Source organism: Patiria miniata, unplaced genomic scaffold (assembly GCF_015706575.1).
Source record: "Patiria miniata isolate m_02_andy unplaced genomic scaffold, ASM1570657v1 HiC_scaffold_16, whole genome shotgun sequence".
NCBI classification, from domain to species: Eukaryota; Metazoa; Echinodermata; class Asteroidea; order Valvatida; family Asterinidae; genus Patiria; species Patiria miniata.
This window is the reverse complement of record NW_024037054.1, coordinates 6,585,121-6,708,761: the sequence shown is the minus strand read 5'-3', so window position 1 is coordinate 6,708,761 and position 123,641 is coordinate 6,585,121. Positions and strand designations below refer to the sequence as shown.

The 123,641-nt window shown below is 39.7% G+C and overlaps 8 protein-coding genes, 1 long non-coding RNA gene and 1 pseudogene across 14 annotated transcripts; 5 read left to right on the top strand and 5 right to left on the bottom strand.

The window, feature by feature from the left end:
* Window positions 1-5,909: 5,909 nt before the first annotated feature.
* On the top strand, window positions 5,910-42,636 carry LOC119722799 (oxysterol-binding protein-related protein 6-like). Of its 4 annotated transcripts, none has more exons than XM_038193137.1 (22): window positions 5,910-6,024; window positions 11,126-11,564; window positions 14,750-14,953; window positions 15,252-15,305; window positions 15,453-15,578; window positions 15,990-16,275; window positions 16,624-16,724; window positions 17,143-17,247; window positions 18,199-18,331; window positions 18,931-19,073; window positions 19,720-19,824; window positions 21,758-21,841; window positions 24,034-24,156; window positions 25,324-25,393; window positions 33,783-33,964; window positions 34,485-34,697; window positions 35,397-35,539; window positions 36,201-36,336; window positions 37,068-37,209; window positions 37,974-38,100; window positions 38,693-38,815; window positions 39,349-42,636. In XM_038193137.1, exons 2-22 carry the CDS (start codon window positions 11,490-11,492, stop codon window positions 39,452-39,454), a joined length of 2,781 nt encoding a protein of 926 aa, XP_038049065.1. In that variant the 5' UTR covers window positions 5,910-6,024; window positions 11,126-11,489; the 3' UTR covers window positions 39,455-42,636. The 4 variants fall into 4 exon arrangements, with proteins under 4 accessions (XP_038049065.1, XP_038049066.1, XP_038049068.1 ...); XM_038193138.1 differs by lacking the exon at window positions 21,758-21,841 and adding an exon at window positions 20,264-20,335; XM_038193140.1 differs by lacking the exon at window positions 21,758-21,841 and having other exon boundaries at window positions 5,911-6,024.
* Window positions 42,637-43,318: 682 nt separating this feature from the next.
* Window positions 43,319-48,959, top strand: LOC119722798 (ankyrin repeat, PH and SEC7 domain containing protein secG-like). Its single transcript, XM_038193136.1, has 7 exons — window positions 43,319-43,715; window positions 44,503-44,607; window positions 45,015-45,113; window positions 45,669-45,767; window positions 46,045-46,146; window positions 46,589-46,669; window positions 47,047-48,959. The coding sequence occupies exons 1-7, from the start codon at window positions 43,596-43,598 to the stop codon at window positions 48,046-48,048; spliced, it is 1,608 nt and encodes a 535-aa protein (XP_038049064.1). The 5' UTR covers window positions 43,319-43,595; the 3' UTR covers window positions 48,049-48,959.
* A 4,618-nt stretch (window positions 48,960-53,577) lies between these two features.
* On the top strand, window positions 53,578-54,487 carry LOC119722576 (annotated as a pseudogene).
* Window positions 54,488-58,015: 3,528 nt separating this feature from the next.
* Window positions 58,016-59,917, bottom strand: LOC119722575 (N-alpha-acetyltransferase 80-like). Its single transcript, XM_038192759.1, has 2 exons — window positions 59,792-59,917; window positions 58,016-59,139 (listed from the first exon to the last, which is right to left on the bottom strand). The coding sequence occupies exon 2, from the start codon at window positions 58,918-58,920 to the stop codon at window positions 58,297-58,299; it is 624 nt and encodes a 207-aa protein (XP_038048687.1). The 5' UTR covers window positions 58,921-59,139; window positions 59,792-59,917; the 3' UTR covers window positions 58,016-58,296.
* Window positions 59,918-64,768: 4,851 nt separating this feature from the next.
* Window positions 64,769-67,313, bottom strand: LOC119722797 (N-alpha-acetyltransferase 80-like). The gene is made up of 2 exons (XM_038193135.1): window positions 66,825-67,313; window positions 64,769-66,154 (listed from the first exon to the last, which is right to left on the bottom strand). The coding sequence occupies exon 2, from the start codon at window positions 65,933-65,935 to the stop codon at window positions 65,315-65,317; it is 621 nt and encodes a 206-aa protein (XP_038049063.1). The 5' UTR covers window positions 65,936-66,154; window positions 66,825-67,313; the 3' UTR covers window positions 64,769-65,314.
* A 1,438-nt stretch (window positions 67,314-68,751) lies between these two features.
* On the bottom strand, window positions 68,752-81,204 carry LOC119722796 (transcription initiation factor TFIID subunit 5-like). The gene is made up of 17 exons (XM_038193134.1): window positions 81,050-81,204; window positions 78,912-79,018; window positions 78,593-78,671; window positions 78,155-78,233; window positions 77,571-77,694; window positions 76,924-77,042; window positions 76,421-76,498; window positions 75,738-75,838; window positions 75,478-75,569; window positions 74,937-75,056; window positions 74,210-74,386; window positions 73,266-73,454; window positions 72,688-72,799; window positions 71,866-71,979; window positions 70,978-71,155; window positions 70,295-70,388; window positions 68,752-69,860 (listed from the first exon to the last, which is right to left on the bottom strand). Exons 1-17 carry the CDS (start codon window positions 81,167-81,169, stop codon window positions 69,737-69,739), a joined length of 2,007 nt encoding a protein of 668 aa, XP_038049062.1. The 5' UTR covers window positions 81,170-81,204; the 3' UTR covers window positions 68,752-69,736.
* A 943-nt stretch (window positions 81,205-82,147) lies between these two features.
* LOC119722795 lies at window positions 82,148-83,511 on the top strand. The gene is made up of 3 exons (XR_005270481.1): window positions 82,148-82,315; window positions 82,762-82,784; window positions 83,003-83,511. It is a non-coding gene; the product is annotated as an uncharacterized LOC119722795 (long non-coding RNA).
* A 1,271-nt stretch (window positions 83,512-84,782) lies between these two features.
* LOC119722794 (mannose-1-phosphate guanyltransferase alpha-A-like) lies at window positions 84,783-93,501 on the bottom strand. Of its 2 annotated transcripts, XM_038193131.1 has the most exons (12): window positions 93,337-93,501; window positions 92,578-92,675; window positions 91,955-92,058; window positions 91,287-91,479; window positions 91,104-91,163; window positions 90,486-90,616; window positions 89,543-89,674; window positions 88,876-89,020; window positions 88,236-88,328; window positions 87,315-87,486; window positions 86,472-86,599; window positions 85,831-85,949 (listed from the first exon to the last, which is right to left on the bottom strand). In XM_038193131.1, exons 1-11 carry the CDS (start codon window positions 93,377-93,379, stop codon window positions 86,499-86,501), a joined length of 1,272 nt encoding a protein of 423 aa, XP_038049059.1. In that variant the 5' UTR covers window positions 93,380-93,501; the 3' UTR covers window positions 85,831-85,949; window positions 86,472-86,498. The 2 variants fall into 2 exon arrangements, with proteins under 2 accessions (XP_038049060.1, XP_038049059.1); XM_038193132.1 differs by lacking the exon at window positions 86,472-86,599 and having other exon boundaries at window positions 84,783-85,949.
* Window positions 93,502-103,806: 10,305 nt separating this feature from the next.
* Window positions 103,807-115,092, top strand: LOC119723209. The gene is made up of 5 exons (XM_038193771.1): window positions 103,807-103,822; window positions 105,108-107,585; window positions 108,215-108,300; window positions 110,405-110,573; window positions 112,912-115,092. The coding sequence occupies exons 1-5, from the start codon at window positions 103,807-103,809 to the stop codon at window positions 113,232-113,234; spliced, it is 3,072 nt and encodes a 1,023-aa protein (XP_038049699.1). The 3' UTR covers window positions 113,235-115,092.
* Window positions 115,093-117,418: 2,326 nt separating this feature from the next.
* On the bottom strand, window positions 117,419-120,270 carry LOC119722793 (39S ribosomal protein L10, mitochondrial-like). 2 transcript variants are annotated; one of them, XM_038193130.1, is made up of 4 exons: window positions 120,091-120,270; window positions 119,083-119,267; window positions 118,487-118,796; window positions 117,419-117,831 (listed from the first exon to the last, which is right to left on the bottom strand). In XM_038193130.1, the coding sequence occupies exons 1-4, from the start codon at window positions 120,107-120,109 to the stop codon at window positions 117,626-117,628; spliced, it is 720 nt and encodes a 239-aa protein (XP_038049058.1). In that variant the 5' UTR covers window positions 120,110-120,270; the 3' UTR covers window positions 117,419-117,625. The 2 variants fall into 2 exon arrangements, with proteins under 2 accessions (XP_038049058.1, XP_038049057.1); XM_038193129.1 differs by having other exon boundaries at window positions 117,422-117,831; window positions 120,070-120,270.
* Between the last annotated feature and the right edge of the window lie 3,371 nt (window positions 120,271-123,641).

Sequence of the window (123,641 nt, the reverse complement as noted above, 5' to 3'; positions counted from 1 at the left end):
TTCTCACCCATTGTGAACGATGTATTGGTGCTGAGCGTCTCTTACGTAACTATGCAAGAGCTTGCCCCGAATCATGTGATTAGCAACAGTGTATTTGGTCTGGAGAATTCAAAGTTAAAATGTGCCAAGCATTCTGAGCCAGTCATTGTACCAGACGTTTTTCAAATGTAAATCCCAAAGGGTATAGGTTACTCGCAAATGGCTTATTGATATACATGTCTGCATGATGAGCTTGCACATGTATGTAGTTGTTCAAGGGTGCATTGTTTCGAAGTGAGGGTACATACAATCCACTTGGTCCAGTTGAAGCCACACATATGTCAGCTAGTGCACAGTGTACGTATGATCATTTGACTGGCTTTACTCCAAACCTAAGTGTACATGTGCACCTTCATTCAAGATTGGCATTGACAGTTATGCCTCCTTGTATTTTTTGTTTAACCCTTACCCTCAAGAGGTTTCTCTGGCCACCCTGCCAAATGCAACAAAATGCAACTCTGCTGAAATGAGAACCCTGCTAAATGCAACAAATTGCATCAGTGGTTTTTGTTGCAATGTGCAGTGAACCCAGTGCATACTAGCCTTGGCACCAAGCAGTTACCCTGCTATAAAATGCAACCGACTGCAACAGTGGATTCTGTTGAATTGCCTTGGATCTATGAGCAGTTACCCTGCTACATGCAACAAGATGCAACAAAGCACGGGACTTGAGTGTGCTGCTAAAAAAAATGCAACAGTATGCAACAACTGTTAACCTTTGTTGCTTTCTATTGCATTTAGCAGAAAAAGGGTTATGCAAGCGGGTTATCACATTCACGGAGCCAGTAGTTTTTGACCCACAACATCAGTGGCATAATATCATCTGGCCAGCATCCTCGTGGACCATCTCAAATTAATCAGCTCTTCCTATGCAAGTTAGAAACAATCTCTGTAAACTGAGTTGCTTAGGGACAAAAACTCTGTTAGCTTCTTGCTGACTTTTTTTAAAGCCCTGTCTTCATTTACTCCATGCACAAGTACCCCCTCAATCTTGACAAAGAAGAGATATGAAAGGCACTTGATTGCCATTTCTGCAATGTGCCTGGCTTTCAAGTTAGGCAACTATGGATTTGTGTACATTCAGATGAGAATTAGTTGCGCATATCTCTGTACACTATACAGTTTATTTTGTAGCTAATCTTATGGAGTACCAAAGTGAATACGTCACATGTACAATGTGAAAGACATTAGCGCGTGATTCAGCCCATGAACCAACACACGCGCGTACTCCATTCGTTTGCACTACACTTTCTGGTTCTAAATGACGTCACACTTCGGTACTCCATTACCGGTGTAATTACAATGAAACTAAAAACATGAAAAAAGCAATATAACAATGATATTAATATGTAAATGTCTTCATATTTTTCCTGCGTTCAAGTTAACACTGTGGCCACTTTCAGTCTTCAGTTTTCGTTTTCCCAGATTTTCCATTTTGATTCAATAGTACGGTGCTCTTTAGCATTTCTTCCTCACATTTGTCTAGTTCAAGGCAAACGCTTCTTTGTAAACGGAATAATCGATGCTTTTGTAACTAAGCATGGAATGGGTTTAAAAGAGTGGGCAGTTTTTAGATGTTCCTATTCTTGCATTCATCATCTTCATTCATAAATTGAAATTAAACAAAATTTCAGATTATTTGATATCAAGCCTGATATTCAGGCTTTTTCCATTGGAATAATACTGATGGCACAAAAGATATTTTTCTAAACTGATGTAAAGTTTTCGTACAATTACTGTACTTTTTTGGCACCAAATTTAATGCAACAGCACTAGGTGTTAGGTGAACTAATACCAACAATAACCTCACGAAATCTTACCAATAAGATCCAGAATTTGTAATTAATTTCCATGTCAATCTACCTCGAAACATTTTGTACCCACAAAAGGCATTAAGACCAGTTGAGTGATAACATTTTGTATTTTCATCCTGGATTTCCAACCTTTTTCCTCTTAGATAATTAGTGTGTGATGGTGTCAGTACAGTTATGATATGCAGCTGTAACGAATTAAGTAAGAATTAGTATTCCAAGTTTCAGTGATTATTTGTTCACAGTTAGTTAATTTTGTTGGAATTTGAATCTTCACTGACAAATTTAATGTTCAGTGGCAATGGTAATGGTGATGGTACATGTAATGTAGAACTTCATAAAATGGCCACACACAAAAAAACGATGACAAATACATATGTATTTTATATTCCAGAACCCTGTGGCAAAATGGCAAAGTTGTAGTTGAGGTACTTGTGATGGATTTAAGGTATGACAAATTTGGTCACAAGTAAATGACTAGTTTTGCGCCAAGACGTTGTTGCGTATTGGATTCGAGGTAACCTGCCTCCGCGGGAGGGCGTTACCACGACGAACCGCTATCACCAGTGAACTGCCAGCAACGTTGTTTTTGCTTTCGGTTCGTGGGTCATAGCGCTTCATCTCAATAATGCCCTCTTGCGGCGACGGGTTATCACAAATCCAATACACAACAACGTCTTAGCCCAATAGCCCAAGTCTAGTAAATGACAAGTCCAGTAGAAATAAAGAACAGGGGATATGGGACTGGATGACTTGTGATAGACTTGTGATTGACTTGTGATGTGTTGTAATCCATCTGAAGTAGCTTGGCTAACGCACTGCAAAATTGTAATAATTAATACAAACATTAACAAAAGCACAAATATATTAAGGTGGAAGCCACAACATACATTGTAATTGCATCAAAGTCATTTTGATGTTAATAATCAAGTATTGTTGCTCACAAATTGTGTTTGCTCATTACCCTGCACTTGAATGGTAATTACTTATGAACATGAGGTACCAGACAAGCATGACACTAAAAATCTTTGTCTCTTACCCTCCCCATCCCTTCATAATCCAACAGGAGTCATATAGATTTGCAGGGTTGGGTTTAAAGGCTGAGCCCATTAAATACGGGGCTTCGCACCCCTTGTACTTCGCTAAATCGTATCTAGTTTGTCACAGTTAAAGTATAATCAATTTTAAACTGAGGCCTTTATTCTCTGATTGTAGTATTCATTGAAATTGTATTTGTCAACTTTTTTTGTCAGAACTAGTCAATCTGTGAATTTGTGCTAAAAAAGAAGTAAGTTATGTATTCAACATTTCTACCGTGGTTTGCCTTATAATCTTTAGTCCGAGACGACTCTAACCATAAATTAAATCCTGCAAGTACCAAAGAATCTATTATAAAAAAATATCTCATTCTTGTCGATATGTATATTTATATGTATGTAAATAGTTTTTCCTTTTCTACTAGACTACAGAGAGTTAAAAAAGTTTTTGAGGAAAATTGACACTGTGAAGATGTCTTGTATTTTCTGAGATTATGCATTTCCTAAGACAGGACTTTAAAAATGGTAGTACTGGCGTTAATAATTAATGTTAGTAGTTTTTTGTACTCATTGTACTCCAGAAATGGAATTCTGGTCCATGGAAAGGTACTTGTAATTGATAATTCTGTTTCAAATGTCAAGTAAAGTTTCTTGATAAGACTTCAGATACAAGTGTTCTTTGGGAGTTAGGATCTGTCACGAGATGCATGTATGTATCAAAATTAAGTTTAAGTGGCATCCATTGTATCTTCCAAGTTCCCCTAATTGTAAACAATTGTCTATTTTGATAACGTTTATGAAATTTTGAAAATTTAAATCAATTTTTAAATTTTGCAAAATGTAACATCTCTTGTATGAGAGGTCTAGAAATACACCTGATTTAAGCTTGATCCTGGTTGTTAACCAAATGGGCTTTGTACGCACTTTGCAGGATGAACCATGCATCTGTAGGTTTAATAATGTCATTAAAAGTAGAGTAGATCATTTGTCATTTTTGCATTTGTTTCGTTTGAGGCAACAAAAATGCTCAAAATCTAAAGATGGGTGCATATTAACAAATACCCTGATGAAGTTTTTAGCTCTGTAAATGCTGTATATTTTGAGAAAACAACATTCTGGGATCTTGATTTCAATTCAAAAGTTGCTGAGTCATAATTTGAATTGTGCCCAAAATCAGCATATGGAACATAATGCTCTCATTCAGCCGATTACAGCTACGTGATGTCACACACTGAACCGACGAGTAGTAGCAACCGCGCATACGTGTGCATCATGTCAACGTTTAGGCGCACCCATTGTTAAATTCGCCCAATTACAAACCTACTGCTAACAACAAAAATTTCCAAAAGTGTGTCACTTGACTCATCTTTGGAAATTTCCTTTTATTGTTTTCCTCAAAATGACAGCATGCCAGAAGGAATAAATTCACAGGGAGTTAAATTTTAATCAAGTAGACCAAGTTTAACCAAGTAGACTTTTTAACAATAATTTTGTCAGTTACTTTTTGGATAGCTGCAAATGATCTACTCTACCTTTAACCTACCTTGAAACCATGCCTTTTGCAGACTTCAACCAGTGAAAACTTTAGCCTTGAACCTGCTCTGTGGCAGATTATTCGTGGCATATTCATCTGCAGAATCTATCACATGCTGATGTGATTTTCTGTCCAAGGCTTGTGGAGATCCTTCATATTCTGTTGACCTTGTATTAAACTTGGCTCTGCAGATGTGTATGAAGGTTGAACAGTGTTATTCTTTGCAATTTTGAGTTAAAATTATTTCACGTTGTGACATTGCCTCCACCAACAAGGCATGTATTGGTGTCATGGCGTTTTGGCAGAGTACCCCTCAAAACAAAGATCGATTTGAGGAGGCCGACAACCAAAGTTGGATGCTAAGTTCTTGAGTACTACCGGTACTAATGAAATTTAAGTTGTTTTTTTTATAAACTATTTCAACAATTTGAAGTTTTAAGGTTACGTGAGTGTAGACTTTTGGTGTCAATTAAAAGGTTAATCTATCAATTAATATTTATTTAGCTCTGGATAATTGATTAATGGAATTTAAAATGCAGTGATTGGTTCATCAATTTAATTACCTTTCAGGCCCAATAATTAACTCGACAACCCCAACATTTTTCACCTATCCCGATGAATTTTGGTGTCTTACATTTCTGTGGGTTGTCAAGACTTAACTTGAAAGTGGCATTGTTTTTACTGAGATCATTGTTTATATTTCTAGGCTTCACGTCAGTTAATTGTTCAGACCCAAAGTAAACTCAGAAATAAATTAGGGGAATACGTAGCTTCTTAATAAAATTAATTTATAATATTCATAAATATTGAGCTGTTTGATGAATATTTTAAGTCAATGTTTTTGATCCAAATATTTTCTGACAGTGATTAAAATAATTTTGTAAATGTTTGCAGTGTTTGCATAATAAAAGCAATACCCATAAATTCCCTCTAGAATTCTCTGAAACAGGACTGTCTTAGATGTGTGTTTCTTTTTGTGGATTACCATCCTGTAATGAATATACACCTCTTCCCGTGTGGTTATATCTGCCATGATAATGCTGTTAACTTAAGCCAGAGTTTGTTAAGAAATGTCTTCAAATAAAGCCAAAGGGGAGAAGGTATGTCGACTTAGTTGAAGACTCAAGTTTCCACAATTTTTGGTTTTTGTTTCCACAACGGAAGATAATTTGGAATAATTATGTTCATGTAATTCATAACCCCTGAAGTTTGTTTTTTTCATAACGGGGAAGGTGGGGGGCGGGGCACTTGGCCGCGGCCGCTGGAGAATATAGCCCCTACATAGACTTATTTTAGGACTTTATAGTTGTAATTTTCAGTATTGTGTCGATATTTCACGAAATGCAGAATGATTTCAAAAAGAAAAGAAATTACTAAAGGAACCTATATAATTTCACTTTGTTTTCATTGTTCAACCTCGAACTACATGATACTCATCTAAAGATAAGTTATAAGCAGTACTCTTGTTTAGACTGGTATCAAGTCTACTTCTAGCTGGACGGCGAATCACCCAGCATGCAATGCGTTTCCTAAATTTTATCAGCGGGTGGCGATCGTCTGCTGAAAAATTCACCTCAAAAAATCATTGTTGGCAAGGAAAGCGGTAAGAAATGTGAACTGTTTTGTTGTTTATATTGTGACCAAAGTTGAAAAGCACACAAACATGACAAAGGCACTTTGATTGAATGAAAAATAGGGGATATAGGCCTAAAAATTGGGAAACTGCGAAACTAAATCTTCTGTCTAAAGTTTCATTGAAATCCATCATTCAATGAATGGCCTGTGATTTTTTTAGGCCCGCGCCCGACGACGAAAAAGTTACACCGGAAAGTACAGCTTGCTGCTGACTGACGCTGTTTAATGAAATTTATCGGGTAGAATGTTGGTTTATTTTTTACCATACCCTCTTTGATGGTTGGTCATTGCACATATGTCGAAAACAAGAGGACTTTGTCTTTACTTTAGACTGAAAATCAAATAATCAGATAATAATTTTTATAATATTTGTTTAAATTAAAAATATTATCAACATTTTCTTTTGTAATTGTTTTCTTTGTAAACACTTACAGTTACACTTTTTTTGCATGGCTCCCCATTTAATTTGTACACAAGTTAAACAAAATAAGCCTAGATCCCACATTCTTGTCTAAAATTAATGTTTCTAAATGTAATGTTTTGATGATATGTGAAAGATTTTTTAGCCTACATGGCCTATGTTGCCATTGTTGGTTGTTGTTTTTTATCTTTGATTTTGACTTTTAGTTTTTTGTGCTTTATTTTTTTTTGTTTTTAAGCTTTAATTTATATTTTTAATTTTAGGCCTGTTATCGACTTGGTTTTGACTTTCAGTTTTGTGCTTTATTTTTTTTTTAATTTTTAAGCTTTAATTTTTTTAAGTTTTGTTTTAGCCCTAGGCATTTATTTGGTTTTGACTTTTAGTTTTGTGCTTTAATTTTTTTCAATATCTAGTCATGAATGTGTTAAGTTAAAGTAGGATTCCAGACAAGAATTCTTTGTATTTTGATATTTTTGCAATAGATTGATCCAGTAAGCACAGGCCCCCTGCGCACGCAGGCAGTTAATACGTGCTCCTCTCCAGTGTCACACTGAAATTCAACATGTAGCTGCTGCAGGCGTCATATGCGCATGCAGGCATGTTGGACTTTTGTGCACGCATGTTGGACATCAATCACGGCTGTGATTGGTCAGGACACCATGGGGCAGGCTTAATTAATGGATCGGTCCATTGCAGCAACAATCGTTTTGATGCCATTGCAGAGTCTTGCATTTTTTTTCACAATGGCTATTGTTACAGGCTGACAGCAACCCTCTGACGTAAGATCCTGACGTACATGTATTCATTGTCAGGATCTTTGGCTGTTAACCAGACTATCCACTGAATGGTTCCCAGACATTCTTTTCCTCTTTAAAAAAAAATCCTCCGTAGCCATAGATTTCAAAGAAGAAAATGTAATCTTCAATAAAAAGTAGCATTTGATCACAAACATAAAAGGAAATGAAACTGTTAAAAGAAAAAAAAGAAAAAAATTGCTCAGCGCAGTTTTGATCTCGGGACCTTCTGACCTTCGGCTTGGTGGTCGAGCGTTTAACCAATCGAGCTACCAAAGCACTCTGGTTGGAAGCGTAGTTACAATGTATAAACGTGATAGATTCGCAATGGTGTTTTTGGTTGAAAATCATGTTATACATGTACATGTAGCTGCTGTAACGATAGCCACTACGTTGGCTTTTTTTTAGTATTACACACATAACTTGATGTTACAAAAATGGCACCATAGGATAATTCGTTCTTTGTTATATAATTTTTTTTATCAATATAGAGATGTTATTCTCTGTATATTGACTGAACTGTTCCAAAGTTTTCGAACGTTTGCACAAAGATAAGCAAAGATGAATGTTTTGCTTTGTTCAGATTTTACACTGTTGGGCCTACAGTTGAGTTTTCAGCAGAAAGTTTCGAAAACACAGACATGACAGAAGTCCATGCATGCTGAAAATGAAATTGCATGAAAACGGCCGGACAGGTCTTTATTCCTCTATGATACCCACGAGTGAACCCTTTCACTGGCATTTTCACTGAATTTAAGTGACAATTTTAGGGAAAGAGAGGTCTATCCTCCAAAATGCTCCAAAACTGCCTAGTAAATTTCGTACAGTACATTTCGAACTCATAAGATCTGGGAGAGTAATTAAATTTAGGGTGAATGTTACCACAGAGTGAGAACGTCCTAAATTCTAGTAAGTGAGACTAGACAGTATGGGGCTAATTGCTTGCGGCCTTTTCCCCCACGCACTATACATGCTATAATGCACTTTGCTAATTATGTACATCACTCTACATGTATGTGTATAGTACAACCAGTACCACTGATTTCATTTCCATTGATTGCCACTGATCGCTCGCTCCATCAGTTGATGCATGTGATGTACATTTAGAGCACACATTTACGACGTGTGGTATAACTGACCTTTTACCTCTTTCTAGAGTTAATGGTTTATAGATTCGTCCACAAATGGCTTTACCATTTTATGTGCATTATGTGTATTGTGCATGCGTAAATCAGTTGATGCTATCATTGGCAAGGGCCTAATTTCATAGCGCTGCTTGACAACTGATTTTGCTTACCGAGCCTATTTCATAGAAACTGTAAGCAGTAAGCACAGCAAATGCACGCTTAACCCCAGAGGAAAAAGTTACATAAATCAGTGACATAACAATAGAAATCTCTATGCATGAGTAACCATTAGCACATCCAAGCCATGAAATTGTGCTTTTAAAGCAGCAGCATGATTTTCTGCTGTAGTGTAGTAGGCACAATATTTCTGCTAACTGTTAAACAGCGCTTCGAAATTAGGTCTATTTGGTTGTTAAACTTTAAATTTAATTTTACCCCTGGTGAAAGTATATATATGTAAAGGTTTCTCATGTACACATACACATTTGTAAGTTGGCTTTTATTTTTTATTATTTGCCTCTGAAATTAAACAAACCTTTCTTCAATTGATGTGTGAACCTAATTCATGTTCACACATTTCTTCACTGACTGTCTCACAAATGTCCAAAACTCTAAATATTTTTGAATATCACGTAGGGCCTATGTGAACATGGTGAAGTGATTTTTAAGAAAAGCACCGGTATGTAGCATTGACCTATCGCGGTAGAATCACATTAGAAACGCAGCTTGTGAAATATTGTCCAATGGTACATGATACAGGCATGGACGCGGAAAGCGCAAAGTCTGAGAAAAACAAAACTTAGAGTACAAGAATGCCATAGGGTTGTCTAAGGGGCGTGGCCAACTCGCAAACGGCAATAAGTCAATAGAATAGAATAGAATACTGATGCAAACAAACAGATAAAAAGGGATGGTGTTCCCAGAGAGAGGTTTCTCTGCAAGAGCTTTCTCTTGAAATAATTTCCTCTATCTAATCACTCAGGCCTTCAGCGCTCATGATTCAAAGCCTTTGCATGACTTTATTCTTCCACTAACTTTTTACTCAATGGCGATCGCATGGGTATGCATAATAGTCTTGGTGAAAGGAGTCCTTAGTGTTAATCTTATTAATCCCTTTTAGTCATCTTAGCCAGCTATCAGATATATTTGTGTATGCACTGAACAGATATTAACCGAAAGATCAAGACAAGAATATGATAGGCTGTGATAACTGCTGCGTATCCCCAGGGATAGGGTATCTGCTCCTGATGAAATCCAACCTAATCCCTGTCTAATCCTGCACTTAATGATCTAATCTTTGAGGATTACTTTGACTTCCTGCTTTGGTTAAAGTGTCAAAAATGTGTGACCTGTGTAGTGTGCATGTTCTTGTGTATGTAGAGCTGTTTCTTTTTTACCCTGATTATACTGTACTGTGTAACTACCTTACACAACGGTTTACATACCAGCATTATAGTGTGGCAACATTTGCCTATATAGGACAGACAGTGCGCAAGATATCGATTTGTGTAATTTGTTCCGCTGAGAGGTTTCAAAACTACTCCAGTAGGGTACTACAGTTAACTGTGGCATGAAGTACCGGTGTTTACTTTCAGTATGCATTTTGTTATTAAAAATAATAAAATGTGCAATCAAGAGAAACTTCAACCTTTGGTTTTGATATGTGGTAAATCTAGAGACTCTTTTAATTGCTAGCCCAGTACGTGTACACATTTTTTTCTTTTCTTTTTTCAACTTTCCTCTTGAATGATAATGTACAATGTACCGGTACACTTGTTGTACCGTGACCGTAAACGTAAATTCCAAGTGCATGTATGTTACAACAATTTACTGAGATAAATTTATTTAGGTTTTTTTTTAAGGTAGAGTTTATCGTTTGCAGCTATCCAAAAAGTAACTGACAAAATTATTCTTGAAAAGCATACTTGGTTTAAAGATAGTAATGGCACTAAACTCCCTGTGAAATTATTCTTTCTGGCATGCTGTCATTATGAAAAAAAACAATAAAGAAGGTCATTTCTAGAGACGCATTTTTGGAAATAATTCGTTTGTTTGTAAAGTATTTCCGTTCGTAGTTCGTTTTTAATTTCAGCGAAGCTGTGAATGGGTGTGCGCAAGCATTGACACGGGGCACAAGTGCGCATGGTTGCTATGTATGTAATTCGTCGGTTCAGCGCAAAAGCAAAAAGATACACTCTACCAGTCTCCCCTTTAAATATACACAAACTGTATGATGTGCATTAATGAAAGTGTGAATTCCTCGTCAAAACCTGACTTGTGTTTCAAGGGGAAATCCTGTCCATTTGTTGATAATCGTGTGCGGTGATTAATTCTCTGAACTTAGATACATGTAAATGTAACTTTAGCCATGGGGCAATTCCAGGCAAAGGTGGACATGCGTTATTCCATTACCGACCTCATTATTATTTGTAATTCCTGAAAGAAAAGACGTTTTTCGAAAAATGAAAGGGGAAATAAAAGATAGTGCCTTGGCACTATGAATTACAAATAATTAAGGTTGACATGGTTGGTAACGAAATGAGGCATGTCCACTTTTTTTGCATGGAATTGCCTCATGGCACCACAAGAGTATTGCACTCTTGCCCTTGATATTCGACATGGCCCAGTTACATGTATTTTATGGTCAAGCATGAACACACATTTACTAGGTAAAAGTTGGTAATTCAATTAAAAGTGTTGAATGTCATTTTTTTTCTACCCTTGCAGGTGAAAGCACAAATGGTTCTGCCACTTTACGAAACCAAACCTGATCAGCTCAACTGTGAAACTGAATGCTGATAACACACACTTCATTTTCGGAGTGACAGACCTGCTGATGTAGTGTTGACAGCAGGATTTTGGTGGTAAAAGTCGCACGTAGTTGCCTGGCTGGTTTGCCTGCTCTCTGGATGAGATTTCTGTCAGCCACTTATCACCATCTCCCAATCGCCCCAAAGCTGTCACTGTGACATTTGTTGTGGTTGTAGGCCTACGTGGACTTGTACAAACATCGGGGGTACATGCTGCTTGTCAGTATGGGCAATCATTAACTACTGAGTTTCCTGCAGGCAGGAATATCTCTGGATCACTCATGGAGGACGCCGATACCAAAGAGAGAAGACAACGTCTTCAGCTTCAGAAGAGACATTCGCAGCCAGAGGGAATGGTGAGTTGTAGCGCAGAGAGGGTTTAATGCAATAGCCTCTCTTATCCTGGGCCAAGTCCAGAGATTTATCGGACTGCTTGCTAGAGTGGTCTGGTTGTTTACTTGTTTGCCTTGTTTTTTTTAGCACCATTTACTATTGTTAACAATGTCAAATGCTCCATTTGAAGTTGAATTTGAATTTGAATATATAAACTTCAAATAGACATTAAATTCAGATCAACTGGAACCAGGCACTTTTCTTGTAATGACACTGGTCTTTTAACATACTCCCAGTTTCAATTGAGCTACATTGTACACTGTACTATTATCTTCAAGTAAACTTGAATTCTCAATTCTGATTGGTCAATCCATAGCAACAAACCATGCTACCTTGTCCCTTACTGCACTCTGCGTATTACACTTTTCTGAGATGCGCGTGCCATTCCCGCTGCACGTATGTGTAATAGGACAGGCGCTGAAAAGTACGTGTACAGGGTGTGTGTGTTCCATCTTTACTGTGCGTCAAGTTTGCTGCAAGTTTGCTTGCCTTCGGCCTTGTGGCACATATACGAAGTATGCATGTGAGATGCAGACGCACTACATTAATGTTCCACTCGTACTTGCGGGATAACTAATATTAATAATATGTATGTACTGCAGCTTGAAAATATACTGTCAATTTCACCTAAAATTTCAGCCCGAGTGCGTGTTTGTTAAGTAATTAAATTAAGGCAGAAAAAAAAAAATTGTGTGTTTACTGTAACACCCTAAAAATTATCCTGGTAGGTACAACATAGGAATATAACTTTAGTTTGTCATTTTTTGTTATGTTTGTCTATCAGTTGTTTACGTAAGGTTATTACATGTCGCCAATGACACACACAAACTCGCATAGGGAATACCGGATTACCGGTACTTATTTTTCACAATTTGTGCCCAAATGTGGCAAAATAAAATGTTTTGAGAATGTCAATTTGGCAACAAAAAATGCAGGTCGGGTTATTGTAAATCCGTTTTTTTTTTGCCTTAGAGAAACCTGACAATACACAAAAATGTTTTTTTTCTATTGGGTAGATCATAGACATTGTACATTATATACCCTGCCACGGCCCCAGTGCAACAGTGACATTTGAATGCTTTTAAAATGCCGTGGGGTTGATGCTTTCTAGGGAGTATGGGTGCACTATCACTCACATTTATGTACGCACACGAACAGGAACATAATCTTGCAGATTTTATGCATGTGGCCTCAATGTGGAATAATACCATACAGTCATTCACTGCAGATGTCTTGTACTGATGCTGTCGACATTTCTTGATCCTTTGCCTTTTCAGTTTGGATGATCAATGGTTTGTGCATAATTTTAGTCAGTTGTATTTGAAATTGATCTAGCAATTTTCGCAGTGTCATTGAGAGTTTAGAATGGGGAATATCAGGCTCCGACAGATGTGATGTGTCACTGGTAATGGATACACACATTGTGCATTACTTGAAATGTTATTGCAAACAGCTGGAAGTCGAAATGTAAACAAAGAATTTAATCACAGCTAGTAGGTCCATGTATGTGTGTGGAGGATACTTAAATTCAGTTTGGTAAAAGTGCAGTCCATATCATTTCAATTATCCTTCCCTGGTTCCTGCTCATAATGTAGCTGGAATATTGACCAGCTGTGGGATTGATCCCCAATAAATCCAGGGGCAGTTACCTCCGTTTGCGCCGCTGCCCAACCTTCTGCCCAACACTAGTGCATTGATCAAGTTTTTGCTGATGGTCATTATGATGCTGCTGTTGGCCTTATCTTGTAAACACACACGCACGCCAGTACTGGGTAGATGGGTACCAGTAGATAGAGTAGTGTGATGTGTGCTAGGACTATTTGCTTAGGATTATCACATCTTACTGCAATGTAAATGGATCAGGCATTGCATATTTAGAGCTTGAAGCTGGAGCATATAGCGTGTCATCATACTGTAGTAAATGTACATATACATGTACATCAGCAAGTTGAGAGAGTAACTGCAGAGTATTTCCAACATGATGGTGAGTTTGTTTTATTAACCCTAGCATGCCTGGACTTGACTTTGTAGAATCTTAAAAATGAGCTTGTGAGTATACGTTTGATGTAATGTGCATGTCATGATCTGCTGATTGAAGCCATGTGCATGTAGAACATGCAGAGTGTACAGGTATAAAATAAATGAATTACGAGCTATCTTCATTGTCAGTCCCATGTACCACTTCTCATTCCCCCAAGATTTCTCTAAATTAGAGGTAAATCAGATTTAATCATGCACTGTACATTGGGTTACTTGTACGATAGCACATTCATGTACCATGGTCCACTGAGCCATGAGCTTGACCTGGAGCAGAAAGTAGGCAATGTACATGTACATTGAAAATCGCAATATCCGTGGAGGCAGGACCTCCATGCAATATCTATCCATGCAAGGTGTGTATGCCATTTTCTGTCTAATACAAGACTCCCCAAATATGAATTTAACATGTGGCTATCATCTTCTTCATCATCATGGTCATAGTGTTGCACTGTGCATGCATAGTGCATGCCCTGGAGGAGTAAAGTGAATGTAAATACATGTGTTCATGTACAGTACGTGTGTACGCATACACAGTACAGTGAAAAGTACATGTACACAATGTATACATTGATGTATTTATGCTGGGTGTGCAGGGTACAGTTGTACATGTTACATAATCTACAACTTCCTCTGTCTGCACTATAAGGACTGTGTACAAAAAGCCATTTTCATTTTACCTACACATGGCTTACTTTGTTCAGATTCTTGACACATTGAACTTTGCAAATTTATCTGTGGACTGCAAACACCACATGTATATTGCTTTATCACATGATACAGAGAGAAACATGATGTACCGTACAGTACATGTACGTGTTATCAGTGTTTATGATAGGCAAGATAATGGCACATCGATAATATTACAGACCATTCCAACTAGAGTAGGAGGTGTAATGGTATTTGGATTATCCCATTTCATTTGACAAAGCAACAGTACAGTATCTTGGTCTATAATCTTGGATATTTAAATGGTTTGTTTAATGCATATTTCCTTACAGTTTTCACAATCTGTGTTCGCATGATTTTAGGTGAATGTACACATTTAACTGTTTGAACCTCTTAAAAGACGTTACATATTATTTGTACTTTTTGTTTCCATGTTATTCAGGAGGCAATATCAGAAGCTGTAGTACTGACGGGCAGCCTGGCCTCGTCCATAGGCACGGGGGCACCAGACGAAGCAGACAAGAAATCCCCCAAGCTACTGCCGTTGGATCTTCAGAAGATAGGCCAGAGTGTGGAGAAGGAACCAGGGAAGATTGAAGGGTACCTGCTGAAACGGAGGAAACGGCCCATGAAAGGATGGCACAAGGTACTACATTGTACATGCCCTCCCTCCCCCCAGCCCCACCCACCAAAACTACACCTCCCTCCCCCCTCCCCCATTAAAATAAATAATAATTTAACAGTACTAATATTGTAACTTTTGGAAGAATAAAATGCAAATGAGTGCACTAGATCAATTGATTTACCTTAATTACCTTTGGTGTGTGAAAATCGTATGAATATGTGAGAATTCAGGGCTGTTAGGGTTAATGCCTCTTACAAAATGCCATATTCAGACATGTATATTAACTTCATTTTTTTTCTTCTGATAAAATTATTTGCAGAGGTATTTTGTCTTGGAGAAAGGAATGCTGACATATGGCAAAAACTGTGGAGAGGTGAGATATTTAAAAAAAAAAAAAAAAAAACGATAACAAAATTTTGTTCTTACGTAACTACATGAAGGTTATAATACAATGGTTTCTGTATGCATTGACGATACATGAAGACTGTGCAAAATCAGTTTCTGCTTGATCACATTTTAGCTGATGAAAGGCAAGATTCATGGCACTATTGATGTCCTGTCAGCGGTCATCTCAACTGAGAAAGAGGAAGATCGTAAAGCTAGGAGGATTGACATCGATACGGAAGAGTTTCTCTATCATGTCAAGGTAAGCATGCATCATAAATAGTTGCTTCAATTTCATGTTAATTAATGCACAAGATAAAGCCAAGTCATCAAAAGTCAAAAGCCTATAACAAGTCATCCAGTCTCAAAGTACTTGAGATCTTACTTGCCAATAGACTTGTGATTGACTTGTAAATTTTTTAATTTGATTTGTGATTGCCTTGGGATTGGCAAATAGTGAAAAATGTTTGAATTTGAGATCCACTTGTGATTTATGATTGTCCCGTGACCTGATTTGTGATTGATTGTGACCTAACTTGTGATTGACTTGTGATTTGAGTTGTGATTGATTCATGATTAACTTGTTACTTTCACTACATCTCTACATTGCTTTGATTTTCTCAAATATCTTCACTGCGAGACATAATACTCCCGATAATTTCGCCCTTTTCAGGCCACCTCCCACGAGGAGTTCCTAGCCTGGCACAACCACCTCCTCCTCCACCAGGGCTACCGCAAGCAGGTCCAGATGGCCGAGGAGTCCTTAGGTACGGCCCGTGGCCCCACCCACCCAGCGGCTAGCCCTACCAGTGAGATCACCCTCAAGGCTATGACCTTAGAGCGACGTCGGCTCAGCCTACGCAAGCAGATGTCTAAGTATCGGCTGCCGGGACCGGTGAACTCACAGAACTCCGGCAGCTGGAAGACGGAAATCTCTGAGTTGGACAAGTGTTCCAAAGGTTAGTCTTGCCTAGCCAATACAAAATTTAACAATGGCTGTGTCCGTTTAACGTGGCTGCAGCTGATAGTAGCACACATGTCTTTGGGAAGTAAATCAGCCGCTTCCGTAGCCGCATGTGTAATAACTAGCCATAGCCAGGTACTTCGGATGCAGCAAATTATTAGGAACTGGACAGTTTCAATTAATAATGTTTACAAAACACTGGTAAATCTAAGACTTAGAGTTACAAAAAAATTAAAAAGTTAAACAATTGAATCAAATACTCCAGAAAGTAATGAATGATACGACATCAAGCACGAATATCCAATATAATTTGTTGTCTTTTGGGTTTTTTTGTGGTTGGCAGAGTTGACTGAGGCTGAGAATAGCATCGTGATGTTGTCCAACATTATCCAGGATCTCTTGAACCAGGAGTTACCATTCCCATACGGTGCTCAGGAACCAGAGGTAACAGACCCCGACAACTCCAGCCTGAAATGCATGCGTTCAGAAAATTTTAAAGTACCGAGATTATTACACACTGTAAAAAGACTACTGTAGGACTTTCTAGAATTAGGAGATGTTGCTCACGTATTTTTAGTTACGCTTCACTCCTAAGCTACCGTAGGAGCTTCATCAGACCGGCAACCATGTCCAATGCTCAAGTGCCTTTTATACCCTTTCTTGGTCGTCATTGAGGGTGTTGTTGGCGTGGTTTGGACTAGTTGGTCATAGATGTTATAGAGCTTGTACACGTACACTTGTACACGTTTTTGGATGGGAAAAAACAAATCTCCTTATTCTTGTTGTACCAACAATCCAGATGAGCTTATTTGCAGATACTACTTCAAAAGTTTACTTTTTCTGTCATTCTTTTTGTTATCAGGTTGATGATATCGTTGGTCAGAAGAGTCGATCTAAAGGAAAGCTGTCGCTGCGCAAGGGGAAAAACAAGAAAACTGCCAGTGATCCCTCTTTGGGGGATGTAAGGGTGAGTTGGGTAACTGGTGAAAATATTCAGCTAATATTTTGTGCTAGTTTTCCACTGTATTATTTTTATGGAGAGAAGACAAAACAGAAATGTTAGTTGTCTAGATCGGATAAAAATCCCAATATTCTAGGGAAACCATAAATATCTAAGGATCTGAAAAACCAATCTATAAATTGACTTGGCGGGATTCGAACCCTGCACGCAGAGGCAAGGAAACTACCACTTCGCCAACCTAACTAGCAAAGTCTGATATACTGGCACGTAGACATTCCCCTCTGGTTTAAATGTGTGGAGCATTTCAGTGTTCTTGTGTGCCAGAACCCTCGTCTGTGGAATATCCCCTTGCACAGCAAGGGTCTATAATATGCGAGCAGATTCGGCAAATCAATTACGGAAAACAAGACTGTGTCTTAACCTCGATATTCTGACCATTTAGTGGACACCTTCTATCAGGTTGGCCAAATTGACCAATCAACAGCTTAGTCTACATTTCTGATTGAAATGATGTGACAATTTTGAATGTTGACTCTGATTGGTTGGTGTGCGGGGGCGTATAACACTTGCATTGTTCACATATATTAGACGTTGGTTACGGAGACGGCTCCGTTGGACAACGGATGATACTCAGACTACCAGAACCCAGGGTTGTACATGAATCCATTACAAGTCCATCACAAGTCTAGTCACAACTATTCACTAGTCCATTCACAAGTCCAGTCACAAGAAACAGTGGAATGTCTTTGTCAAAGCTCATTTGGAATGCTTGTGATTTGAATTTGGACTAGAAAACTTGTGACGGACTTGCAGGGACTTGTGATGGACGCGACTACACCCCTGACCAGAATCAACTTTGATAACACCATGAACATCATAATAATTGTGTCATTCTCATAGCACCATGCACTTCTGACCAACAACTCAAGTGCGATAGTAACTCATTTATCTTTGCAGCGTTCCAGCGGCTCTGCAACGCTCATTCCAGGCAACTCATCAGGTAATGACACCATGCATTCCACCGCATCCGCCAAGCAACTCCAAGAAGAGTCCAACCCTAGAGATGACTTCATGGATATGGCTAATCAAGGTAGGCAGTCAAAAATGACAAGCATCAGCAGCACTTTCCACAAGACATGTTGACATTGAAAACTCGCGTTTCACGTACATGACATCACATACCGTTTTAGGAGATACGAATTTGTTGCACGGACACGACCATATTTTGACCCCCCCATCTTAAAACATATATAGAAACATGGAGATTTAGAAATTGTTGTATAATTGTAAACTCCGTCACAGGAAAATATAACGATAGTTGCTGTTCGGACTTGGCACAAAGGCGTAAAAGTACATTTTGTATTTCAAAAGAGTTCCATCTGTGTTATTTAAACAGCGCCCTCAGTGAATTCACACCCTCAGCCCTCACAATCACAGCTTTTGTGTGGACTCATGTTTATTTTTGAAATTTTATCAGAATTTCTCCTTTTTCCATTCCCAACAGGCGATTTCAAAATAAGCATAACAACTAACGGCCTCATACATGTAGTTCCCTTTTGTAGTGATGACTGAAAAAAGGTCTTTAATGTCCCACACTGTACTTGAATTCAAGTGAGAGCCTAGGCTTTGATGCTAATTATAAACAATAACATATTTTTAACAACATTTAATTTTAATTATTTTATTTAGTTCATAGGATACTGAAAGGTGTGCTGCATCTACTATCGGTCCAACATGACAGATTGCGCAACGTGATAGAATCCCAGAACAGCGCAGGGGGAGCAGCCTCGCAGTCTAGACAGATCACAATACTACAGGAAGCATTGGCGAAGGTTAGACTCTAGAAACTGCTCTCAAGCAATGAGTATAAGACACAAAATCAGAGCTTCTTATATGGGAATCCAGCGACCAGAATTAGAAGCCTTTACTGCGTTGGCTTCACGCTCATGTGCATGCTGCACACGTTCTTAAAGATGAGGTGCATGTGCATTGTGGTAGCCATATTGGTTAAAGGAGCCTGGAGTGCCTGTTTACTACCTGAGTGTGACTCACACGAGCCTGCTGCCACCGCAGAAAATGGCTGCCACCGGATTAGTCTATAAGATTTAATTTGCGTCTTTTAAGAAAATTTATATTGAGTTTTGCCCTTCGCCAACATATTTTTTTAAATACCATATACTCAGCGTGGTCCGAGGACTTGCGAAACAAAGAATTCAAAAGCTACTCGGTGGGACTTGGGCACACGACCTCCTGCTTACTAGTGCAGAGGTCTTACCACTCAACCACTGAGCTTACCGGGGATGACTGGCCGGTTCGAATCTGATGTATCAGCTGGTACCGCAACTAAACTATTTACCAGAGAATGATGTTGGAAAAGGCTCGTACGTACTTGTATCACCTGAATTCCCAGAGAGGCTTTTTGACACACTTGCTTTAACATTGCTTTGACCAGGTTGTTTTGCTTATTTTCCTGAATAGGCAAGGGGTCAGAATGAAGACATGAGGGGGAGACTGTCTCGGATCTATGCTGAATCAAACATTGAAGATCTCTCACCGCCCATCAAATCAGACACTGAACTCATGGTGAGTAGACCCCTCACGCCTCATGTCTACTCTCATTGAACCATTTATTTCTTTTTTACTTAAACGGTAGTTGGTCAGACTATTCTAGTAATTTTTCACTAGTAAAGGTTATATGAAAGTTTGTCAAACCGTGGTTATATTGAACTTGCTTTGAGTTGTACAAGAATGTAGTCACAAAGCAAATTACGGGGATTCAAGAAAATACATGCACCCAGGTGTCATTCAGGGGTTTAAAGGTACACTCACATGGACACCTCAAAATTGCTTCTAGCAATCTTTAGAAACACAAATGGCAGTGCTGCAGTTCCTGTTTTGGCTTTACGACTTTAAACATGGTAGTAACTGAGATTTCAGAGAAAAAGCCAATATAAAAAAAAATGTGTTCATCACAATATCGTACTTTTTGTCTCTTTGCCATGAATATTTGACATTTTTACAGCGGCGTCATAAGTCCTTCACTTTGCCCACTCCACTCAAGCTGAATTTCAGCTTTGAAAATTGTGACCTGAAGGTAAAACGAAAAACTAGTGTTCTTGCAAAATATCATTTCTTAACCCCACAAGCGTAAAATCATGCGCAAAGGGCCAATTTCAGTCTGAGTTTCTCTTCTATCAATGTTGGTAGTCATCATTCGACAATTAATTTATCCAAAAAATTTAAGGCTACACAAAAATTTCTTCTTGCTTCACACAAAGAGATGTAATATATTTTTGCGATAAGAACAAACATCTGAAATTGGCCCTCATAATCTAAAGCCATCATTTTTATTTCATTAACAAAACAGTGATACTTAGGTTAATTCTGCTTCATCCTGCATCATCAACAAGACATTAATTTTTTTAACACTTCTTGGGCGAAACTTGGTAAATGCAGGGAGAAGATCAAGCTCATGGGAATTCGCCATTGCAAGTCATATGCACTATAATCTTTCCATCATCTTTGCTTGAATTTGGGCTTGAACATTGCAAAAACACTGTATTCCCATGGTGTACGATATTGATTTCATGTTGTAATCATTTGTTTAATTTTATGTTGAAACCCGTTGACTTACACTTTTTTTAAAAATTACACATTTTAAAATATAGTTCTTCACTTCTGCTCAACCATGAACTAAAACATAATATTGCACTTAATCAGAATTGGTTCATCGAGAAGGTACATGTAATTGATTACAACTTTCTTCCCTGATGCATCCTGTATGCTCCTACAGGTACATGTAAAATCTCTGCTCGTTATGATAATTTATTTCTTTAGTTGGAACATGTACAGTGTCTGTGTGAAATGCAAGATGCAAACTTACTGCTTCCTCATTGCTAATGAATAATGAAAGAAAACTGTAGCTTAATTTTAACTGAAGGAAAAACTAGTAACCTTTGCTAAATCGTTGTCTTAAGATATGGCACGTACTCGCTATCCATTTATCTACATACATATATACCGGTAGGGGCAGTCAAGTACTAAAATATGTACATGTTACATTGCTTTCCTCATTATAATGCTATTTCTCCGCTCTTTTCAAAAATTGCTGCATGGTATTTATCTGTGTTAATCTGCAAAATATGAACTTATGGTTTTGCCCCTTTTTAATGAATAATGGAAGAAAACTATTTCTAAGCAAAGGAGGCACTCACATTCTACAGTGTTGGTCCTTCTGGAATTTGCTCTTATTATATCCTGAATGCAGAGAGATACACGTCTCGGGTACCAGTACACGAACATCAATACTGATGGACATAATTCAGATAGGAGTGGGATCTATGCTCTTATTTTGTATGTTGTGACCTGTTTTTCTCACCTTCAACATTGTTAAGACCACATGGGCCATACACAGTCCAATTAGCAAGCAGATTTACTAAAACAATTCTTCTTGGCTAACAGTATTTGATAACATGCATACATCCATATTATCTTGGCCTGCTTCCGTTTATCCAAGGGTGGTGGAGCACTAGACACCCTACTGATTAAGCTAAACCGCAGTCTTAGTGGAGACTTTGAGGATGGTATGGTCACAGCTAAGGTGGGGTAATAGTTCCTCATGTATATCCAGCATGCTTGCTTGGTGTGTCTGTATGATTCTGTTTTACAGTTTGGTTGGTAGGCCTATGGGCTCTGTGCGCCAACAAAAGAGGGCGCATTTTTACGTCTTTTGAGAGCTCCGTGGACAGGACGCACAGTGTGCGCATACTGTACTGTGCTGGTTCGCATGCGAAGTACACATGACTTCCTGAATGTGCAAATGCTATAGCCACCGCGTCTTCGCGTGAGCATCAGGCGTCGTCGGCGCGCGAATACGTTTGAAATCAACTTGTGATGATCTCTGAGACTAATCCCCGCCTCCAATAACTTTAAAACATTCATAATACGCAGTGGATGGATCGGAAACCAGTCTATGTCACCCCCAACTCTCCTTTTCTGGCCGTTGATGGGGTACTTACAAGTGCACGGAGCCCATACTGTGGGAGTATGAACCTGGTGTGCAGTCATTGTAATTTTTCCCTCCTATTCTCCTTTGCCTTTACGGTTTTCTGTTTTTGACGTAATGGGATCCCGATGTGGAAATGCGCATTTAATCATGTTAATTGTTACATGTACATGTATGTCAGGGGATTTCACTGCCATTCTTTTACAGTTTTAGCAGGCTTTTGTAACTCCTGTACTGTCAGGAGTGAATGTGCAGGTATGCGTACACTGTTGAATGTAGGGGGTGTCAGGATGGCACAGTCCACATCTTATACAATGTACCGGTACGTCTGTGGCACGGTTAAGTCCCACTCGGACCTGTCATGCCTGTTAAACTTCTACAAAGATAAGCCAGGTTTTGTGGGGGTGTTTTTTGTGTGAGTTTTCCAATGTTTTATTTTGCTGTGTATTGGAGTACTTAAATAGTGGTCATTGCAAAGTTGTTTTTTCCCGCATAATTAAACAAATATAATTGAAAATACTTTTGTAATAACAGTGCATGGCTCGTGCTGCATCCTTCTCATTTATAGAATGTAGAATTAGAATCTTGAATATATTTAACATGTATTTGTGTAGATAAGAAGTGTTTCTTACATCTGTAACATTTTAAGTTCATTTGTCATTTTATTTGTTTTGTTTTTGGTACAGCTAACCAAATTTTAACCTCATGTATTCACTCTTTACCCTACCCAATCCAAACAAAAAAATTCCTTGGTTTTCTTTTGCATGTTAAAATTTGATTCCCTCAATCGTAACAGAAGCCTCATATTTCCGATTGATGTACATTTCAAGCAAGTCTGTTGTATGCTTCTCTTGCGCATGTATTCTCTTTCATGGCTTGCAAAGCATTTAGAATTACAGCAGAAACTGTTCAAGTGATTCATTGATTCATTTTTCATGTGGCAGTACCTTTCGATTGCACATGTTGCAAGGCAGATAGCCAAGGTTAGGATTTGGTTTTTACAGGTTTTTCACATTTGTAAATGGGCATTTCCACTCTAATGGGGTACAATTGACTAGAATTTTGGGATTTGAAAGGGAACTGGAGGATACAGCAAAAGCAAGATTTTTTTTCAGTCCTGTACATTTCTGAGGCCTTAATGATCACATGTACAAAAATATAGAGGACTTTAATTGTATGTACTTAAGAAATTACAGGGGTCATCTTAAAAAAAATACGTAAGTAACATGGACAAAATGTTGCTATAAATTGACAGGGCACTAGTGATCATGTGCATGAATTTACCCAATTGTCGTCACACTTTTGTACCCCTTTAATGTGGAAAGACCCAAATGCATAAACATTTATCCAAGCAGTGTTGAAAAACTGTTCCTAGTCTTGATCCCACCCACATTCCAGCCAAACCACTGCCTCACCCAAGAGTTGTAATCAGTCCGTCACAAGTCAATAAACCAGGTCGGTTCTCCAACTGTACATGTGCACATGATGATCTTCCTTTCGGGATAAATAATTCACCATATGCCAGCAAGTTCATAGTGGGTACCAGCAGAATTAAAGAAATTGCCTCCATAGGTTCTGAAGTAAGCACAGAATTTCATAATGTTTGGACAGCGAGGATTTTGCACATTCATGCACATTCACAGTTGGAATCTAGATTTGGGTTGTTACAAGTAAAAGTCAAGTTAGACAGGTAATGTTTGGATGATTTGTGGATGTAACGGTTTTGTTATTGTTCATCTAGTAATAACAGTCCTGTGACGTTTGTCCCCGCCCCCCCCCTCCTCTAGCCATACGCCCTGTCCCCTCAGCTGTCTGATGAGAGAGAGATGTCCCGCTCAGAGTCCTTGCTAGAGTTCTACGATGCACTGGAGTATCCCGCCTCGTCCACCGCATCATCCTCGGAAGATGAGGTAAATCTTCTTTGCCCTAAGTTTCTTCTAAAAAAAAAAAAATCTTGATATTATTATAGCAACAGTACAATTATTACCCCTGCTCATCAGGCGTCCGATCTAGTATAGGGGGAAAGGGTCGACAGTTGAAATCTGTGGTATCGTTCAATCTGACAGTTCTAAGTATTATGACCGGAATTTGTGGGAATTATTCTGCAATAAAATTTGTCCCGTGTAAACTCAAAGAAATTACCCGTAGGTCAGTTGTTACCAGTTCATTCATGTGATGTTTCTAGTATATTCGACGAAAGAAACATTACATGCAGTGATGAGAGGGACAAATTGTTGACATTAGGCCTTTTAGATTTCTTAGTAAAGCAAAGATTTCAGTCTTTCATGTCGTTAGACGAAAAGTAACTTACGACTCACTGAATCAACTGTTTCATCAAAATAGAAAACCTACGAAAGAAAGATTACAGTGATAAGAGAGACAACTTATTGACGTGAGGCCTTGTAGATTTCTTAGTAAAGCAAAGATTTCAGGCTTTCATGGCGTCAGACGAAAAGTAACTTAGGACTCACTGAAACATATGTTTCATCAAAATAGAAAACCTACGAAAGAAAGATTTTAGTGATAAGAGAGACCATTTATTGACATGAGGCCTTGTAGATTTCTTTGTGAAGCAAAGATTTCAGTCTTTAATGGCGTTAGACGAAAAGTAACGTACGACTCACTGAAACAACTGTTTCATCAAAACAGAAAACTTACAACAGAAAGATTACATGCAGTGATGGGAGAGACAAATTACTGACGTGAGGCCTTGTAGGTTTCTTAGTGAACGAAAGATTTCAAAGTCTTTCATGACGTGGGAGGAAAAGTAATTTAAGACTCACTGAACCAGCTTTTCATTAAAATAGAAAACCTTTGTCATGTACCGTAAGCTATGAGTTCTTTTATGTTTGCAACTTGACACATGTCGCACAGCGTCTACTGAAAGCAGGCACGATAGTTTTCCTATTAGTAGTATTTCCCATTTTTTTTCTCTTCATTTTCGATTATTTCCTCCATTTTCAGCATTCTATGCTGTAGACATTACACTTTTGTGGGTCTGCAGGACACTTCCCATTTTTGCACGAGGGTCAAATATTATGCCAGTGAAAGTCTTTATTTCTTTTTGCTGATTCCAGGAAGAGATCGAGAGCTCTTCTCTTGCCAGTGAGGAGGAGGCAGAAATGATGGAAGAGGATTTCCTAGACTGTAAGTCACATATTTTTTTTATCATTTTAACCCCTCGTCTATTTGTCTGAATAGATCCCTATTACCCTCTGGTCGAGAAATCATCCAGAAGTATGCCACGTCCAAATTCTGTGTTGATTTCTGTTAACTCCGTGTTGATCAGAAGTGCCAGGCTATTGTCCTCTGATCTTACTGATTGACCGACTGACAAACTTGCAGACTTACTGAATATAGAGTTTTATGTAAATATAGACTAAATGTGAATATCAAGTCTTGCCCTTATCGACGTCATATGACAAGCACTCCAGGAACCCGTACGTACAATATAGCCATCTCAGAGTTAGACAAATTCACATGCCTGTTCTGGTGGGACTGGAACCCACAACCAACTGCTTACTTACTGTACTATGTAGTGTTGACGTGTCATGCACCCGACTACCCAGTGGGGTCAACTGGCCATTTCAAATGCAGCCTTGACTCCATGGGCTGCATGCGCGTTCCTTCACTAACCTCTGGCTAAGTAGAATACGGAAACGACACCAATTGACTATTCAAGGCTGCAAGTTTAAGATACATCTCCTGCACGTCACGTCACGTACGAATATTTTTTTCAAGACTGCACGATTCCTGTATGATATGGATTCTGGAAGCCTCGTTTTTGTGCCCTCCCCCCCCCCCCAAAAATGTATCTTTTGTTGTAAAGGGACGACAGCAGTACATACATTAAATATAAATATTTGCTCTATTACGCAACATCGAAATCTCACGTTTGAAAGGATTGATTCTAGGGAAAAAACTTTCACATATTTAAAGCACTGCATCGTGTGTTGAACACATTGAATACAGTCGAAATTTAAATCTCTCAAAATAGTGAGATATTTAAATTACACAGTTCCAAAGCATGATTGGAACCACCATAGCGCTGCAAGATTGTACCCATTGGGAATGAGGTTGTTTCAAACGGTACTGCTGACTTACAAAATGTTTTTGATTGAGCTCAGAAATTATTTTTATTGATGAAAGAAAAAATTACTTCACTCCAACTACATTGTAGCTGACTCCTATAATATGTAGAACCGGTTTTAGAGCATCTTAGTACCGGTAATGACAAAAATAACCATTGGGAGACACTGCTAACAATTCAATCAATTCAATTCAGTTTCTTCTCATCATGTAAAAACATGAAACTTGTCTCCTCGTTCTGCACACGTATAGTCATGATGACAACTACCGGGCAACTGTCCCCTTTACTCCTTGTGCAGTGAATTATATTTCATAATGTAAAACTATCCACTTTCTTTCAATCTTTAACGTATTGATTATGTTCCTTTTTGTTCGTCTATTTAAACATAGACATGACAGTTACGTCAGGTTTATGCACTTAGTACAATATACACCTGTTTAGTTAAGACAGGTTGCTTTCAGTTAATTGATTGCTGTATGTGTGTGATTTAATTACAAATAAGCTCCTTTATCGATTGGCAGAGCTGTATTCTGGACAACATTGGCATTTTGTTGGTTGTTTCAATTAAACATTCTGAAAATCCTGCCACAATGATGTACATGTGCCGATGTGGTGGTGAAATATTACAATGTGCACTATGCAATGTGTACAAACGTGACAAATGATGATTTGAACGTATTCACACTGTACATGTACATGTATGTATGTATATTCCTAAATGTACATGTTAAGGCACCGGATCGACACAGTTTCCCTAATATTCCAATGATGTGCATGTCCATTGAGGCATAAAAAATTCTGTTACATGTACATGTATTGTACATATAATGTATGTCTATATATGCTACTGCATTTTGGTCTACATGTTTATTTACATGTAACTATTTCATGCTTTAAAAGTTTTTTTTAATAAACTCCATCTTAATATACTAGTCTCAGAAAAATGAACATAAAACTTGATTCAACGTGGTTAACATTTTTTAAATTCTACAATAATATTGTGCAAACCTTGACCGGAGTAAGTTGTGGTCGAATCAAACAGTCTGTGAAATTAAACAATTGCCACTCGTTTACAATCCAATCAATTGATAAACTCAGTCTTAAAATGCTTCATTATAAAACAAATTACTAAAATTTGCCTTTGACGTGGTTTGGCTTCGAAAAATCCTGCATTAATACTGTGCAAATGCTTGACAAGCTAGATAAAGTCCGGCCTAATCAAACACTCTTTCATATAAATTGCCACTGGATGACAATCCACTACTAATCAGCCTGGTTTAGATGTGCTTAGAAAATGCATCATGTCGGATCCCGATCCCATAGCAACAGTATAAGCCCACCTGCGTCAAGACCCACCCCCGCAGGATCAAGATATGCAAATGAGCCGTGGTCACGCCACAAATCATTGGACAAACAGCCCCGCAACCAGCCACAACAGATACATGCCTCAATCTGACAAAATGAGTCTTAAGTCCCGAGGACTGTTTTTGAGTTGACAAGCCGTCGTATACATTGTGCACAGTAGAAATGTCAACGCTTTCACCCACAACAATATTCAATCATCATAATGTTCATAATATATGAAACGCTGAGTACAGACTTTCAAGTCGGGTTTTATCTTACTATTATAAATGATGTACATTGTACAAAATACAAAGGAAGAAAGGTTTTTTTTAACTTGTATTAGGAGGTGAGAGAATATGCTGAAGCTTGTACAAAATCTGGCCCCTTCACAAAGAATACACAAAATTGACATTTAAGTTTAAAAAAATCTTCAGGCATGCAAATTTTCCTCAGATCGGTTGATTATTATTTTTTTTTTACTATATCATTACAAATTTAAAAACACTCTGTAAAGTCTTGTAAATGTCCTCTTTTTCTGTAACTATCCAATTGCATGCCTGTTTTTTATGCACACAAAATGTTACACAAATAATGTAGAAACAGCTAGTAGTAAATAAACTGTCTATTCATGCCAAAATTGAATAACAGAAAATAGTCCTAAAAGACTCATTTTGTTGAATCAAACATATGCCGCGCAGTTATGAATAATTCATGGGCTTAATGGCATCAGCTGTGTGGATTGGCCAAGGGGGAAGGATAAACAGGCTCGGGCGTCCTGTTTTCATCAGTCGGAGGTTGTCGTGTGTGAGGAGGTTGGAGTGAGGTTTGGGGCCTGTGGACTGGATGGTCGTGCTGTGGCCGTTGCTTGACCAACGTCCACTCAGGAAGGGGGACCTAGCGGGCCATGTGGTCTTGGAGGCTCCCGATAGTGGATGTGTTTTAAAGCTTCAGCGGTCAGCAAATGCAAAATGGGACACAAAATGGAGATGAGCTCCGATGGTAGGTCTGAATACAGTTTTTACCAAAAAGATGCATTTATTTACTAATTAGCTGAAAAATGGTGATTTTCCCTTCATTGAGCAAGCCTGTTAATTTTTTTTATGTGGTTTTGACAGCGCAAACCCAATATAGATTTGTTTTTATTATAGGTAGCGCTTGAAAAATTTGTTGTTGCTTTCAACTTAAATACTCTTAAGACATGTTTAAGAAGAGTTCATTGAATGTTTTTCTGCAGATAAGATAAATGTATGTCTTATTTTTTTAATAATGACGTAGTTTTCATCACGCCTTGCAAGTAGTTTTTTAAGCAATGTAAATTTTGCTTTTTACGGCTTATTTTTTCATTCCATCGATTCAAATATAATTTTTTTTGAAACCTTGATTGCTGTCTGCCATTTATTCATTGAAATAAGTATGCAGAAAAACAAAGCTTTGGAGAAAACGCGAGTTTTAAGTACTTTATTTAATATCCATTTTACGGCTTATTTTTTTCATTCCATAAATTCAAATATAATTTTTTTTTGGCACCTTGAATGCTGTCTGCCATTTATTCATTGAAATAAGCATGAAGAAAAGCAAAGCTTTAGAGAAAATGCGAGTTTAAAGTATTTTATTCATAATTAGCACTGCGATTTTGTATGCAAGCTATCACACGTTACTCTGCATGATACATGTATTTCAGGGACACAATAATTCTACCTTAAAAATATTCTTCTTTACTTTACAGAATTCAAGTGGCAGAATCCAAATTTGAATTAAAACGTTTCTTATGACTTTCTCTACAAAAAAACACATCAGGAAAAAGAGAAAGTTTATTGGAAAAAATATATCCATCTCCCTATGAGTAGGTATTTTCGGACATCAGTGTCCACCCAAAAGCAGTAGTTGCCGTGCGTGTGTGCTCTTGCTACACCCTCAATGCAATACTAGTCCCACTGACCCTTGATATTTAACACGGATGGAGATACATGTACTGTACACTCTCTACACCTGATTTAATCAATCCATCACTAGCTGTGGATTATTCTCCACGTACTGAATTGTTCCTTCCCGCCCCAGGCTATTACAGAATTATCGTAGTCATACATATAGGGCCTATGGCTTGACAAAAGATGTCATTGTAAATTTTTATACAACGTATTATGCGAGTATTCTTCTTTGACTAATATACCGGTACATGCATAAGTAAACATTTTAGGAGGTACTGGTATGTCTTCCTGCACGAAGTGAGGACTAAATATTATAGATAGGTTAATCATGTATTTATAGTTTTTATATCTCTTCAGCTTGTGGACATTAAAACAAGTGAATTTGTTTTTTGTGTACCAGCATAAGAAATTATTGTGTAATTATCTTTTGTAAGGAATTGAATCTTCAAAAGACAGAAACAATTGGTTTTTATGTTCAGTTCCAATTTCTGTTTTCCGCGCTTTTTTTGGTTGCTTTTTTTTGGCATGCATGTTGTGCATTATGCAGGATTTGAGGGAAGATAGTCAGAAATATTTTCCTGTACATTTTCTATCCAGAAACGATCTTGCATAGTGGAGTACTGTGAAATATATAGTAAAAAGAAATATACTCTTTAAGAATGTAATTTTTATAGAAGTGATTTTTATTTAGTTGTGCCCGAAAAAAATTCATGAATTTGATTGTTATAAAGTTTAGATCAATTTAGATCTCATTTCAACCCTCAATGTAAATGTACATGTAGCTGAATCTTTCAGAACTGTTAGACTATAGATCTCCTTTTTTCTGTGCCAGAGACAATATTGTTCTGGGTTGTACATGTACATGTAGTTTATGAAGAGAGCAATCACATTGCACTGGCTTTTCTGTTTAAAATCTCTGCATTTCCACTCGGTGAACACTCACACATGCCATGCATTTAACAATATTCATGTATGTGTGAGTCGTCTCCTCGGACGACATTCCTTGCCGATTGTGATCAATAATGTGGCATTTTTTACCCACCCGACTCTGAGGCACTCGTACATTGAACCCCTGCTCACATTGTGTCGGAGCAGCGCAGGAAGTGGGATAACGATTATTAACATAGTGGTTTAGAATGCAACTTGATTTTATTTTTTTGTAGTACCGAGCAGGCGGATTGGTACTACATGTATATATATTACAGGGTGATTTAGACTCACGTGAATTCAGACAGGATTGCACTGTAGTATACAAAAAGTGAAATCAAAAAAACTTTTATATACATGATATAGAGGAAATACTTTTTATTGACAAGTTGATCTTGATGAGAACTGCAAAATGTTTAGTGTTTTATGATTTTTCACAATTTTGCAGAGCAATATATTTCTTTTGTTTTGCAAAACGTGTACACATGATTCTCATTTTTATTGACAAGTTGTTTGATAAAATATGCAAAATGCTTTCTAGTTACTTAATTTTGAATTTATTTATGTTGTCGAGTAACGCACAACGTAAAATCTGCTCCTCAATACAAATTGGCTTTGGAAATAATACAATAGTTGCTATGACGTCTGCATCTGTTGTCCTGGCAATATTCAGATACATGCCAGCGTGGCTGTACTTTTGTAATTGATATTCCCTTTCACCATGTTCACATGCAATGACTCAATCCATGATTGGAAAACCTGATGTGGAGAAGATTAGAAACATGAACAACAAATCCATTGGATGCATGATGAGAAACGCCTTCACAAAGGCTTGGAAACGTTGAAGTTTCACCCGTATGACATTTCAGAAAGCTGCAGATAAAATTCCTCCACATTAATTAATCAGTATACATGTGGAATATGTTTTGGTTAAGTTTTTTTTTAATTAATCTTACCAAGACTAAATTCGAGGGAAATTATCTACTCTCACTCACGTTTAAATTAATTTCTAAGGAGTGGGAACATTTATATCATTCATAAATGTTTTGCAGAAATATAAAGAAAGATGGTACATGTATGCAAAGTATATGTCCCTTTCTTGGACATATCTTGTTTTTGTTTATCACCTGAGCGAGCAGAGAGCCGTTCCTACAGAAATCAAAGCTAACTCATTTACAGAGAGCTGATTTGATTACGAGGTGAAGTATTCAACCAATTGGAGGTCAAGATTTGCCATTAGCCATATAATGGCATAGTTAACAACTGTGCCAAGGGAGGGCAGGACACAGGGCAGTAGAGTGTAAACAATTTCTACATGTGAATGCACATGTTAGTGTATGGCTTGAAAATAGATGGATAAATTTACATTCATGTGAAAAAACTCTTTAAATAAGTGGGAAAAATAAGTGTGAAAGCATAAAAATAAATAAAAGTGAACTTTTACAAATTAAAAAAAATAAGCTTGAAAGCATAAAACAAAACTAAAAGTGAAATTTTACAAATTAAAAAAAGTAAGCTTGAAAGCATAAAAATAAACTAAATGTGGATTTTTTAAAAAGTGTGGTCAATTGTACATGCACATGTACATGTATCATCAGTAAACATGTGTGTACATGTTAATACATGTGTACATTACATAAAGGAGAATGCACAGTTGTGCAAATGTACTTCTACAAATACTTTTGGTTTTTTTAAAGAATACTGTAGCTACATATAATTAGGGAGAACATGTGCACGTTTAACAATCTTAACAAGTGTCTTTCATTCATATTTCAAACCTTTCAATTTCAATCTTAGATACATGTGAAACACTATTGCACAATATCTGGATGCTCTAGGGGTTGATATTTCACCACAAATTTCCTATATATCACCACAGGCAATTTTATTTATTTCATTTAAACTCAAAACCATCCACACATCCCCATTGAATTTTTCAATATTAATATCTTTGAAGGAATTACACCTGACATATCTGTCTTCACTCCTCTGTCTAATAGAAAACACAATACCCCATCCCTCAGAAAAATACTGTAACTCAATTGATTAAAATGGTTTTAAAATTAGTAGAATCGTAGACTCGACTACTGTTGAAGCTTAATGTAGCCTAGATGAGCAAATGTGACTATAAGTCCTTGATGTGATCCCCCCCCCCCCCCCCCCCCAATCTACCCCACTCCGAAAGCCTTTTTTAATCAAACCCTTGTCGCTGGCCAGAGCTAGTAATTTCCTGTCGGGTGGTTTGTTTGATACGAGTCGGTGTTTGCCGTTCAGTCGTAATTATCCCATTCCGCGCCAAGGCTGTGTGCGCGGACCCAAGGTAACGATGAAAATCACACGCTGATGAACAGATTGAGTCGTTGTCTCCCACGATTTAGATTTGATTCCAACACTGCTGACGTACATGTACATTTAATAGACACAGCATCTGACCACTGCAACCATACAATGTGACAAACACTATCATGATTGTGGTTATCTGTGATGTGGGCCATGGCGTTTTGTACCCCTTAGACGAGCAATGTGCCCCCAATGTTGTACAAGACTCATGTTGGATCACAAACAACCAGGTAGGGACTGAAAACCCAATCCCTATGTGGATCAGGGCGGGAATCGAACCCGGGCCATAGAGGTGGAAGGCGAGGACAGTAACCACTGCACCAACCCAACTTCCCGTGTGGGCTCCGTGCGCAAACAACGGAGAGCACTTTTTTACCACTTTCGAGAGCACCTTGGATGGGACACACCGCGTGCGCAGATCTTGTTTTACTCTTTGATCGGATGTTTTTGAAAAAAGTCAGCTGAAAGATCATCTGTGATGGATCTCATCACTTTAACCACGGGAGCGAACCATGCACTACTCCTATCTGCTGGGGAATTAATTTACATCATGCGCCAGCGCCTCCCATCATGTTGAGATTGCAGCTGAAGACGATTTGGACATGCATGGGGGTGCACTGATGCAGTGATTTATGTGACAAGCAGGTCTGTACCAGCAATGCTGAGACTTGCAGTGATTACATGTGCCGGTCCATTACGATTGCATTCAGTACATGTATGTCTTCCCTGTTTATGCACTACAAAGTCGCACATACAACTAAATGTATAGAATAATTTTAGTGCTTTTCAACTTCACTTCTGTTTGTTTAGGTAGATAAAGAAATTGAGAGGGGTGATGCCACACTTCCCTCTAGTCATGCACTTGATTCTTCTGATTGTCAATTGACATTTTTGCTTCTATCCACAGTGGAGGAAGAAGACTCGGAAGGTTTAGGCAAGTCACAGACGGGTCGCAGGACACAGCTCCCAGCCCCTCAGCCCGACACCAGCGGACTGAGTCTATGGAATATCCTCAAGAAGAACATCGGCAAGGATCTGTCCAAGATCGCTATGCCGGTGGCGCTGAATGAGCCACTCAGCATGCTGCAGGTACTTAGGGCTAGAAGGATCGAGAACTGTGGCTATGGACTCCGTATAATGAGCAGTAAATGACACTTTGTGACCATTCACTTGTGCTCCATGTGCAGGACACTCTATGTGTGCATAATACCGGGTATGTGGCACACGGTACACACAACAATTTACCTTCTCCAGAATTGGCACAACCACACAGTGTCTTTGCATGAGCTCTGGACAAATGACTGTCGAACCGTCTTTGGGTTATTACCGCTGTGGTAGTCGTGTATTGAGTCAACATGTTCATGTAACTTTTATATGTACTTTGACTCTAATTTCTCTATCTGCTGACATCCACTCTTCCATTGAATGAATACTTTAAAAAAAATGAAACCAAATTATGATGTGAAATTTTCAATTGACTAAGGCTGACTTGTGTCAAAGCAAGAACAAAATGCAATCAGAAGTGGTTTCAGGACATCTGTCTGTCCTAGGATTCCTCCAAATTTCTGACAATTTCTGAGTACGTCTCCTCTCGTTTGTATGGCACCAGGTCTTGACCGAGGAGCTTGAGTACAGTGAGCTACTAGACAAGGCAGCAGAAACCGATGATCCCTACAAGCGAATGGTCTATGTGGCATCCTTTGCTGCCTCCAGCTATGCCTCCACCTACTATCGGGCCGGCACCAAGCCGTTCAATCCGCTGCTAGGGGAAACCTATGAGTGTGTGCGGGAAGACAAGGGATTCCGATTTGTGGCAGAACAGGTAATGATACAAGATAATGCTAGGGATGTACGTGTTGCTATATCAGATTCAGAACGGCCAAGAGACCCAAGCAAGCGCAATGATTGAAAGATGTCGTCACTAGTAAACTGGAGGTCTTGGGTGCGAGTCCCATCCAAGCAAGCTTCTGAATTATTTATTGCAAGCTCTCAGAAAGCACTGTATGGAATTATGTCAGTGAAGGACAAAACCCAATTTTACAATTCACACACAAAAATTAATCAAACAGGGAACATGAGGAAAGGACGCCTAATTACTGAAACTCTAGACCATTTTACGCAATTTGTGTTTGACTTAGAATGAGCAGTGAACAAAGTGAACATGGTGAAGGTTATATGCTGCACTATGCACTTCTAATATGTCCATGAAAATGTCCCATGTCCAATCTAGCATCAACTCAAGAGGGCGCTGTTGACCATTAGGGGTGTTATAATTCATCAAGGGATAGGGTTATTCATAGAATCACCAACTCTCCTAAAATGACACTATTCTGCAATGGTTAGACTAATCTAATCTAGTTATAAATTCTTTGTTTTTAAAAAAAAATCGGAGCTACTTCAGTGAAGTTATTTAATGTTGTTTGACAGTAGTTCATCTCGGGACCACTCACTTTGATATAAACCTAGAGGTAAAGGACATTTAGCTTAATGTAATCTTAACCAATTTCGTTCTCTACTGCAGGTGTCGCATCATCCACCCATCTCAGCCTGCCACTGTGAGAGCAAGAACTTCATCTACACCCAGGAGGTCCGCATTAAGACCAAATTCTGGGGCAAGTCCATGGAGATCATTCCAGCTGGTACCATCAACATCAGAATCCCCAGGTATGTAGAGTTTGTTCAATTAAGTATTTGTAGTTGTCATTCAGTGTCTATTACAAGTCAATCACAAGGTAATCACAAGTCAATCACAAATCAGATCACAAGGCAATCACAAGTCAATCATAAGGCGACCACAAGGCGATCACAAGTCAATCACAAGTCAATCACAAGGCAATCACAAGGCAATCACAAGGCAATCACAAGTCAATCACAAAACAATCACAAAACAATCACAAGGCAATCACAAGTCATCACAAATCAATTACAAGTCAATCACAAGTCAATCACATGTTATCAAGTCTCAAGCCAAGTAACAAGCTACTTCAGTGATTTGTGACAATTCCTCACTGTCACTTGTGACCTTATGACTATGACTTGTGATTGACTTGTCATTTTACTTGTAATGGAACTTGCAATTGATTTGTGATTTGACTTGTGATTGAGACTTCGTGAAGATAAAGTTCTCAAACTACACAGTGTTTTCTGAAGTCTCTTAAATTGCAACAGTTGAAGTCTCTGCTTCAGATGCCATTCTTGGGAGGGGGAACGATTCTGGATTTCCATAAATAAAATTTCATTCTAATCTATCTAGAAGATGACCTCCATGTGTTTTGTTCTTTAAATTACAATATTATGTGCAATGTTTGTTCGTGTTTACCATCAGGTACAATGATCACTACAAGTTCAACAAGGTGACAAGCTGTGTGCACAACATCCTGAGCGGTGAGCGATGGTTAGACCACTACGGGGAATGCCTCATCACTAACGGTCGCATCATCTGCAAACTCACCTTCACAAAGGTAGGTCTTCTTCTTTCATATGGCGTGCAGAGCCTATAGTTGTAGGTCAAGGGTAGACATCCAATCCAGGGCATCATTGGTTATGGGGTGGATGGCTCCAATGCTTTGGGGTGGGAGATTGCAACTGTCACGTGGTCCACCGACTAATGCAATCAAACCAACGTGCACAATCGAATAGTTATAGCGTCTTCTGGTGTTTTTTATAAAGGTAGGTCTGAAGGTATAAGAAAGCTGTGTCTGTAATACGTCCTTCACATGTACATATACATGATTTTCAAGTCCCAGAAAATTTAAATATAGATGTTCGGTATATTTTTAACGTCAGATCTCAAGGTGGCAAAGGATAGAGGTGCGTGATGAGACTTTGGCTATTTTTAAATCCACAACTTTGTTTCCAGTGTTTCATCCCTGATGTTGGATTTGGCTTGATATTTCTCTACATTTTCTCCCCAGGACAATATTATATTGTGGACTTATAAACCAATGTTTGGAATCTTTCTGTTTGTTAATGATCACCTAATGGTGTCAGACAAGAGACACAACCTTACATAAGTTATTCACTTTTTTTGTGATAAATACAAAGTTATTCTGAAGCGTATTTGTGAGATAAACTTAGACTTGATTCTTAACGAAGAAAAATAGAACAGATCCCAAAAAGGTTGGAGTCACCAATATCTATCAAGCCCATTTGCCAATTTATTTATTTATATTTTTTGGTCCTTTTCTAACAGGCAAGTTACTGGAGTAACAGACGGCATGAAGTCCACGGTGTTATCACAGATGATGGTCAGGTAGTCCATGAACTCTTCGGCAAATGGAATGAAGGAATCTACTGTGGAAGATCAGCCTCAGCCAAATGCATATGGCGCACGGGTGAGTACGCTAAGGCTGTAAACACTCAGGGTTCTCAACCAATCTGAAAATCAGGGAAAACCTTGAAATTAAGTTTCCATTTTTCAAGTCGGTGAAAACTCTGGGAATTTGGGAAAACACCGAAAATCAGGCAAAATTCAGGGAATTTGACAGTACCACAGAAGGAAAAGGTGCGAGTCAGTTTGGCGTATGTGCATCTTGTGCCATGTGTCCTAAGTTGTGTCCATTGACTGACTGGCTGTGGTGGCTTTTTAGTGTTTATGCCGTGGGAGTATTACACATCTCTCCAGACAAAATTGGCCGCGCTACACCACCTCTTGACTTCCCAGCAACATCTTTCAAGTGAAAATATTTCTCATAGAATTTTGAAAATTTCTCAGGGAAATATCAGGAAAAAGTCAGGCAGCACTGTGTTTTTAATAAACTGCTGTGAACTTTGACTGTTAGTAAAAGGTATTCATCCCTTGTCAGGCTGCGTCCAGATAACATGGCTACGGCTAGCAGTTCACACACGTCTATGGGAAGTGGCCTTAGCCGCTTCCATAGTAGCATGTGGAATTACAAGCCGTAGCCATGTAATCCGCACACAGCCTTACTTAGCATTATGCTTTCATGTTTCCTAAGTTGCTTACAAGGGAAAATCTCATGCGATGTTGGTTAATTGTGACAAGATCTTAGCAGATTTCTCCTAAGCACATGAAATAAAAAATCACAAGTTCTGCTTGGAATCTCCACGAACGCTCGGTTTTTGTTTTGTTTGTTAGGTTCCATGCCAGAGAATCACAACCTCTACTATGGCTTTACACGGTTTGCCATTGAACTCAACGAGTTAGACCCTTACACAAGCCACCTGCTACCTCCCACGGATTCAAGGCTTAGGCCTGATCAAAGGTGAGGTGTCGTTGCTCCTTACCTTTATATTGGACAGATTTAAACAATCAGTTTCAAAATATCAAACTTTCAATAAGTGTTTAACGATATTAAGATTAAAGGCTGGTTCATACTTGTTGAGAATGCAAAGATAAAGTGAAAGTGACATCATAAAACATTTGTGGCAAATTTTGTTCAAGATGATCTGTGTTTTATCTCTTTGTAGGCACTGAAAATACTTTCCATTACATTGCAAATTTATATTCGCAGTTGCGCCAGTTATGGACTGGTTTTAAAATGGTTTTGCTACTCCTGCTAACTTTTACAATGTATAAAGATTATTGAATCAATCCTTTTGTGTTGCCAAGTCCTGTTTAAAGGCATTATATGTCAACAAGCCCAGTTTCAAGTGATTTTAATGGAATTGTTTTGTGGGGAAGATTTCAAATTTCAACGAACTTGGCCCGCTACTGAAGGAAACTCATGAAATATTTTGACAAACTGAACTTGCACATTTTGCATGCCTACTAACACAACGTCACACTCAGCAGTGTTCTGTAGATGTTACCATTCCAATTTACACTTTTCCCTTTTTCTGATGTCATCCAATCAGGAAACTAGAAGATGGTGATGTCATCGGGGCTGAGCGAGAGAAGCAGAGGCTGGAAGCGTTACAGAGGGAGAGGCGGAAGTGGAGGGAAGAGCAAGGCACCACTTATGAACCCAAATTCTTCAGGTAGGCCTAAGGATGCTTGATGCAGTCAGTCGCAAGTCAGAACACAAGTCAATCACTGGTCAATCATTGGCTAATTATAAGTCCATCACAAGTCAAGTCACAAGTCTACCACAAGTCAATCACAAGTCAGTCACAAGTCAATCACAAGTCACAACACAGGTCAATCAAAAGTCCATCACAAGTCAAATCACAAGTCAGTCACAAGTCACAACACGGGTCAATCACAAATCGAGTCCAAAGTCCATCACAATTTAGTCACAACTTTACAAGTCAGTCACAAGTCAGTCACAAATCGTTCCCAAATCAAATCATCAAGTCAATTACAAGTCCAGTCCCAAGCCAATCACAAAGACCTTCACAAGTAACGGGGGATGAGCAATGACTAAGGCATCCCTGAATCACAGCTCATTTGATTAGCTTGTCTCTTTACTTGTGACTAGCAACAAAATCTACCTCCACCTGGTGGGTTTTTTTCAGGCTAAGGACGGGTCAGGTGTAATAACCACATAATTGGATTTTTTCTTTCTGAGCAGATTCTCTAAGGAAAATGGCAAAGAAGTGTGCGTCTTCAAGAATGATTACTGGGACCTGCGGCGAGATCCTGGCTTCAAGAACGTAAGCACCATGGAACTCTGGTAGTCCTGCCAACTTGACCAGACTGCCCCTTGGACCCACAAGATGTTTGGCTGCCCCAGGGCCAAGATGTATTGGCTCATCGAGAAACTGGCTGCTATGGTACGAGCTCCTTGCATAGACCTGCCACCACCACCTTGGATACAAGAACTCTTTGCTACCGTGACACAAATTCCATCTTATAAACACCGGTAGTTGGATTCGACCCAGCCAGCCGACCCTGGTAAGCTCGATGGTCGAGTGGTAAGACGTCTGAACTAATAAGCAGGGGGTCGTGGGTTCGAGTCCCATTCAAGTAGTTGGTGATGTTTTTCTCACATGCCCTCGGACAACACTGTGAACACAGTGTTTATAATAATTTTTTGTTAAATACATCGGTGAAGGGCAAAAACCATTATTAAATTTACCCCAAGACTGTGTAAAAATAAGTCTGACGCCAATAACTGTAGCATCTGTGACTAGAGAAACTAGGGGGGCATAGCACCCTCGGCTTTGCCTTGGGTGCTATGCGCCCCTCGGGTGTTCAAAACGTCATATCCCACATCACAGCAGTCGACAATTGTTAAATATACCATGAGAGCTACTGGTCTTCTACTTTCATTATTTTTTTCTCCTTAACCAAAGATTGAAAGATTGTGAGTCATTTTTTAAGACGGCAAATAGGTCGCCAGCAAGTAAAGCCCAATTAACTAACTGAGTTTGTAGAATCTCACCATGTGTCTCTTCGATATTCTCCCAAAACAAAGTGAACAATGTTGTGTCACAAGTAATGCTATACAGCATTTTAACTACTGTTGGAAAGCATAAGTGTGCTGTCGTAATTAAAACTTCATGTAGCAGCTAATAGAAAAATTAACAAAGGTATTTTTTTTTCCTATTTTTTTTTCATGCCTCATGTCAGCTGAACATGTACATGTAGTTTCGTTTTATCCCATATGCAAGTATGTAACTCCAAACGTATGTACCTTCTGCTAAATATGTATTTTATAACATAGTTTGTACAAAAAAAAGCCCAAAGTTTTTATAACTGTTGACCAGTTTATTTTCATTGTTGTTTCCCGGTATAGCTTAGGAAAAAATTGTAAAAACTGTGTAATCTATGTGTTACATGTTTCATGTTACAAGTATTGTTGAATGACGGTATTAAGCAGTTAAAGCAGTGATGCTGTTTGTAACAAAAAAATTGAAAGTGTTTCCAATTAAGCAATTCGTTTATTAAAGTTTCCCTTGTTAAGAAATAGAAACTGCATTCCTGTGTAATAAAGAATTAAACCTTTGTATTTGTGGTAAACAAAATCCCTCTGTTCTTTAAGAAACGGGCTTACTTATACAAGTTATAGCATTCTCATTCAAAAACAAACGTTGAAAAGGCACATTGTGTGGAACAACATGCAATAATCTTTTTTTTTTAGCTTCCATAGTCCTGATATGTATCAAATAGTGAATAGTAATAGGGAATAGTGAATGTAGCATTAAGCTAGTGTCTCGATCAAAATATATTGGCTCAATTTCATTCCCCTCCATACCGCAGCTTGGTGATCTCCAATCAAAGGCGGCTATAAACGTCGCAGCTTAACTAATTTCGGATGGTTCCTCAATGAGTGTGTGTGATATACCACACCACGGAAACTAATGATGAAATACGTTCATAACACGGTGTGCAGTCGACCTGCTTGATACATTCTTACGCGTGGATACTTAATTAATGAGATACTGTATTGTGCATGATAATGTACATGTAATGTCCAACACTGCACAAATTGGGTTGTACATGTAGATGTTACACCAGTATTCCAATATGTTCATCTCTTAATATTTCTTGGACGTGTAGCTCTATCATTATTATTGGGTGTTCGTTCAATATCACAGTTTTGCAGTGTAGGCCTACATGTATAAAATCAACAACCGTACTATACCATCAACTGTCTTACAAAGAATCTGTTTTCGACTTTTCGGATCTATTTTAATTTTGGAAATATAAAGGCACATAGAGAAGCGTAAGACGATTTTCTCCCCAGAAACTGAGCTCGACACTTTCTTATCACTAGAGTAAAAGATCCCTGTAAAAACTGTATCTGAAAAGATTTTAGGTTGGTCCTAAAATAGTCAGCTGGAACCAAGTGAATTCACTCTCCCTTGACTCCCTTTTAAGATTGTTATTTGTGTTCTACAAGTCTGAGCAACTCTTCCATCGGGCATCAGCCGCCATGTTGATCGTATGCTTTAGTGATATATATTCTGTTAGGCAAAAATTAACATAACAGTAATTACCTGGTGCAATTGTTTTAGATTTATGTTCAGAACAAACTGCCAACGGTATGTTTAATTTCAAGAACAAGTTATATGTTAGTTATTTTGATATTAACTAGTATTGTCTCCGTGTGTATAAAGAGATACAATACATATAGATTGTATACAAAATATATTGGCGATTTTGCTATTATTGAACGGTACTGGCAAACAATGATAGGCCGTATAATTTGGGAAAACCTTTTCTTTTCGCGTGGCAGTATTATCTGAAAAAAGTATAATTTTCTTTTTCATAGCGAAACTCAGGATCTTCCAGTTGATAAAGAAAAGAGAAGAATAGATCTTCTGTCTGGACAAGTTTCAAGTTTCTTACATGCCGAGACTTGTTCACAATTATCCATTATACGATTTTGAACATTTTTGCAAATCTACTGTCGCAACTTTTACTACTTTTGTTGTGGGTATATATAGACGAATCCGAGGACGCGATTAGTGTACACTCATGGGGCCCCTTTCAATGGAGAAACCATTGTGCATGCTATTGAAACAAAGCTACTTCCTTGTGACGGACTATCTGAACAATAGCTAGCACAATGCTTTCGCCATTGAAAGGGGCCTTCGTGATAGAATTGATACCGTGCCCAGATTGGTCTACACAATGTAAATCAACTCTTCCAATAGTTGCAACCACATTATGACTTGAATGTGTTATGAAATGTTATTATCTGTTAACAACAATTTTGTTCTTCGGGTAGTTTTTTCCCACCGGTATTCCATTTTGTGTGGTTATAATGTCGTTTGTGTACAAAAATAAGCCCGTTATTTGGTGTTGACTGTTGCTAGAAAGTTGATAACTTTTTACGTTGTATAAAATAACAAAGCGAAATTCCGGACTGGAGGGTATTAAAATGAGCCGCGGAAATGGATTGGAAAAAAAATGTCTGAATGTTGTGCATCTTTCCTATGGAACAGACCTATACATTAAGCCCCGCCCCGTGTTGCTTTGTCCAATCAAAGCCGTTATTTACGCGTCAGCCAAAAGTTCGACGCGCGTATAATTTGCGTATATGACGCGCAGTACAACGCCATGCAGTGTGGCATTGGCGCAGAGGTGCGCGTGCTTCTGCCCACGTGCTCAGTGGGCGGGGCTTAATAGACGTCAAATATATTGAAACAAATTCAGAGAGACATTTTGTGTCTTTATTATGCAGTTTGTTAAGCTTTTACCGTTCATTACCATTAGAATTTATTCAAGTGGTCGATGTATACGAGAGCAGTCTTATCTCTCAGATGCAAAATTTGATTATAAATCATTTATTGCAATATCTTCCTTTACATCAGATTCGAAATGGCCGGCCGACCCCGACAAGCTCGGTGGTCGAATGAGCACTCCCGGGTCGTGGGTTCGAGTCCCTCTTGAGCATTTAGTAATCTAATAATTATGCTTATCAAATAACCCCGTTGAAGTGCAAAAGATAAGCCAACCTCAAACAGTACAAGCAGTAAGAAATTTTCTTCAATTTTTCTTCCTAAGACACTCATATTTTTTTGTCTGCATCACTTAGGTATCATGTTATGTGTTATGATATCGACACTGAATCGCTGCTCAGTTACGCCTGAATCCCGTATCACCACGCAGATAACACGGCCGCAAGTCACAAGGCAAATAAACACACCTAAAAATAAAGTACCATGTTGGCCATTATTATAATACCCGTGACTTTAATTGGGCCGTGGTTAAACAGATGGACGAGTGGTAAGTGCTTCAGAGAGGAGAGCCGTGAGGGTATACGTGTAGCTCTCCAGTTGTAACTTGGCACCGGTGGGAAGGTAGCGGTAATGTGACATCTCCCATCACGCGTTCAGCGCAACCTGGACTAAAACTTTGGAATGAATAATGTCTGACGACGAGGAATCTGATGGTTTGGAAGGGCTACTGCTCGCAGCCAAAACCGGGGATGTGGCAACTTTCAAGCAATTGCTGAAAGCAGGCGAAGATGTGCTGCAGAAAGACAAGGTGGGTCGTGGGGCAACTCGGTCAGGTGATCGCTCAAAACATTCCTTGACAGAAGTAGGCCTTTACAGTTTTATGTACAAGTTAAGCTGTGTGTTTGAGAAGATAAGGATATCAACTGCGTGCTTCAGCAGCTTACGATGTCCAACTATGTAGTGGGTGTTAGTGTAATTTAGTCAGCATAAGCTAGGGTACTGTAGAAATAGAAGATCGCATTTAAATTCATTTAAATAAGTGACTGGGAAATCTGCCAATTCGTTATACGTTCACCTCATGGTGCTGCGAAAACGACGCCGAATGCGTCGCTATGTCTGGGACCCTTTGGCCGTCATGTTTGAAGAGCCACTGAGTGCCTAGCGATGAATTGGTGTCATATCTCACCCCTCTCTAGCGTCGCTCGGAAACCTCTCGGAATTATTGTAGACATTATAGCTGGATAGTGGTATACAGCCCCCTAATCAACATTAACGTGTTGACCTGTAGCAGGCACACACAAGGATATGCAGTTATAGAAACTTTATGCCAGGTTATGCAATCGAGCTAAAGAATGTTTTGCAAATTTTATGGTTTATTTCTTTTAGTCTACCTATTTTTAGGTCCGTTGTCAAAGATTTTGAGGTTAAACCATTGTAAATGGTATTCATTAATTTATTATAATTATGATGGTTTGCCAGTTCCCTATAGAGTTGCATCGCGCAGTCAAAGAATACTGAACAGTACACGCCAATTTCAAAACAAAAGCATGCCCTAAAATTAAACGTGTCTAAATTATTTATTTTCGTGCTTGCAGAATGACCAGACAGTGTTGCACTGGGCGGCACGGAGTGGCGAAGTGCCGGTCATTTGTGCTGGGGTATCACAAGGCTTGACCTGGCACATCAATGCAACGAGCAAGGTTCGTTCCTGTAATTTATACAATCTTAAGATGGACTCAAGAATTTTGATTTGATTTCTTGTCTGTGTATTCATCCATGACTCTAGTCTATTATATTTCTCACGCTCGTTCGAAAGCTGTGTTTGCTTGCTGGCTGGATGATACCAATGGCCTTCTTCGGGGACTGTTTCACAATTTCGATTCGGAATGGATTCTAGTACTTCATACTTCACAGAAACCCACATATGTAACGACGCCAAAATAGTCTTTGCTTTGCAGTATTGGGTTATAGCTCGCCTGTTAATGTAGCAATACCGTGCAAAGACCAAATTCATCATAGCTGTTGATCAGACGCTATTTTTTACCGTTAATGTTATGTTATTAAAATTAATCTAAAATGTAATTTGTTATTTCTTTTCATTTTTCAGCGTGGTTTGACACCGCTGCACGATGCCTGCCTAGCTGGCCACGTCAAAGCAACCAATCTGCTTCTGGCATTGGGTGCTGACGTCACAGCTCAAACCAAGGTAAGTCATAATGTTCAAGTTTGTTAATATTTCTTTCTTTTTGCCCATTTCTCAATGTATAGTTGTAGAAGACTGTCTTGTGCAGTTGTGTTGAGTGCTCAATCTAGCCATCGTTATATATTGAACACATTTTATTGTGCATTGTAGGCCTAATTGTTATTTTTATTCACACCGTATTTTTACTGATCAGTAGAACGTCACTATAACGAACACGAAGGGGTCCATAAAAAAACGTTCCTTATAGTGGTCGTTCGTTACAGTGATTGTGCATTAGTAGAATTTACTATATCAGGAGCCAAGGGCGTATTCGTTATAGCCAAAGTTCGTTGTAGCGGTACGACTGTGCATTATAGTATAATTTAATATTTTGGTAACCAAATGTGATAAACGTTATAGCCAAAGTTCGTTGTAGCGGTACGACTATGCATTATAGTATAATTTAATATTTTGGTAGCCAAATGTGATATTCCTTATTGCCAAATGTTTGTTATAGCGGTGTTCGTTGTAGCGGCGTTTTACTTAATAATTAATTGTTAATGGTGTTATTGCAATTAGGAGGGATACACACCATTGCTGTGTGCGGCTGGTAACGGTCACGTCGAGGTAGCCAAGCTACTGGTGGGAGCAGGATGCGACCCAAACAAACTTATCCCGGTAAGTACATAAACATCGTGTCAACAAATAACCATCTGTTTGGATTACCTATCCTAAAATGATAAAGTCGGCTTTAATATTATGCCCATTGCTGTTTAACCGGCCTTGGTTTTGGTAATCATGGGTGTTTCAATTTCGTTCCCCTTTGACTAAACCTCCAATGTATGGAGCACTGTGCTATGATCAGGTTAATTTTTCCTATTCCAGACACGACACTTGCTACACTTTTTTTACCAGGCCTACGGGGGAAACAATTTATTTCTTTTTCACATTTTAGCCAATCGGAGTGAACGCTGTACACATAGCTACATGGACAGGGCAGGCCGACGTGTTGGATACTCTTCTACAGTTAGGAGCCAGAGCAGACGAAAAGAGTAAGGTATGCAAACTGTATACCACATGTTAATTATTCAGAGATGTTCGTATCACTTTGCGCAACTCTTTACCAAACTTCAATTGGTATGAGGTGTTGAGTGCGTGTGTGGCTTATGGTCTGGTGGGTCAATCTCAAGATCTTTTTGGTAATTCTGCAGATTCAGTGTTCTGGTCCACATCATGGGGTTGAGGTAGTGTCACTGGGCAAGAAGGCTTATTCTATCGTCATATAGCTTCTCTCCTCACAGGAGTAAAATGATGTAAGAGTGACGACATAGAGGATAATAACCGTTGTATTAACCGTTGTGCCGAAAATGTCGGGATCAAGCTGTAAACTCCCCTACGATGCTTCCTGTGCATGTGCCCAGTGAGAAGGGGGAACAATGAAGTCAACCGCTTATATCTTCAGTTTTAAAAGGAAAATATCATGTTTTCTGTTTGAACAGATAGGGAAGACGGCAGCAGAGTTTGCCGCCGAACAAGAAAATACGGAATGCATCGAGATTCTCAAGAAACACGTGGCGAAGGTAGTGTAATAACTATTTTCTCTTCGGGGATTCTTCGCCTACCTCCTTATTGATTTTATTTCTTATACGTAGGCCTACATGTATTTTTTTTTTTCATTTTTAAAACGGTTTTTGTTAATGAAAACAACTGCGGACTCTTCAAATGTGCACAGGCACTGTAGCTCGTAAGCCTGAAGAAGTCTACATGAAAAATTAGGATTGAAGAATCTGTTCAACTTGAGAGGTGGGAGGAAAACCTCGGAATCAAGAGCTTAGGGACTGAAAACCCAATCCCCAAGTTGACCCCGGGTAAGTTTGAACCCAGGTCAATGCGAGGAAAGTACAACCTGACTCCCAAGATTAAAATCTGATTTTGCATGCTTCCTTTGAAAACACAGGGTGCCTCGTCACAAATCGACGAAATGAAGATGTTCAAATCCAAGATGAGAAGAGTCGAGGAGAAAATCCGCGGATACTTCGAGGAGAAACTGAAAGAAGAAATCAGCTACTTCGAGAAGCAGCTTCAAGACCAGCACGAAGAAGACATGAGCGCGATTATCAAGTTGCAACAGGAGGTGTCGCGGTTGCAGTCCATCCTAGGGCGGGAGCAGGCGCAGTTGTTACGGGGACAGCCGCTGCGTAGTCCCCGGCCAGACATCATCGATCTGAATCGGATACCCACCGCGCCCAGGCCCGCTGGTATAAGCCGTCAAAAGCGGCTAAGCGACAGTGACGCGCCGGACAACAACAACAAATCCCTCAGCGGTGGCTCCCCGGGCACTGACAGCCCTGAGAGCGGAAACGAAGACGATAGACCGGGAATCAAGAGGGTCTCGTCTTCTAAGGACAAAACCATCTCGGCTTTGATTCAAGAAAGCGCCAAGAAAACCAACAGCATGGCTTACCTCAGGAGGCAATCGTCCGAGGAAAGTTCTAGCAGGACACCAATACCGCGGAGTGGCAGTGCGGGGGCGATGGGCCTCCCGAACCGACCCTTATCAGCGCGACGCGGTCGGGTCATCACTATTGACACTCCACCTACCAGCCCCATCATCAAAACCCAACCAGGGGGAGTTTTCTCCGATCTCTCCGCGTCAACCTCGGCCATGATGCCCATGCCGCCCTCCCCAGATCGTGATCACCTCCAAGTCAGTGAAATAGACGCTCCCAAGGGGCGTAGGAAGAGTCTCACCATGTTGCTACGGCCGATATTCTTCGGTGACGGCACCAACAAGATGGACAAGTCCAGACGTCGTAGTGTCGTGGCCACCATGCCGGTGTCTCCACCTCAGGACAGTAAGCTGCAGAAGAAGAATAAAGGACCATCACTGCTACAGAGACCACTGCCTGGCATACACGCAGTGGCAGACGAAACCGAAATGAACACTCTCGACGAATAGTCTACCCATGGCTCCATGGTCTACCACCAAGGTGTTTGCTCATTCATGCCATTTTACTAACTTAAAGTCAAAGATGGCATCACGATCACGTGCAGGTTGTTCGCGCATGCTCACCGAAATGCGCGCGCATCTCAAATTAAACACACTCGAACTGCGCATGAGCTAGATTGGAAGATTCTTCATCGTGGTGAAACTGTATATACCGGCCAGCGCAAGTCAAACATTTCAAGCAACACTTCCAGATGTAACGCTATTATAGTGATAACCTAACAGTGGACAGTTACTGTAGGCCTATACAACATTTTTAATTGATAGTTAAATTCGAATTCAACATTTATAATAAATTTCAAATTACGCATTTTAAGGATTTTCACAGTATGAAACTCACCTCAAGAATTGCACTTTTATCGGATATTTTAAAGTCATGTCAGAGATAACGGCCAAGAAAATTTGATATTTATTGATCAAGCAATTTTTAAAGTGTTGCTAACAGCTAAACTAGACCGACATGTATATTGTACAATCATGATTATCATGCACTGGACACCTCAAGCACATTGGTCCGACATGATGCCACTACGCTTATCATTCATTGCACCGCGAAGTATTTGTTTTTTGCTCACACATCTTTTTTTATAGGAAACATTTTGTAACTTGCGTCCTCAGCACATTTTTCAGGACCTGATTACCATTTGTTTGTAAAATTATCAAATCCTCTGTGTTCATTATAAATACATGTATATATAAATATTTTGTTCCCACTAGATAAGTAATTGAAGAAAGTCACGTATAATTTAACTTGTTTGTTGCTAGACCGGCCACTTTAGCTAGTTGTGTGCCGAAAAGTCACTGTGCATACACGTTTTAATGTGACGTAAATTAAAAAAAGAGTATTTTTCAAAAGTGAGATTTCAAAAGTGTAGTCCATATTTCCGCAAATCTGGACTGTAAACCAATAATTCATAGAGCCCAATTAATTTGTCTTATTAATTTAATGGAAGTGACCCCCCCCCCGCCGTTCAAGGCCTATATCACTTCCCACCCCCATTTCACTAGAATTTAGACACAAATGATTTTGTTGTTTGTAATCCATTCAGTTTCCTCAAAACTCATCAAATGCTCCCTGTAAATTGTTTCCTAGTTACGCCTTTGCTTGTGATTCTTGAAAGATTTTGATAGATCTGCATCGGAATATTGATTCGCCCTCGTTCTGTAGTAATAACACATGTTCCCATGGAAACGGCTGAATCCACTTTCCATTGGTACTATCGCCCAAAATGTCCCTGCCCACCCTCGAAAACAAGTATCAATCGGGATAATGGTGGAAACTATATAGATTTTTCGGGGGGGGGGGGGGAAATGTGCTTTGCCCCCTCTAGAAAAAATCCTGGCGACGCCCATGATGGAAACGGCTGAATCCACTTTCCATTGGTACTATCGCCCAAGTAATGCGGACGCGTGCAGCTACGTCGGAGATAATCTCCCGTACGGCCATTTTGACTAATTATCTTCTTCTTCCTCGTCCCCAGTGCTTACTTTATTTCCAACCTCGTTTCCAATAGTAAGCCCTGGATAGGAAACTTTCTTCCTGTATCCTGATTCGATATCGCAATTTGCTAATAATGGATTTATATCGTGTAGTTGGTGTTGTTATTTCCAACGTGCATTACGTGTTTTCACGATTATTGTAATTATAACGTCCACTGCCTAAATACTCCTTTTCTTTCCAGTTTGCTCATATAAATACGAAATGTGATACTGCATATTGGCGGGCCAGATTGTAACATTTCAACTTCCAAAAAAATCGAGTTTTTATAACTCACGGCGTGACGAATTGATGCTGTTTTTATCCCAGACACCGCATACAAAAACAAACGCTAATGTAACGCACATGCAGGCACCAGACTATTCCTCATTTGCATACGCGTTCAAAAATCTTGCACATGCGAATGATCAAATATCAGGGTGAGAGAGCAGGTAGTGGTGGGCGCGTACTGCTCAACACCCTGGGGACGAGGCTGTGGCACACACTCTATAAAATGCCTCATTTAATTTCTAGAACGAACTGACGTCATCCGACTACCGCTTTGGCATTAGTGTAATTAGAATTTCGTGCCCTTGATCTATTTCCAAGTGGTGCCGCTGTGTAAAAAACCAAATATCTTTTTATTATAGCTTTTATAAGTCGATGACAACTGCGATCCATTTCGAAACCACCTCATGCGCGTGACAGGTTTTTTCACACTGGAGCGATAAAAGGATAAAAAAAAAGACTGACGAGGCCAATTCGTTGTCATGACAACCAATCGATAGGCGTCGAAATCACTCTTAATTGAGCTGCTGTCGAGAGTCAGTCAAGTTGATATGAATTAGTGTCAGCCGGATTGACACCATTGGCGTTCAGCAAGCAAAATTGAAAACATCTCTCACCATCAAATTGCACGAAAACAGCCGTTTTGGCGCAAGAAAACCGATAAGAGAAGATCCAGCACGCGGGGTTGGTTTGGTTTTTACTCGAATAGACTGCTGTTATAGAACAGGGTTCTTTTTAAAGAAAAAATAAGTTTAAAACAAGGGGACGTTTGTCCGACAAACGTTAGATTGATCAACAGTCCATTTGGAGTTGATTCTGAAGTGAAAAATCTGAAGTGAAAAATGCAGGAGCTGTTGGCTTTCGTACTGCCGATCTTTGTAGCCTTGTTTCCAGTTATCGTTACTTGGTGTCCTCAAGGCTGGTACGGTTGGCGTGACTCGTGTTACATCCCGCTGACCAAATCTCTGAGCTACTCAGAAGCTGTGGAGGCCTGTGCGCGCCCAGGGGGTGGGCTGCTGGTGCAAAACTCTCACGAGGAACATGAGTTTATCATGAAATTGCGTGGCAAAGCGTATCAGAGTGAACAGAGGAGACCGCTGTGGCTTGGCTGTGAGGTTTTTAATAAAACCCTCACCAGATGTTCCGGAGAAACCCCTGTAGCTAGCGTCATCGGTGGCTTGTATTCGCTTTACCTTCTTGAGAGGCCTGGCTGGAAATGCGTCTACAAGGGTCCACACTACCTCGGAATGTTGTTTCTGACAACTGACTGCAACGAACACAAGTTCGCCATTTGCGAAATGCCTCGCGTTGTCCCGTCTTACTGCGCGTCGCTGGGAGCTGACGGCCGCGTGGCACGGCGGTGTCTGCACAGTCATGAGATCAAGAACCTGACGGTCCGGGGAATCAGCGAGTGTGGCCAGGCCTGCTGGGCTGAGCCCCGATGCCGATCCTTCAATCTCTGGCAGGATAGTCCGGCCAAGACCTGCCAACTCAACGACAACATGCTTAACGAGGTGAGCGTCTATGACTTTATCGAGCACCCAGCTTGCATCTACTTTGATTTGTAGATTTGGCAGAAACAAGCTATTGGAACTCCCTTTCAAACCAGTGGCGTATAACTTGGAACTGGGGGGAAGGGGTCGCTCGGGGAGCCTCGGTGGGCACGCACGGGGGGGGGGGGGGGGGAGATTCCCACCAGCGGATGTCTTAGCCCCCCCCCCCCCCCGTGATTTCATGCACGCAAACCTGTGTTTGCATTAAATTTAACTTTGCTTGCACTAGTTAGTTGTTCTTTTAATTTAAAGCTGCATTCCCCTTGCTGCATTTCCCTTTTCCTAGCAATTTAAAAAGCTGTTCAATTTTGAATGAGATGTCGAACGCAAGAAAAAGCCACCGACGTTTGACTTATTTCTTTATAAATTTCGCATTATTATCATCCCGACAATAATTCGGCTGTCGCAGGTTGCAGGTTCACTTTAGCGCAAAAAGAAAGACCCTTTTTAGTGGACTGCACGCGGCGAAAATTGTATTAAAATATTGTTTTCGTTAAAGAGCCCACGTAATTGATTTTTTTAATGAAATGAACCTTGTTGTACCATTTAAACTTAATTTGAAATATTCATATTGCCATCATTTCAAAGGTGTTTGGGTGCATTTTTTTTTGCTATGCTAATACTAATTTCCATATTCATGAGCAGTACTGTGATGTCATTTGAGGCAGTGTGTGCCTCTAAAGTGACATCATATCAACAGTGCCCTCAGTTGTCAGGAAATGCATGAACTATTATGTTAAAATAGAGTGCAGTGCAAGAATTCTAACAAAAAAGTATGTCTGATATAGATTTAATACATTTAGAGGAATTTGTGCAACAAATATGCTCCAGTGGTAAAATCATTCCGTGGACCCTTTAAACATATAAACTGAAAGTTCGTTTGGAGAAAACTCCATGTTTAGAAGAGCTAGGGGCATGCAGCTTTAAAAGATCTGGTAGATCATTTTGTCATTAATTTTGTGCGTTTTATTTCGTTTTGAAGCAACAAAAGTTCTCAAAATCTAAAGATGGATGCTTATAACAGCTGAACCTGATCGGACGTTTTAGCTCAGTGAATAATGTATATTCCAAGAAAACAACATTCTAGGATCTCGATTTCCATCCAAAAGTTGGCTGAGTCATGTTTTGAATTGCGCCCGAAATCAGCGTCTGGGACCATCTGGGACACGTTCTCATTCCGCAATGATCCGACGAATGATATCAACCGCGCACGCGTGTGCGTCGTGTTAACGCTTGCGCGGAATGCGCGCACCCATTCACGGATATGCCGAATTACAAACCAACTACTAACGAAAATTTCAAAAATGTGTCACTTGACGCACCTTTTGGAAATGGCCTACTGTGTTCTTTTATTGTTTTCTTCAACTCGGACAGCATGCCAGAATGAATAATTTCACAGCGGGAGTTATTTGGCATCCCCATCTTTAAAGCAAAGCTTTTCAACAATATCTTTCGTCAGTTACATTTTGGATAGCTGCAAATTTAACGAACTATTCTGCCTTAACCGTTTGTCGTATCAATTTGCAGAGAAAGATAATTGTACATAATATTGTACATAATGTGGTCGAAAGTTGGCAGAGGCTGTAAAATTATGCTTTATAGTTGCGACTTATTTGACTTTTTAATCTAACTTCATTGAATTTCGTTAATTCGTGCTGTCGCTATTCCTATTCATTTTGGTGTAACAATAGTTAAAATGTGTAACAATAGTTTGTTATATTGTTTGGATGATACTGGCTGATTATAATTAACAAGTGAAAAAAAAACACTTGGAACAGTTATTCATTAGTTCAAGAGTGGTCTTCTTTTCAATGCAAATTTTCTTAACGCTTGTTTATGGCACCTATAGAATGAGCAATTTATTATCAATTTTTTTTTTTTAATGCGCTTTTTGCTTTAGCTTGATAGAATACGAGTTTATTACATTAAAGGACTCTTTAATTGCAGTAAAATGTGGAAATGTATGGAAGTTAACTTGTCATAGACAGTGCTTGATATTACAAATATATCTTTATCTGAAACATAATAGGCCCTTGGAAATGACGGGTGAACGATTTTCCAAGGCCATCCTGGAGGGGGGGGGATGGTATGCCTTTCATTGGGCCTATTGGTGCTATTGTACCTCAGTTGACCTCCATCCAAAACATTCGAGGTTTTGCCGGAACTATATAAGTACACATGCACCATGTATAGCCTAGGTCAACTGCGTTCCGGGTGTGTTACAGCCTTTGGTGAGGCAACAATAGTACGTGGGATTGAGTGAGTGTCATGATTTATTCTACTTGCCATGCGTTTACCTTTATACATGTACAGTGCAACCCAGGACAATTAATATTTATAGCATTTAATTGTAATCTGGAGCGGCGAATTCATCATGGCGCAACAGGAAAGCTCGAACGTTTCACTGAGCCCCCTTCACGCCCGCCAAGACCTGATCGAGTCATGTGCAGAGCTTATAAAAATCACGTGGCCGTGCAGCAAACCAGAGAGACTGCACCGAATGGCGGCAGAGGAGACCAGCGGCTTGCCATGCTGTCTAGTCCTCATCGAGCACAGGGAGGACGCCCCGGATGTCGTCGTTGGACATGTACGGTTAGTTACTGTGACGAGTCCTGAAACGCCGCGAAGTGCATACTTGGAGGCCATCTGTATACATCCATCCAAGCGAGGTCTAGGGCTTGGGTACAAAATGATGAAGCTTGCCGAGCGTTATGCATACGACAACTTGGGATGTAAGCAAATGTTCTTACTGTGTCTAGCAACCACACTGGGTTTCTACGAACGGCTTTCGTATCAGCTGTATCCAGTTTTGAAACTTGAAACAGAGGGCATCAACTTGCTGTCGAATTTCTCCAATTTGTTACTTGGTACGGAAACAAGCCCCTGAAAGGCTGGGAGTTCGTGTACAGTGACGGCCCGTGCGCCTCTAAAGAAGTCATGAAACGGAGAGCATTCGGCCAACTGACGCTGAGGAAATACTTGACTGACTCATAGTGAACTTTTGAAGATATAGCGGATACGCATGTTTGGATAAAAAAAATAATGATAGTGCATAGTACGAAAGCCCTGTAGTGCCATCAAGTATATATTTTGTCCAAGATCGTTTTTATGAGATATATTTTTCCCAAAGTTCGTTTTTACGAGATACATTTTGTCGAAGTTCGTTTTTATGAGATATATTTTGTCGAAGTTCGTTTTTACGAGATACATTTTGTCGAAGTTCGTTTTTATGAGATACATTTTACCCAAAGTTCGTTTTTACGAGATACATTTTGTCGAAGTTCGTTTTTAAGAGATATATTTTTTTTTCGGGCGACACAAGATATCTTACGAGCCCCTAAAGGGACATCCACATTTTTTTTTATCTCGTGCGCACGACATATATCTCGTTTGCACGAGATATTATGTCGTGCGCACGAGATAAAAACATAATTTTGGATGTCCCTTTAAGGACTCCGTACTGAATATACAGCAAATTGAACTTTGCTTCGTTCCCGCGTGCCTCAGGGGCCTGTACTGTGGGCTAGGCCTAGGATCGATCCAGAACTCGCATGTCCTCACATAATTACAAGTGAAGAACGCCAACGCGCACGTGACACTTTGCACACAAGAAAATCTCATAAAAACGAACTTCGACAAAATGTATCTCGTAAAAACGAACTTTGGGAAAAATGTATCTCATAAAAACGAACTTCGACAAAATGTATCTCGTAAAAACGAACTTCGAAAAAATATATCTCATAAAAACGAACTTCGACAAAATGTATCTCGTAAAAACGAACTTTGGGTAAAATGTATCTCATAAAAACGAACTTCAACAAAATGTATCTCGTAAAAACGAACTTTGGGAAAAATATATCTCATAAAAACGAACTTCGACAAAATGTATCTCGTAAAAACGAACTTTGGGTAAAATGTATCTCATAAAAACGAACTTCGACAAAATGTATCTCGTAAAAACGAACTTTGGGTAAAATATATCTCATAAAAACGAACTTCGACAAAATGTATCTCGTAAAAACGAACTTTGGGAAAAATATATCTCATAAAAACGAACTTGGACAAAATATATACTTGATGGCACTACAGGGCTTTCGTAGCATAGTGTACGATGTCCTTCATATATGAAAAGGATTACGGTTGAAGAATGTTAATGGGGTCATGATAAATTGTACGGTCACTACAGAATCCTGGCTAGTACTAGATCGAGCGTTTCTCTTAAACTCTTGAATTTCAAGTTTTGGTTTGTGAATAGACAAAGAAACTTTCCTTGATTTCGTATTTGGCCGTGTTTGGAGTTTAAACTATATTTATTAGTAACAAACAGTACTTTCACGAATGGACTTTAAGGCAGCTTCACTTTTTATGTAGCCTACCAGTTTATAGTTTTCTTCATGTCTCGATTTCAAGCCAAAAAAGACTTCATATAGTTCGGAAATAATTTGCTAAGTTTTAAAAACGGTTGCCTTTTTGGATTTGTTTAAACATAAGTTCGATCCCATTTGATATCTTCTCAATGACATGATACAAGACAATAATTTCACGTGTAAAATAATGTGCTTTCAAACTTTTAATCATTATACATTCAACCCCGCTCATGAGGTATTCCTACTGATTCAAAAATCCTGCGAATAAGGATTCACTCGCACTACTTTCGCTGCTGTTATGTTTTACTATTTAATTTTTCAATTCAATTCCCTGCTTCAAATGGTTTAATTTTGCACTCTAAATTAGTATAATGTTGCAATGTAAGTGCACCGTATAAACACATTGTATGGCCTATATCGGCCCTGCACGTTTTAATGTAAATTGCCCGGATTTACAGTTACTGCAGGCCCTTGCTTGTGTTTGTGATTTTATTTCCAGTCTTAGTATAATGTACGGCAACCCAGATAAGAGCAACTACAAGAAAATTCACCTCACTCCAATAGTCTTTCAAATAATATATGTATATTGTCTTTCAAATGTATCGTATGAAGCGGAACTGCGTAGCACTGAAGACAAGTACATGTAGGCCTATAGGCTAAATGATGAAGGCCCAGTAGGGCCGAAAATTCAGCCAGAAATTTCCCGGTGAGCACTGCTTTAACTTTTGTTTTCGTCTTTCAAATGTATATATAAGACTAATATAATAGGATTGTAAGATTTAATAAATATTAAATACAATGAATCCGCTGGGTCTGGATGATGGGTCTGGAAGCCGTCATTCTTCTGAAATAGCTAGTGGCAGAATCAACATCTTATACTAAAACGCAACAGTTTCTATAAAATAGAGCTAAATCAAGACTTTATAAAAACAAAATCACCTCTTCATTCCGTGGATAACGATACAGTCATGCACTACAGAGCACTATACAAACGCACAGTCACTGGCCTATATATACACGTATATCGGCTTTGTGGATCAGGATGTGAGCAACCAATAAATGCATATTTTTATCGGTTTTTGCACCCTGAAAAACAGGTCCTATCAGATATTATTATATCGGCTGATCTTCAGTTTACACTCCTTGAAAAGTTCAGTCGATGAACACCCCTTCTTTACGGAATCGATGAACTCTAGCCTCGCTTTGGTCCTTAGAGTATGACGTCAGCATACCTATCGGAGTGGCGCGCTCCATGACGTACGCATAGGCAGCGCAGGCCTACGTCAAGCAGCGTCTCCAGCTTTTTCATGCGGGGGCGGCAGAATTAAGACTTTACTGTATCGACATCTCAACCGTCTTTGTTTTTTTTTGTCACATGATGCCACCAAGTGCCGCCGGGAAGGGGGGGGGGGAGGCCTGGGGCAAATTACCCCTTGTCCCTCGTTGATGAATGTGCCACTGCCTACGTCCATTATGTGCGATAGTAATCAAACTAGGACTGGGTTACTTTTCGTTTTCAAATGAGCACTTCTCTGGGAAAGTCAATATTTAATAATAATCTTTCAAATATTTCCTCATTGTCAGATGGCCGAATATTCTCATTTCCATGTCTTCTTTAGAGGCGTGTGGGCCGTCACTGTACACGAATTCCCAGCCCTTCCGGGGCTTGTTTCCGTACCACGTGGCAGCTCCATCAAAATGTGACAGCAAATTGGCGCCCACTGTTTCAAACTTCAACACCAGGTATAGCTGATATGAAAACCGTTTGTAGAAATCCATCAGGGATTCGTGGCATAATAGAAAGCTTTGCTTACATCTAAAGTTCTTGAATGCATGGCGCTCAGCCAGGTCCAGCATCCTGGACCCGAGACCTAAACCTCGCTTGGATGGATGTATGCAGAAGGCCTCGAAGTATGTCCTCCCTGTGCTCGATGAGGACTAGACAGCATGGTAGGCCGCTGGCATGGGCGTCGCGAGGGGGGGCAAGGGGGGCACTTGCCCCCCCCCCCCCCCCCCCCCCCCCGGAAAGCCCAAAAAAAAAAAAAAAAAAAGGAAGAAAAAAGAAAAAAAAAAAGAAAAGAAAAAGAGGCGCGAAGACAAAGTAGTGTAAATTTAATGAGTTGGGGGGGGGGGCAAAATGTCCCTGCCCCCCTCTAAAACTGATAAAACGAGAATGTGTTGAGAAATACAAGCATTTTTTGGCAAAAAAACTATTTTGACCCCCTCTAGAAAAAATCCTGGCGACGCCCATGGCCGCTGGTCTCCTCTGCCGCCATTCGGTGCAGTCTCTCTGGTTTGCTCCACGGCCACGTGATTTTTATAAGATCGGCACATGACTCGATCAGGTCTTGGCGGGTGTGAAGGGGGCACAGTGAAACGTTCAAGTTTTCCCGTTGCGCCATGGTGAACTTAACTATTCCAGTTTGCAATTACCGGTGGTATGTGCGATAGTAATCAAACTAGGACTGAGTTACTTTTCGTTTTCAAATGAGCACTTCTTTGGGAAAGTCAATATTTAATAATAATCTTTCAAATATTTCCTCATTGTCAGATGGCCGAATATTCTCATTTCCATGTCTTCTTTAGAGGCGTGTGGGCCGTCACTGTACACGAATTCCCAGCCCTTCCGGGGCTTGTTTCCGTACCACGTGGCAGCTCCATCAAAATGTGACAGCAAATTGGCGCCCACTGTTTCAAGCTTCAACACCGGGTATAGCTGATATGAAATCCGTTTGTAGAAATCCATCAGGGATTCGTGGCATATTAGAAAGCTTTGCTTACATCCAAAGTTCTTGAATGTATGGCGCTCAGCCAGGTCCAGCATCCTGGACCCGAGACCTAAACCTCGCTTGGATGGATGTATGCAGAAGGCCTCGACGTATGCACTTGGAGGCGTTTCAGGACTCATCACCTTAACAAACCGTGTATGCCCGATCACTGCATCCGGGGCGTCCTCCCTGTGCTCGATGAGGACTAGACAGCATGGTAGGCCGCTGGTCTCCTCTGCCGCCATTCGGTGCAGTCTCTCGGGTTTGCTGCACGGCCACGTGATCTTTATAAGCTCGGCACATGACTCGATCAGGTCTTGGCGGGTGCTAAGGGGGCACAGTGAAACGTTCAAGTTTTCCCGTTGCGCCATGGTGAACTTAACTATTCCAGTTTGCAACTAACTGCTGTATGTAGCCTTGGTCTGAAATATATTTCTAGCCTAATGGCCCAGCTATGTTTGTAGGATATAATGATACTTCAAAGTTCCAGTTGACTTCAACATTACTGATGACGAATGACGTTAAGTGTATCACGTATCCATATCACGTAACACATAGCAGTAACTTTAATCACGCAGCCACAGTTTAATCTACATAAAATGAAACAAACAATGACAAATACAACTTCAATTAAGAGTGATAAATTAAACAATATAACGTACGTGTATCAATTAAGTCAGTAGCAAATAAGCACATGTGCGAGTGCCGAGTGTACATCCAATGTACTGCATAAAATATATTACCTGTGTGGCTTCCATATCTAAATGTTCATGTATAAGCCTATATATGCACACAAGGGCGGATCCAGGGGGACGGCCAAAGGGGGCCATTCCCCCCCCCCCCCCAAAAAAAAAACACCCATTTTTATTATTTTTTTTTTTATGTGACATCGCAATAAAGGCAGGCAATGAGTACACCACCATCTTTTCCTCAAAAAAAAAACATTGGTTATAGTGGTCAGAAATTGCCTCAGATCGCACCACAGAGCATCTAGAATCCAAACATTTTTCGGGGCCCTTAAGCGGGCCCCGAACCCCACGCCGTAATTTTTTGGCCCCCCCCCCCAAAAAAAATTGTGTTCTGGATCCGCCCTTGTATGCACATGTTTTCATGTCACTTTGACACACATTTCCGCAATAAATTCACACAAAAATAAAGCAATTATTCCACAAAATAACTGAATGAGCTTGTTCTTTAAATTCCTTACAATCATATTAAAACATGCAGATTTAGGAAACTTACGACTTTGGGATGCCCTTAGGAACACATTTCCTGACAAAACGTGACGCTGACACGAAAGTTGCCGTTATTGCTAGCGGAGTCATCCATAGCCTTTCGCCCAGGCCATCGTGGCTTAAGAGCGGCGGAGTTGCGAAGACCCGAAGTGACTGGAGCAAAGATTAAGTCAGCACGCACGAGTGGCAAAGCCACGAGGCCTTTCCCAACTTGATTTTGTTGAATTATTCATAGTTTTTATGCAAATAAGAAGAGTGCAAGTTCAGAGTGGCCAGCCATCTTTTTGTCGCGGCGTACAGCTCAGCAGTATCACAACCGCATATGTACATGTAGTAGTGGAATTATGATAATTTATGTTTTTATGGTACGAGGTACACTGGTTCGGGGCGCAGGTCATGTACGTGCAAGTTCATATCATGGGCGTTATGTACAAATGTAGTCTATGCAAGTTTGTTAACTTTGTTGCACGTTTACAGTATTTATAAAGGCAGGGCGTCAATCGCTTCTGAAAAGTGTGTGTGTGTGTGTGGGGGGGGGGGGGGGGGAATACCTCAATCCTATTATATTAGTCTTATATATACATTTGAAAGACGAAAACAAAAGTTAAAGCAGTGCTCACCGGGAAATTTCTGGCTGAATTTTCGGCCCTACTGGGCCTTCATCACTTAGCCTATAGGCCTACATGTATTTGTCTTCAGTGCTACGCAGTTCCGCTTCATTCGATACATTTGAAAGACAATATACATATATTATTTGAAAGACTATTGGAGTGAGGTGAATTTTCTTGTAGTTGCTCTTATCTGGGTTGCCGTACATTTAATGACTTACCAAGACTGGAAATAAAATCACAAACACAAGCAAGGACCTGCAGTAACTGCAATCCAGGCAATTTACATTAAAACGTGTAGGGCCGATATAGGCCATACAATGTATTTATACGGTGCACTTACATTGCAACATTATACTTATTTAGAGTGCAAATTAAACCATTTGAAGCAGGGAATTGAATTGAAAAATTAAATAGTAAAACATAACAGCAGCGAAAGTAGTGCACTGAAGTGAATCCTTATTCGCAGGATTTTTGAATCAGTAGGAATACCTCATGAGCGGGGTTGAGTGCATTAAGGGCCATTCAGAATTTTCAATGTTTTGTAACGGCGGTGCCGGGCCGCCGGCAGAGGGCGCCAGCACGGACCCACGGTGCAACCGTAGCGTTGAGACCCCTGCTGCTGGGCCAGGGAGACCCGTTGCCAGACTGCGCCGACTCAGTAGTGTGACTTTTGTATAGCGTCCTTTTTGTCGGAGTTGTATAAAGAGAGAGCCTCGTGTAAAGAAAGTGGCAAGAATAAATGGCCGGAGAGCCCCGAAGCCCTGAAGAATAGAGTCTGTGGTTTCCTTCGTCTGGCGTGTGAGAACCCCAGATTCGTTCTACGTTACAGTTTTAAAATTTCGATCTTTTTTCCAAATTGTGGGTGGGTGGGTCAAGCTAAATAATTGAAAATCGAAATTCATTTCCATGGAAAAAGATAAAAAAACAAAGAAAGATAGATCTTTTGACTTGCCTGAACTACGCGCAAGCGTTCTGATATTGCGATGCGTGTTTCTTTTCCAACTTCGTCCCCTGTATGTACTGTCAGTGGCGTAGCCAGACATTTTTCAGGGGGGGGGGGGGGGGGGGGGGCTGGAACATTTCATGGGGGGGGGGGCGTCATGTAGATCAATGATAATTTTTTTAGAAACTCAAAATCTCAGTGGGGGAGGCGACTGGGGGGGGCGACAAGGTTTCATGGGGGGGGGTTGTCACCCCCCCCCCCCCCCCCCCCCCCCCCCGTGGCTACGCCACTGCAGGTCATACAGTTAAAGTTTATGTAAAGTTGTACGAAAAGTCGAAGAAAAGTAACTCCCATGATCTATTTGACACCAAGTTTGTGTTAACTTGCCGGCCTAACGCCCTAAAAAATTATCCAGACATTTTAGGCTCGTCTGTCGGTCTTTTATATATGCTGTTAGGTTTACTTTTAGGTACCTTCAATGGTACTATGTTTAAAGGGAATATACAACATTTGCAAACATTGAAAAATAAAATTACCAAGTTTTTACGAAATACCTTAATAGGATGTTGGTAAATGACAGTCTAAAGCATCCTGTAAAATTATGGCACCTGGTATACTGTCATTTTCAAGAAAAGTGGTATTTTTGTATCAATTTCCAACGCTGATCGGCCGATCAGCGTTGGAAACAACTGGCTTTTTTTCAAATACTGGCCCCAATTGACCATTGCACTTGTTTGCAATCGATTACAAATCTATGAACGGGTACGAGCCAGCTAGACTGGTTCCCTGACCTTACAATTCCCCAATGTATGTAAACTGCTCTGTTTCTTCTTATATGGAGTCAGGGAACCAGACTACAGGAAAATGATCGTTTTTCTTGGTTTTTATAGCATTTTCGAACCCAAAACCTCCAAAAAGTCAGTGTAACTATATTTGCTTTATAATTTCCAACCCCCCAATTCCATCCATTTCTGAAAATTACAGCAAAAGCAAATGATGTATATTCCCTTTAATTAACCTGTTCATTTGTTTAATTAAACTAATAACGCACATATAGTTGCCAAATATGGCACTAACAAGTTTGAGGTCGGCAATTTCGTCTTTAAAAATCTGGGTACGTCGGGTTACCGTACACACAATTGTCCTGGAAACAACAGTACCAAAGTACAGAAAGTCGTACGCAAGAACTCCCCAGCAAGTATCGATGACGCCATTATGATTCCAACATTTCTCACTGTGTCACACAGTGAAATAGCTAAACAGCGTCGTTGTATTGTGAACACATAAAAGCATTCAAGTCGCGTTCCTGCACACTTTCTGCAAGTCGACATAGATATCCTTGAACCACTGCCCCTGCTTTGCATAACAAGTGCACATGAATGAACGATTCGACTTTTATTCAAGGAAATTTCTATGTACAGTCACCAGACTCTATTCAGTAAAGTCCCACGTGCATAACGCACGGCTACACCATCGTACAGTGGCAGGGACACCAACAAGTAACACAACAACTAATTTTTTTTTAAAAATTGATAAATATTCTGATTGAATTTCGTTAAAAGATACTTGTTGGTGAGGTATCACATATTCTAGCAAATTGATAAAAATGTACAATATTACAATATGCAATTTTGAGGGAAATGGGCAAAATACTGCATAAATAATTTCACTTGATCATATTCATAATACACAAACCGACAATTTTCAAAAGATAAATACCCCAATTTAAACAAATCGGGGAACATACTCTGAACCCTCACAGGTGATCAAAATATACATCAAATGAAAGCTGAATTAATCCTCTTTACCTTTTTGGAAATCTTTTTTTTGGGGGGGGGGGGGTTGACCTATGACTTTTAGGTGATTTTTCCCTCCAACGATGATCACCCCATCGCCATTTTGAAAAAAAACAAACAGATTCCTTCCACTCCATATCAATATAGATTCCATTCAAATGTTTTGTTCAGAAATCCAAATTCAGGAACATGGACCCTTCACTTCTACAAATACAGACCCTCAAGTGCAGGGGCCAAAATTCTTTATTATTACAGATAAACTAGTATACAAATCGTAATTTGGCCGGATTAGGTCGCGCCTATTCGTGCTGCCTCTCATATGTACTGCGATCGGGAAATCTCCAGCGTAATAAAGACTTGAAGAAACTTTATTTGATTTATTTGATTCAATTAATTTATTTTAAATCTTAAAATATAAAATAAAAGCTAAAAGTTGGACAGGCTGCCACTGATATGTAAAAGTAAAAAAAAAAACAACTGTCATCAGACATTTATCCAAACCCATGCCAATAAAACAGATTTAAAATTCCATTCATAAAAATTAAAGTACTATTGAAAAGTAAATTGTACAAATCATACGAGACGAGACATGACGAGACATGACGAGACGAGACAAGACGGGGGGAGATGAGACAAGACTCAGCAAAAAAATCATAGAGTGAAACATTGGACAAGCCAGACAGATACACAAATATAAAAACGAACTAATAAATAAATACTCTTACAACCCAACAAACAAACTAACAAACAAAACAAACAACCAGACTCAATAACGGGAATGAATGACAAACGGGCTAAAAAGATTATTACAAACAAAACAAAACAAAACCGAGAAACAAAAGCAATCCCATTCCCCAGAGAGAAAAATGCAAACCATAAAAACAAACAACCTAGTTGGCATACATAGGTCTTCACTCGCATTAAATACACACACTAAAGAAACAACAAGAAAATACCCGGGAACAAAATGAAATAAGACACAATTTTACATTGACGATAAAATAAATATGAATGCAATAATTCCTCCCTCAGTTTTGAAAGAAAAGATTCACAACCTTCCATAGTTAAAACTTTTTCTAATTTGAACACGGTGACTTCGGAGAACATCAATGAGGCAATTGAACAGTTCTCTTATCTTGTAATCCATGTGTCTATCAGTTCTAAGTTTCAAGTGGTGAAACGTTAAAGGCTGTGCGACGGAGCTGCCCTGCAATTCATTCCTGAAATTATTGTTGCATTCCCTATTAGTTCATTAACTTTATATTAGAATCAACATTATTATCTATGATAACGAATTTGGTGGGGAACAGAGCTTTCACACAGTGACTTTACTGGTTTATTTATTTGGGGGGGGGGGGCTGGAATATTACATGGGGGGCGTCATATAGATCAATGATAAGTTTTTTAGAAACTCAAAATCTCAGTGGGGGGGGGGCGCGACTGGGGGGGGGGGACAAGTTTTCATGGGGGGGGGGGGGGCTGTCGCAAGGTTTCATGGGGGGGGGGGGTACATGCAAGTGCATGTACATGTTCAGTTTTTTATTAATCGAAATTAGGGGTGGGTGGGTGGGTCAAATTAATTTGGAAAAAAAGTCGAAATTTTAAAACATTGAAAATTCTGAATGGCCCCTTAGTGATAAAATGTTTGAAAGCACATTATTTTACATGTGAAATTATTGTCTTGTATCATGCTGTTGAAAAGATATCAAATGGGATCGAACTTATGTTTAAACAAATCCAAAAAGGCAACCGTTTTTGAAACTTAGCAAATTATTTCCGAACTATATCAGTTTGAAGTCTTTTTTTTGGCTTGAAATCGAGACATGAAGAAAACTATAGACTGCTAGGCTACATAAAAAGTGAACCTGCCTTAAAGTCCATTCGTGAAACTACTGTTTGTTACTAATAAATATAGTTTAAAACTCCAAACACAGTCCAAATACGAAATCAAGGAAAGTTTCTTTGTCTATTCACAAAACAAAACTTGAAATAAAAGAGTTTAAGAGAAACGTTCGACCTAGTACTAGCCAGGAGACTGTAGTGACCGTACAATTTATCATGACCCCATTAACATTCTTTAACCATAATCCTTTTCATATATGAAGGACATCGTACACCATGCACTATCATTTTTTTTTTATCCAAACATGCGTATCCGCTATATCAAGTTCAAAAGTTCACTATGAGTCAGTCAAGTATTTCCTCAGCGTCAGTTGGCCGAATGCTCTCCGTTTCATGACTTCTTTAGAGGCACACGGGCCGTCACTGTACACGAACTCCCAGCCTTTCAGGGGCTTGTTTCCGTACCAAGTAGCAAATTTGGGGGAATGCGACAGCAAGTTGATGCCCTCTGTTTCAAGTTTCAAAACTGGATACAGCTGATACGAAAGCCGTTCGTAGAAACCCAGTGTGGTTGCTAGACACAGTAAGAACATTTGCTTACATCCCAAGTTGTCGTATGCATAACGCTCGGCAAGCTTCATCATTTTGTACCCAAGCCCTAGACCTCGCTTGGATGGATGTATACAGATGGCCTCCAAGTATGCACTTCGCGGCGTTTCAGGACTCGTCACAGTAACTAACCGTACATGTCCAACGACGACATCCGGGGCGTCCTCCCTGTGCTCGATGAGGACTAGACAGCATGGCAAGCCGCTGGTCTCCTCTGCCGCCATTCGGTGCAGTCTCTCTGGTTTGCTGCACGGCCACGTGATTTTTATAAGCTCGGCACATGACTCGATCAGGTCTTGGCGGGTGTGAAGGGGGCACAGTGAAACGTTCAAGTTTTCCCGTTGCGCCATGGTGAACTTAACTATTCCAGTTTGCAACTAACTGCTGTATGTAGCCTTGGTCTGAAATATATTTCTAGCCTAATGGCCCAGCTATGTTTGTAGGATATAATGATACTTCAAAGTTCCAGTTGACTTCAACATTACTGATGACGAATGACGTTAAGTGTATCACGTATCCATACCACGTAACACATAGCAGTAACTTTAATCACGCAGCCACAGTTTAATCTACATAAAATGAAACAAACAATGACAAATACAACTTCAATTAAGAGTGATAAATTAAACAATATAACGTACGTGTATCAATTCAGTCAGTAGCAAATAAGCACATGTGCGAGTCCCGACTGTACATCCAATGTACTGCATAAAATATATTACCTGTGTGGCTTCCATATCTAAATGTTCATGTATAAGCCTATATATGCACACAAGGGCGGATCCAGGGGGGGGGGGCAAAGGGGGCCATGCCCCCCCCCCCAAAAAACCCTATTTTTAAATATTTTTTTATGTGACATCGCAATAAAGGCAGGCAATGAGTACACCACCATCTTTTCCTCAAAAAAACATTGGTTAAAGTGGTCAGAAATTGCCTCAGATCGCACCACAGAGCATCTAGAATCCAAACATTTTTCGGGGCCCTTAAGCGGGCCCCGAACCCCACGCCGTAATTTTTTGACCCACTTTTTTGGGGGACCAAATTTTTTTTTGGCCCCCCCCCAAAAAAAATTGTGTTCTGGATCCTCCCTTGTATGCACATGTTTTCATGTCACTTTGACACACATTTCCGCAATAAATTCACACAAAAATAAAGCAATTATTCCACAAAATAACTAAATGAGCTTGTTCTTTAAATTCCTTACAATCATATTAAAACATGCAGATTTAGAAAACTTACGACTTTGGGATGCCCTTAGGAACACATTTCCTGACAAAACGTGACGCTGACACGAAAGTTGCCGTTATTGCTAGCGGAGTCATCCATAGCCTTTCGCCCAGGCCATCGTGGCTTAAGAGCGGCGGAGTTGCGAAGACCCGAAGCGACTGGAGCAAAGATTAAGTCAGCACGCACGAGTGGCAAAGCCACGAGGCCTTTCCCAACTTGATTTTGTTGAATTATTCATAGTTGTTATGCAAATAAGATGAGTGCAAGTTCAGAGTGGCCAGCCATCTTTTTGTCGCGGCGTACAGCTCGGCAGTATCACAACCGCATATGTACATGTAGTAGTGGAATTATGAGAATTTGTTTTTATGGTACGAGGTACATTCGGGGCGCAGGTCAAGTACGTGCAAGTTCATATCATGGGCGTTATGTACAAATGTAGTCTATGCAAGTTTGTTAACTTTGTGTTGCACGTTTACAGTATTTATAAAGGCAGGGCGTCAATCGCTTCTGAAAAGGTGTGTGTGTGGGGGGGGGGGGGGGGGGGGATACCTTGATCAGAAATAACGCGAGCGCGAAGCCCTACGGCGTGGGGTTCTCTTAATAAGGGCCCCGAAAAAAATGGATTCTAGATGCTCTGTGGTGCGATCTGATGCAGTATTTCTGATTACCTTAACCAATATTTCTTAGCAAAAGTTAACCAACGAAACATAATTTTCGAGGTTGGAATCATTGAACCAGCTATTCTAAAGGAGTAGCGTGGGGTTTAGGGACCGCTAGAGCCACTAAACATTTTGGACTCTAGATGCTCTGATCTGTGGTGCAAAAGATCATCATTTAAACATCAGTTTCGAGGTTGGAGTAATTGAATCAGCTGTTAGAATCATAGCTCTATAATCAAATACAGGCTACAATTTTCATTCGGATACGAAAAAAAGTATGGGGGAACAAACGGTACAATACCCCCCCCCCCCCCACACACACACACACATACTTTAAAACAGCGGGGGGGGGGGGGGACATTGTGTCCCCCATCCTTCAAAAAAATGGGGGGGGGGCCTGTCTCTCCCCCATGTATACAGGGTGCCCCCCCCAAAAAAAATGCACAACGATATGCCCACATTCAACTATAGGTTCTTCACAATATTGGTTTTTTACAAAAAAAGTTGGAACAAATTACTTCTTAATTTAAATTTTTTTTTATTTAAGTACCGGTAATGATGGTGTAGTTTGGAAAAGCGCAAGAAGATTGTCAACTAATTTCGAAATGCTCTGTTTAAATTGCATTTTAAGTTAGATTAATCATTTAACTCTAAAGATAATGTAGGTATGTGGGTGTGAGGATTAGGACTAATATAAGTAAGGAGGAAGGAGTAAGCCAGCTATATCCTATATTTTGTTTTCGTCTTTTTGCAAAACTGGCGTTCTAATTCATTTTAGACAAAATGGTACGCCAAAGCGAGAATTGCGAGGCATTTTTGAGATGCATTTACCCCATTTGTTTGTATTTTTAAGTGTTCCGCATGATTTTTATGTTTTTCTGTGTTTGTGTTTCTGCATTATATGTATGAAAAAGGAAACTACTTAATATATCACTGTCATAATTTTCTGGAAATGTATTTGGCATTGCTATTATTTGTGAAGGCAGTTTATTCTTTAAAAAAAAATTTCGAAAATATTTTGCCAAAGGTTTGGCTAATATTGAGTAAATTATACGAAAATCAGCTTTTGTAAAAGAAAAAACTCTTGCTGTTGAAACGTTCCAGTTCAACTATTGAAAATGTTTAGTTAAAAATGGGGAAGGGGTTTAAAAGCAAACAAAGATTTTTTTTTTTCAATTTTTTTTTTCAGTAGAAATTTTAACATTCTTGGGGAAATTGTATTAATGGTCAACAACAGTCAAACGTAATGAACACGTTTATTAGCAAGCCGGGGAACTCCATTCACTCTTCCATAAACAGGTTTCTTGCTCCATTTTGCTTTTATTAGAACACTAAATTTGACTTAGGTTGCATGTGCAACTATGAGACCAAATAAAGCAATAGTATCTGCTTGAAAAAATGCTAACTTTATATAGTGAAAACTAAGTAAACACAATTGAAACGTACGTTCCCATAGTGCACCCATACACTTATAAAGCCAGTTCCGAAATTCATTAACATTTTGGTCTTCTGGAAAAATGGGTAAAGCAATTCTGCTGTTACTAATGTTTTCACTTAGGCAGATTGCGACCAAATTGTGCTATGCCTCGCACAAATGTCATCAAAAGTTGAACAATGTCTGCAAATCTTTTGTGCTAAATGCTGAGAAATCAATGTTTTTGTCTTGTGTCCTAAGCTTCCCACCCTGGACTAAAAGCATGCTTGTTGGTTCTGCATGCACAGTTGGTGCTAGAATATGGACCACTCTGGATTTGGTCTGAAACGTCATGGGGCGGGACTACAAACAGCAGTCTATTCGTATGGTCTAACGGTGCATCAATTGCCAATAGATGGCAACGGGTAACAAAGTCACTAGACAAAATTGTGTAACTGGACATTGCTTGACACTAGACGGCGCTGTTCACTGTAGCCTCTTTGTGGAGAGTTAACATAATTTTGTCAACAAGACTGACGATTTTTCTCATGCAAACGTTGAGCGGGGGAGGGGGAGGTAGGTGAGGGAGGGGGAGGGTGGGGGAGAGGTGGTCACATCCCCATATACTCCTCTAGCCACACCACCATCTTAATGCACTGTCAGCAAAATGAACATTCGCACACTTTGCTCACGTCAAAAGGCAACAAATGCAAAACAGTTGACAAATTCCGTGAACAGTCTATGCATCCAGCAAGCAGTCCAGTTCTTGGTTTTACACATTCAAAGACCACTCCACCCCAGAGAGACTGTAACATAGTACTCCAGCTCTGGTCCTGGTCATGCAGAACTGTTCAGCTTGACGTGTTGGCATAGGACCCTGCAGCTAGTAGTAAGTTCCGTCGAGTGAAGTGCAGGTAATAGACCGGGGTATCTTTGCTGGGGTAGGAGCCCAACAAGAGCTTGCTCTTCACGGATCTGAAACAAAATCAAAAAGGAGTTTCTTTTTTCATATACTGCATAATTTATAAAGTTTCCAGGAATTTTTTTTATATAAAAAACTAAAATTAATTGTTGAATATTCCAGTTTTAAATTAAGGTCTACTTTTGTGACAGTGAGAAATGATAACATCCACAATTTTTGAAATATCTATGGTGCAGTAAATCAAAATCACGCCAGAGTCCAGTCCATGTAAAACCTCTACAAAAAGTTGGCCCTTCTGAAACCAAATGTATTTTGGTCAACCCGAATTACTCCTAATATTTTTGGTTCGGTGCAACACTTCAACAGTCTCAAATTGATATTGCACGAACCCGTTTATTTTCAAAATTAGGGCAAAGTGCTTCTTTGAACCCAATTTTGACAAAAGTCAAGAAGTTTAAGACAGTGAATCTGTCCAGACTTGACTTACTGTACAATGTTGGGGGTCGTCGTCATGTCCTCAGCTTCAACTTCTGAAAAGACCTTTTTCACGTCCCACAACTTGACACAGTTATCCATGCCACCTGCAAAAAGAACGCAAACAATGTTTGACTTTGGATCAGCTGTAAAGCCTGTAAAAAAAACCGATCTTTCAAATATCACTCGGACTTTAGGAGCAGGATCCCAGAAAACTTCTGCTTACGATCCAACAAGTGGCGTTCAGAAATAAGTCAAACCAGTGTTCACTGTGACATTAATTTTCTGTTCATCAATATGCCACACACTGTTAAACAATTAACATAACCTCTCATTTTTGTGATAAACTTTCCAGAATCCTGCCAAATTAACCACATCAGCAAGAATCCAGAGGCATATTCTTTATACTTTTAGCTTTAAACTTTGGAGTATCGGGGTTTGATGCCTGGCATGAACTTTCCAAAATTAGGCATGCAACTTCTGGGATCAGTTCAATTTTCTAGTTTTCAACTCCCGCGTTGTGTTCCATTATCAAAATATTTCTAAATTGCTGTAAAAAGCGACAAAAAGCTTTCCACAGCAGATTATACATCAGCTAAATCCTGCAAAATTCTCCAAAACTGCTGGTAGGTTTTGATAAGGGTGTAGAATGGTTTAAAGTAATTCTTTCTAGGAGTGTTTGGAATCCAACTTTACCTGACGCCAAGACACTGCCATCCCTGCAGAAAGCTAAGGCATAGACCGTGTCCGTGTGGTTGGCCAGTTCAGCGACCAGATGACCGTGTCTCAGCTCCCAAATCAAGACGCGACCGTCGGTGCTTCCAGAGGCAAGGTAGTGACCATTGGGAGAGAAGCATAGGACCTGAATAGGACCCTGCCAAAAAAATAATATTGCCATGAATCTTGACTTGTAAACCTTGTCTGTCAAGCTCTTTGCGGGAATTTGTTTTTTACACTAGAGGGAACATCAGGTGAAGCTGCGGGTACATACAGATAAGTCTTAAAGATACAATTCTGACTTTCCTTCAATATTTCAGTTGAGGTACTGCTGTTGGATGAAACTTGCAAGTCTGGTCATAAGCTTATCACAAGTTAATTTACAAGTCCAGCGACAAGCAACAGGGGATGAATAAGTACAGAATGCCTCTGTTACAGTTCATGTAAGTAGCTTGTGAGTTGACGTGGGCCTGGGTGACTTGTGATGACTTGTTGATCCATCATATAGTCGGTCGCATCACAAAGTGACGTATTGTCGATAGTTGCTGCACCACAAAGTGAAGTATCGTGTGCACAAAGTCCATAGACAATCCATCACTTAGTGGTGCAGCAAAACAATCACATTCGTCACTTCGAGGTACAACCAACGATATTTACCTCGACTACAATACTTCTTCCAGTACTCACAGGGACATGCCTACACATCTGATGCTGCTCTACACAACACACTACATCGTTGTCACCTACATATTTGCCACAGGACAAGTGATGTCCAATTTGTTTTACAAACTTGAGACGTGGCCATTCAGTATTCTAGACCAACGTAATTACAGCATCAAAAAATTAGGTCCTTCTACCGTGGCATACCTTGTGACCTGTCATGATTCGCACGCACTTGCCGTTCTGCAAATCCCACAGACGAATGGTTCGGTCACTGGAGCCTGTCGCAACGTAGTTGGAGTTGGGGTGGAATCTTATACACTGCATGAGATGGGAAAATTAAAAAAAACCACTATCAATATATTGAGAGTTATCCAGTAAGTGATTTCATTTGCCCACAAGACCTGAAGACCTTACGCACAGCAGCTATCTTAGAAGGCAATGATTTTGTTTCGCAAGGTACCGTCTCCACTCATATCCAAGACGAGTTCCGGACAATTTCAGGATATTGTATCGGGTATAAGTTGCAGGATTCCGAACAACTTTCCCACAATCTTCCCATAATGATGTTAATAGTAAATAGTCCTGCAGTTAAAATTTTCCTGGAACATGTCTGGGACAAATGCAGAGCTTCTTCTGGACACAGTTAAGGATTCTATTTGCAACTTGTCCAGAACTCATCCTGGATATGAATTGAGACGGGCCCTAAATGTCATTAAATTAAAATAAGTTTGACGATGTTTGCTTGTAAGTTTATTTCCAACAATTTGTTGGTCAAGAACTGTGCCGAAATTAAAATAGCTTTTAATCGAAAAACGACTCTTGAAAATTAGTGACAGCTAAAGAAATTATGAGCAATAATTGATCTAGCACTTGTACAACATTGTATTACTTTGTGTTTATTCACTGAAAAATCAGCCAGTTTCGGTTGCTACAGTGAGTAATAGGTGGGGCGGATTCGGGCGCTACGGTGACTGAAGGGTAAATACAGTTAAAGAAGCCAAACAAATGAAATACTTTGAAACTCACATCTATATCAGAGAAATGTCCAGCAAACAGTCTGATGGGCTGGTAGTTTTCAGTGGTCCACAGTCTGGCTGTCCTGTCGTTACCGCCAGAGACAAAGTAATGGCCGTAGGGACTGCAAAGAAACATTTGTAGACAACGTGCTTATCACTTTCGCTACCATTCAGTCTGGATCCCTGGTTTATTTTTGCTAGAGATCTTCCAAAATAAGCACTTTATATATCAACAAGGTTCCCAGCACTTTATGAGAACAAAATTCCCTGAGTTTTTCCTGATAGTTCCCTGAGAAATCTCCAAACTTCCATGAGAAATATTTTTACTTTAATGAGGTTGCTGGGAAGTAAAGGGGTGGTGTAGCACAGGCAATTGTTACGGTCTCGAGAAGTGTATCCCTTTTGGATCACTGTCAAAATCCCTGAGTTTTCCTTGATTTTTGATATTTTCAAGGTTTTCCCTGGTTTCCGAAATGGCAACAAACCCTGATTAAAGCCTAATCTTTAAATGAAATGGTACCGGAGTGAATTCTCAATGATGGTCTAAATGATGGTGAATTCTAATACAACTTTGTCACTGGAACTCACGCAAACTGGACGTCCCAGACAGGATAGTTGTGTCCCTTGTAGCAGACCAGATTGGAGAATGTGAACATACTCCATAGCCTGACTGTACCATCCTCAGAGCCTGATAGGATGTAGGTCCTGTCTGGGCTGATGCTGACTGAGTAGACCGAGCCGCTGTGACCGAGTAACGTCCGGCAGTCAGATGCCGTCCTGCAAAGTGCAAATCCACAACATTTTCACACATTGAAAAACTATGGTGAAATTTAATTAAGAAATTTGCAAGGAGGACAATTAATGAGTAAAGGATTTGCATGTTAGCAAGTTGTCTGTGTATCTCGTTTGTGAGATTCTGAAAGGAACTAGAACTCATCTTCCGAAAATGCTAGATTCAGCATGCCCATAATGCATCCTTACCTTACACACTGAAATAACCAGCCAGGATCCCATTAAATCCCTGGTTTAGACCAATCCCAACTCGCTATCACTTCTTTCATGAAGGCCCCCTTCAATGGCAAAAGCATTGTGCTAGCTATTGTTCAGATAATCTATCAAGGGGCAGTGGCTTTATACAATAGCATGCACAATGGTTTCTCCATCATTGAAGGGGGCCTCTTGAGTGTACTGTGGTCAAGTGCCTGGATTCGTCTAATCCACTATTCTTACATTCTCGTAAGTCAGTAGTTTCGTTACAACGCCACACAAAATCACGGAATAAAGACATGTGCTACCATATCTACCCTACTCAAAGGCTTCCAGTGACTTTATCCTCAGCTTCACCTGGGATATGTATTTATTTATTTTTCAAAATTTGCATTACCTTGCATCCTGTTGTCTTTGTGAACAATACTTAGTGATGATCAAAAACTTGAAGAAACCAACAAACAAACAAAAGAAGCAAATGGCCTTTAAATCATGAAATTAATTTCAAAATTAGTTGGTTTTTTTGATGAATGTGTTGTCTTTACCTGTCGTCCATGATTCTCTCCATGACATCATCGGCCTCCTTGTCAATATGAGTCAGGTCACTGCCTAGCTTCATGCTGCGTAGCTTCCGCTGAGTCAGGGCCCAGACCCTGATGCAGGAATCGGCAAAGCCTGCCACCATCAGACTAGAGTCATCGCTGATGTCAACAGAAATCAACCTGTAGTGCAATATAGCATAAAATATATTTTCAAAATAAATTTGGGAGGCTAATCCATCTTACTCACAACAGAAGCTGAATTGCGAAGGGCTGAGCTCCAAACAGGGCCAAGGGTATATAGAGGTGCCTTAGGCAGCCGCCATAGTACGACTCATGTCTTACCACGAACAGCCAGATCGAAACTGTTGGTTTTGTGGAGGGAGGAAAACTGGACAACCCGAAGAAAATCCCTCGTGGCACAGGAGAGAATCAACAAACAGTGAGATTCGAATCTGCAACCTCTGTGTCGTTTAAATCCTGCTCACTTCAGTTTCATGTACAAATATGCATGCGTGACGAATGTCAAAATTCATGTGGATTGTTGCATAAATTTGATCCGAGTTAGGCTGTCATGGATATTGGAATTTGAAGGGGGGTTGGGCAATCAACAACAGGTTGAAAGATAAGTATGAAAACCTAGGAAAAAAATCCGGTAGCTAGAAATTTATCGTGGCCTATGTGAACACACCAAGTACTTATGAGCAGTATTCGTGATCCTATTCATGCTTACCCTTGGAATGCATTCAGGAAAGTGTAGAAACAGATAGACGGTAAGCAGTCGGGTCCCAGACGGATTCTCTTGGACAGCTCTCGCAAAGCGATGGCCTTGTCAATTTTGTCAGAGTCTTTCCTAATAATATTTAAATAAATCAAAGAAAATATTTCACTTCTATTGCTATATCATATTTGAACCAGGCAGCTGCCTCCGGCAAGCTCAGTGGTCGAGTGGGAAGACATCTGCACTAGTATGCAGGAGGTCGTGGGTTCGAGTCCCACCTGAGCAAGCTTGTGATTTTTTTCCTTTTACAAGCGCTCAGACAGCACTGAGTATACAGCTCACATATAAATTACCTTAGCAAAATGCAAATAATTTAATTAACAATTATTGGTTATGCCATTCTTTTCTAAAAATACTGCAATTACAAAATATCACAATTCAATCACACACCATTCAGTCTCGAGTCCTGTGACAAGCTTTTCAAATGAACAGACAAAAGCGTTCCTTACAATGTTCAATGCAATGATGAATATTGACTGGGGCTTCAACTTACATCTCTAGGAGTGGTATCCTGGTTACTGGCGGTGCGTTGGGATCAGGTTTGTTCTTCTTACCAGCTGAGGAGTCTTTCTTGGGGCGTTTCCTCTGATTGCCATAGAAACACAAAACAAAAATTATCTCGGCACATAAGTATGTTAAAATTCTACACAATTCCTCCTAGCTTCTAAGACATATTTCCAAAATGTGATTATCCATTTAAAAAAAGTGAAAACAGTCTGGTTTTCCGATATGTTTTTCCGGTTGTTTTCCTACCTTGGGTTTGTCTCCATCCTCTCCTCCTTCATCTTCCTCTTCAATGGGAAGGGAGATTTCCGGTTCCTTCAGTAAGCCGTAATACACCCGACTTTTATTAGCTGAGAAGAGCAAACCATGAGGTCAGTTTAGTATTTCATCTTGACATTTGCACATCCAAATTTAACAATTGTTTAACTTAGTGGTATGGGCTCTGTGCACAGATTCCTTCAACAGTTTTAAAGAGAGAGTCGGAGAAGACCACTTGGAGGGACATTCAAATGCATTGCTCAGGATGCTACAGGATTGTGCACATTCAAGATAAAATTTTTCACGCGTACTTTGCGCCATACGTGTACTTGTTCTATATACCCCCAATGACAGACACACAAAGGGAGAACAACAGATCCTTTCAGTCCTCGGGCGTTGGGTCTTTTGTTCAAAACGGTCCTCTGTGGTAGGTTTGTGTGCTTAGTCTATGGGAGAATGTTATATTACAGGGACAAAGGAAAACACAAAGCATTGTCCTCAGGAGTATAGTAAAACAAGAGTGTGTGAACCAATATGTGTATACACAGTGAGTCCTGACCACTGGGGCTTTCGAGCATGGTCACAAAATGCCAAAATCACTGAAGTTACTTACAGAAACACAAAACACACCTCTTTCCTACCAAGACGTCTAGAGTGCAATCTTATAAGCTTACCATCTCTCCTTGCCTGGCCTACCATGCCTCCTGCCGTGGCTTCTATCTGCTGCTTGCTCCGCGGTACTCCATCAAACACTAGCAAGATAAACAAAGAACAAAATAACACTTGTTTAGAATCCAAACCCCTGATTTCCCTCAATATCCTTTAGAAGTTTTTGGAGGGTTGTGCAAGACTTAGGGAGGTCGAGCCCAGCAACTATTTAACAGTGGGGTTGATGCGCCTTCAAACTTGAAGCACAAAGAATGTGACATTTATTCCCAACATATTTACTGAGTTTAGAGGAGTATGGAAAGTTTCTAGCAAAAATCTTCAGGGATTTAAGGTTAATATATGAACCCACCAGTTATCCACAACCCTAATTACACGAATACGATTATGGATAATAGCCATTGCAATCAAGTATGCCAAGCAGTGCAATCTGTAGGTCATGCACGTAGACTATGGCAGCTACTAGCCTCCTGTGGTTGGCCAAATGCAGTCAGGCTAGGTTTTCAATTACCATCAATGAACAGGTGTTCCTCCACGATATTCAGCACCATAGTGTTCTGCCGATCATGCAGTTGTCTCTTGAGGGCCTGGTAGGAGTTGCGACACATCCGGATCACATACTTACTGGTCCTGAGAAAAAGAGTCAGCCAGAGTTGTAAGCCAGGCATCACAAGGCATCACAAGTCATCATTAGTACATCACAGGTAAATCACAAGTCAACAAATGCTACCTAAAAATCATCTCAAGTGACAATATGTCATCCCAAGGTCATAACAAGTAATCACAAGTCATCGCAAGTTAATCAAAGTCATCACAAATAAGTCGCATGTCATCACAAGTCAATCACAAGTCAACAAGTGTTATGAAAAAGTCCTCACAAGTTTATCACAAGTCATCACAAGTTATCAGAAGTCCTCACAAGTCATCACACGTCGTCATAAGTTATCACAAATCATCCAAAGTCATCACAAGTTGTTACAAGTCAATCAAAAGGCATCACAAGTCCTTTACAAGTCATCACAAGCAAATCACAAGTCACAATAAGTCTATGACAACACACAATAATTCTCACTTAGAATTAACATTTTATTTTTAAAAAAGTGGTCAGTGTTTTTTTAATGTCCAATATCAGATCGTTATTTCACTCTCAGCCATTACCTGTAGTTCATCATGAGTTCATTGTGTATCATGTGTTCTTTCTTGGTGAACGTGGCCAGTCGTATCAAGTCTTCCTGATGGTGCTCCTCCTGATCCTCACTGAATGATGCAAAGAAGTTCTTGGCTACGGGGTTTGAGTCGAAATTAGAGTTAAAAAAAAAGTATGTACACCAGAAAAGGAGAATATGAAACTGAAAGGATTGTAGTGTGCATTCTATGGACTCCATACACGAACAGTTTGATGGCACTTTTTTTACCACAAGAGCTCAGTGGACGGGATACAGGCCGTTCCTGTACTGGTTTGTGCACGTACGGCGCGTAGTATGCACAACTAATTTGATTTTGAATGTGCACAAGCCCATAGCGTCTTTGCGTGAGCATCAGACGACATCGGCAATGCGTTTGAATGTCCCTCCCAGTAGCCTCCCCCAACTCTCCCTTTGTAACCGTTGAGGGGGGTACATATGCACAGAGTCTATAGGAACATCACAACACCTGAAATCATTTTATTGCATCAATTTTGTATTTTTCTTACACTAACACTAATATTCATATTTACTTTATTTAATTCATTCATGCAGTACCTTGGTTCTCGTGGCCATTGTAGACAAGCTCCAGGTACATATGGACGAAGACTGGATACAAGACCTGCGACAGCTCACTCTGCAAGAAACACAAGAAAAATCAAACACAATACAAGGTTGAACAAAGAATTCCCCCTTGCAGGATTTGAACCAGCGACAGATAAACCACCATACTAGTGCTCGAACCACTAAGTTATCCAACCCAATGTTGGAATTCTTTTATTTGTCAACGTCTTTTGTCCAAGAGGTGCTAGTCTGAAGCCACACATCGCGGGTTTAAATCCCACTCCCATCATTTTTTTTCCAGCTCTGACGGACGCATGGCACCAGCGGTGCACCAGTGTCCTTTGATATCAGGCCTCTCTCACTGTCTCCACCGGGGAGGTACTTGCGGTGGTACAGTCCAAAATATTGTAAGACTGCTACAAATGTCCTTACCTTACTGGAGTCCAGTGATGCTTCAATAAGGTTCTGTAAGCCACGGTAGAATTCTTCATACATGCATGGGTCTCCATCACTGAAAAATACAAACAATCCATTTAGCAGCTACATATCATTACTACTACAGCCTACTTATATTACATTAAAAAAAGTAATCAATAGGAACGATTCACAATATGGAACAGTTGTCATTGGTAATGCAAATGCTTCTTGAATTGAACATAATTAAACTTAAATTGTGTTTTCATTCTCTATTCTTATATGGAACGGGAACCTAAAGTACACTTTTATCAAAATGTATATTATTACAATGTACCTGTTATAAGCTGACAAGACTGATGTAACCTCTTGGTCTGTACTGGTACCCACACCTTCATCGGTTTCCTCAATGTTTGCTTCTTTCTTCAGCAGATCTTCTGTGTCCTTTTAACATATTTAAAAATAAATGCAAATAAAACATTAACAAACGTTCAAATTAATATGGCCAGTCAATGTACACAACCTCCGAAGTGACTTAAGGATAGGACTAGTATAAAAAGCAAGCCCCCCGGCCCCCTCCACCACACTGCTCCACCTCCAGAAATACAAGCTGCACAAAAAGTACTACAAGTGACGAAGCTACACAAAAGTGACAAGTCTAATTAATGCAAATGACATTTAAGTATGATCATTTTTGTGTGTGATCATTACACAGACCACAATCAGGACAGTCGGACACAGACGTAACAACAACAGTCATGACCTGATGACAGTTACTCCTAGAACTATGACGCTCCACGTAGTGGAGCCTCATAGATCAAGAAGCCCGCAAAATTGCCTGCAGCACAAAACACTAATAAAGTACAAAAACGTCCATCAAAATGGAGACATTTCACACAGAACCGCTGCACAGTTTGCCCCTATACTCCGTACTTTATCTCTTGACATACTCACGTATCATGCGCAGAACTAACATAGGTGGATTCTGTCGGTTTTTAGGCCAAAATGATGAAAAATATGCCCTTTCCGCACTGAGCCAACCTGACACTTGAAACGTGCACGCATATGATCGAGCGATGATTTTTCGGTTCACTCGGAGCGCGCCGCGGGGGGTACGGTACAAGCGAAATGATAGTATGTGCATGCGTACAAGTGCATGTACCGTACCCCCCGCGGCGCGCACCGAGCGAACCGAAAATCATCGCTCGATCATATGCGTGCACGTTTTAAGTGTCGGGTTGGCTCAGTGCGGAAAGGGCATATTTTTCATCATTTTGGCCTAAAAACCGACAGAATCCACCTATGTTAGTTCTGCGCATGATACGTGAGTATGTCAAGAGATAGCCCCACTAGTGTGGCCGTCGGTATGCTGCGCTGAACCTTTGGCCACACACCGTGGTACCGCGCGCTACTGAGGACAAAGTTTTTCATAAAATTCAGGGCAGTTTCTTACATTTTCAGTTTCTTACTTTCTTATGGTTGTATTCTATGATGTCTCCTATCACTTCTGGGATGCTTAGCATGTGCTTAGATCTAATGATGTTCCATTTTCCGAGATATTCTTCAATCTTTCTGGAGCCCATAATGCACTCGTGAAACGTCTGGTGGTGGCAGCCATTTTGAATGTGACAAGAGATGACCTCAAGCTGTGACGTCGCGTTTATGCAAATTGCTTGTCGAGCGCGCGAGGGCGCGAGTTGCAAATGCGACGGCTGTTTCCTGTGCCGTAGATCCTGAATAGAGATCGGTGCACGTGGCCCCCTGACGATAAATGCATGGTACAGGAAACAGCCGTCGCATTTGCAACTCGCGCCCTCGCGCGCTCGACAAGCAATTTGCATACACGCGACGTCACAGCTTGAGGTCATCTCTTGTCCCATTCAAAATGGCTGCCATCACCAGACGTTTCACGAGTGCATATGGACTCCAGAAAGATTGAAGAATATCTCGGAAAATGGAACATCATTAGACCTAAGCACATGCTAAGCATCCCAGAAGTGATAGGAGACATCATAGAATACAACCATAAGAAAGTAAGAAACTGAAAATGTAAGAAACTGCCCTGAATTTTATGAAAAACTTCGTCCTCAGTAGCGCGCGGTACCACGGTGTGTGGCCAAAGGTTCAGCGCAGCATACCGACGGCCACACTAGTGGGGCTAGTCAAGAGATAAAGTACGGAGTATAGGGGCAAACTGTGCAGCGGTTCTGTGTGAAATGTCTCCATTTTGATGGACGTTTTTGTACTTTATTAATATTAGTGTTTTGTGCTGCAGGCAATTTTGCGGGCTTCTTGATCTATGAGGCTCCACTACGTGGAGCCTCATACTAGTTCTAGGAGTAGATGACAGTGTGTCAATAAGTGGTCATCGAGTCACACACAAATGCAATGGCTTAGTTTTGGCAATGGTTGATATTCAATCAGACACTGAGAATCTATTATCAATCAGTACGTTTAAACGATGCAAACTTTTACCTTGAGATTATTCTTTCTCAGGAACTGTAAAACTGCGGCCAATGTTTGCTTATCCAGTGATTTATCGTCATTTTTAGAGGCGTTCAGCTGGTTTGGATTCGCCGCCGTGGGGTCCGCCATCTTGGATATGTTCACCCTTTGTCACAACAAAATATTTCTTTATCTTTTGTGTTTCATTATTAAAAGCCATTTGAGTTTCATACATTAAATGCGATAGATATTTGCTGTTAAAATAATATTTGTCTTTGAAAAACTTCTTGTACAGAATATGTAAAAATGAAAATAATCAACTTATTGAAAAAGCCTGAACAAGTTTCCTATTAAAAGCCACATCAAACAAACTTATTTATATAATATTTTTTTATAGCAGGTGCGTTTGTGTTATTTCATAAATAAAGCAAATGCATGTTAACAATATGTAAAAGACATGCAACATCAATGCAAATTGAAAATCAATGCGAAATCAAAATGAATAAAAAAAAATAAACAAATCAGAAAAAAAAGACACATTGCCCTAAATATTCTGGACGCATGAGCTTTAATAATAACAATAATTAATAATAAAAGGTTCTTATATAGCGCTTTTATGTACCTTCGATCAAAGCCCTTTACATAGTTATTATCCCTGATTATTAGGTCAATAAAACATTCCAAATACCATTTCATCAGCTCCCTGGGGATTATGGCCAATATACAGCTCAATATGCAGCCATTTCAGTGCAAGGCAGCTGAATCAACCACAATAACTATCTCTGCCCTCACAGGTACCCATTTACTCCTTGGTTGGGAAAAGCAATGAGTGTCAAAGTGCCTTGTCCGAGGATGCATCACAACCTTACCCCCCAGGCGGGAATCGAACCCACAACCTAAAACAAAACTAAATCGGGGAAAATATCAAAATAATGAATACTTATTCCCTTTTAGAGTCCCACCTTTTTTCCAACTTACTATTTTTTTTTGGGGGGGGGGAATAATAGCACAAACAAGTGTCCCGCTTTGTCACTATAGCGCTAGGCGATTTGCACTCGAAATGCTATTTTGGAAAAAAAGTTGTATATTGAAACATTGGGCTGGCCATATGTTTGCTATATTTCAACGCATGCGCACAAATGTAAAGATGCTGCCTTTACGATTGTAGGTCGCCGAGATCTACATGGCTTGCTGATTCCAATCCACAAAAATCCTCTTTTTAAAGAGGCATCGAACGGCAAAACTTGCTTGAGATACCTTCGAGGTTTCTGCGGAGGTAGTGCGATGAGGGATAAGGTGAGATCACATGCAAAATGTTTATATACCTTGAAGTTTAAAACATTAATTTTTCCTTTTATATTTAGTGTCGATGTTTCTCATGCACATGATGCACGGTATAGTGCGTGGCAATTAACAAAATTATTTCAGTGAAAGACCATTTAATCTTTCAATGTGTTATCACCTGATAAAAGACAAAACAGCTATAACTATGATTGAATCAGCTGAACATGCTGAACAGCATGAAAAGTGACCCCCATCATGCCCATTCCTACGACACGTTTTTGCACAATAACGATTAATGTACACCGAGTGAGGGCGCTCTTCATGGCCATCATAAACCACGATTTGCCTTGAATTGACACCCATGGCATAAATTGGGAACCCAGCCCAAATGTAAATTGTTTTGTTTTTGTTCATGAACTTTGTTTCTTTTCTTTTTCTTTCATATTTCACCCGTGCAGTGGAAGAAGAAGCGCATGCGAAGGTAAATAACAATTTAACCACTTAACAAGTGTGAATAATAATGATTGGATGTTACTCGTGATAGAGGGGGGACTTGAAAGTTTAAACAGTGTTGCCTTTTTTTTACAATAGACTGAAGCACAATTAATCATGCATGACTGGGCTTCATTCTATTGTACATGTTGTATTGGTATGACAGTGTTAAAAAGTAATTAATCTTTTATTTCCCTTCAATTTCAGACTGAAGCGCAAGAGAAGAAAGATGCGTGCCAGGTCCAAGTAGACAGCTAGCCGGCGACTGACATCTCCAACTTCTTGACTTGCAACATTTCAGCCACTATCCACACGCCCGGATCTCCAAGCCCGATGGCTAATCACAGAGATTCACACATCTTTCATCACTCTGTTCCTGAACATCGTCAGAAACGGAGACAGGAAACATTGGACCAGATGCCCCAAGAGAGGCTACATGGCACGGCAGTCTTCATGGAGCAGTTGTGGGGAAATCAAGTCCATCTTTCCACCTTGGACAGAACTTCAACAAACACGCTTTCTGGTTCGCCAGGTCCAACATTGACTTTTGGAAGCGAGGCAACAGGCTCTCTCGTCAGAGGAACACCCGGCCGAGTTCGTTCTGGGGCAACTTTCCAACAGTAGTGACGGACATGTCGGACTGTTTTGCTTAACAATCATGAATGGTCTTGTGGATTTTGTAATAAAAAGCGGTGTCAACATGTCATTCATAATAATGCTGGTTCATTTGACTACTTTTGTTGTGTTGCTTTTCTATGTTCTCTAGCTTTCATCTATGACAATTCAAAATGCATTACAATCAGTAATGGGGGGGGGCAAAGGACATAGGTTAACTCTTTTCAGTGCCCGCGAAATTTGAAAAGTTTAACCCTAAAGCGCCCAACTTCGAGCGTTTTTGTTAATTGTTCAAAATTCTGTAAAAAAAAAAGTAAATAAGTTTTACTCACTAAATTTGTTGTTGTTACTCTCTGGTAAATCCTTGATATATTTGAAAGTCAAAAGTAGTCACAAACATAGTGATACACCCTGAAACACTGGCCTGAACACAGGGAGATTCTGCACTTTTTGCAGAAAATACGAGATTTAGTGCTGCGCCCTCTCTCAAGAACTCGAATGAAAAAATAAATACATGTACAGGTCGTACATGCATGAAAATGGTACCATTAGAAAGAGCAAGAGCGCCCCCTTTTGATAACATATTTACTCTACCTCGTACATGTACGAGGTTTGGCAATTTTAAGTACGAACATTTACGAACATTACCTCGTACATGTACGAGGTTGGCGCTATTGGACTAACAAATATACCTCGTACATGTACGAGTTTGGCACTGAAAGAGTTAATATTATTGTTATGCTGTAGTTTGGTTTTGGGAAGAGGGTTCATTTAATTTGCCGCCTGGAGTTTCCATCAAGTTTACTTCCCCCATCTGAATTGGCTTACATGAGCAACTTGCTCCCTGTCCCCACTTGTTTCCTCTTGTGGTCTGGACCCCAAATCTTCAAACACCACCTGGGGGTTCTTTTTTTGAGGAGTTGGCACAGGATCAAGGCCTTCCACTTTAACTAAGGCACCTCCACAAAGTATAGTAAAGTTGAAGTAAAAAGATTGGCATTACTTCTTGCACAGTGGTAGATTTTGAAGGATTCAGGAGGCCATTTCTTTAAAATATGCAAGTAAGCACACTTTTCAGTTTACCTAACCAATAATGACAATTACCTCATTTGACCCCAAAGATTATTGTCGCCAAATTTGGTTGAGATTCAAAGCCCCACTTTTCAGATAAAAGCACAACCAAAATGGCACGCACAGAAGGAATACACTATCGCATGATCCCCTTTCTTGGCTTAAAAGCCAGGGGGATAAAAATGATGGGGATCAAGGGGGGGGGGGGTGTTCGGCTTGTTAATGAATGCAGTTTCAACTCCTGCAACTTGAAACACTTTCAAAGGCACTAAATGGGGCTTATAAAGATAGCATCAAGACCACAATCACAATTCATATACATGTAATCGATTTATAGAGTTCTTTGACACGTTATACAAAATGTAATTTATACAAACTGCAGCATTGTATATCTATACTAGCTGCCTCATAACATCTTTTTTTTTTAGAAGCTATTTCTCTGCGGGGGGTATAAAGTACATGTTTCATAATTATGTATATTACATTATCCGATTCATTCCCATTGTGGGCAATTTAAAATGTACTTGCCCAACCAGTGCCTCAAAGATGAATGTTTGCATATGAATTCAAAGCAAATCATACAATTTTACACTGTTGTAACGCTAATCAAGATGTTTGCATCACTACCGCCATGGAGCTACTTGTAATACTGCTCAAGATTAATCACTCTCACTAGCACATGTTGAGAAGTTTATTTCAAAAACAAAAGCCATTTCAGCAATCATTTACAACAGAATGATAAAACTTAAAAAGCACAAATAATAAAGAAGCTGCTTTAACTTGAAAAAGGGCTATGCCACTGTATGAAGTAAATATAATTCTATCAACATAAAATCTTTGTACTAAATTCAAGTAGCAACATGCGTACAACACGCTACAGTACCATGCTAACAAATTCAGTTAAAATGGTCCCCAGTGAATTTTTTTTAAAAAGTATCAGACCACATTCTGTGATGTAATGCCAACAAAACCAAACCGTGGGTGATGAAACTTGTCAGGAAAATGGCATTAATACGCATATTTCTGTTTCAGACAATAACGAAAACACATGTACATGTACACAACATTTTAAAGATCATTAAACAAATCCACCAAGATTGAGCGCAGCTAGTTGTTTTTCATTGGGGGAGGCCTTGATCATCTGAAGTAAAGGGGGCACTGGTCAAGATACAAAACACAGCAGTGTTTTTAAGGTCCCTTACCAGCACTGTAAACTTGATGTCAAATTTTAAGTTTAAGATTAGTTTCTGGTTCCCCTTTTGTGTGTATGAGTTGGGGGGGGGGAGGTTACACTACTGGAACAGCACTAAAACTGATGTGTAACTCCAACAATTTATTTTAGCAAATCGTCTTGGTTGTCTTGCCATCTAGAGTAGGATCTGATTCTTGAAAGTTCCTCTGATCTCCTTGTCTGGGAGGATGATTGCATTGAGTATAATCACTTCTGCAGGAATGCTCACGTTGCTACCTGTATAATGTCAATCAAAACAAATAAATCTAAATGGAATACTTGGCTTGGAACAGGCTTGGAACAGGCTTGAAACATGCACATATGCTCTGGTACAAAGATGACCTAAGTTGTGCAATACAGGAATACATAAAGGCCCTTATTGATGTAGGAGTGGCTGGGAAACATGTGGTCTTTGGGTGGCAAAATCTTCAGAGAAATATGTGTCATAAATATGACACATAAGGCCAAAAAATTAAAAAGTTCTGCTTCCGATTACATGGCATTTGAAAATAGGGTAGGTAGGTAGGGATTTTTTTTTGGGGGGGGGGGCTATTTGTTTTGTGTATGATCATATGGAGGCGTCTGCGTGTAGTCAAGGGTAAAAGGAAGAAATTTATGGTTTTGGGTGGCTTTTTTTCTCAATTTTCCAATAAAAAAATTAAGGTAGGGGCTGTTAGAATAGGATAGGTACGGAAATCAAAAGCAGAACTATTTTGTTTTGGCCTAATAATTGAAAAACAAAATCAGTAAGTTACATACTGATGAAGATGAAGTTTAGGATGGGTGTTAGAGCAAGATTTGATTCTTGATGCTGTAGCTGAGTTCTTTATGGGGGAGCACTATGGAGTTGAGAATGATGACCTCAGCAGGGATGGCCACATTGCGTCCTGATTGGATATGAGGTGAAGAAGAAATGATAAGATACATGCATGGATGATGAGTGGTGACATTAAAATTTAAAGATAGAAAGTTGTCATCTGACGACAGAGTTGTAGCCAAGTCCTGACAAGTCAGTCACAAGTCAGCCACAAGTCAGTCACAAGTCGGTCACAAGTCAGTCACAAGTCAGTCACAAGTCAGTCACAAGTCAGTCACAAGTCTATCACAAGCCAGTCACAAGTCAGTCACAAGCCAGCCACAAGTCAGTCACAAGTCGGTCACAAGCCAGTCACAAGTCAGTCACAAGCCAGCCACAAGTCAGTCACAAGTCAGTCACAAGTCAGTCACAAGTCCGTCACAAGTCGGTCACAATTCAGTCACAAGTCCGTCACAAGTCTCCCAGTCTCAAGACAAGTCACAAGCTTGAAAATGTAAATGAACTGTGATGGAGACATTCCTTTGTAATTGCATTCCTTTGTCATACCCTGCAACTTGTGAACTTCAACTTGCCACTGCTTATTCAAACGGCTTATGACTGACTTATGATCTGACTTATAATTTGACTTGTGATAGCCTTGTGATTTGACTTGTGATTTGGAACAGTATAGATTCATGGTAAGGTAAACTTAGCCAGCCCAAAAAATCAGGGTGAAATCAGTTAATACAAACAAAAATGTGACATAAAAGGATGAACATGATCTTGCTGTAGAAATTGCTACTTGCCTAGGATGGTGATGGACGGCGTCAGTTTACCGTGATCGTCAAACAGGTTATCACTGTCCATTTTAGCAAACTTGTCGTTGGGGTTGGGCCCCTTGGGCGTGCCCTCCACCCTGGACCACGCCCCGACCACGCTGTTCCATCCTACAATGCTGTGCAATATGCAGCAATGGTCCTTGAAAAAGAAACAGAGAGAGACGAACAACTGTCATATACACTGTGCATTTCACACAACATTTCCATTTCACAAAAAAATTCTCATAACTGAAACAAACTGCATATCTCCAAACCTTAATTTGTATAAAAACCACAACAAACACCGAACCAAAAGCCCTTTACCCATAGTCTTCAAATTTCAGGTACAATCTGCTAAACTACAGGGCTCGAAGTTCCAAAAATAATTACAAGGAATAACTTCACAAGACCATCAACTTTGCCTTTTGCACAGTTTTACCTGATCTCTGACTATAAAATGTAACTCCATTTGGCCCACATGTGATAAAATTTAGTTGGCTTTACAAAACACCAGCTTTGTCTCTACTAATAATGGACCAATATTGAGCTAGATAGTCTGTCAGACCTGGCTGACAAACTTGAAGCTGGAGCCATAAGCAACAAAGCAGAGATTTTGTTAACCCCCTTTAATCCTTGACGGAGAGTCAGGTTGGCGTAGCAGTATTTTCCTTGCCTTCCACTGCTGTGACCCAGGTTCAATTCTTGTCTGAGCCAATATGTGGATTGGGTTTTCAGTCCCTACCTGATTCCGTGGGTTTTCCCCAGAACATTCTTCTGGGCTTTTCCTCCCACATCTAAAACTGTAATTTCTTCACATTGTCTTCTCTTTGCTAGGCCCGTGGGAGACCAGTGGATTCCACTCCATGGGCTACCCAGTTAAAATAAGAATTTAAATCAATAAATACTCACCTGTAGACTGGCGCCTTCCAGGATGATGGATTCCCTGACTCGTACACCAGGCCCTATGATAACTCCAGCTCCTATTGTCACATTAGGGCCCAACTGTAAATTAAATGGAATGCCATATACACGTATTTATAATGTTCCAAATTGAATTCATGAACAGGTTGACAGGGAAGCAAACAACCTTGCATTTTTCTCTAAACTTTAGAGCAGCTATAGATAAGGATATGCAGAGGATGCAAGCTGGGAGGTTAGCCAAACCTTGGCTTCGTTGCTGACCTCGACTTTAGGCTTTGGCTTCACGATTTTATGCTTCAGAGTTAACTCAAGTTGAAACTTTCTAGCTCAATGTAGCTTCATTTTTCTGCTACAGCATCATTAACTTGTCCACATAATGCCAAAGTTTCTATCAGTTTCATTTGAGTCCAACAGTCCATGTTTTGATATGATTTTGGAGCTGGGATGAGCCAAAGCTGGAGACACAGCCGTGATTTGGACAATATCCCCGTGGAATCACATTCAAAGACATGAAATAAACAGACAGAACCAAACAAACAAACCAGAATAGCAGTTTCCATGTTGTACTGTATGTATTTACAATGGCAATGTAGTCATTTATACTGATATGAATAACGCAAGTACCTACAGTAGCCGTGGCATCCACGCGGGCCGTCGCATGGATGAAGACATCTCCTACAATATGCGGTCCGTTCTCATCATTCTTGGCCAGTCGCTCTGGGTGGGTGTCATGGTATAGACCAAGGTACAGGCGATTGGCATAGATAGCTGACCTGTAAAATACAAATAGTCTGACAGTGAATCATGGTCAAAGTACTGGAATGCCACTCTGGTAGTCCTAGTTCAGATCCTACTTCTCTCAATTTTGTTTGCTCGATTTGTATACAAAATTATTAGCTGTATGTCTAACTTTTAGTCATACATATGTATGATGTCTAACTTTTAGTCATACATATGGAATTTCAGTTGCATGTATTAAAATCCATGCGTGTTTTGTACGTCTTCAAAGTTTCAGTCCAATCGGACGCAAATTTTTGAAAATAATGTTTTGAGGTATTTCTCAACACATTCTGTAAATCCAATTTTCCAAACTAACAATTTTACAGCACCCTGCGTCAAAACTTGACATCTCTCAAGAGCGGTATGGTCACAAGCACTGACTCCTCAATTTAGAAATTATTTAGGAAAACTCTGGCCTAGAAAATGTGATTCCCTCAAAACTTTTTTTATCTGCAATCATGCCTCATGTGGGTCTAGATTGAGGGTCAACTAAACACAGAATGTGCTTCACTCACCCAGCGGATTTGATCTGACTCCACATCAAGTCTTCGCAGTTATACACAAACAGCTTGCCAGTGCCTGCCAGGGGAGAGAAGATGTCCTGCTCCAGACGAATGGTGTCTCTGTTACTTGAGAAAGAATCACCACTGTAAAAAAAAAAATCAGGACACTTTTATTAAAGATACATTATTTGCTTTTCGTGCATTTCATTTGTTTGAAGCAACACAATTGCTCACAATCTGAAGGGTGCAGAACAACTTGTTGAAGTTTTAGCTCAGTGAAATACTATACATCTAAAGAAAACAGAGGAAATATCTACATAATTTTTAGGGTCTCCTCACTGGATTCCATTGCTGACGCATGTAAAAGGTTTGCTCATCAAGCACGTTTTTTAGAACCACTTGCAATGATGTTTTCTTCTAAACGAAACTATTTCAGGCAAAATAATTTCACAGGGTTTTGGTACCATCCCTATCTTCACTTTGAGCAAGGCTTTTCTCTTTAAATCGGTATAGGTTCGGTAATTAACCAGTTCGCGCCGGAGGCCGTGTATACACGCAAAAGTTTGGCAGTATTCGGAACGGATGACAGGTAAAGACGCAGGGAGAGAGGCCAGAAATATCTGTCAGTGACCCGCTCGCAGCGAGCGAGGCCGGAAATATGAGTGTGCTGCCCGAGGGTGATGGCTTCAACCCGCCTGGCTTGAGGTCGTGTGAAGAGTAATCCCGCGCTCCGTTCCGTTCTTGTTCAAATAATCCCGGCGTGAACTGGTTAACAATGTTCCTACAGTACGTGCCTTTAATTATGCAAAACACACACCTTATTTTGGTATTTTGGTAAAAAAAGAAACTTTCATCAACTTAAAAAATATATGAAAACAACAAGTAATGCATTATTCATTTGAAACTTCCTCCATCAATGCAATGTCAACATATGATACACATTGAGAGGACCTACTTGAAGATTTCTGCCTGGTTTTCCTTAAACACTGTTGAGATGTGTTCAAAGATTTCTGGCGTGAACAGATACAAGCCGCAGTTGATGATGCTGCTGACGAATGTCTGGGGTTTCTCCACATAATGTAATACCTACATGTAACAAAATAAATAAACTAAGAGTTTTAAAACTAAATGAGAAAATACAAACAGGTAATGATAAGAAGATGATGAGGTATAGGAATTCTGGTGCCTATATCTGGTATACTAGTGCCTGGGACGTGATCACTCCCCTTCAATAACGAAAGCATTGTGCAAAGCTACTGCCCCAATTGAAGGGGGCCTTCATGATAGAATTTTTAGCGTGCCCAGATTGACCTATTGCATGGAGTTGTAAGCAGATTGTTTAGTAAATTGATGTGCTGAATACCGGTCAGAATCAATGTATACTGTATCACACTTTGGCTGGTTACCTGGGTTGAGTAAGCAAATATTGTCCATGCTAAGGCTAAGGCTGCATCCAAATCTCAAGGCTAGGTCTTCCACTGTTATAACTAAGTGGGCACCTGCTGACAATAGCCACAGCCATTACTCTATCTATAAGCCTGTTTCAGACAAGGCTAAGCATTGTTCAACTCACCTCATGCGTCTCAGGATCTTTCACCAAACATCCGTAGTTTAGCGACTGGCTCTTGGGTGCCTGTTGGACAGATAGACTATTTTGTAAACAAAATCTGATTTTGTAGAAAGCAAAATTTTAGGCATGAAGCAGGAATTCGAGACTAAATTCCAGAATATTAATACTCAAGAAAAGCAGCTTTACCTCAGTTGCTAGCAGAGTAAAATGCTGCCCATTGGTCCTCTGGTTGTGGAACTCAAGCATTTCAGCCAATGGGAACTTGCAGCACAGGTCGCCATTGAAAACAAAGAACCCGTCCGGTTGACCGCTGAGGATCTGATCTCTGAAGTGGTACAATCCGCCCGCTGTGCCGAGAGACGTGTACTCCTGTAAGTATCTAAAGCAAAAAAACAATAGAATTTAACTTGAGCGGGAATCGAACCCGAGACTTCTGGAATCGGTGTACATACCAACTGAGCTAGCCAGCCTGTTATCAATTTCTTTGTTTTGAAGGATAGTGTGGCCAAGTGGATTGGGTTTGTGACTCATGACCAGAGGGTCATGGGTTCGAATCCTGCTGCTGGTCACATGTTGTGTCCTTGGGCAAGCCACTTCACCCCCACATGCCTCTCTCCACCCAGGAGTAAAAAAGGGTACTGGCATTAGCTGGGGAGTAACCTGTGATGGATTGGCATTCCATCTTGGGGGTAACAAAAAAGAATTATTAGTTGTTTCATGCAAAGGAAACCGGAGATAAACGCCTGCCTTATCGGTCATATTGGCTCATGACAGACTTTATTGACATTATTTTGTTTACGAAGCTGTAATGATTATCAAGTAAGTTACAAGTAACTCCCTTATTTGATATATACCTTATATTGATATTGGATTCTCTCTGTGACGATGTCAAGAAGCGATTGAGTGCCTCACTGGGCTGATAGAACCCAATCACCAGTATCTCCAGCAGGTCTGGTACCTGAAATTAGTCAAATAAATCAAAATTGATCAAATTTCAGTCAATTAAAATTACAGGTGCTTTTGGTCCAATGTAGTGAGTGAATTTGTAAAAAAAAATTGAATTTGTACAAGCAATTAAAGTACTGTTATTTTTTTTATAAAGCAAAAGCACATTTGATGGTTATCTGAGAAATTATGCATAGCAAATAATGAAATTTGCCTCACATTTTCGGATGCAAATTAAGGAAAATTGCTCACTTCACTATTTTGTCAGAATTTGACCCAATTCCTTTTTCTTACTGTTGTACTTGTATAAATATCAAAAACAAAATTTGTAGTGATTTTTTATTTAATTAGTGCATGATTTTGAAGTTTCATTTCAACTTCATGAGTCATATTACAAAACTCATCCAACTTAGTAAATCATCTCGCTTTTTGCCATTGGAATGTTTTAATAAAAGTTTGTTGCAATTTCTTTCTAAGAAATATGTGCAATAATATTCCATGGAGAAATTATTTCTCCGTGAATATACCATACCTTGCTGCATGCTTCTATGTGATGGTGAATTATGGGAAACCCAGCAACAGGAAATAGAGGCTTGGGGAACTCCAGAGACAAAGGCCGGAAACGAGTTCCTTTAAAAAAAAATACACATCAATCAATTATGTCCAGCACAACCACACGGACCAAACTAAGGAAAGGATCGTGCCACTATGGCACTAGTGTAGCTTGAGTAACTCCAGCCTCTAATGCAATAAGCATTAGACTTAGAGCTGGAGTTTCTCAAGCTACCACTAAAGTGTACATGTATGTAGGCCTAGTTAAAAATGGAACTATTTTTCAGTTCCATACAATACAATACATGACATAGGGCTAATGGCATGCTGCTACTTCTGCTTTGCTTTTACTCCCCCCCCCCCCCAAAAAATGAATAAAATTAAAAAAAAAAACTAAATAAAGAAAAATCCACAAACAAACATGACAAATATGATTGAACTTGAAGTTTTCTGATCACTGAGTGAGAGAGCGAGACCACTAAACTTTGCTGTCATTACATTGCATTGTTAATCCCCGCAAAATATCATGGCACACAGTGGCGTTCTAAAGCAAAGGGAAAATTCAAAGAGTCATCCCATCCTATTATTATCACTCTCCACCCCCCCCCCCCCTAAAAAAAAAGAAAGAACAGAATGCAACTGGGACACAATATCATTCTCGATTGAAAAACAGCTGATTTCCTCAGCTTACCGCTTGCACAAATCAGCTGATAGCGGGGCCTGTGAGTACATGACTTACCTTTTTGTGGTCCCCCAATTAGGATAACCGCCTTGTATAACATTTCGGCAATTTCTGATTGAAGTTAAAGCAGACTCCGGTTCCTTTGCAGTGGTGAAAACTTCTTGAAGATTTTGTTTACTATCTTGACGTGGCGCTCTGCTGTTCAAGAGCAAGTGCGCCCTCTATCCTCCCAAACAAAACTTTAAGGCCTCGTTTTAGGGGCGTGATAGTGGTGTCTGGGGGGAGGGTCTGCCGGATAGGTGTAAGAACGACTAATATCAAATCAGTTTCGAATGAAATGTTATCATGCATGTATATCATAATTGTTATTCATAATCGTACACAGTGAAAGGCTGAAATCCTTTTCGCTTCGTAGTTCAAACATGCATACGGTGAAGGTGATTTTGGGTGTGGCACCTTGAAAAATAGATTTTCAAATGAATTAATAGTTTTTTAGCATTACATTAGTTGCGAACTTTCCAATGAGGAATCGGACGAAAAAAAATCGGCCGTATTTCAACTTTTGGTTTAAGAGCAGATGCTCAGCATAGCGCGCAATTTCTGAGCTGCATGGAGCGCGCCATTTAAAACCACTTTTTAAACTGAAAAGGTCTGCAAGACGTCGGGCACAATGTGTATTAATTTTTCGCGAGTAAAACATTACATTTTAACGATCATCTAATTTTTTATTATTGCACTGTTTCTCATGATATTCAATACCCCCTCTGTTACACATCGTGGAAATTAATTGCACGAAATTTCAGTTTCATACATCTCGTATTTCTTGAGTGGTTGCTCGGAAACTGAGTTGTTATTTTTGTTCAATAGTGCAGCATCCGCACCAATATTCCTTTATTTTATTGAGGGCGCGCCACATAAATAGTTGTCCGTCGAAAGTTATCCACCACCAAACTCGTTGGGGAGGGGGCAACAACTCCAGAAATACAAGATGTTTGAAATTGATTTTTCGTCTAGTGATTTGTAATTATGTTTAACATTACGAGGTTTAATTTCATAAGAAACCGTCAACCAATGAAGCTATAATGACTGTAACAATACAGTGTTTTAAGCGCGACAAATGCAATCCGAATGAAAGTCAAAGTGGACTTTTCGCGTGTAAAACACTAAATTGTTACGACCATATCATTCTTATTGTCGGACTGTTTCTCGTGATATTCAATACACCTCTTACACACATCATGGAAAATCAGTCAACGAAAATTCAGTTTAATACATATTGTATTTCTTGAGTTGTTCATCGGAAAACGAGTTGTTCATTTTTGTTGAATAGTGCAGCATCCGCTAGTCTCGCACTTTAATATTCTTTCAGTAGAGGGCGCGCCACAGAAATAGCGGTCTCGAAAATTGTCTACCACTAAACTCGTTTGGGGGGCAAAAACTCCAGGAATACAAAATGTATTAAATTGAATATTCAAGTAGTGATTTTTCATCATGTTTAACATTACGAGATTTAATTTCATAAGAAACCGTCAACCAATGAAGCTATAATGACTGTAACAATACAGTGTTTTAAGCACGACAAATGCAATCCGAATGAAAGTCAATGTGGATTTTTCGCGTGTAAAACACTAAATTGTTACGACCATATCATTCTTATTGTCGGACTGTTTCTCGTGATATTCAATACACCTCTTACACACATCATGGAAAATCAGTCCACGAAAATTCAGTTTAATACATCGTGTATTTCTTGAGTTGTTCATCGGAAAACGAGTTGTTCATTTTTGTTGAATAGTGCAGCATCCGCTAGTCTCGCACTTTAATATTCTTTCAGTAGAGGGCGCGCCACAGAAATAGTGGTCTCGAAAATTATCTAACACCAAACTCGTTTGGGGGGCAACAACTCCAGGAATACAAAATGTATCAAATTGCATTTTCAAGTAGTGACTTGTTATTATGTTTAACATTACGAGATTTAATTTCATAAGAAACCGTCAACCAATGAAGCTATAATGACTGTAACAATACAGTGTTTTAAGTGCGACAAATGCAATCCGAATGAAAGTCAAAGTGGATTTTTCGCGTGTAAAACACTAAATTGTTACGACCATATCATTTTTATTGTCGGACTGTTTCTCGTGATATTCAATACACCTCTTACACACATCATGGAAAATCAGTCCACGAAAATTCAGTTTAATACATGTTGTATTTCTTGAGTTGTTCATCGGAAAACGAGTTGTTCATTTTTGTTGAATAGTGCAGCATCCGCTAGTCTTGCACTTTAATATTCTTTCAGTAGAGGGCGCGCCACATAAATAGTGGTCTCGAAAATTGTCTACCACCAAACTCGTTTGGGGGGCAACAACTCCAGAAATACAAGATGTATTAAATTGAATTTTCAAGTAGTTATTTGTCATTAAGTTAAACATTACGAGATTTAATTTCATAAGAAACCGTCAACCAATGAATGAAACATAATGACAAATCACTACTTGAAAATTCAATTTAATACATTTTGTATTCCTTGAGTTGTTGCCCCCCAAACGAGTTTGGTGGTAGATAATTTTCGAGACCACTATTTATGTGGCGCGCCCTCTACCGAAAGAGAGACCAGCTGATGTTGCACTTTTCATTACTAATACATTGTCGTAAAAGCTGGTATCTGAAAATTTCTATGCAAAACCCCCTACACCGGGGGTTTGTGTATAAAATACCAGATGGTTATTTATTACTCCCCATCACGTTCAATTAATTTTGAAAGCGACTGCAAGCCCCATTTGAAAGAAAATGTGAAGCCCGGAACAAAGTACCAACTTTTACGACAACGTGCTGGTAATGCATGTAATGCTTGAAAAACCAAACAAGTTTTGGGAGAAGACGCGTTAAAATAAAAAGTGCTTGCGCGCGCCTGACCCTGACCTCCTGGAGTGCAGGCCGCCGGGAATGCCGGCAATTCGCAACTGAACGGTCCTTGAATTGGGGCCAAGGATGTCATCATCGTGCCTATTGCATTGATCAAGGACGAATAGCTGCCCCGAAAACTGTTTATTTTATTCTATTTTTTTTCTTCAAAATTTTGAATTCCTTGTAAACTGCTCGTGAGGCCTCTCTTTCAATCCGAAATTCCCCGAGGCGCCACCCCGCGGTGATTCTTTTCACACCCGCCTCCGTACGCAATGGTTTCTGGGTAAACAATATTGACTGGTACCCAGGAGCACTGAATGCACCTTCATTCAATATAAGCTGAATGTACTTGTTTTTGTAGCCAAAGGTATGGGTATCTGACTAAAATGAACGCGCATCTCACATCCGCCATTCGATCATGCACTATTTTTATGTACAGGTACGACGTACACATAAACAGAAAATGACGGAAGTAAGTTAAGGTGTTCGGATTTTCCATGTTTTCAGCACTGTAAGTATAGTAATAGTACCACGTTTTAGCTTCAGTTAATGTTATATTTTACATTTTAATTGTTTCACTCAGTTGGACGAGTCTTTCGATGGCCAAAATGGTTTAGGGCTTAGGCTACAACAACGGACCAGTTGCCGCGGCCCAGTTGACATTGTTGAGTAATTGATTGGGTAGCTCTCGAAGACTCGAGTCTGTCTGTCCGTCGGGCTGTCTGTCATGTCTGTCAGAGTAGGTTCATATCAAATGAAAAACTGCTTGCTTGTGTGATTCTAGTAGTAGTAGTAATCTAATTTAAACAAGTTAGCCCAAATGACAATCAGTTAAGTTAGAAGTAACAATTAACCTGATTAACCATCAATGTACTGATGTATTAAACTTGTTAAATTGCATTTCTGTGACACTTTTGTCAACATGGTCAATGGTTGTGTATTTTACTTTTTTTTTCCGGACCCCAGTTCTATCTTTGTAATTCTTAGAGATGTCTTTCTTGAATTTATGGTTCCGAAATGACTTCTGCAAACAGTATTACAATACAATCTCCCTGTATTCTAAAGTTCCAATGAGGCCAACCCTTACAAAATTGTCCTTATTTAATATTTTACTCAATTTTCCAGTAAATACAGTGAGCGAGTGCAAGCCATCATGGAAGCCACTCTTCTTTGAGTAAACCTACACTTAATTCCTTTTTCTCTAATTTTTATAACAAAAAGTTTAAAAAATTCCCAGCCCCCTAGTGTTTTTTTGTTGTTCAATTCTAATTTTTTTATAGCTTCTAGTATTTCTTTTGATTTGTTTAAATAATTCTCTAACTTCACTTTCTCTTACTCTTCTTAGCATTTTTGAGATATGGTGGACTGTGGAAACAAATAAGAAAGCTCTATTTGATTTGGATAAAATTTTTGTTATCTAAATTTTCCAAACAAAATATTTCCCTTGTATTGTGTCCTTCATGTTCTCATAGAATGTACTGCAATATTCCATCTGAATGTGTTTTCATTTTTCAACCTGTATTCAGCTTTGTTGCTATCATCATTTTGCAATTGTGTAGATTTTGTGTCGTTGAATTTGTTTAACCCTACAGGTTTCCTCAAAAATAAAAACCTGGCCCCTTCCAAACAAGCTTTTAAAAATCCCCAGCTATTTAGATGGGTCCAGTTTTTACAAAAACTTAATTTTTTGTTTTCAATTGAAATTGGAGTCCTAAATTACTCAGTCGCCTTTTCATGTCAAGTTTATATCCACAACGGAAATAAGCTTATGGTAGATTTTTTATGTTCTTCTTGATCATCTGTTTGTAATTTTGAAACTTGCTTTCCTTTTGCTCTTCAACAAATTCCTTTTTTTTTCTTAATAAATTTTGAACTTATGTTGTTATTCCAATCAAAATATCCTCAAAAAGAATGTTGCAACTTGACGCCACTTTTTTCTTCATATAATCATCTCAATAAATGTCAGTCATTACAAAAATGTTGAAAAGACATGAATCTGGGACTGAAAAACATTTCCAATTTTGTTAGGAAATACTTAGAAAGTTTTCTTGACTCTCCATAGACTCTGTACACAACCGCTGAAGTGGCGTCTGCATGGATACTTCATTCTTTCCATATCCTCTTTTTTTGTCTTGTATCTGCAGCCCTCTGAAAGGTTTCAAATGGTAAAAGTATACTTAAGGACCCTCTATTTCCAAAACACATTTTATTGCTCCAAATTGACTTCACGATTTTAAACAATATTTTGACAAAAATTACTTTCCCATATTTGTGAAAATCTTTTGTATTGCTAGAAAAGAAGTAATTTTTTTCGGATAAAACTCAAAAATAACATGGGAAATGCAAATTTAAACTTGAAAAATCAACCTCCTGGAGTTTCATAAAATAACATAGTCGTTCAATTGAGCTGTTCCAATATTTGCTGCAAAAAGAGTTGTAAACGTTTGGTTTCAACAGGAAAATTGCTTAGAAAGTCACATTTTCTACCCAAAAATAGTGTTCAAAATAACACAAGCATAGGGTCGTCAAAAGTAAGAGGAGATCACACAATGGTCGCAGAAGTCATTCTGGAATGATAAACGGTCACAGAAACTGAAAGAGGGTCCAGTAACTCCACAGTTGGGGTGAAGGGTACAATTTACATACTGTACATACATGTACACTGTGTTTAATTTTGTACAAAAAGTGCAATGCATTATGGCCTACCACAGGTAGACATTAAATGTATGCAAGTTGGCCTCAAAAACATGCAAGATTTGAAGGGAATACAGAACATCCTGAGACCGTAGGATCTACAGTATGTGTAATTTTGTGTATACATACATACACACACACATGTTTACGTTACATACATGTACATGTACCTACATGTACATGTAGTGTGGACTTTCCATTGCTTTCGTGTAGTTAAGAAAAACCAGTGAAAAAACTCATTTTTCTCAAACTGTGAAAATTCTTTCCACCCATTTTTTGTTCTATGATTCCCTTTAGTGTTTCTCTTCATTCTGCCACAGATAAACCTAACCCCAAAATGCCTCTAAACCTGTTTTCCAGAAATGGGGAAACACTGTGTGGACTTGCCCAAGTCCACACAGCGTCGCCTCCAACTGGTTTATGTGGACCTCTTTTGTTCGGAAGTCCACACAGTGAATGTAATGCCTACCCATGTATACGTGTGTAAAGTCCTATTTTAGCCCTTACTCTCTGAGGGTAGTTTACTGCATGTCAGTTGGTTATGCCAATGCCCTCCAGCTGCAGTATATTGGCAGATAAACTATCTTGACAGTGAAGGCTCCAATTGGCAGGAGTTGGAGGCCCTGGAGGGTGCCTGATACTGACCAGCTGGGGGCACTCACTTTGTTATCAGAGGACTCTCATTGTTCTCTTTGGCATGTATTGGAGTGCCTGTCCAGTTACCCTTGAAATGACATGGCAGATATTGGAGGGCCATGCAAAAAACATAGGAGATTTTCTTGAGGCACATATTGGCATGCGTTGGAGGGTCAAGTAGGGTAAGGGTTAGGCATTTTTTACATGTATTTTGTGTTCTGACTAGTACACATGTACATGTAGGCTTATCCAGTCAAGGGCAATAATTGGGTGCTGTGAAAGAAAAGATTACAATTTACAACATATCGGTACTAAAAATATTAAAAATTGACAACTTTATATTGAAGTTTATATAAAATTAAAAAATGATGACCTCAGCTTCTGTTTAATTTGGAAATTTCTAACACGGGAGTCTGTGACTAGAACAGTCAGTGTTTAGTACCCAGACGTTCACCATGTTCACATGAAAAGTAGATGGGAACTGGCGAGACTTGCAAGCTCTATACGTAGGTGCACAATGGAAGTATTTTTGGGAGCGTTTAGGGAAATACCCAATTGACATGACTGTCTGCCAGTGCAATCATTGGTCCCGTGTACTGTTTTTAGACAGTGATACAATGAGGCGTTTCCAAGTCCAAGTAGCTCTTGGAAGTAATCCATTATGTCACTGTGCTAGTTCACACCTATGAATGATGAAGCTTCATGTAAATCACCAACGTACCGTACACGTACATGTTTATGTACAGTACATGCAACAGGTTTGTGATTCATATATTTTTTTAACAATGGCAACTTCCCTCTCGATTCTTTTGTTCTCTTTATTTGGATTTCGGTTTTGCTTAACAATTGAATTTGGGCTTGTACGGTGCCTGTTCGGTGAACATGTGAATCGGTTCCATAAATATGTGCCAAAACAGTTCTGGTTTGGTTTGTTGAACATAGTTCTACTTTCAATTCATTTCTCTTGAATGCTCTGGAAAACTCCATCAGCATACATACATGTACATGTATGTACTTTTAAAGGGAATATACATCATTTGCTTTTGCTGTAATTTTCAGAAATGGATGGAATTGGGGCGTTGGAAATATATATAGAAAATATAGTTACACTGACTTTTTTGAGGTTTTGGGTTCGAAAATGCTATAAAAACCAAGAAAAACAATCATTTTCCTGTAGTCTGGTTCCCTGACTCCATATAAGAAGAAACAGAGCAGTTTACATACATCATGTACATTGGGGAATTGTAAGGCCAGGGAACCAGTCTAGCTGGCTTGTACCCATTCATAGGTGTGTAATCGATTGCAAACAAGTGCGATGGTCAATTGGGGCCAGTATTTGAAAAAAAAAGCCATTTTTTTCCAACACTGGTCGGCTGACCAGCGTTGGAAATTGATACAAAAATACCACTTTTCTTGAAAATGACAGTATACCAGGTGCCATTATTTTACAGGATGCTTTACACTGTCATTCACTAACAGTCCAGCAAGGTATTTCAAAATGATTTGGTAGTTTTATTTTTTTATGTTTGCAAATGTTGTAATTTCCCTTTAAAACTTGAAGAACATGAACATGTACCGGTACCATAAAGTACCTGTACAATACATGTACATGTGTACAATGTACGAACATGTTTGAACACTTTTACATGTACATGTATGCGTCTGAGCTGTATGCATCAGGCATGCAACTTTTTAATTCACACTTCACTTGCACTTACGCCATTAAAAATTGAACACATTGCATTTAATCTTGTTAAGCTAATTGCTTTTTTTTGTGACATCCTTGTTTGAAGCCCAGCTTAGATCAATTTTTCAAAACTGGGATTTTGGGCTCATCGGAAAGGACATTGATCACGCTTTCCAATATTGTGTAGAATATGGGAATCAGACAAAATCTGACCGTATGTAGGTATTCTCAGCCCAATTTTCAGACCTTGGACATCTAAAAAAAAAATTGAGAAATTTGTTGTTATACATGTATGTAGTTTCCCAAATGAACTCTGTGGGAAATTTACAAATTAACTTCACTGAAAGTGAAATATATTCATTCTTCTAATGCAGAGACATGTAAGTTCTGATGCCGAAATCTGAATTGCGATATATTTTTACCTATTGGAGGCTGTTAAGTGTATAAATACGGCCATGCGACGTTTTGTTCTGGATGGTTGCATTTTATAATGTGTAGGCAAGGTCAGTTTTAAGAAGAATCTGTTTGCCTTGTTTGATTGATTTTATTGAGAAATGCCGGTATGTAAATACAGGGTATCATGACATTGGCTGTTACTCTTTATGGATGAAAAATGTAAACAACTCCCATCTTACAAAATATTATTATTTGTTTATTTCTGGTACTAAAACCGAGGATTCCTCAAAAGTGTCCTTGGCACTGTAGCTCACAAGCCTGAAGAAACCTATAGAGAGGAGACAGAGAGAAACCTATTGCAGTTTTGAGAGGTGGGAGGAAAACCCAAGAAGAATATTCTGGGGAAAACCCATGGAATCAGGTAGGGACTGAAAACCCAATCCACATATTGGCCCAGGCGGGATTCGAACCAGGGTCACAGCGGTGGAAGGCGAGGAAAGTACTGCTGCACCAACCTGACTCCCTTAATACGAGTGGTCAAGATGTTCGCACTAGTAAGCAGGAGGTTGTGGGTTTGAGTCCCACCCGCGCAAGCTTATAAATTTTTGCACTGTTCGTACTGTGTTTTTCACTCAGGTCGGCGAAGGGAAAAACCTGTTACTATAAAAAAGACCTTTTTTTTCCTTTTTTTTTTCTTTTTCCTTTGAATTCCAAAGGTCCATGTTCAATCCCGTATTTATTTTTAAACTGATTCATGTGATTGTGTTATCGCAATGTGCACAATATGTGTTAGAGTTAGTAGATCTGATGTGACTATGAGTGCAAAAAAGTGGCCTTTTGCTGGTTTTCCCCCCATGAAGTTATGCTTGACTGATTCATGTGATTTTTGCATACAACATCCTGCTGATTCGATTCTCACCTGTACTTCTGGTACCGGTATGTGTGGGAATTTGCATTGAACAAATTTATGCGAAAGGGTAAATTTTCCAAATGATCAGGAAATGATGGTTCATCTATTCAGCTATTAGACTGACGTTTTCCTTCCTTGTTCTGTGAAACGCCAAGTGTTTTCCTTTTGATTCAGTATTTTCATGTGGTATAATACCGGTACATTGCGAGTAGTGAACAGCTACTGTATGTCTACTCTACAATGTGGCTGCCTCTCTGTATAAAACAGACAAGAGTGACATACAGTACATGTATGTGTGTAGTGTGTACATGTACTAAATTGAGCCAACCACATTCAGTACATGATACATTGTACCTCTATTTTTGTACCGAGACATCTTTCAAAAGTCTTAGCAGTTGTTCAAAGCATGTGGGTATGTTGTGTACAGGCCTCATGTGTTGCATGTGAGTATTGAACTTTTCTCAATCATATTTTTGTGAGTACCGACCACATGTACATGTACCAGTACTATGTATGTGAAATACTGTTGACATGTACATTGTACATGTACTTTTTGTTCATCATCTGGTCATGTCAAGGCATATTTTATTCGTTTACATGTACAATGTAGGTATATTACTCCATTTATGTAGGTCGTTCTTAAGATACATGTACATGTACACATCCTATATGTACATGTACATGTGCATGTCAATTAAGGGTCCAAAATGTGACATTTTTTTCCTGTTCCCATATTGCCACAGAACTTTGTCGTTTGCCATTCAAGTATCGTTGAGAATGAATTCAAATGATTGTTTATTTGGGGCTGTATCATAAGTCCGACGCCTCATAGGTCCGACGCCTCATAAGTCAGAAATTTCAGACTAATGAGGCGTCGTACTTATGAGGCATAACATTTATTTATTCCGCCTCATAGGTCCGACGCCTCATAAGTCCGACGCCTCATAAGTCCGACAACGGAAAAACGAGGCGTTAAATTTGTCGGACTTACGAGGCGTTGGAGCTATGAGGCGTCGGACCTATGAGGCGTCGGACTTATGAGGCGTCGGACGTATGAGGCGTCGGCCTTATGGGCCTTTATTTGGTTAGGGAATACGATTTTGTCGGATTTATGAGGCGTCGGACCTATGAGGCGTCGGACTTATGAGCGGACCCCGTTTATTTGTTGGGCCGGTTACAAGTTTGCTATTCCTATGTATGTGTAATCACTCTTTTGAGGATTACTGCATTAAAGAGTGCATCCAGATTTTTAAAATCATAGTGTACAAATACATGTACATGTATGCATGTAACAGGGATGGGAAAAAGTGCACGTAAACTTTATAGAATGACCACGACGTACATATCATACAAGTACTTAATGTATGTGTACTTCATAAAAGATAAAACATGTAAAAGTGAAAGCTGCTGAATCAAATGAAATCCAAAACTAGAACATAGGGCATCCATTCCCATTCCATTGACAACTTCTGTGTCACCGAAACGAAATGTAGGCCTACATGTTACATATATCTGACATGGCTGACTCATTTTCACAGAATGAGCCTTGGAGATTAGGTCCAGTGATAAACCTACATGTACACACGATGCACGCGTGTAATTTCCTGCTGAATTCATGAAAAGCACACGTTTGTATGTTTCTATTAATTGTGCTTGTGTCTGGTATTTATGTGTACTTGAAAATGTTACCATACTTTGAACATTTACATGGAGTGCGTTCGTGCAGGTTTGCGGGCCGTCACTGTGTTATGGGAAAGTTTTCTATTGTTAACCCTTCGAGCAGTGGCGCAGTGAAAAAATCTCATTGTTTTCCAAATATGGTTATAATTTTTTTTCAGTGGGCCAATAAGGCCAAGCTTCCATGTAATCCTCACCCCTACTATACACCACAAGCCTGTAGACTCCCATTGGCCAGACCCTAGCCACTCCGGAGTAAGGAGTGTTGAAAGACATAAGTCAAGATGGCGCCTAATGCCTTTGTGCAGTAATGGGAGATCTTAGTGGCCAACATCTAAGTGCCGCCGATCCCTTTGTGTCCACCCCTCGTGCCGCCCAGAGCCCAGACAGGTTGTAAACAATCCTGGCCATGTGAATGACCTATATCTTGTACAAAAATTTCAAAGAAATTTGTCAAAGCTAAGAATAGAATATCATACATGGTTAAAAAATAACGGTTCAGAATCATTGTTTTTCTTTGCCAAGGGAAAGAGGAAATATGGCCGTACATATACAAGCCTATATTAGATCCATTAGAATAGGCCTAATTGTTTTGATTGTACAAAAATTGAGTGAAAACTTGTCTTGAACACGAAAAGCTGCTGTTTGTGTGTGCATTTGATTTTGTAAAGCCTTTAAAAGAATGGCGTGATATGCAATGTGTCAATGATGCAACGTGTTTGTACAGGTTTTAATCATGTGAGACTTTCTGTTTCATTTAGACCATAGAAATAACACGTGCTCAAAATGTACATACGTCCTACAAAATATGGTGCAGGCAAATGTACATGTACATGTACATGCGAGCAGTTCAGATAAGGAAACTGCGTTCTGTATGTAATAATTTCTTTTCTTTGTCGACACAGTTCGGATGGTAATGAGTCAGGCTGACTATGCTGTCCAGCAAACAGACCCAAAAGACCCAAAGGGACATGGCACCAGACCCAGTCAGCATCTTCACTAAGATGCGCAAGAGTTTGGCAGGGAAGCACTACCACAGAAACAACGGCGGCTTCGGTAATGGAACGCAAACACGCAGCAAGTCCATGACCATCCCTCAAATGGACCGCGATACTGCGATACCGTATATAAGAAACTCGTCTGTCGATAAAGCTCGGCGTAGCAGTTACAGCTCTTCCCTAGCTGCGAATGAGGAGCACGTGAAGGCAGGACTTGCCGGCGTATCCAATGGTTCCGTGCACATGAATGGTCAAGTGATGAATGGAACTTACGCAGCCATGGATGAGAACGCAAATGATGCCGCTAAGAGCGACTCGCACACAGAGCCCAAACGGCCCGAAGTCAGCGTCTTTGAAAAACAAGGGGCGCGGCCCAAAGTGCGCAAGACTTCAACTGCCGATGACAGCACTAAAGCCTTTGACAAAAGTGCCTCTGGGGGAAAAGTCGGTCTGGAGCAAGGGATGTGCCATTCTGCATGTTCTGGATCCCCAAAGGAGCCACCATGTGTGGAAATGGCACAGCCTCACTTCCCGGCCGTTGAGATCAACTGCGTCAGCTGTTCTGCTTCCAGGAGGGTGTCATCTGAAGCTTCCTCCGGAGGTGGAAAAGCCGTAATGCAGGTACCTCTCCAAGAACCAACCCCTGCTGGAGACCCGTCAGAGCTAGCAATAACCCCGGGGTCTCAATCAAGTGTCTTGTCCAACTCAGACCCTGCCTTGTCAATGTCCGAGGCTCCTGAGATGGAGAATCCTGGCTGTAGAACAGAAATTCCCAAGCCTAACCCTGCCGCTGAATCTCAACTGAAATCTGATGAAGAAGATGAAGAAATCAAGCCAAGCTTTTCTGAACCAGAACAGATTAATGTTGAGGGACAGATTCCCACAAATCCAGCTGCATCATGCTTGAGTTGCCCAACCTGTGACGAAGCTAAGGTTAGTCAAACCTCGGGAATCACCGCACTAAGTGCATCTTGTGTTTCACCTGGAGAACAGTCAAGCACAGACCTGAAATACAGCAGAGTGCCAGATGTCGGGCAAGAAGAATTGCCCATGGAGCACGGCACACTGTTGACGAGCACTGAAGGCTCAGGTCAAAGGTCACCTTCGTCAAACGCAAACCAGACTGAGTCTCTTCTAATTTCCGAATCAGTCTCTGAAGTTGAAAAAAGTGTGGAAAGCATTAACAAACTGGATCCATTAGATGAAAGTAAAACTGGCAGCAGTAAAATCTTAAAGGGTGACTTGATTTCAGAATCCAGAAGTGCTGTTGACCAGGCCATGATGGACAACATTATGGACTTAGTCCCAGCCGCCGTTGTTGAGAGTACGAGCAAACCAACCGGCGATACAGAATCTTGCAAAACAGAAGGCAGCAGGCACTGCTGCACATGCACCTGCAACAAGCCGCTGGTACATCCTGCACCTCCAAGCAGCAAGCGGGACAACGCAGTGAAAGCCACCCTCACATTGGAAGACATCCCCAAAGACATTCCCGGCAGTTCCGGGGACTCTCCAAAACTTCCCCGGACCCCTCACATCGCCATGCTTGTCAACAGCGATGAGCTATTTGCAGATGCGGACAGGAAGAGTAAGAGTCTGTCAGAGCAGGATCTGCGCATGCTGCAGACATTGAATGATTTTTCCATCCACCAAGAGGCCACGCAGAAAAAGCGGGCATTTAAAAAACCAAGTCAGGCAAATTACAGCGAGACCTCACCGGTCCTAGGTGCTGTGAATGCATCCCAAGAATCGACCAGCATCAGTCAAGAGTACCCTCCTGGTCTTGAAAGACATGACGACATCTTTGAGGATCCTGCTATTGTCTTAGGCGCTACAGGTGGTTCAGATGATATCCCGAGGAGAAAGGCTCCTCGAGTTGACAGAAGCTCTAAACCCAAGGAGCTCTGTGAAGCAGCCAAAGGGGCCACAGCAGAGGAGCCTCCTCCTCTCCCACCAAGATTGCCGGCAGCCAAAAAGAACGACCCATTTGCTGCTTATCCCATATTCGACGATGAGGACGACGATTTCCCAACTCATGAGTTCCTTCATGAGATCAACATGGACATCTACACTGATCCCAACACTACGATCAAGAGCAGGTCTCTACCTCGGGACACGACCCCAAGCCAGCGGGCCTCACCTCCGGAGCTGCGGGCCTCACCTCCGGAGCTGCGGGCAGCAAAGAGGGGGAAGACGGTCAACATGAGGAATAGATTCTCGCAGATCTTCAAGCCGGGCAGCAAGAAGAAACGTCACTCCACCCACGGATTTCCCGACCGGCCCTTGCCTGATATCCCGCTCAACCCGAGGCTTCCCAGGAGCAGCGGAAACGCACGGCAGACCAACTCGGTCTTGTTTGGAACATCTACAGGGGACATTGTGTCACAGCAAGCAGTCAAAGGTAAAGTAAAAAGACAAAATAGAATTCATTTATGATATCTGCACTTGTCATATTTGTAGTGGACAAGATACTATCCTCATCCATTCATACCTTGATAAGGGTTCCCACAGTCATGCAAAAAATCTTGGAATATAGTGGAATTTAAAAGTATAATTATAATGGAAAGTCATGGAAAATTGTTGGATTTTTTTTTACAAGGAGTCATGGAGAGTTGATAATTATAAGAAAAAAAATCATAAAAAGTAATGGATTCTATTTTAAGATTTTTTTGGGAATCTTGCTTGATCCAACTGAATAGCAAAACTTACATGTCCACTTGTGGCAGATACAGGAAGGCCTCTTGTCAATTTTGTTGGGAGAGAAAGCACTTGCACTTTTATAGGAACTCTTTTCTATGATATATTTGTGGGATTTTCATCAAATTTCAAGGCTAAGCTTGCTTGTCAAAAAATGAGGCAAAGGTACAGTGATGGAAAGGTAGAATAATATGGAAAATACTGATGCCGTTTTGATTACGTGAAATTGAAATCATATTTAAATTTTTTTTTTTTTTAGCTTTTAAGAGTACATGTACATGTATGTATGTGTAATCCCTTTTCTTTTCTGTTTTCAAAAATTCACTCTTGCAGAGGGTTTGTTGAGGGAGACCCCCACCAAAGAAGAGGTGGACAGGGCGCGAGAGCAGTTTGCGGTCAGTCTACGCAGAATTAGCGAGGTAATTAAACAAGTGTTTAATGACTTCGTGGAGATCAGGAGACAAACTTGCATTGCTTTCAACATTTAAAAAGCCAACAGATTAAATCATCCATCAATACTCACAAATTTCTGCACAATGTTAAAAAAAAAAAAACTGTTGTCTAAACCAGGCACTTTTCAACTGAAAAAAAAACCCATGCACTTAAGAAGTTGTCCATGTACTTTTTAAGTTGAGTATTTCATGGTGAAGTTTGACTTACTCTTTTTTTAACCCTAACCCCCTGAATCCTTCAAAATCCTTTTTGCAAATTGGAGGAATTTGCAGGATTGAGGTTACATTGCAAAAGTGGGTTGCTGATTTCGGAGTACGCACTGTGTCAAGGTCTTGGGCCGGACCTTGTGTTGTTTATGCTCAGCCGTGCATAAATTTAGTCCTTGATTATACTTGACATCCTCCGCACTGCTCCAGGATGTCACTGCCTCTGCCTCAGCCTATTGACAGTCATAGCTGGAGGATTTTGCAGGATTCAGGCATTGGTCACCCCTCCATGGACCATATTCAAGAAATAGCGGAGGAATTTGCAGGATTGAGGCTATATGCTATTTTTCCATGAGGCCAATTGGAGGATTTTGCAGGATTGAGGCTACATCCTAGCAAAAAGGCCTAGGGAGTTAGGGTTAAAGAAGGCTAAAGGTGCAAAATTTGACATTTCGACATTGATATGTGAAAGTTATTTTAAAACAGTTTTGCTTTTGTACTGACCCCGTGAACAGCCAGGTTTTGCCATGGGACATGACATATTTTCATTGTTCGGAAACTCGGGGTAAAATAATAGAGGTTCTGGAATATCTGACGGTGGTGTTTGTGTAAAGGCACCTTTCAGTTTCTGTTAGAAAGGAAATGGTATTTAAATATTTACACAGCGAAGATTTTGATGAGAAACACAACTGGAAATTAATAACAAAAGGATGTTTATTCTAAAGCGGACACCTGAAGTTGACATTCGCTTTCAAATGTCATGCGGTTGAAACTCACAAATCAAGTCAACATTTGTCCAGAGAGTTGCAAGATTTGATTTCAAACAGCAGAGAGGAAAAGAGAAAAAAATATATATTTGCATGTTAAAATCAACATTTCCATCAAAAATGAGAATAAACTGGCAAACGCAGAAGTCGTGAGGTAAACATTATAATTGGTCCTTTGAGTCTCAATTAAATAGATAGTGAAAAATAAAAAAGGGGGCCATCACACCTCATGTAGATCGGATCGAAAATGAAAAGAGAGGAATAGGGAAAATAATATACACATTTGTATTTGCATGTTAAAATAAGCATTTACATCAAAAATAAGAATATACTGGCAAAAGCAGAAGGATTTATAGGGTAAACAGTCCTTTGAGTCTCAATTATGCCTAAATAGTAAGTGAAAAATAAGACAAGAGACCATCACAAATTCATGTAGATCGGATCGAAAATGAAAATGACAAATTTCATCAGGTTGATGACTTTGAGCATCCGTGGTAATTTTCTGGGAATTGTGCATTGTGAAAAGCCCAAGTTAGTGTTGAAAATCATAAGGATGTTTAAGTACAGCCAAGTAAAAAAATAAGAGTTTCTCCTCCGGGCTTTTGAAAAATGAAGGAGGGAACCACCTTGTTTTTCCAAGATTGCAGATTTTTCAAGATGGATTTTCTGGACTCTTTTGCTGATCTTTTTTTGTGTCAAAAGGGGGGAAACAGAGGTGAGCAGTACATATGGAAGCGGGCGGGGACAAGAAGCTAGATTACTTATACTTGGCCAAGCAGCAGGGCTCTTTAGAGCACATGTTATTAATCATTGTAAGAAGTAAATTCTTCAAAAGCACCCTTGGCACTGTATTTAATGTAACACACAACCATGAAGAAACTGTAGAAAAGATGACAAAGAAGTATTCAGTATTAGTGGTGGGAAGAAAACCCCAGAAGATTATGATAAAACACTCTTGGCAACCGACCATGCTTGACACAGGACTGAAAGCCAAATCCACGCATTGGCCTGGACAGGATTTGAACCAGGCCCCTGACTACCCTTGAAGTACTCGTGGGTTCAAATTCTGTACCTTTTTGTTTCTTTCTCTGGTGCAGTACGGATGGTACTGGGGCCCGATGAGTTGGGATGACGCCGAGTCCCGGTTGGAGAACATGCCCGACGGCTCGTTTCTGGTCAGGGACAGCTCCGACGACCGACATCTACTGAGCCTGAGCTTCAGAGCTCAGGGCAGTACGCATCACACGCGGGTTGAGCATCATAATGGTAGGTACCAGACTGTAAGATTCGTTGTTGGGTCCATCACGAGTCAATCCCTAGTCATCACTAGTTAATCACAAGTCATCATAGTACAACACAGAGGTTATCACTAGTCAAATCTTAAGCCTTCACAATTCAAGTCACTAGTCAGTCACAAGTCATTTGTAGCAAGTCAATTGAAAGTCAAATCATAAGTCAAATCACAAGCTTTTACAAGTTAGCCACAATTTTAATCACATTTGGAGTATATTTGTAGCAAATACATGTATACGTCCATTCCTCTGAAATGTATAAAAAAAAGTTATGAGACATACCTTTTTGGTAAAAAGTTAAAGTGCATTTTTTAATCATGTAAAAATGTTTCATGCTTTTCCTGACAACTGAGGGCGCTCTTGCTGTGATGTCACTTTAGGAACACACTCTTCAAATCAGAATTTTCTTTTCAAATTGTAAATCCAAAAATCTGCTTATTGAAAATATTTGTGCACAAAGTTTTCTCTTTTAAAAAGTGAACCACTGAAAGCAGAAAAATAACCACAGCAAACCCCTAACATTCTGGTGATGTTTTAGCAGATTTGAAACTGAAGTTTCTGCCTTGAATGACATTTGGTTTTGCTCATAAATATGAAAATTTGCATCAGCATAAAAGCCAAAAGGGCACCAAAATGCCCTTAAAATGGCAATGAAGATTACAAATAAAGGTAAACGGAACGTAGAGGAACATTTTGAGGGTTTGCAATTTAAAAAATATCATTACATGGGCCCCTTGAACTACATGCATTTGTGTCCATATTCATGCGTGCTTTATCATACTGAATAAATCCTTTCTTCCAAAATACAGTGCTTTGTGTAATTGCAGGTGAGCTTGCTTGCCAAATAGTGACCGATGTATCTACGCACTGCAAACACTGTATTGGCCACAACATGCATCACCGAAATTTCTATATCTATCGATTTTTGCTGAACATATCCTCAAACTGTACTGACATACATGAGAACACATTGTGCAGACAGAACTACATGTACATGTACATGTAAACGTCTGTACGATATGTTGTTCCCATTTGTCGTGTGGAAATAGACGTACAATTACACGTATGTACATTGTATACATTGTACTGTTTTTCTGTTTTCAGGAATTCAACTGCTCATGCATGTTTTTTTGTGTTTTTCACTATAGCATACCCAAACGGGCTTGTACAATGTGCCATTCTCTTCTGACCTACAAATGTATGCATTCAAGTGCGTTTCTATGAATAGAATATCGTGAAAAGTTCAGGAGGGCAACAGGAAACAAAGTGTACAGTGTACATAGAGCAGTCACAACAGGGCAATGAAGTCGTGACGTTTTACATTGATTTTTCCTTCCTGTACATGTACATGTACATGTACATCGACAATGTATGTACATACTACAGTACATGTATTTTCATGCATGTACCCAATGAAGAATAGCCAACAAATTTCCTCCATTTATGTAAATGTAAATTCCTTTAAAATCATAAAACTGTTGAAAACGAGTCGGTTTCACCACCACCGTGCTATTTTTGAGTTTCATCTATAAAAATAGATTCCTTTTTAGATTGCTGTTTATCTAGCAATACAATAGTTATTTACTTGCCAAAAAAAAAATTGGCACACATCTATTATTGAATGGTTACTTTTTGGAATTACTTGCGGTCAGACAATTTTGTATCGCTAATGTACGGAACGGTAACCAGTGTGCTTGCACGTTGGATCTGTTTGTGCCTAAAATCAAACCTTATTTTATTCTTTTTTCAAAGTTTTGCATACGCCCTTGAAGAGAGAAAAAAACTCTTTTTTAGTTGGATTAAAATATACATGTTGAAAATTGATTGAGAGAAAAAAACTTACATTGGTTGAAGAGTGCAAAGAAAGCAACTTTAGCATTATAGCAAGTTTGAGAGAGGACTATGGTTAACCATAGTTTGACTGACTTCACTTGGACGCAGGGTGGTTAGACTACTCTAGTCGAATCAAGTATTTGGGACCGGAGCCCGGGGCATGATTGTATCAATGGTTACCACAATTCTTCATGATGCACAGCATGCAGCGAGCCAGGCCCAGTACCAAGATGTTCGTGCTGACAGCGTTTAGAGGCGTTCACATGCTGCTATTGGTGCGCAGGCGTAAATTACCTCAAGAGTCAACCACTAGTCGACTAATGGTCCTCGTCTGGACTTGCTTGTTGTTGTAAATATGTTTCTGATGGACCCTTTCATTAACATGTATTATTAAATCAACTGTCAGTCTGTCAAGTCCTTGGACTGCACCGTGCCTCTTTTTATCTAAAATTTTAAAATGTTTTTTTTTCGTCTTGTAGGTAAATTCAGTTTCTGGTCTCAGCCCTGCAGTCACGGCAGTGCCTCCATCGTTGAGTTCGTGGAGGAAGCCATGCGTCATTCCCACAGCGGCCGGGTGCTGTACTTCCTGCGGCCCCGCATGCCTGGCTACCCTCCTGCGGCAGTCCAGCTTCTGTACCCGATCTCTCGCTTCCAGAAGTCGCGCTCCCTGCAGCACATGTGCCGTTTCGTCATCCGCAAGCACGTCCGGTTGGACCACATTGACAATCTGCCCTTGCCGCGGAGGTTGAAGGACTACTTAAAGGAGGCACAATACTACACGCAGGAGGACATCTTACACTAAAGGTATAACCAGTATTTGAGAATCGTGTGTGACATCTCATACTGTCTTAGAGCCAGACGCGCTTCTTTCACTTACTGATGTTCCCATCTTGTGAAGAAATAATGATGAAAATGATGAAAATATCATTATGCAACTTTTGCCACTTTTATCATACAGTGTATGTACTTAAAAGTGAAAAATTTAAACAGAGATTGAGTGTCTCATTGACACCACAGTTTTTGGTGTGTGGTGATCATTTTGCCACAATATGTCTAAAAGCTAATGAATTTTCGCCTTTCTTTTTTTCTCCGATACTGAACTTAAATTGTTTGCATTTTGTTGATCTATATCTGCTATGTACATTGTTGGCCTTGTATGCAAACTTTTAAGTTTTTTTGAAATTGGGCATTCAACATCTTCTACATGTACATGTTTCTTCTGCACAAATGATTTGCTCTTTTTTTTCTTTAGTAAACGTACATGTACATAGATCCCAGCATTAAAATAAGACACTGGCTTGTCTTAACTATTGCCTTTATCTTTACATCAATTTTGGACCAAACATTAAAGTCCTATTTTATGCAAATTCAAAAGTCAATAAATGAATTGAGTATTAATAAAGACTATTTTCAAGGAATGTTGAAACCAATAATATTTAAATGCGAAATATTTAGAAACTGGCAATACATGCGAATACTGGTGTATAAATTTGTAAAAATGTTGCCGGCTTTATGAAAAGAAATACATGTATGAAGCAAGGGTCCAGGTGTAAAACACAAAAATATATTCTAGTATTTACCAAAAGAAATACACGTACATGTACGTGGTATTGGATTTGATTTTTAATGGATTACCTCCATACATGGCAGTGTTGTAAATAGCATTTTTGGATACTTGTTCACATGTATATATTGTAACGTGCGTAGCCAATCAGTTTCCCTAGCCCTGCCAGGTCTAGTGATGTCAGCACCTGCTGTTGAATGCCACAGCTCTGGTGGTGCTTCCAGTTGAGCCCTTCTATACCTCTGTGGTAGTGTGGATTGATTTTGGGTTGATTTGGGGTGGGTGACCTAGTGGATTGAGTTGATCACTGTGGAAGGGGGTGGATTCGGGTGGATATGGGTGGATCACCAGTGGATGGGAGGATCACTGGTGGATTTAATGTGGATCACTGTGGACCACACCCCTTTAACCAACTATAATTAATTAGACAATCAACAATAAATTAGGCACAGGAGATCTGCTTTACTTGGCAACGCATGTTACAATATTGTGGTCTGTACATGTATGAACCTAATACATGCACCTCAGTGGAAATGTTTCCTTAATTTTTTCAAAACTGTTAAGTTCACGTTGAGTGTGCCTTCTAGTTGTGTAACACAGCATTGTATGGACGATGGACCATGGATATGATGAGACAGTTCTCCTGGTGGGGGGATGGGGGAGCAGGGGGTAGAGAGTGCAGGGCATGGGGAAGGGACTTCTCTAACAAGCTCAGTGGCTTTTGTAATTAATTTTTTTCTCTGATTTGTTACAATCGAGAAAATGTTACAAAGCTGTCTGAAAGTTCCCCCACATCAAGTCAGACTTTATCCCCCTCCCCCAAATTGCACACCCCAGCCCCTATCTCTTCTACAGTGGCCCAACTAACAACTTTTCACTCTACAGAAATGCACGTAGAAATACTCTGTAAATAGTTGCGTGAGTGCAGTGGCATTAACAGATGCTGCCGTCCTCGCATACTTGTACATAAGAATTGAATATTATGCTCTGGTGACAGCAGAATTACATGTACATGTAGCTAAGGAACTTTTTCTGTACAATACTCAGAGAAGCAATTTACTGAAAATGACGATATGTTTGAGCAGCAACTGTACAGGAGGCTACTTTAAGGAATTTTGCCTTGCTAGGAACTATTATGATGAACTTAAAGTCAAAGTTGATGATTTCAAACATTCACAAAATAAGTTGTATAAACGTGTACATATATGATAAAAATGTGGCTTGACTGGTGATTTCTTTGAGAGCTCAGATTTAATCAAATTCTTGTATCGAAGTTAAGAAAATGGGATTCTACTTAAGTTTGCTAAACCAGATTTGCTGTACAAATTTGCCTTATTTTGTTATTTGAGCATCACAAATTAATGCCGTGTGAGTAACTATTTTGTATATCGGTGCATAATATATATTGTTTATGAATTTAGTTCTGTTTGATTTTTCTCGCCATTTTATTGGCTGATGATCCTGTTGATTTTTCAATAATTGCTCATGTCTTAAAATCGTGTACATTGTAGAACAAGGGTGCATAACAATCAGAACACATCAAATTAAATTTTAAGTTTCAATGTGAACCAAATTTTATTGGGAATATTATTATTATACCGACATGTACATGCTTGAAAGCCGTGGCTTTTGGGGAATGAAACTTGGTGTCCGTCTAAGCGTGCAATGTTATGATGACTACATAGAGAGCCCTCATTTTTCAAGTATACACTGCTTTACGCATTATCTCTAACACGGATATGATTTTCAGGGTTTTTCCAGCTTAATGGATTTCAAAAAGTTTCCACTGCTTTTTTTTTCTTGTGGGCCAAAATGTGATTGGAAAGTTTTGCAGTGGGTAGTTTTAAGGCGTGCCTTTTTTATGGCAAATACATAGAAAGACCCTGCCTTGCTTTGGAGATCTGTAAAATATTTGTGTGTGGAATGTTGATGTTTTATCCCCCCCCCCCATCCCACACTGCTCTATCAGCCAGTTTTGAAATATGAAATATTCCCTGGTGAAAAATTCTATGAAATAAAAAAATCCTAGGTCATTTGTTCATAGACAGCCAAAAGGCGGATACATATGTCATGAAATGTTTCATTAACTTTAAAAGCCCAGAATAAATCAATAACGGAATTTTCAGTAAGCGCGTGCAACAAATTTGTCAAATTATGCCAAGTTTGGACCATGGTATGCAAAACCAAAAACAAATAGGGTTATATTATTATACTTGGCATTGATAAATTAACATGGAATTTGGACGACAACTGCAGTTGATTGCATTGTAGCTATAGTAGTGTATCAAAAAGCCATTTTGGGAGTTTGTATGAAACATGAATTTAACATAGTTCTTGTCCCTTATGTTAAAACCTTTATTTAAAGCTTTAAAGTTGCAACTAGAATGAGAAGACTTAAAAGTGTCTTGGTTTAGCTCTGGAAATATTTGTAAAGTGAGCTGCCGTGTACATGTATGTCATAAATTAACCTCGAATATCAAGCTCTATAAGTTCTATAAATGTATATATTCTGGGCATTTAGTTTCTTTGAAATGTTTATAAATTTGAACAATTTTGTTTATATGTTTTGCTGGTTCTATATTTTGTTTTTGCTCGCTGTCTTCCTGATGGAATTTGTTTTTTGGGGGAAAATGTATATATTTATAAAAATGAATTTAAAACTGAAAACAGGCACATGGCAAACGGCGTACATGTGTAAAATAGAAAAGAAAAGGTGGCTATGTGTAACATGATAGTAACAGTGTATTGGTAATGGTAAACTCATAGGAATAAACAGTTGAGACAGATTATTAAAAAAAATAAGTATATGCATATGATATGCCAATTTATGAAAAATGTATGTTGTGTTTTATTAATTGAGTGATTGAATTTTTATGGACAAGAATAATCAGACTATGCACAGACACTACAAAAATAGTGAAGACACAATTTCATTTTTATTCATTCCCTTTTTTAATTTTAATTTTAAATGGTTTTGCATGGACAAAAACAAGCCTTGTTTGAGAACCATAGAACAGTCCACAGCACACAAGAAAATTGTGTTATTCCACTACAAAGAATCTCCTTGTTGAAAGGTACAGTCTCAGTTTTAACTTCAAAGAGTTTCAAATCTTATCAAACAACATAGTTCGAGAAATCAGATACAACTGGCCCTGAGGATACCCCTTTCCCCACCCCTATCCCCCCAAGAAAAAAAGATGCACTGAACATCCCATAAATTTCATGAATTTGAATTTGTACTTTGAATATAGGCAAAGTTTCTAGAAAGTGGATCTTGCATTCACTGGAGTAAGTCTGGTACCAAAATCACACTACTACATGTACAACATCAGCGTTGCTGGCAGTCTAGGAACCCAGCTAGAAAAAGGAATATCCAATGTCAGAAATGGCAAGTTTTGTCTAGGGCTATGATGATAACACAATGTGTCAATGGCCAAAACTGTAGTGACATCCACAAAACAGCCAATTGGAATCCAGCCACAAAATGCCATGGTGGTATTAGAGTCTGTGGCTAGCCATTTCTCCTTTGCTGACCCCACTGCATAATGACCAATGAGATCAGTAGATAGGGCTTATGAATATGCAAAAGGCGGAACAGCGCACTCTGATTGGTCCCATCCTAGCTGATGTCATACACCAGTCTCCTCCCTCTGCTTGATCCACTGGCTGAGATTGGTCACTAGCGCCTGCTGGTGTCTCTGCAGTAAGCTGTACGTAGACCCTACTGCCTGGCTCAGTATGCCTGCTAGCTCGCCCTGTAACACGCCTTTTTCTGGTAGCTTAGAGAATTCCGTCATTTGCTTGGCCGACATCAGTCTGTTTTCCACCAGACCACCTAGAAACAGACAAAGAATCCACATTATGCTTTATCAAAGTTGCCACCAAAGGCTCTGCTCTTTAATGTAACTTTTGTTCATCAGCTGGATACGCCAATCCTTTCACATGGAGTGCATTGCAGGATGCAAATCTAATAAGTAAATACGAAAGGTGTTCATTTTCTTATCAGAGGATTGGCTTAGTGTTCTTTAGAGTTTGTGGTGCTAACCCATACAGAAATGCAGTATAGTCCTCTACGTTCAGACGGAGTTGAAGGGCAATGGTTTTGTGTTGTCTGAGTAGGCTCATCGTCCATGCGAATCCTAATCAGTCGACCATTTTATTCCCGAATGATGCATGCAAATTTAAACCATGTGCAATTTTCAAATGGCGCACATGTAAAACTTGTCTCATGTGTTTGAAAAATTCAAATTTTTCGATTGACTCCAAGTTTGAATAATCGAATACTGAATTTATTAAACAGCCCTACTGGCAATGCACCCTATGTCAGTAGGCAGGTCAGAAATTGGAGACTAACTTTTTCCAATCACTGTGGACTAGCATATATTCCATGAAAACCTATCAACTATGTAAACCATAGTTCTTGACCAAACTTGCTCATGTGTGACATGCAAGAGTTGGACATCTACTGAGAAAAACAAGTGACATCTTACCAAGCAAGTGAATCTTGGGAATCTTCTTGGTTGCCTTGAGTAGCTCCTTGACGAGCGGCTCGTCGCTGACGGCGTACACGTTCTGTCCCACCAGCAGAGGGCTCATGTTCTCCAAGCGAGTGCCCAGCAAGGCCTCTCTGACGATCTTGTTGCTGTACACCTTGAGGGAGATGCCCACCTTCTTCAGCCGACGCTTCATGATGGCCAGCTCCTCCTGCGTCATCCCTTCGTGATGGAAGGCAGCGACGAGGGACCGTGAGACCATCTCCTGCCGGCACTGGTTGGCCAGAAACGTCTGGACTGCCATGGGCTGCCAGGATAAAAAAATGCTACGGTTAGAATTTGGCCAGGGTAAACTTGGTTCAATACTGGATTTTGTATAAATGGGTACCGGCATCTCATCCAGGAGTGGAAAGATCATATTCTCAGTCATTTCATGTCAAGGAAACCGGGGAATAAACACTGGCCTGATGAGCCATATAGGCTCGGGACAGATTTTCTTAAAGAAAAAATGAACACACCGAGTTGTGACCATCAACACACCCTTTTTAGAGGTCACGGGGTCCGTCTTAATGTTGACAGGTGCTTTTTATTACCTTCTTTTCAGGCATTGGCCTGTACCGCATGGAGCACTGTTCAGCCATGAGTCTGTTGTCCTTGGGTTTCTTATACTTGGTCAGCTCCATCAGCTTGGCCCGTGTGATGTGCATGGGTCTGGGCGTGCGGGTGTTGACTGATTTCATGGTGCGTACACACATCACTGACGGCACCCATACTGGTACTGCAAAGAGTAATATTTCTTTAAAGTCGGGCATGTCCATAGATCAAGCAAAGTCACTTACAAGCTATGAGGTTTGTTTAGGTTTTCTTCAGAGAAAATGAGATTTGCCCAAGTGCATCAATTTTCTGAGACAAACTTGTAATAACTGATAGCATCTCAATATCTATTCAACACTGATTTAATCATCTATAGACCAAATACTCTGTTTAAAAAATGGGGGACAATTGCAGTCGAGAACTAAGTAAGGCAGCTTGAAACTGGTTCTCTTCACGATCGGTACGGTCAGAATTTTAATTGGAAACCAGTTCAGGCCAGTTCCTGTCTCCCTATCATCGTTTGAAATAAGTTTGTGTTTACAAACGAGATCCAGTCTAATTAGGCCTAGGCCTACTCATTATTAGATGCATCGCGCTCGGTAACGGATCGCAATCAGGACCATGTACCTACGCCACATTGCGTCATTCAAACGAGTCGAAATTTAACATGTTTTCGATCGTGAGGAGAGCTCTTGGACTTAAACATGAAATTTCATTTTTCATCCAGATCGTACACTGTTTCGCACGATGGCACTTGGCAGCGCTTTTGCTTGGACCCACTATCGCCAGACCATGTCCAAATGTTAAAAAGGCAATAAGTTGGGTCCAAATTACTCGGACTAATGCACCTATCAATTGTGGGGGGGGGGGGGGGAGAACAGTCTACTCTAACCATATCCAATCCCTACAAATTAATCCATGCATGTTACCGCGCGTCCGGAAATTGGGCAGGAATCAACGCGAATCAACAATGACTTTTAACTCACCTCTTATTTTTGAGCACTTACAAAAAACTTTTGAAGCCATGGGATTAATTGTATCGAGAACGTAGCATTCACCTACTTTGACGAACCATGGTGGGTCAAATCATAAAATTTAAAACAAACTGTAGCCTGAGGTGAGGCCTTGGAACTTAACTAAACGCACAGAATGTCCGAATGTCCATTTATCGCCGCCTGCTTGAGGGCGCCCTCTACTTAGTTGATATCTGGCTCAAGCAAGCATGGACATAATAGTTCCTTATACACACTTTAGTTTTGTTTTTGTAATACATGTAGTACTTTTTTTCTTCAACATTTTTTGTCAAATTTGAAATCAATTGTGTCGTATATCACAGTCAATGATGGGACGCAAATTCAAATCAGTGCAATATGTTTTTCTTGAGTTACCGTCTCCACAAAGCGTGCAAAAGCCTTTATTTTTGTCCGATTAAAAGTGACTCGTATCCGAATTCATTTTTTTCGCGATTAGTACTCTGTGATTCCTTAAAATATATTAGTTTTATTCTTCAAGGGTTCCCGTTGATTTCCAAAACACTAGTGTTCTAGATCCCGAACAATTATTGAACGAAATTACAATTCAGTGCACTGTGTTGTTCTTGAGTTATCGTCTCCACAAAGAGTGCTTTATTTTTGTCCGATTAAAAGTGACTCAAATCCGAATTGAATTCTTCGCAATTAGTACGCTGTTTCCTTAAATCATATTAAATTTATTCTTCAAGTTTTGCCGTTGATTTTCAAAACATTAGTGCTCTACATCCCGAACAATTATTGAACGAAATTTCAATTCAGTGCACTGTGTTGTTCTTGAGTTATCGTCTCCACAAATAGTGCTTTATTTTTGTCCGATTAAAAGTGACTCGAATCCGAATTGAATTCTTCGCAATTAGTACGCTGTGTTTCCTTAAATCATATTAAATTTATTCTTCAAGTGTTGCCGTTGATTTTCAAAACATTAGTGTCCTACATCCCGAACAATTATTGAACGAAATTTCAATTCATTGCACTGTGTTGTTCCTGAGTTATCGTCTCCGCAAAGTGTGCTTTATTTTTGTTCACTATTCAAACACCCCAAATTTCAAAGATTTAGACAAAATTCATTGATATTTTTGAGGACAAAAGTTACATTTTCAACCCATTTTGCCCCAATTTTTAGGCGAAATTTTCTTTTTAGAAGCACGTCTGTCATCAAATCGCATTGGAATCTCTTCTAGGGTCCATTTGCATCTTCTCTACAAGTTTTTTACGGAAATTCATTTTTTCGGCCAAAATTTGGCCAAAAATGGACTTTTCTCCAAACAACTCAGAAAATCCTTCAGAGGCAAGAGGAGCATCAATCACTATTCAAACACCCCAAATTTCAAAGATTTCGACAAAATTCATTGATATTTTTGAGGAAAAAAGTCACATTTTCAACTGATTTAGCCCCAATTTTTAGGCGAAATTTTCTTTTTAGAAGCAAGTATGTCATCAAATCGCATTGGAATCAAGGACGGATCCAGGGGGGGGGGGGCCAAAGGGGGCCATGGCCCCCCCCCCCCAAAAAAACGAAATCAATTTTTTTTTTTTATGTGACATCGCAATAACGGCAGGCAATGAGTACACCACCATCTTTTCCTCAAACAAAAAAACATTGGTTAAAGAGGTCAGAAATTGCCTCGGATCGCACCACAGAACATCTAGAATCCAAAAAATTTTCGGGGCCCGCTTCCCCACGCCGTAATTTTTTTGACCCACTTTTTGACATCGCAATAAAGGCAGGCAATGAGTACACCACCATCTTTTCCTTAAAAAAAAACATTGGTTAAAGTGGTCAGAAATTGCCTCAGATCGCACCACAGAGCATCTAGAATCCAAATTTTTTTTGACCCACTTTTTGGGGAGACCAAACATTTTTTGGGCCCCCCAAAAATTGTGTTCTGGATCCGCCCTTGATTGGAATGTCTTCTAAGATCCTTTAGGCATCTTCCCTAATAATTTTACGGAAATTAATTTTTCGGCCAAAATTGAAAAAAAAACAACAAGGGGTTTGCCTTACATTTTTATCAAAATTTGGCCAAAAATGGACTTTTCTCCAGACAACTCAGAAAATCCTTCAGAGGCAAGAGGAACATCAATCACTATTCAAACACCCCAAATTTCAAAGATTTCGACAAAATTCATTGATATTTTTGAGGAAAAAAAATCACATTTTCAACCGGTTTTGCCCAAATTTTAGGCGCAATTTTCTTTTTAGAAGCACGTCCGTCATCAAATCGCATTGGAATGTCTTCTAGGGTCCATTAGGCATCTTCCCTACAAGTTTTACGGAAATTCATTTTTCGGCCAAAATTGAAAAAAATGCAAGGGGTTAGCCTTACATTTTTATCAAAATTTGGCCAAAAATGGACTTTTCTCCAAACAACTCAGAAAATCCTTCAGAGGCAAGAGGAACATCAATCACTATTTAAACACCTCAAATTTCAAAGATTTCGACACAATTCATTGATATTTTTGAGGAAAAAAAAATCACATTTTCAAGCGGTTTTGCCCCAATTTTAGGCGAAATTTTCTTTTTAGAAGCACGTCCGTCATCAAATCGCATTGGAATGTCTTCTAGGGTCTATTAGGCATCTTCCCTACAAGTTTTACGGAAATTAATTTTTTGGCCAAAATTGAAAAAAATGCAAGGGGTTAGCCTTACATTTTATCAAAATTTGGCCAAAAATGGACTTTTCTCCAAACAACTCAGAAAATCCTTCAGAGGCAAGAGGAACATCAATCACTATTCAAACATCTCAAATTTCAAAGATTTAGACAAATTCATTGATATGTTTGAGGAAAAAAGTCACATTTTCAACTGATTTAGCCCCAATTTTTAGGCGAAAATTTCTTTTTAGAAGCAAGTATGTCATCAAATCGCATCGGAATGTCTTCTAGGATCCTTTATGCATCTTCCCTACAAGTTTTACGGAAATTCATTTTTCGGCCAAAATTGAAAAAAATGCAAGGGGTTAGCCTTACATTTTTATCAAAATTTGGCCAAAAATTGACTTTTCTCCAAACAACTCAGAAAATTCTTCAGAGGCAAGAGGAACATCAATCACTATTCAAACACCCCAAATTTCAATGATTTAGACAATATTCATTGATATTTTTGAGGAAAAAAAAATCACATTTTCAAGCGGTTTTGCCCAAGTTTTAGGCGAAATTTTCTAATTAGAAGTACGTCCGTCATCAAATCGAATTGGAATGTCTTCTAGGGTCCATTAGGCATCTTCCCTACAAGTTTTACGGAAATTCTTTTTTTGGCCAAAATTGAAAAAAATGCAAGGGGTTAGCCTTAGATTTTTATCAAAATTTGGCCAAAAATGGACTTTTCTCCAAACAACTCAGAAACTCCTTTAGAGGCAAGAGGAACATCAATCACTATTCAAACACCCCAAATTTCAAAGATATAGACAAATTACATTGATATTTTTGAGGAAAAAAAATCACATTTTCAACCGGTTTTGCCCAAATTTTAGGCGATTTTTTTGTTTAAGAAGCACGTCCGTCATCAAATCGAATTGGAATGTCTT

What these genes read in the sequence shown, in the direction of transcription:
- LOC119722798 (XM_038193136.1), top strand. Translation starts at nt 43,596, where the DNA reads ATGTCTGACGACGAGGAATCTGATGGTTTGGAAGGGCTACTGCTCGCA. An exon ending in ACATCAATGCAACGAGCAAG is followed by an intron (nt 44,608 to 45,014) that starts GTTCGTTCCTGT and finishes TTCATTTTTCAG; the next exon opens with CGTGGTTTGACACCGCTGCA. An exon ending in TCAAGAAACACGTGGCGAAG is followed by an intron (nt 46,670 to 47,046) that starts GTAGTGTAATAA and finishes TTGAAAACACAG; the next exon opens with GGTGCCTCGTCACAAATCGA.
- LOC119722796 (XM_038193134.1), bottom strand. Translation starts at nt 81,169, where the DNA reads ATGGCGGACCCCACGGCGGCGAATCCAAACCAGCTGAACGCCTCTAAA. An exon ending in AGGATACCACTCCTAGAGAT is followed by an intron (nt 75,057 to 75,477) that starts GTAAGTTGAAGC and finishes AAATATTATTAG; the next exon opens with GAAAGACTCTGACAAAATTG. An exon ending in TGGCAGTGTCTTGGCGTCAG is followed by an intron (nt 70,389 to 70,977) that starts GTAAAGTTGGAT and finishes TTCTTTTTGCAG; the next exon opens with GTGGCATGGATAACTGTGTC.
- LOC119722797 (XM_038193135.1), bottom strand. Translation starts at nt 65,935, where the DNA reads ATGGCGCAACGGGAAAACTTGAACGTTTCACTGTGCCCCCTTCACACC.
- LOC119722793 (XM_038193129.1), bottom strand. Translation starts at nt 120,109, where the DNA reads ATGGCTTCAAAAGTTTTTTGTAAGTGCTCAAAAATAAGAG. An exon ending in TAAGTGCTCAAAAATAAGAG is followed by an intron (nt 119,268 to 120,069) that starts GTGAGTTAAAAG and finishes TACTCTTTGCAG; the next exon opens with TACCAGTATGGGTGCCGTCA. An exon ending in GGCCAATGCCTGAAAAGAAG is followed by an intron (nt 118,797 to 119,082) that starts GTAATAAAAAGC and finishes TTATCCTGGCAG; the next exon opens with CCCATGGCAGTCCAGACGTT.
- LOC119723209 (XM_038193771.1), top strand. An exon ending in GTCACAGCAAGCAGTCAAAG is followed by an intron (nt 107,586 to 108,214) that starts GTAAAGTAAAAA and finishes TCACTCTTGCAG; the next exon opens with AGGGTTTGTTGAGGGAGACC. An exon ending in GTCTACGCAGAATTAGCGAG is followed by an intron (nt 108,301 to 110,404) that starts GTAATTAAACAA and finishes TCTCTGGTGCAG; the next exon opens with TACGGATGGTACTGGGGCCC.
- LOC119722575 (XM_038192759.1), bottom strand. Translation starts at nt 58,920, where the DNA reads ATGGCGCAACGGGAAAACTTGAACGTTTCACTGTGCCCCCTTAGCACC.
- LOC119722794 (XM_038193132.1), bottom strand. Translation starts at nt 93,379, where the DNA reads ATGTTATACAAGGCGGTTATCCTAATTGGGGGACCACAAAAAG. An exon ending in GAATCCAATATCAATATAAG is followed by an intron (nt 91,480 to 91,954) that starts GTATATATCAAA and finishes TTTTTGCTTTAG; the next exon opens with ATACTTACAGGAGTACACGT. An exon ending in TTACTCTGCTAGCAACTGAG is followed by an intron (nt 91,164 to 91,286) that starts GTAAAGCTGCTT and finishes TCTGTCCAACAG; the next exon opens with GCACCCAAGAGCCAGTCGCT.
- LOC119722799 (XM_038193137.1), top strand. Translation starts at nt 11,490, where the DNA reads ATGGAGGACGCCGATACCAAAGAGAGAAGACAACGTCTTCAGCTTCAG. An exon ending in CATGGATATGGCTAATCAAG is followed by an intron (nt 18,332 to 18,930) that starts GTAGGCAGTCAA and finishes TATTTTATTTAG; the next exon opens with TTCATAGGATACTGAAAGGT. An exon ending in ATCAACATCAGAATCCCCAG is followed by an intron (nt 35,540 to 36,200) that starts GTATGTAGAGTT and finishes GTTTACCATCAG; the next exon opens with GTACAATGATCACTACAAGT.